This window comes from Quercus robur, chromosome 11 (assembly GCF_932294415.1).
Source record: "Quercus robur chromosome 11, dhQueRobu3.1, whole genome shotgun sequence".
Taxonomy (NCBI): domain Eukaryota; kingdom Viridiplantae; phylum Streptophyta; class Magnoliopsida; order Fagales; family Fagaceae; genus Quercus; species Quercus robur.
In genome coordinates, this window is record NC_065544.1 from 56,037,112 (window position 1) to 56,146,394 (window position 109,283).

Sequence of the window (109,283 nt, forward strand, 5' to 3'; positions counted from 1 at the left end):
ATATTGATATTTCAGCACATGTTAGAAGGTTGCATGGTTAGGCTTTTATGATTTTAAAGATTGTCACATGCTATTATCTTGGTCAAGATAGAGAGTTTTCTATCAAATGTCAATAAATAAATAAAAATCTTTTTAGGCTATCTTGAAAATCCAATTGCCTATAGATTGATTGAAATGCTACTTTGTGCTCTTGGTTTGCCCTTTGCATTCGTCCCAGAAACGTATTAAGTCATGGCTTCACTCAATCTGAAGATTAAGAGGCAAAAGTAGGAGCTCAATTCTACTATCATATATGAATTTTACAGAGATAAAACAGAAGTAAATTACCAAATATGTTACATGGACCTCCTATATGTACATAATAATGTTCTCTTTTGTGATTCTTCCTTCCTTAGCAACTTGTTTCTCTGTCATGCTTAGGCTTTCATCCTTTAGAACAACTGATTGCTCTCTCTCCCTCTCTCTCTCTCTCTCTCTCTCTCTCACGAGTGCGTGCACACACACACGCACCATCTCAAGTATGTAATATTTATATGATACTAAAATATGTGCAAAATATCTTTTTCCTTAAAAAAAAAATCTTCATTTGTCTTTGTCACCTTTACTACTCTCCTGTAATACACTCTGCTTAAATTGTTTCATGTGTAGCGGAATTTTGGTGACTATAGTAATGAAGTATGCTGACAATATTGTGAAGGTAAGACATGGAAATATGACTTTGAATTGTGTGAGACGTCAACAAAAAGGCATTTACGTGAATCTATATCTATCTATTACTAAAAGCTGAAGTGTAGCGTTTAATGCTGCTGCTCTCATGTTGCGCCACATCAGCTGTCATGTCTTTTTTTTTTTTAAATATAATTTTTCCTTCAATTTTAAAATGATTTTTACAATTTTCAATCCTAATTTTTCGGGAAAACTAAAAGCACTAGAAATTCATGGAAATCAATACGATCATATACACAATGGATAATATTGACTGACAACTTCCCATGTTAAGGTGAAGAAATTGATAGACTTTTCTTGCCCCAACCCCACTCTCCACACCCCACCCCCCCCCCCCCCCCCCCACGGCCCCACCCCTCTCTCTTGAAATAAAGCAACAAACACTTTTATTGTTGTATATTGCGAAAATGATCACATATAAGCTTTGCTATAGCAGGAGGGGATTCCTCCCATGTCAGCAACATAGGATTTAGCAAGCTAATAAAAAGGATCTTTGCTTTGTTTGACATTAAATATTATTTAGGTGAATGCATCTTTTTTAATTAGTCTCAAATCATGGGCAACGTGAGGGAAAAGAAGTTGAACACAGCATATTGAACTATATATGGTAACTGAAGCAAGGCTTGGTCGATAGACTTGAATGGCTGCTACAAGGACAAGAAAATTAGTTATGACAATGCATTTCATGTATCCATATCCAGAATACAGGAGGTAGCGCAATCAAAGTTCCCTTTATATCAAAAAAACCACAAACTTTTCTGCACACTGGGGTAAAACAGTTATAAAAAAAATGTTAAAGTTACTATCAATTTTATTAGTATCGCTCACATCACTCAAAAATTATTAGGAAAGTGTGTGGACCTCCAACCACACAAGCTTGCCATGCTCATTAGAAGGTGAAAGTGTGGCTTCCAACTTTAATCACACATATGGTCTTAGTGTTTTAAAATGGGAAGATTGCTTTGTTCAGAGACATTAAACAAGAAAACATATTGTAATTTACTTGTTTTTATAAAAAGTTTAAAGGTAAAATTTAGATACAATTCTTAGGTAATATAGGTGGGTTTCCCATTGAATTCAAATACATAATTGTATTGACCAAATATAGCAAAATAGTGTTACCTTATTTAAGGAGAATTACATTCAACTGTGTAATTCATTGGTTATAGTTGAATTGAATTGGAAACGTAGAGTACAACACCCAACTAATTGTACACAAGTTTTGCTAAATTATATAGGCTTTTTTCTATGCCTGTCTATGCTTACCAAATATGCGTGGAACAAAAGCCTGCCAAAAGAACCAACCGTAAAGACTCCGTATGCTAGATAAAACAAATATAATTTACTGCTTCACTAGAAAGCAAACCATGAAATCATGACTATAAATAACTTACATATCTCCTTCCTCACATTCACTCTTCTATTCCTCTTACCTTTGAATTCTTAAGCACCAATGGCTCTCTCTTCATATTCTAAGATCTCCCTTCTAGCCTTTTCTGTGTCTCTCTTTGCATGTTTTGCTCTGGCTCACGATTTTTCTATTGTGGGTTATTCACCGGAGCACTTGACTTGCTTGGATAAAATCTTAGAGCTGTTTGAATCATGGGTGTCAAAACATGGCAAAACTTACAGGAGCATTGAAGAGAAGTTGCATAGGTTTGAGATATTCAAAGACAACTTGAAGCACATTGATGAGAGAAATAAGGAGATTAGTAGCTACTGGCTTGGGTTGAATGAGTTTGCAGACATGAGCCATGAGGAGTTTAAGAATAAGTATTTAGGATTGAAACCTGCTTTGCCCAGAAGAGGAGGGTCCTCCAGAGATTTTAGTTACAGAGATGTGGTAGATTTGCCCAAGTCTGTGGATTGGAGAAAGAATGGAGCTGTTACTCCAGTCAAGAACCAAGGTTCATGTGGTATGTAACTCTCTCTCTCTCTCTCTCTCTCTCTCTCTCTCTCTCATGTGGGATTCATACATTGTAAGAGAGATGATCCATATATATATATATATATGATACATGAGACATCTTCTTTTTTTTAATAATGTGCATGTTACATGGATACGTGTCCATGCATGTATCCATGGCTAGTGTTTTTTTCTTGCTGACCATATGGTGAGTATAGATGATGATACGATGAGCATGCAGGTAGTTGTTGGGCATTTTCTACCGTCGCTGCTGTTGAGGGCATAAGCCAGATAGTCTCTGGAAATTTAACTTCATTGTCTGAGCAAGAGCTGATTGATTGTGATAGAACTTTCAATAATGGCTGCAATGGGGGTCTGATGGATTATGCATTTGAATTCATTGTCTCCAGTGGTGGACTGCATAAGGAGGAAGACTATCCATATTTAATGAAGGAAGGAACTTGTGAAGAGCAGAAGGTAAATTACATTGGCATAATATGCTTTATACCAAATTCAGTTGTCAGCAAAATTTTATAATAGAATTATTAATTACACTTGTTTATTTGTCTCCAGGAAGAAATGGAGATGGTGAAAATTAGTGGTTATCAAGATGTGCCACAAAATGATGAAGAAAGTCTTTTGAAAGCATTGGCACACCAACCACTGAGTGTAGCTATTGACGCCTCTGGTCGAGACTTTCAATTTTATAGTGGGGTAATTAATATGATATAATATATAGGAAAATGTTAAAACAGTGAAAATGAATGTCATTCTTCATGAGTTCCAATTAGCTCAACTGATAAAATCTTTAATGATTGTGTAAGAGATCTGAGGTTCAATCCTACTCTCTCAAAAAAAAATCCACTTCAATAACATAATAAATTAATATCTAAATTACTTTTTTTTAATGATGACACATCTATTTATATAATTTAAATAGTAAAAATTTTAATCACTCTAATATATATATCCTCTCATCAACGCACATTCGTACACATTTCTACTCCTACAGCTTGTTTTCCCTAATTATGCATAGTTTTCTAATTAAGAAAAAAGAGAGTTATGCATGGTTTTGTTGGCTTGGCAGGGAATATTCAATGGCCATTGTGGAACTGAGCTAGATCATGGAGTAACAGCTGTTGGATATGGTTCCTTGAAGGGGTCAGATTACATCATTGTGAAGAATTCATGGGGACCAAAGTGGGGGGAGAAAGGGTACATAAGGATGAAGAGAAACACTGGAAAACCCGAGGGACTTTGTGGTATCAACAAAATGGCTTCATATCCTACCAAAAAGAACTGATCTACTAATTCCCCTCCCATGTCAACTTTTCTTCATTCCATATTTATTCCTTTCCAAGATTGATAAAGTTTTATTTGTATGCCCATGTTCCTTCAATAAAATGTTTTCTCTAGAAACTCTCTAAAAGTTTAATACAAATTCAGAATTAAAATAAAATTGTCATCCAATTCTGGAAGACACTCAAAGAGCCTTTAATGGCTAGTACTTTTTATCCAACTGATAAACACACACAAGATAAGAGAGAAGTGTGTTGAGAAAAGTAATTTATGCCACTTGTAAACAGTTTTTCAGTTTATTTATCAAAATAAGAAACTTCAGAAGATAACAGATATGATTCTTCTAGACAGAAATGCCTAATGCTAGTGTGTGGAATTACTAATTCTTGAGTAAATAGAGATAGCAGTATAGACAAGATTGGCATCATCAACTCAAAACTTCATTGTATTTAAAGACACAGTCGTAAAGTCGTCCTCCAAGAAACTGCGCCACCTCTGGATGTTTCACCTATATATAAAAATAGGAAAAAAAAACAGAAGAAATTAGATAAATAAATGTAGTCCAGCAAAGGAAGCAAATGAACTGATATACCAGAAAAAGCAACAATGACATAATAAAAATAAAATAAAAACCATTACCATCCCAATCTTGAGGGAATCACACTTAAATTGTGCATAAAGATTTGTCTCTATTCCACGCCCCTGCCAAAAGAAATGAAATTTTATTAAAAGAACTAAAGAAAGATCTAAATCACAGATACAGCATATCAATAGTTGCACCATATGAGTTCAATCTATCATGGTTTATTCCCCAAATTCTAAATGATTGAACAATATGTCTTCTGAAGGAGATGTATGTATAATGAATACCATGAAAAACTACCCTTGCAGCAAATTTTCAGGCACTGCAGCATGTGTATGCCATATAGAAGAAAAAGTACTTTATTTATTTAAACCTAACCTCATGCAGCAAAAGAAAAAATAATAGGTCTGTAATCAATAGGAATTATACTTCCCATGTATTTGAGCTCATCATTTCTTCTTCCTTTGTTTTCATTTTTAGTTATTTGCCTTATAATGACTCTTTTTTTATTGAAAGATAATAATCAAATAGGACAAAAGACACTAAGTTTGAATGAAGCCATGGTAATCTATATGAGAAACTATATGTTCACATATTGAATTTGTAAAATTATGCCAAGGTGACAATTCAGAGTGTTTTTGTAGCAGGCCGGGAGGCAAATTTGAACAATGTGCACTCATGATTTTAATGCAGAGAACACAAACATAAAAATGAAATCTGCAGTGAGATGTAGTTGGATGATAAATGAGTAGACATTTGGATGGTCCAATTTGGTTATAAGTTGTCAAAGGTCATAAATAAGAAAAACAGGAAATTAACAAAGAAGCATCAATCATAAAATGCTTTACAGTTCTACTAGCCTCCAGAATTTGTAAGAACCTACCATCCCTTCCAAGATAACCAAGTCTGCATCACTTGCTAGGTAGGCAAGCTCTTCTGAAACTCTTGAAAGATCAATAACCTGGAAGGAAAAAGGCAAAAGAGCTATCATCGCACATCTATAGTGTTGCCTTACTTATTAAGAAAAAAGATTTGTGCATTTATAGTAATATCATCATTCAATAAGTGAAAGAACACATAAGAAAAAGAAAATAGCACTTTCTCACCGGCAAATCATTTCCAGAATTGGCAAGTAAAAGATTTGAAGTATCAACACCCATTAACTGTCCATGTTCATCCTTCAGCTGGTAAATTGCCACTCACAATGTCAGAGTCAACCAAGATTTTGAGAAACTAACACAATTCTGAAGGCTTTCTTTCTATCACCTTTGACATAATCTCAATTAGTTCAGGGTAAGTTACATCATTGATAGAAGGCAAGTCATTGGCTGCCAAAACAACCTGCATAGAGATAAATGAGAACTTTGCAACCATATGAAGAGTGAGCGATACATGACTTATTAAAAATGGTCAAAGCCTTTAGCAGCCAGCAACCCATTAAATAGAGTGCAAATGCATATGCAAAACCTACATTTAACAACAAGAGATAATGAGAAAAAATGGGTGGGAGCTGCTTCAGCTTTGAAGGACCACTAGACGATAACGTCCAAAAAACCAGCTAGCTAAAACAAGTTAAAAGGAAACAGAGGCAATGGACATTTGATTTATGCAAGCATGGAAAAGAGGCATTCTAGTCTTGAAAAGTATCTACTCTTTGGGTCATACCGAGTACCCTAGACACATGAATGTTATTGTTAGGAGATACTACATAGGCCATTCTTTACTAACATTTGTGACAACTTTAAACAGCAGAACTTCAAATTTTAAGACACAGCATACACATTTTTATTCGATGACAAATTTTAACACTAAAGACTCAGATGCATAGCATAGAACAATCCAAAAACTGAAAACAAACCTGAGTCCCACGTCGGAGTAATTCTCTTGCAAATGGCAAAATCCCTAAAATAATATCTGCACCTGAGTTATCAACAAAAATGATAGCCTGTCATGACAACCAAAGGAGCTGGTTAGTATAGGATAAGCACACATAATAATTTCAACATAGAGAACAATGATGGGTAAATAAAACTAAACATAAAACCTGCCTTTTTCCAAGATTTCTTGCTCCATTTCAATTTGAAAGTGTCCAAATCATCAATAACCCAAGGTCGAGGGACAAGGTTTTGACAACTAGCTAAAAAGGACATTCCATCCTTTGAGAAAATCTCTGCAAGCTTCAAGAAGTAAGAAACAAAAATTGTTAAGCTAATACTACAGAAAATCATTCACATATTACTGCATTTTAAAAATTACCCCATTCTAGAAACCATGAGAAAGGATATATGATAACCAATATGATACGGTCACATAGTCTTTGTATGTACAACATGATGCAATTTCAAGTTCCTAAAAAATTGTTCCATACTATTTTCAAAGAAATGAAAAAACTGCATTTTCCGGAATTTGCCATTACTTTGACCATAGGTGAGGGACTTAAATTTAAAATACATGGCAATGGCGAAGAACAAGCCAATGAACTCAAGCTCAAATGATACATCCTTCACTTGTAAGAGCAAGGTGGAGGGTGAGGTTGTAGGTTCTAAACCTCTAGGTGCATGTATAACTTACCAATAAAAAAGAAAACAATGGTGAAACAGAAAATAATTTCTTACAAAGCCAAGTGACTAGATTCAACTTAAGGGTATTGATACAATGAGCAAACTTATGTGATACCTATGCTTAAATGGAGAATACAACCCCAAAGAGATACACTTTTTTAATTTATTTTATAAGTAACCCTAAAGAGATATACATAGCAAATCAAATGATTCATGCCCCAAAACCCAACTAGTTGGTATTTAAGGTCTGGTTTTGTTGAGAACTTTACAAGTTTATATATATCTCTTAGGTATGGAATGATAAGATCTAAAATTGTTGAGCTTTCTGATAAAAGACTACTTACCTGTGCGGAACCAAGATCAAATATGTTTCCTGCAAATATTCCTCTGACCAAATTCTCTACGCGCTTTCCTCCATCTTCAATGGCATCATTAAGAAGAACCACATTCGCAAATAGGGATATAGCCTTTGCATTCTCTTCTTCCTTTGAATTTTCCACAAAGAGAGAGGGAGCTTTATGAGTAAAATGGACTAAAAATGTTGACTTTGTGAGACAACATACAAAGTTAACATTTACCTTGACTTTCTTGAATATATCCCTGAATCCCAATTCTCTAAGGATTTGCTCACGAATTCTGCAGAGAAGCTAAAAATGTCCCCCAAAAGAACACAAGGAAAAAAAAAAAGGTAACAGGAAAAATCAGTCTCTCCATGGGAAAATGAGAATAAGAGATCACATTTTTCAGCTAAATAAATGAAAATGTTGATAGAAGCGTTGTAGATGATTCTTTTATGATTTGGCTTACAATGCAATCAGGTGGCCCACCATGACTTTCAGGATCTTTCTTGAAGTCCTCAAGTATTTCAAAATACCTTCCATAAAAGATGCAAAAACAGAGAATGCGAACTGAGTTAGACATAATGCACGATAAATGTCAGGAGAAGGTAATGTGTGCCCTGGGGGTATAACATACAGGCAACACACAAACACATACATAAACACACAGAATAATTATGGTCAGTTTCAATCTACTAACAACCCTGTTGCATCATAGTTTCTCATTTACAACTTACAGCAATAAGACCAAATGACACACACATATATAATTCAACTATAGATGCATAAAATAGTATTAGCAAAGGATTGAGGTCCCTAAATAAGTTCATATAAATCAGGTGTAACAAACAAACAATTTGATCATACAATTTTCAAAGCCATATCAACACATTCAAATAGGTTTTGCTTAGTTACAAGGTCCATCCATGCAACAGTATGCGTAACAAAAGTAAACCCACAAAGAAAAAAGTACCTCTGAGCAAATTTTTCAGCTTTAACGGCTGCATCAGGGACTGTAGGATCACTCTCTGCTCGTTTCCTGGAACAACATAGTATTAAAAACATGAGCACATAAAAACTTCTACCCTATGATTAACATTGTTAGAACAATGATTAAATTCACCATTTCCAAACAGCTTAAATGATTCAAGGTAAACAAATATATTGGTATTAAAGCATCAAACTTTGGAATTGGAATTCCTAAGAAAGATTACCCAAATCAGATAAAGCTCAAAACTTTCACCACATTTTTAAGCTAACAAAAACAAACATCTTAATATAGCTACTTCAAATTCAAAAAAGCATAAAACTTTGGAATTGAAACATCAAAAGAAAGACAACCCATATTTGATAAAGCTCAAATCTTTATGAAAAAGGAGAGGAAAGGTAGTAAAGTTAACTTGAAGGAGGGAACGGAATTGAGGAAGAGGTCGATCCAGGCGATCTCCGTAGGAGTGGGCTTGCGGGGATTATCGGATGGAAACCTGTAGGGAATGGTACTAGCTCTGTAATTCGATTCGATCGGTGTTGGAAGCAACGGAAATGGCACCATTTCCGATGCGCTCTCCATTTCCTTATTCTTCCTTTTTTTTTTTTTTACTGTGTCTGTGTCTGTGTCTGGGTGTGAAAGAAAGATGAATACTGTGCAGGGGCTTCAATGGCGATGATGATGATATGAGTCAGTATAAATAAACTATATATAGTCTTTCTTGATCCCTTCCCAACGATATGAGATGCCCATCTTTCTTTCTCTGATTTTTGTTTTTATGATGAAAAATACATGTATATGATTATATAAATTATCTTTTATATTTTCAAAAAAAAAAAATTATCTTTATTAATGTGTGCACCCAATTATCTTTATCTTTATCTTTATTAACATCTTGTTTTTTAATTTTTTGTTATAAGTTTTCTTTTCTTTTTTTTGAGAAGAAAGTGTTTTTTTAATTTAAGCATAGTTAAATTTTGTTATTTAATTTTATTATTTTGTTGTATATTTCACTTTAGGATAACAATAATACTATACGATACACTTTTTTCTTTTCTTTTTTTCTTTTTTAGAATCTAATTAACAAAAAATTAGTAAACCTGAATAAAACCAAAGGGGACCAAGTAGTAACAATGTGAACTGAGTAAGACCAAACTTTTATAATGTATTACAGATTATAACTATTTTAGTATAATATTTTATATTTTTAATTTATTTTAACCTATGATAGATGGAAACATCGGTTCAGTAAAAATATTGTGACTTTTTGTTATGGACATAGAATAATTTTTTATTCTATTAATTAAAGTGAAGCATTTACTGTATTAAAACCAATTTGCATTATTGTTCAATACAGTATATAGTTGATTTGAACCAATGCCCTAAAGATCCCATACAAAAGTTGAAACAAAAAAGACGAACTCTGGGAGTATTCATAAACAGATTCATGTTAAATTCCTTCTCAAAAAAAAAAAAAAAAAAGGTTCATGTTAAATCCTTTCCTTATTTGCCAAAAGACCAGAACATTTGTTCTCTATGAAGGTAAGCGTTTTAAGAGAACACCCTCAATTGCATGTTCAGTGATTCCATGCAATCCAAAATGAGAGTAGTAGAGAAAGCAGTAGAACAATGTGGATTATAAAAGATAGCATAGAAATCACTAAGCTTAAATTCGACTAAGAATATATCTCTTTACCAATTGGCCAAACCATTGTACCGTTTTAAGTAGGTATGTGTTACACATTTACATTATGGAAAATTTATGTTTCACACTCTTGGTATAGTTACACCATCCACATTGATAGAGCCATAAATTTAGAAATATAGTACCACAAAAAACTACTTTATCTATTTTACCTTCCCATTTTATAAAACATCCAACATCTGTGGTTTTATTTTAAATTTCAACACAATAAAATAATATAAATAATACAATAAATTAATTTTTTTATTACATATGTGCTATCATGTGAACACAAGAATGAGCCACACTGCAATGTTTACAAAGTAATGTGAACATGTGAATAATAATACAAAACAATGTGAACACATGAATTATATATATATATATATATATATATTACATATGAGCTACGGTGTACAGCCAAAAGTAGTTGAGCTAAAAGTAGTTGTGCACTATAGCTGTAGAGCCAAATTATTTGACTTTGGCTCTACCAATGTAAGCATAGTTTTATATATTACATATGAGCTACGGTGCCGCCAAAAGTAGTTGAGCCAAAAGTAGTTATGCACTGTAGCTGTGGAGCCAAATTATTTGACTTTGGCTCTACCAATGTAAGCATAGTTTTGTATTTGATGGTGCTAAGAATAGCAATATAGTTTTTTAGAGCATTCACATCAAAGATGTAAAAAATGCTAAATTCTAATTTTAGCTCTTATTCCCTTAAAATATCTTCCACATCAAGCATGTTATTCTTAAAGAATTTGACATCTTTGCCACAGTGGAGTGTCATCTCTGACACCCTACTGTAGCAAGATGCTATAGTTTTAAAGTTTTTGGTCAAAATATATATATTCGAAGTTCAGGTGGGGAAAAAATTTCCCCAAATCAACTAAACAAAAAAGACTTGCATTATGCTTAAACTTTGATTTACCCGCCCCAAAATTCTTTCAATAACTTGATACTGAAAAACTGAAAAAGAAAAAATAAAACTCAATGGTATTGGGAGGAAAAAATTAAAAAATGATACTCTGAAGGAAAAAAATCTAAAAGTTCTCCATGATATTGCAATATTCCCGAAGCACAGGAATGCAGTTAAACATTGTCATTTGGAAAGTGTGATATTATACAGATCATACAACATCAGAGGGATTGATAGCATGGACTACTGTCACAGATGAGAAACTTGATCCTATCTAACATCAAAACTAAGAACATGGTGGAGGGAGTTGGGTCCCAATGTATTTAGCTCTAACATTTTTACAAGTGGAAGTGGCATGTTTCTCCCCTGATGACAGGTCCAAGTGAACATTTTCAAGGTATATGTTCTGACATGGCATCCCTTTGCTGCATTCAAGTGCCACTGCTACCTTTGATGATGAAGTCCCTCTAATGTTCTTAAAATATATGTCACTGATCTTCACTCGAGATGGTGCCTGCAAATTGTTACCAAGAACATTTTCAGCAAACTAGAAACCAAAACCATCAATTCAAAAATGAGCCTGTACTTAAAACTTACCATGGAAGTGCAAGACGTGAAGGGACAATATGTTTGGTCAATTATAATGGGATTGGTCACATTGTTCATGACAATGTTCTCAAATGTCATATTGGTGACTGCACTGCTGCCTGGAGAGTTTTCCCATGTCTTAATCCTAATGCCATTTGTAGTACCTATCATGGTACAATCCCTCACCAAAAGTCCACTTACATCTCCTTCATTCCGATATCTTCCCAAACTTCCAACACTATTACATTTGACCATATAACCAATATATTACATTAAGTAGCTCCACAAAATTGATTTATGTGTCCAAGTAAACATAGAGGTTACAAACAAAGGAAATTTCAAGAGTACCTACCTGATACCGTGACCAGGTCCACAAGTGACACCTGTGATGGTGACTTGAGAATTTCCTTGTCCAACAGAGATGCAGTCATCACCCGTACCAATATGTGATCCAGAAAAGTAGACACTAGAGCTTCTCTCAATGTGAATGCCATCAGTGTTAGGACTGTTTGCTGGGGCTGAAATCTTGATTTTACTACCTTTGAAGTTCTTGCACTCCACGAGAGCTATGTGAAAGAACTTGCTATTCAGCGAAGTTATGCCACGTACAACTGTCTTATTCATTGCCATGAATTTCACATTCTGCAAAGAGAAATTGTTTTCATATTAAACTTATTGCTTTACTGTCACAACTACCTATCCTCTGCACTGCCACAACAAAGTGTAACTTACTAATGTGACCTAAAGCACCAGATTTAACAGGGAAAAAAACTTGTGTCTAAATATTAATTCAAGGAATAAAGCTGATGGCTGCATCATTGAAGCAGACTTTAGACACCTTAGTCATTTTTTTCCTTTATTGGATGTACCTAATGTTCACCTGTGCTTAGACCATAGGCATGTTCAGTCACTCTAAGCCTCCCCCATTCCCCTATGGCAACATGCCAACATATAGCTCAAACAATCTACTACAGCTAGGAAAGATTTTGTCAAAAGCTCTGGTACTAAGTACAATATGTAAACTAAAAATTTTAAAGACAAGGATATATATCTATAGGTCATGAAACATACAGTTGGAAGAAGTTTGCAGTTGGAATCAGTGGGGCAGTCATTGTAAGGCCAGGCTTTAGCACCTTGGCCATCCAAGGTTCCACCTCCGGTCAAGGTCAGCCCCTCTACCCATCCAAATTCAACCCAACCAGCACTGAATCCATACTTCGACAAGTCTGTTGTTGCTTTCAAATAACCCTGCAAATTCCTCAAATTTAATCATGAATAGATAACTTGATCAAATTTGATGCTAAAGAATACAGATGGTAAATAAAAAAGACGTGACGAAAAGATGAAGATTACAATCTTGCCTTCAAATGAACAGTTAGAGATGATACATTATTGCACGGGCCAGTAAACTCGATGTGGCCAATCAAGTATGTCCCTTTTGGTATCAGAAGATTCACTGAGCCTGAGGACTCACATGCCTTCTTCCATGCTGTTCTGAAGGCCTGGATGACAAGTATCAATTTTTTAACTTTTTTGTTAATTCAAACACACCATGTACTACATCTATTTCTTGCCATCAGTCTATTAACAAGCTATAGTCATGCCAGACAATCATCTGGCAATTTTATAGCTTTAGTGGATACAAACTAGAGAGTAAAAACTCTGGAATAGGAGGAACTGCTTCTAAGTTCCTAGTATCAAAAAAAAGAATTAAAGTCAAGCCTAGAATCAAAAGGAAGAATATGTAACAAGTTAGTAACTTTACCTGCATTTATGTGATAAGAACTGTCACACTCAGCATAGAGCACACATAAATACACGCAACATGCAAGTGATTTTATAGAGAGAGTCTGTAGAAAATAACTTAGCAAAAAAAAAGGGTCTGCTTGAAGTGAATGCAAAATATGTAACTCACACAGTTATGAAAATCTCAGAAGCTGAAATTTGTCTTTTAAGTCATAACTCATAAGGATCCCTATGGACTGTAGTAGTGCTTTTGAACTCCACTAACTTCCCTAAGTTGTCATAGGACAAAGATAAAAGACTACATACTCTCTATGGACCTTGAAGGAGTTTGGTTACTTTGGTACTATTCTACATCGATCAAAAACCCCAAAAAAAAAAAAAAAAATACTAATTCCATTTAAAATGTTAAAGATGCGAGAAAAAGTAATGAACTTAGTCAAAAACTTTTGTAACACCAAGAATTCTGAATTAGTAAGCTAGTATAGTATAATTGTTTGTTTGGAAGAGAGAGAGAAATAAGAACGAACCCGAGTGTCATCAGTTCGGCCATCTGCTCGAGCACCAAAGCTCATGACATCAAAATCAAATAAAGCAGACCTTCTCCTCCCCTTGTGATGTAAAACGTGTCTACCCTTTTGTGTCTCAAATTCAATGCCTTTCACAACTGACACTGCTTCTCTGCCAAAAACACCATTGAAATAATAGATAGACAGCACCAAGAGCAATTTGCCATGGAAGAAAGGCCGGCTCATGTTGCTGTTTTAATCTATGTATGTGTCTGCAATAACATGTCAGTTCTGAGTGAGAGTTGTTTTGTTTGTTTAAGATTAAGAGTAGTGTGACATTGAGCAAGATCAAGAGTTAAAGAGTTGTGACTTCGCCGGTAAGCTCTTGCAGTTGCTGGGAAGTTACGGAAAAAAAAAAAAAAACATACGTGCAGAGTTTACAGTTTTGTCAAAGCCATGAAAACGTGGACATTTTTTTTTTCTAAAAATGCCCTTACATCCTAGGTTTAAGCAGAGAAAAAACTGAAAGATAATCTGGTAAAAATATATTTCTAACTTCCACGTATGATATTGTCTACAAAATAGAACTATTTTTTCTGTTAATTTTCAAAATTCAATCTGAAATACAAATTTATTTTGTCAACAATTTAATTTAATTTAATATTTTTTATACAAATTTTGTAGTAGACCCATTAACTCCTAAACTGAAGTTGTCATTCACCGGTTTTTTTTTTTTTTTTTTCTTTTTCTAAACCCCACGTTTTAGGGTATTGGATATAAACAAAAACTAAAACAAACTCACCTACCATTTTTTTATTAAAAGCTGTATCATTCAAATCTCTAGGACTTTTTACTTATTTTACTGGAATTTTAAATATATTTAAGTGGTAATGATTAATCATGTTAGTATTACTAATAAACTTACCACAACATATAAGCTCCTATTTTATCCCATATTTGCTTTTGGTTCGACATGTATTTAATCATGTAGTAACTTATTTATCGATTTATTTTAATAAAATAATTTTTTTGTGAAAGTTTTATGGTAAAAAGAAAAATAACAATTGATTCTACAAGTCCTTAATAAACTCACTGCAGATAAGCTCCTACCAAAAACTATTATAAACTTACCACGGCAGATAAGCTCCTTTTCACTACAGTTTTTTCAATTTTCAATTTTCCTTAAAATGGTTAATTAATAAATTCAAACATTTTCAAACTTTAGGAACACCCCCAAACTTTAAGAGTGTAATTTGTAATTTACCCTTTTTTTGTGTTTCTTTTACACAATTTGATCCTCATCCAAATTGCACAGTTTGTGTTCTAAATTCAATCTATGTTCTACTGTAATAATAATCAAAGAAAAGCACCGTACTATTGTAATCAAAGAAAAGCAATGAGTAAGTTTTAACCCACAATCACATATTAAAAATAAATAAATAAATAAAAAGATAATCATAAGAAAACTAGCTTCTGAGCACGCGCGCGCTCAAAGGCTTTTCTATTTTTTTGGGTAAAAATTAATAATTTGTGTTCATTATTGTAGGGACACGATTATTCACGACCCAAGAATGACATTGGGCTCGTATGTAAAGGGTCCGAACAATATAATTTGTAGAGTGTGGGCTTGAAAGGCTGGATCTTGGTCACTGGTCAGCGGTCTAGTCGTGGTTTTTATGGAAGCTTATATGAGGGTGGACTTGGCTTGACTAGCTAAGCCTTCTATCGATGCGGCTTGTAGGGTTTAAGTCCTCGGACTACGTCCGAGGAGCATAGTATCCTTCCCTTTCTCCCTTTTGTAGGATTTATCCTTTTTTTTGGGGATCTCCCTCCCCTTTGGCTCTCTTTCCCTTTTATACTAATGTCTACTTCCCTTTTATACTAATGTCTACTTCCCGTTTAGTGTCCACGTGTAAGTTTTGCTTTTTGAGGTATAGACCCGTCCTATCAATCCATACATAGAGTGGTTGGGGGTGGTTGGAAAAGTTAAATAGCATGGTCTGGAGTATAGGCCTGTCAGATGTAGGGTTCCATACTACGGTGTTGGCAGCTTTCTCCCTTATACTGTCCCTGTACTGAATTTGTTCTTTTCTTCAGGCGTTTTGTGAGGTGCCGAGCATAAGATCGTCCTCGGCCATATATTTGGGCCTTTTTTGGATTTTTACTTCGCGACCTCGGAAATCATTCTCCTTAGTTTGGATCTTGGGCCCTATTATGAAGTGGGCCGGGACCACAAATTCTTGGGCCCCACAATTATAATTTGAGATTACTATATTTTCCAATCATAAAAAAAGTCTAGGGGTGTGATGAGTATTATGTGTTTGTGGGTAAAATAATTTTTTCATCACACTCCTAGGTTTTTTGTGATTAGAAAATGTAGTAATCTCAAATTATAATAAATGTAAATTATTAACCTTTACCGGAAAAAAAAAAATAGAAGAGTCTCTAAGCATACATGTGCACAAAGGCTAGTTTAATTTAAAGGATATCTTTTAAAATTTTAGGTTAAAATATTAATTTCATTGTTGTTTTTCATCTCCATGCTTTATAAAGAGATTTGGTTTTTTCAATAGTTTAGGGAAAAAATATGAATGAAAGCAGATTTTTTTTTTTTCAATAATTTTGGGATTAAAAATAAAGATATTTTTTTAAAATTTTAATGATGAAAAGTGAAATATTTTCAATAGTTTAAGGACAACAACCAAAGTTTAAAAGTTTAGGAATGGCAAACAAAATTCATGCAAACTTTAGGAATGACAATAATATTTTAGCCTAAATTTTATTTATATTTCTTATCATTCCTTTCCAATTTTCATTTTTTTTTTTCTTATCATTCCTTTCTCTTTGTAAAAAGAAAAATGAATTCCCTCTTTTAAAAAAATAAAATTCTTTACTTTTTTTTTTTTTTAATAAAAGCTTAGAAATAAAAGTCTTTATCTAAAACTTTTAGTGGTCATTTAGGTAAAGGCAAAAAGCTTTTTGATTTTGCTTTTTTTTTTTTTTTTTTTTTTTTCAAATAATCTAATTTTTAGTAAATTTAAAAATAAGTTAGCTTTTAACTTTTTATTATACGTAAAGAAAATTTATAATAAATTATATTTTTTTAATATTATTACAAATACTTGCACTACCAGTTTTGAAGTTTGGACTCTCATACAAAATGTCTAGGCTAAAGGTTCTCCAAAAGCCCAAAGCCCAAAGGGTTGCAACTCGTATCGCAACCATCACACACGTGTTCTTTATATTTGGTTTTATCTACAAATTAGTTCACAGGTAGGAGTTTATTAATTAAATTGTCCACTGGTATGTAGTTCAAGACCACCAACTCAGACCAATTTCTTAGTAGTGGACATCAATTCTATCATACTGGTTTGGAACTTGGGAAGGATAAATATTAATTAGTACACACTTGTTATTACACACAATCATATGTGAGTGTTTGTATGATGTGAAGTCACAATTTAAAGTGCAAAAGGTGTGTGTACGGTTGTGTGTAATAATAAGTGTGAAATAAACACCACCCATAATATAATAACACTCACTAATCATAAAAACGACCTTCTATATTGAATTAAATAATAGGCACGAGGGCCTAAATGTACATAATTGGCATCCAGAAGGAATGAAGTTCTTAAAACCCAACCATGGATTTGCATCTTTCATTTCTTTTCCTTTTCTTTTTCCATGCTTCCATGTAAAACTTCATTTTTTTGCCTTTGCAAACCTAAGGCATCGATATTTTTCTCCGCTTACAGTGATTTCAAGAGCTCCATCTTGGTTGTCTTGATTTGATGCAGTTCCCATTAGAACACTTTTCTCTTTCTCAAGATTTTCTTTCTCCATCTTCAGCCTTGCTTCTTGTCGGGCAATCTCTGCCTGGAAGATAAAATGAAGGCTGAGACTCTAAAACATAAAAACTGTCTTGCATGATCTCTATTCATATATAAATCATGTTGACAGATGGAAACAAATGAAACCCTACAACATAAATTTTCACACAAAGTTCTAAGCTTATTTCGATTTGTTTAATTTGCAACAACTTTTCAACTCTAGAACAAGCAAGCATTTTAAAAGCTCTAGTAATTTATGGGATGGTTGTTACCAATAGCATCAAGGAAGACATAATGTAATCATTAGATCAGAGTTCAGGCTTTCAGACATCCAAAAAAACAAAAGCATTGTTGAATTTCCTAGCAGATGAAAACCAGCAGTTTGCGGTAGTGCTATGAGTATGAGAGCAGTCTGGATGGCCAGTTAATAAACACTATTTTCATAAGATACTACAAAAAGGACAAAGTTTGGCTCCAAACAAGCTCCAACCCCCAATAGGAATATGACATATGTACTTGTTATGTGCAATGCACATAGCTCACTTAACCACACTTAAGCTAACCAACCAAGTAATGTGCATTCCACATTTGAAGGACACGTGTCAGCTTCCTATTGGGAGTTGAAGCACAAGGCTCCAAACATGTTTGGAACCAATATTTTTTGCAGCTGACAACAAATAATATTGAGAATCATACAGAAAGCTTTGAGAAAGAAATCTCTATATGCATTAATGAAAAAATCTAAATCTAATACAAAAACTGTGTGTTTGTATACTAAGCCAGAGGAGAAGAAATCTATCTAACTGATACAAGTGTACTAACTAACTCTACTAATGGATTAATAAAAGCACATGTCGTTTAGCTTACTAACTGTAAACTACATGTAGCTTATACACTGCAGCATAAATACTGCTATTCTTTCACTTGCACAGCTCTGTAGTCTTCACTGCAACCTTCCTAAGCTTCAATCCTTCTCAATACTCCCCCTCAAGATGGAGTGAAGATGTTAAGAATCCCATCTTGGTAAGTATTGAGATAAAACTGTTGAGAACTGAGAGGCTTTGTAAGTAAGTCAGCCAATTGATGCTTGGTAGGTACATGAAAAGTTTTAATCAATTTAGCTTGAATCTTTTCCCTTACAAGATGACAATCTATTTCTATGTGTTTTGTCCTTTTGTGGAACACAGGATTTGCTGCTATATGTAAGGCAGCTTAGCTATCACAGTATAACGAAACTGGTTTGGAATGATCAATACCCAAGACTAAGTAATTGTAGTAACCACATGATTTCACAAGTAGTGAAAGCCATTGCTCTATATTTGGCTTCAGCATATGACATAGAACCTGATGATTGTTTCTTTGTTCTCCAAGAGATTAATGATTCTCCTAAGAAAACACAATATCCTGTGACTGACTTTCTGGCATCTGGGCAAGAAACCCAATCTGAATTTGCATATGCCTTTAAATGCAATTGAGAGCTAGCACTAAAGAGCAGACTCTGTCCAGGTGTACCCTTAAGATATTGCAAAACCTTTTGTGCTGCTTGAAGATGAGGTAACCTTGGCTTATCCATGAATTGACTAAGCTGATGTACATTATAAGTAATATCGGGTCTGGTTAGAGTCAAAAATAACAACTTACCAACCAACCTTCTATACATAGTGACATCCTTCAAAGGTTCTCCAGTGTACTTTGAGAGTCTACAATTTTGATCCATAGGGAACTTAGCTGGTTTAGAAGCCAACAACCCTGCCTCTTCTAACAATTCTAGTGTATACTTCCTCTGACACGTGTATACCTTTAGCAGACCTGGCTATTTCAAGTCCTAAGAAGAACTTTAAAGGACCCAAGTCTTTAAGCTTAAACTGATCATGTAAATACAGTTTAAAGCTATTAGCAGCCTCTACTTTGTTGCTAGCAACCAATATGTCATCTACACATACACCAAAACAATGAGAACTACACCTCCTTGAACCATTGTAAATAATGAATAGTCTGATTTTGATTGCTGAAAACCCTGTTCCAGTATGGCATTTGTAAGCTTAGCAAACCATTGTCTGCTAGCTTGCTCTAATCCATACAATGATTTAGTCAACTTGCAAACTTGAATCTCCCCCTTGCTAGCAACAGGTGGAACAAACCAAGGGGTAACTGCATATAAACCTCTTCATGCAACTCTCCATGAAGGAAAGCATTATTCACATCCAATTGGATGATACACCAATCCTGAATTGCTGCAACAGCTAGTAAGGTTTTAACTGTGACAAACTTTGCCTCTGGAGAAAAAGTTTCAAAATGGTCTAAACCTTCTTGCTGAGTAAAACCTTTGGCAACCAGTCTTGCCTTATACCTCTGTATGCTTCCATCTGCTTTAAGCTTTATCTTATAGACCCACTTACATCCAATTGCTTGTGCACCAGGTGGCAAAGCAGTAACAGACCATGTAATATTTGCAGCCAATGCATCCAATTCAGCCTGCATGGCTTCTTGCCATTCGGGAAACTGGACAGCTTGATGATAAGTAGTTGGTTCAACAGTAGTGAGTAGAGCAATGCTAAAAGCTTTATGAGTGGTTGTGAGTTAAATTGCAGTGTAGGAAGAGAGGATGGCAAATTAGAGGTTAAATTGCAGTGGTAATCAAGGAGATAAGATGGAGGTTTGGACAACCTACTAGACCTTCTAATATCAGTCTGAGTAGGAAGAACAGGTTCGGGAATAGCTTCTGCAGGAAATTGAATAAAATCAGCTGAATTAACTGGAAACGGTTCTAAAGTAGGATCTGGGAAAGAAGATTCACGGCTAGATTGTGGAATATGAGACTCAGTAGTAGAGAGGGCAGGAAAATTAGATTGTGGGGAGTGGAAAGGAAAGACATGTTCATGAAAATGAACATCCCTGGAAACAAAAATGGTTCTATTAGCTAAATCAAGGACCTTATATCCTTTGATACCTGCTGGATAGCCTAGAAAGACACATGGTATGGCTCTAGGATCAAATTTAGTTCTGTGATGACTAAGAGTAGATACAAAACACAGGGAACCAAACACTCTAAGATGTGAGAATGGAGGAGAATGATGAAATAAAAGTTCATAGGGACTCTTGTGCAATAAGGGACAGGGCAGCCTATTGATTAGATACACAGCAGTCAACACACATTCACCCCAGAATTGAATTGGTATATTAGAATGAAATTTTAAAGCTCTTGCCACTTGTAAAATATGTTGGAGTTTCCTTTCAACAACAGAGTTTTGTTGAGGAGTGGCAACGCAAGAAAATTGAAGAAGATTACCCTTTTGTTTAAAGAAATTTGGTAACTTGAGATCAGGGGCATTATCTGATCGAAAACATTTAATTTTGGATTTGAATTGAGTTTCAATCATTGAAAAGAAAGCTGGAATATGTAAAGAAGCTTCAGACTTAGATCTCATTAGATAAAGCCATGTAGTTTTAGTACAATCATCCAACAATGTTAAGAAATATCTGAATCCTTCAGGGGTTGGAATTGAAAAGGGACCCCATGTATCACAATGAATAAGATCAAAAGCATTTTTAGATTCATGATTTGCATATGGGAAAGGCAGTCTCTTTTGTTTAGCTGAAGGACAAACATTGCAAGTAAACTGTTTTTTATTATCAATAGCCACTTGAGGAATACATTTGGAAAGTAACATTTTCCTAGAAATGGAAGGATGTCCCAATGTGGCATGCCAAAGATGTACATCTTGGTCCTTATCATGAACAGAAGTAAAATAGTTCAAACTAGCTGGTAAAACTGCAGAATTATTTGTACAAGATACATTTGAAACAAATGATGGAAAAGAAAATGAAGGAAATTCAGTGAGTGCAGTATCCAAAAGATATAGGTTCCCCTTTGCTCTACCCAATCCAATCGTCTGCCATGGTTGTAGGGCCTGAATATGGCAAAGGGTATCCAAGAATATTAAGCAACAAAACATGCTTTTACTTAACTGGCTCACTGATATCAAATTAAAAGAAAAAGTTGGCACACAAAGAACATAGTAAAGAGTAAGTGTAGATGTTAACAGTGTCACTTACAAGATTACCTATGCGTGTAACAACTGCCTTGTGACCATTAGGTAAATTGACAACAAGATTAACAGTGGAAGTGATAGTAGTAAGTAAGGAAATGGATTGAACCATGTGATCTGTGGCACCTGTGTCCAAGATCCAATCTTGAGAAGAAATTGTAGAAGGTGGTGTGAAATTGGCTGAGAAAACAGAATGCTCAAGAGAAATAGTTGAACCAAGAAACTCACCTGCCATGTGATCAAAAGCTCCAAAGGTTGATGATTGTGGATACAGAGGTGCAAAATAAGTCACCACATGTGCAGCTTATGTGGTTGAGGATTGTGTCACAGACTGATGATCAGCAGCATTGTTTCCCATTTCAGCAAATTGAAAACTAAGAATGACAACATGCTTCATCAGTTCTTGACATTGGGTCAGAGCCTGTGTCAGTGTAAGACTAGAATTCTCAGAGATTGAAGATTGATTGGGCACCATAACAGCTACAGCTTGGTGTGCTTGACCTTTGCCTCTATTCCTATAACCAGGAGGAAAACCATGCACCCTATAGCACTTATCAACTGTATGGCCTTTCAATCCACAATGAGAACAAATAGGCCTATCTTTCCCTTTGTATAATTAGAACCATGATTGGAAGAATTAGAACCATAACCAGAAGTATTCTCAGACCTGGTGGCTAATACTGCAGATTCGACAAATGGAATCATTCTCAATCCCATGGACTTTTGCTTTTCTTCTTACTGGATCAAAGAAAAGACTTTGTTGATTGAGGGAATGGGCTCCATCAAGAGGATTTGCCCTCTTAACATTGGGAAAATTCTCATTGAGACCCATGAGAAATTAAAGGACATATTCTTCTTGGAATAGCTCATGAACCTTCATCATTGCACCACATAGACAGGAAGGGAGTACTCTGTAACTCACCAATTCCTCCCATAGTAATTTCAACTTGGTAAAGTACTCTCCAACAGTGGAACTTCCTTGTGTATGACAAGCTAATGCCTTCTTCAACTCTAGGAGCCGAGGACCATTTCTCTGAATGAACTTACCTTCAAATCCATCCAGATTTCATTAGAGTAAATTTTACTACAGGCTATATCCTTGGAAAGGGCATTGATAATCCAATAAAAGACCATATCATTGCATCTCCACCATGCTTGAAATAGAGGAAACTCCTCTTTGTTTCTGTTTACTCTTTGTTCACTATCGTGAACTCTGTGTATCTTTCTTTCTATTCTTTTTTAATAATATTTTCTTTATTACCTATCAAAAAAAAAAAAAAAAAAAAGAGGAGAATTAGGATCAGAAGGCTCTGGGATAGAACCATCCACAAACCCTAACTTGTTCTTTGCTGAAAGTGCCTTAGTCATTGACCTACTCCAATGTGGATAATTCTCTGCTGTAAGTGGCTGTGAAACCAAAATTATTCCTGGATTTTCTGCACTAGGAAGAAAATAAGGACTCAACGGTTTATCAACATCGACAACAATCGTAGAAGATCCAATTGGATGTGTTGAATGAGAACTTGTTTTTTCAGCGGGAGCCATGGAAATCCTTCAGCAAATCAAGGACTAGAAATTCGAAAGAAGAAAACTCAAGAAAGAATGAAATCCAAAAGCCTAAACTCTGTTTGGAAGCAAAGAAACAGAAAGAAAATCAAAGAGAAATTGCTCTGATACCCTATTGAGAATCATATAGAAACCTTCGAGAAAGAAATTTCTATAAGCATTAATGAAAAAATCAAAACCTAATATATAACCTCTGTGCTTATATACTAAGCCAGAGCCTAACTAACTGATACACATGTGCTAACTAACTCTACTAATGGATTAAATAAAGCACGTGTCGTTTAGCTAACTACATGTAGCTTACACACTGCACAGCTCTGTAGTCTTCATTGCAACCTTCCTACGCTTCAATCCTTCTCAATAAATAATGAATTATTAGCTTAGGTTCATATGGAGACCACATGAAACAAAAATAACAGTTATTGTATTTCAAAGATTTTGATGTGAATTAGGAAGGAAAAAGCCATAACAAGATGGCATAATGTGACCAGGTGGTACAATAGTGGTAGAACTTAAGCAGCTAAGGAAAAGGAGAAAGAAAAATCATTTGAACTGCCCGCAGGTTAACCTTGGTAGAACTTTAGTCCAACATCCATTCATCATGTAAGGAATGTTAAGATCCTAATCTATATGAGGTTTTGAGTGGCTGATTCGAGATAGCCAGGTCTCCAATAGAAGAAGAAGAAGTTGAGAAGAGAAACCATAAGAAGGAGGAAAGGAACTAACCTCAGTCTTATTGCTTGATTGATTTCTCATACATGTACAATTCTTATTTATCCCTCTGATCTCATCTACAAGCTGGTACTAACTACCTGAAAAGTATTAACTACCCATAACTAATAACAGAAAGCATTTACAATTAACATGTGCTTATTATAATAGCCACAGGTAATACTGACATGGCTTCAGCTTCAGTCTCTTATTCAGTATCTATCAAGGAACCTTTCTAATCAGTAATAAACAATTTATGGTTTGGAGTTGTGCTTGCATAAGTTTAACTTTCCCATTTCCCACACAGAATATGAGCACAAGGAGGCTACCTTTTTACATTAATTCAAACAAGAGGGAAAATCAAAAAAAAAAAAAAAAAAAAAACAGCAAAAAAGGAAGCTACTTGATTGTCAAAACAAGAACTTTTTTGAATGGTTAAGCATGAATTAGTGATGATAGTAATGGAAAGCCTTAAAAGTAAACAGAAAAATGGGAAATGGGAAATGGGAAATAGGGAAAAGCAAAGGAAAGGAAAAGGGGTGACCTCGCGACGAGAGAGCTCAGCCTTCCAAGCGGCTTCACGTTCGGCGACTTCGCGTTCACGCTCTTGGATGTAACTCTGCATCTCTCTTTCCTTCATGATTCTGTCTTGAATATCTGCATCCAGTGCTTCTTTTAGCTCCTCCACAAACTTATCTACCACCGTCTTTATTCTAAGAGACATCTCTCTCTCTCTCTCTCTCTCTCTCTCTCTCGAATTATTCTTCAATCAAATTTGGTTTAATTTGGTTTGGTTTGCCTATACACACAGTTTCGTTTGTGTGTCAATCAATCAAACCATTTTAAAACCTGACTAACTCACTTTGCTCTGTTTTCTTCCTCAAAGTTGTCTTCTTCTTTTGGCTGTTTTAAACAAAGCGAGGCTGAAGGAGAGAGACTTGAGTGAATAATGAATCTGGACCTTTGTTTTGCTTTGGTTCCATGGACTTGGCCTTTGGGCTTTCTTTTTGTCTCTCAATATTTATTATTATTTTGGTTTTTTTTTTTTTTTTTGTCACATAAGGGCATGATAAAAAAAAGTTTAAACAAAAATAATAATAAGGAATGATTTTGGGTGAAAAAAAAATTTGGTTGTTGGGTGAAAAAAAATCTGTATATAACTCTACATCAATTGAAAACATTAAAAAGTGTAAATAAATTAAATTATGAATGTTTTTGTCAAAAACACTAAGAAATGTTATAACTCATTTGCTTTGAGGATTGTTTAAATTTAAGGTAAATTATAAAATTGATCTTTATCCTTTACATCATATTTCAATTTAGTCATTAACCTTTCAATTGTGTCAATTCAGTCCTTAACATTTTCAGTGTTATGTCAATTTCATAGTTGCTATTAACTCTAACCCTAACCCATATATAAGCATATAATTTAGGAATCTGCCACTTGTTGCTCTCATTCCCAATTCCCAAAACCCTAATCAAATTTAACTCTCCTTGCATCTCATCTCAACTCGATTTCTCATCTCATTTCAACCTTTCTTCTAAGAGAGACGATATTTTTCTTCGCCGAGTATGATGTCCATAGCTTTGGCTCTACCTACCATGGTCTCGACAAAAGAGAAATTGAGATTTATGCAATGAAGGCCCTATTCAAATTCTCGAGTGTAACAAGTTTTCCGAGATAGGTTGCGGCAATTATACGCTCGAGATAGGCAAAAAACATATTCCTCCACGTCTCATTCTAATTTCGGCAGAGCCATTTCCTATAACAACTTCATTTTCGGTGCTTCACTCCACTTTTAATGCCTCTACTTATAAGTTTGGCATACTAATTTAGCTGAGTTTCTAATCACAAACCAGACTTTGATTCGAATGATAGCTGAAATAACCCTCTTCTCCTCCCATCCCTTTTTTCATACAAAACAAACCGTTTTGGGCTTTTGGCTCAACAAAAAAACAACACTGGACCAAACCAAAACGGTGCGTTTAGGAACCTCAAATATGGATAAATTTAGATTTTCAATTGTCTAGAACGTTCAGCCATGCCATGAAAGCCATTTCAAAGCTCAAAAGCATAGCATCTGCATCACCTTCGCGTTCGCGTTCACTCTCTCTCGTCTCCATTGGTTCGCGCAATGTGCCAGCCTCCTCCTTCTCGTCTCTGCTCGATGAGTTCACCAACTTCTGCTATCAAAGAGACCTCCCACGAGCCATGAAGGCCATGGACGCTATGCAAAGACACGGCATCTGGGCCGATTCTATCACTTACTCCGAGCTCATCAAGTGTTGCTTGGCTCGCAGGGCTGTCAATGAGGCTAAGCTTGTTCATAACCATGTCTTCTCTAATGGGCACCAGCCAACAACCTTTCTTATCAACATTCTTCTCAACATGTACGTGAAATTTAACATCTTGAATCAAGCTCAGGAACTGTTCGACCAAATGCCTGAAAGAAACGTTGTTTCATGGACAACGATGATTTCAGCTTACACTAATGCTAAGCTCAATGCCAAGGCACTCAATTATTTGATACTGATGCTTAGAGAAGGTGTCATGCCTAATATGTTCACTTACTCTTCAGTTTTGAGAGCCTGTGATGGGTTATTAAGTCTCAAACAGCTGCATTGTAGTATTATCAAAGCTGGTTTAGAATCCGATGTCTTTGTTCGGAGTGCTCTTATTGATATATACTCAAAATTGGGTGAGTTGCAAAATGCACTAGGTGTTTTCAATGAGATGGTGACTGGAGATTTGGTTGTTTGGAATTCTATCGTAGGGGGATTTGCTCAAAACAGTGATGGTGATGAAGCTTTGAACCTGTATAAGAGAATGAAGAGAGCTGGTTTTCCACCTGATCAGTCGACACTAACTAGTGTCTTGAGAGCCTGTACTGGGTTAGCGCTTCTAGAATTGGGCAGACAGGTCCATGTTCATGTAATAAAGTTTGATCAAGATCTAATCCTTAACAATGCACTTCTGGATATGTATTGCAAGTGTGGCAGTTTGAAAGATGCAAACTTCGTGTTTACTAGGATGTTGGAGAAGGATGTAATCTCTTGGAGCACCATGATTGCAGGGTTAGCCCAAAACGGTTTCAGCCGAGAGGCACTTAACTTGTTTCAATCCATGAAAGATTATGGGGCAAAACCTAACTACATTACAATTCTTGGGGTTCTGTTTGCCTGTAGCCATGCTGGGCTTGTAGAAGATGGGTGGTACTACTTTCAATCGATGAAGAAACATTTTGGGATCGATCCAGGAAGAGAGCATTATGGTTGCATTATTGATCTACTTGGAAGGGCTGGGAAGCTTGATCAAGCAATTAAGTTAATTAATAAAATGGGATTTGAACCAGATGCTGTGACGTGGAGAGCTTTGCTGGGTGCATGCAGAGTTCACCGAAATGTGGATCTAGCTATATTTGCTGCCAAACAAATTTTAAAACTGGACCCTGAAGATGCAGGAACCTATATATTGTTATCTAATATATATGCCAATTCTCAAAGGTGGGATGAGGTTGCAGAAGTTAGGAGGACCATGAAAGCTAAAGGAGTCAGGAAAGAACCAGGGTGTAGCTGGATTGAAGTGAACAAAAAGATTCATGCTTTTATTTTAGGAGATAACTCACATCCACAAATAGATGAGATCAACAGTCACCTAAACCAGTTGATTCATAGATTGATGGGGCTGGGTTATGTTCCAGACACTAATTTTGTCTTGCAAGATCTTGAGGGTGAACAGAGCGAAGACTCACTTCGATACCACAGTGAGAAACTGGCAATTGCCTTTGGTATGATCAGCATGTCAAGGGGGAAGACTATCAGGATCAGGAAAAACATCCGGATTTGCGGTGACTGTCATATCTTTGCAAAACTGTTAACAAAGATGGAACAGCGGACTATAGTTATTAGAGATCCCATTCGGTACCATCATTTTCAGGATGGCGTATGCTCTTGTGGGGATTATTGGTAATAGAATATGAAGAGTATAGCTTTTGCTGCTTGCATCTGCTGGGTGCCAATAGAAGCGGGTGTAAAGAGACCAGAAAATAGCTCAGCTCCCAGGCAAACTGCATAATCAAGACAGTAATTTCGCAAAAGCTGCATAAGACCTTAAATCACAAATGTGAGAAACAATAAGCAGCACTGCAGCACAACGATATGATCACAATGAATTTTGGGAACAGAGGTGGACCGGCAACAATGCAGCTTACTAAAGCCGTGTTCAGGAGCAATCAGATGTACAACATATATTAATTTGATAAATTCTGTAGAATGATATGTTTTGTTCAATTCAATAGAAAGAATGCTAAATGCAATGTGAAATGAAATGCAATATGACAAATGTATACGATAATATATTGCACTAAAATTGCATTCATTTGCCAAAACATCGAGCGTGTAATGTTACCAATCAGTATTTTTGAGCATAAATGGTAGTCAAACTCTCTGCTTCTCTAATTATTAATGCATCACTGGGACATCTCAACTCCCATTATATTAAATGAAGCAGAAACTCATCAAATATTTTTGTTTTGACAATAGGGAACGACTCCCGCTGCTCCCTTACAACTCATCTTTGGAGCCTTCCTTTCTTGTATGCTCAACATAAGATGCATAAGCTTTGATTATTGACACATAGACATCAACTCCTTTCAAGTACTCATCTTGGTTTAGAAACTGCAATAGGATGGAAAATATGATAGTTACATGCTTGAATGTTGCATATTGAAAGATTAAAGAACCACCTTACATATGTAATCTATTGGTGATAAACTCAAGTGTGGCACATGCTCCACAGTCCGCACAGTATTGAAAATTAAAATCAAAAGAAGAAGACAAAAAGAACAAATCTCGAATACTCAAAACATGGTTTGCCTCGGTTCATGCAGATTTAAAGATGGAGTGCTCATACACACACACACACAAATATTAATATGACCATGAAACATTTTACATATATGCGAGCTGATTGAAAAGGAAGACCCATGGCCCATGTAAACATGCACTAAGCAAGTATTTTATATTCATACGATGAATAGGTAGATTGCATAAGAAACTCACCTCGTTATGATCATGGAGAAGGATAGGAGTGTTTGCCATAGGGGAGAAGCCAATGGCTGGAAAGCCTAGTTCCCGGAAGTAGCGAGAATCTGTTGCAGCAGGAAAGACCTCTGGTTTACCAAGTTTTCCATTAGCTTTTCTAACAGCTTCTTCTAGTAGGTCCCACCAGGGGTTAGAACTATCAGTCGCAGTGAGGACTGGCTTCCCAAACTTATCGTGCACATTAGCCTTCTGCTTGAACTGCCCAAGCTACAAATACATTTAGATAAACTGACATAGCTGTGCAATGGGGGGAAGGGGGGATACACAACAACAACAATCCCTAACTTCCTAAATTAATGACCCTCATTATCATGTTGATGTTGCGCACATTATATCATGCACCAAGAACCAGCAATCAAACGCAGTTCAGCATCTACAGAAGACCCATAAAAAGCACTGGTGAAAGCTTAAAATTCAAAATGTCTGCAAGTGTCCCACTTAAATACCATAGGTAACCAGAGTGGTTGTGTCTCTTATTTGATTGAAGCAACCATACACTACAGCATAAAACTCATTCTATGTTACAACTGACACCATATTTGTTTTGTTTAAATTCCACCCTTTGCAACCAATGATCCTTAATCCATATCCTAATTTTACAGAGAACATGTCAAAATATTCAGAAAAGATCCATGGTCGTTGCCTACCATATACTAAGTATCAAAATATTACTGTATTTTCTTCCCTTTCATTTTTCTGTTTTCCTTGAGATACCAATTATTTTGGATCTATTTTCGTGCAAGATTAAATAAATGATATGGATTCTCTTTAAGAGTTCACGCTTAATTTCTTACTTCTTTTTCTAAAGATCTTGTAACCAAAACAAATTCCAAAGAAGAAATGAAAATAGAAGACAAAGTAATCGGTCATATCCCGTAAACATAGTCTTAAATAATTTGTCATTTCCTACACTTTTATGCCAAAATTTATTTAAGCTTGCAAGTGATTACCAAAAACTATCTCTTTCTTCCCATACTAATATGGATCAGAACTATAAAGTTTTAATGAGTGAAGTACGACCTCAAATGTCATATTACGTGAGACAGGAGCCCATTCTTCAGCAATTCGTCTCTCCAAAGATTCTGGATCAGCAGTTGGTGGCACCCGAATATCAAAACCTGCTTGTGCTACAGATGGCTGCAAATTCATGACAAAACCCTGATAGACAAAAAGGGGGAAACTTGCATGTTTTAGATTGTAAATAAGATACATCACTGTCATGATGATAAGAGTAAGGGAAAACAAATATGTTCAACCAATATTCTAAACCATTTATATTACAGATAATTCCAACAATATTTTTTGTAAATTAGTGAGAATTAGGGTGTTTGTCAAATGAGGCTGGTGCCCTATGTCCTGAGGCTGACACCTCACCTTGGGCACATTCCATTTCCAAGGACTCAGGCTTATGGGTTAGGGTCTTCATGTAACACCTCCCATCATTATATATGTCCCAGATGTCACAAACTCACTGGTATTATGTAGTTTTGATCTCTAATGATGGGTGTGATTTCAACTCAACAGAGCTATGTAGTACCACACACAAGTGATATAATGCTCATAGAGCAAACAACTTTCACAAGTCCCACACAGGGAATATTTATGACGAAAATTGCCAACCAGAATATAGACAGTGGCAGTTGGATTCATATGTCAGTCAAGCATATTGCACAAGCAAGTTGTTTGCACACTTGAAACTCTCATGTAACCAAATGTTGGCCATGAATATTAACAAGAATTTTTAAGTCCTCACAATAATCCAAATTTTAAATAACATGAATTACCAATTAAACAACAAGAATTCTAACATACAGTGGGAGACGGCGTGCCGGCCTTCAAAAACACCATATTAATTGAAACAACCTCACCCTCGGCCTGCAAACCAGCCTTCACCAAATCAAACTGCGAATCCCGGAACCTTCTCACACTCTCAATGCTTTTGAATAGATTCTCCATAGCACTATTGTCATACAATTTTGCACCATGGCCTGGCTGTCCAGTAGCCTTAATCACTAGCCACCAGGGACTCCTCTCAGCATAAAACACCCTGTAATCCTCACTTGGGGAAGCCAACCCTGTTTCCAACATTACATTACGCCTTAACTAATTAACATGGTACAAACAAAGTAACAATCATCTACAGAAAAATCTTAAACACCACCAAGTACTAGAGCAAAATTGCGCAAAACTGAGGTACTATTCCTTACATTTTGTACGGACAAATGCAACAAAAGCAGAATCATCTTTTCTAAGGACAACTAAATTCAACCATGTGGTTCATCAATCAATGCAACCGCATGTTGAATTTAATTAAAGAACCTAAATTACAGCACCTAGAGAACTAAATTATTGTACCCTAATTAAATCATCTACAGGAAAATCTTAAACAACACCAAATACTAAATGAAACCAGACAAAACAAAGTACTATTCCTTTATGTGTTGTAACTTAGATTCCTCAATTGAATTCAACTACATGATTTTATTGGAAACTTCCGAAGAACATTTAAATCAACCATGTTATTCATTGGTCGATGTAACCACATAATTAAATTAGCACCTAAAGAACTGTACTTGATTTTTACCCAAATCAAATCACATATAGAAAAATCTTAAAAAGCCAAATGATTAAATTCATCATTCCCTAACCACGCTTTCGTGGCCACTTATATCTTATCATGATATCAGAACAGTTAGTCCTACTTTCAAACAACTGATAATTTATAAAAACTAAATAAATAAAAAAAACACCTTCGTCAAGTACAATCCCCAGGTTCATATTGGTGAAAACGTCGGAATCGACGAACTTTTCAACACCATCATGGCCACCAATCTCCTCGTCAGGTACAAAAGACAAGTAAACAGAGCGAAGTGGGTGAAAGCCAGAAGCCTTCAACTTTCGAATGGCCTCAAGGTATTGCATGCCAACACACTTCATATCCTGGGAGCCTCTGGCGTAAATATTACCCAGAGAATCGAGGTGGGCCCCGAAGGGTGGGTGGGACCACTTTTCATGCTCGACTGGAACGACGTCGGTGTGAGAGTTGAGGAGGATGGAAGGGAGGTTGGGATTGGAGCCTGGCCATTTGAGGAGGATGAAAGGCTTAGATTGGACGAACTCGAAGGTTTGGGCTTCGAGGGAGAGAGATTTGGCTTGAGAGAGAATGAATTGGGTTGATTCTCCGTAGTTGGGGGTTGGCTGAGCAGTGTTGATTTGAAGGTAGCGTAGGAATCTTGAGATGATTGATGATGATGATGATGGGTCTTCTAAATCTTCAGCGTTTGTTATTGTTATTGATGAAGAAAGGAACAAGAGTAGTAAAGATATGATGGTTCTGTAACTCAGCTCCATCTTTTTTTTGTAGTAGGAAGGACTAGGAGGGAGAAGTGTGAGACTTTTTGTTGAGTTTTGTCTCAGATATGAGTCAGATAATATCATATATATATCCTTTCTTTTTGTGGGATGAGTCCGGTGTCAGATACCACTTGCCACTTGGGTTCCGTACCTGAACAATTGCAAATGGGAACTGTGATGTGATCATGTGGTACATATATCTCTCCATTCAGAAAAAACAAAAGACTACAACTAAGAGCATCCACGGCAGTAGAGTTAAAAATTTAGCTTTTTAGCTCCACCAAAAGTTACTTTATCTATTTTACCTACACACATGCTGCAGCAGTGGATCTATTTTAGCTTTCAACACAATAAAATAATATAAACATCACAATAAAATAATATATCCACTACAATAAAATAATATATTCATTACAATAAACAACAATTACAACCATCCGCAACCGCCACCGCTACCGCTACCGCCGCTGCCATCGCTGCCGCCACCGCTACCGCTACCGCCGCCGCCACCACTGCCGCCACCAACTCTTCCACCACCACCGCAATCGCTACCCAAAAAATTTACTAACTGTGAACAGTGAATCTAAGAATACATAAAAAAAAAAAATTAATTTTTTTTTTCTCTCTCAATAAATATTAAAAAAAAAAAAAAACCCCTATTTCCTCAGTTCTATCATCGCTCTCTCTCTCTCTTCAGTCACCGGTCTCAACTCTCTCTCTTTCTCCCTCTCTCAGATCAGCTCTCTCTTTCTCCCTCTCTCATATCAGCTCTCTCAAACCTTGCTCTGTGTAGATCAACAATGGCTGAGCATGGTGGGTCCGTGGCGGTGTCCTGGCTCCGTGTAGATCGGCGGTGGCTGAGCATGGTGGGTCCGTAGAGGTGCTGTGGTTTGGGTTCGTGGATTTGGTCCGTGGAATGGGTCTAGGTCCGTGTAGATCGGTGGTGGTGGTGGTGGGTTTGCTCATCGGTGGGTTTTTTTTTTTTTTTTTGAGATGGGTTTGGTGATTGGTGGTAGTGGGTTGATGGTGTTGGTTTTGATTTTGGTTGTGTTGATGGTGGTGTGGGTTTAATGGGTTTTGGGGTTGCTTTGGTTGTTGTTGGTGGTGGTTCATGGTGGATTTATGGGTTTAGTGGTGGTGGATTTGTGGGTTTTTGGGTGTTGGAGGTGGTGGTGGTGTGTGTATGGTGTTGGAGAGAAGGAGGCACTACTTGAAGGTTTCATCCATGGAGGCCAGAGAGAGAGGGTTTGAGAATGTTCTAGCAGGAAGAAAGAAGAGATGGAGAGGGAGAGAGACACGGAGAGAGAAGAAAAGCAAGAAAGAATAAAAAATAGATAAAGTAGTGTGAATGTAAAATAAAAAATTAATTTTTTTTTTTGCTCCAAGCTACAGTGCACATCTATATATAGATGTGCACTGTAGCAATTCATCTAAATTTTTTAACTATGGCTCCACTGCTGTAAGCGTTTTTTTGTGTTTGTGGAGCTAAATTTTAGCAATATAGCATTATAGCTACACTGCTGTGAATGCTCTAATAAGGGCATCTCCACCGGTGGAGCTAAAATTATAGTTATTTGGTATCACATAAATTATTTTATTTATTGTACTTACTCATATGCTGTAGTAGTGAATCTATTTTAGTTTTTAACATAATAAAATAATATAAATATCGTAATAAAATAATATATTAACTACAATAAAAAACAATCACAACTACCCACAACTGCTACCGCTGCCACTACCGTTGCCGCCACCGACTCTTTCACTGCCACTGCAATCGCTACCGCTGCTACTACCACCACCATTACCGCCGCTGACTCTTTTGCTGCCCATGCCGCCGCCGCCACCGACTCTTCTGCCTCCTCCACCGCCACCGCCACATGATAGAATAATATATTCTCTATAATAAACAACAATCATAGCCACTACCACCACCACTGTCACTACCACCACCGTCATCGCAACCGCCACCATTAAAAAAAAAAAAATCTCACCAATATTAGATAATAATAACCTACCACTTTAAATTTATTGCAAAAATATTATGGTAACATTTCTTAATTTTAATTTCTTATTATTTTTTATTTTATTTTTCCCATTATCTTATTTTTTTTTCATCCAAATACACGTTTCTTTCTTCTCCTTTTTTTTTTCCTCTTTGTTTTTCTCCTCCACACACGTACTCCTCTTATCTCATCCACCCTCAGTCACACCATTTAACTTTCAACCATTTCTTATTTTTTATTGTTTTATCTTTTTGTTACTTTTTCTCCTCATCTCCTTCCCCATTTTTCAACCGTTCTCTCTTTATTTCTTTGTCCAACCAAGCTTCAGTTCTGCCCAGCCCAACTAAAGCAACACCACTAGGTCCACCACCACGCCTCTATCAACCTCGGGTTCATGGTTTTTTTTTTTTTTTTTGGTTCAAAGGAAAAAATTGGAGAAGAAACCATTTTGGCTGTGGGTTTTGCCGATGTTTGCTCTCTTTTTTTTCTTTTTTCTTTTTTCTGGTAGTGGTGGGTTTGATGAGTGTGGATATGGTTGGGTTTGTGACTAATGTGGTGGTGGTGGTGGTGGTGGGTGTTGCCGTGGTGGTGGAGGTGGTGATCGATATTGGTGGAGGTGGGTTTGATGAGTGTGGGTATAGTTGGATTTGTGACTGATGTGGTGGTGGGGGTGGTGGGGGTTGCCGTGGTCGAAGATGGGTCTGTGGCGGTGTGGGTCAGGGGGGCGGCGGCGTGAGAGGTCTGAAAGTTGAAAAAGAGAGTTGAGAGATTGTGAGAGTTTTGAGAAGAAAAGAAAAAGAAAAAAGGAAAATATAATATTTTAATCCGGCAGTGAGGAATATATATATATATATATTTTTTTTTAGCTCTCAGAAAAGGAATAATATTTTATAGATGTGTACTGTAGTAATGAAGCTAAAAAAAATTAGGTTTAGCTCCACTACTGTGTGGCTGTTTTTGGTGTTTTGATGGAACTATATAGCTATTTAACTCCACTACTGTGAATGCAAGCATGCATATATTAACAAGCGCGTGTGGTGCGTGTTAATGTTGTATTAATGTGTGTCATATTTGATAAAAAAAAATTGAACCAAAAAAAAAAAGATATAAAACTAATCTTACAATTTATTTTAATATTATTTTCTCTCTATAAAGCTGGTCTCACAATTTAAAAACTATAAAAATATGACATAAAGCTATAATAAGGTTGAAAAAAAAAAGTACAAAGGATTGCAGCCTGCAATTAACGGGCACCACACATCAATAATTAGGGGAGGAAAATTTGAACTTAGGTAAAGTATTAACTAATTGAGCTATTAGATTCTTAATCACCCTTTATATTATCGGCTTTTACTTTCTTTCTTTTTTTCAATACTATTATTCATTGATCCTTCCATCTACTTTAGTCAACTAAGCTCAAATTATGTTCCCAAAATGGTATAAGTTTATTTTCTTTTAACTTTTAGCTGTTACCAAAACCCAAATTACTTCAAGCAATATAATAACTAGCAAACCTATTAGTCAAAGATTCAACCAAGAATTGTATTACATAAATCGAACTTAGCTTGACTAATAAATCAAAGTGCAAGACACTTGAATTTTTGACAAGCTTGAGTAGGATATGAACTTTTCATTCTTCTTTACAAGTCAAACTCTATCATTCACTATTATTTGCTAACTAAGCTCAACTTAGAGTCATGCAAACTACCCTCTTGGGCAAGTAGTTCTAAGCATTGGCGGCTCCACATTAGAGTCAGGGTGGTCACAAGACCACCCTGGCCTGAAAAAAAAATAAAAATAAAAAAAAAAAAAAATTATTATATATAAATTTTATAATTTTATAATTTTTTTTAGGTCCAATTTATATTTATATATATTACTAAAAAGCTAAAGCGTGACATTTATTGCTACTGAGCTCCTGTTGCGCCACCTTATCGCCATGTCATTCGCCACATAATTATTATTTATTATTTATTATTTATTCCTTTTTTTTACCATATATATAAATAGATTATTAACTTTACATATTTATCTTTATATATATATATATATATATATATATATATATATTTCTTTTTAATTTCCAATTTTCCTATAATTTTTTTTTTTACATTCACTTATTTTTTAAATAATTAAACTTTCTTCAACCTTTCTTCTTCCTTTACCTTTTCATCTCCCCACTACCCTCTACTTTAATATTGCTATTCATCTTTCCCTTCATTTCCCTTTATTTGTCTTTTTTTATCCCTTCCCTCTTACAATAAATTTGTCACTTTTTCCCATTCTTTGCATAGTTTTCTCTCACAAAAAGGCTCTCTCTCCCTCTCTCTCAATGTTTTTGGTGTATTTTTATTTTTTATTGCATTTTCGCTTTAGGTTTGTAAGGTTGAATTTTATCAACCATCTTATTGGTTTTATTCCATACCAAATTTGCTTGTATTTTAGCAATTAGTAACCCTGTATTTAGGTGGGAATCATGTAAGGGTAGTGAGTGAGAGAGTGTGAAGAAATGCTCAAAATTATGCAAGGATGCAGAGACTCGCGACTGGGACTAGCGACTGCCAAGCCGCCAAAGCTGGCACATGTGCGAAGCATGCAAGGGAGCTGAAGAGTCATACCAGTTGTTGCACTACAGGACAAAAGTCTTAGGTTGGCCAAGCCATTAGCTTGCAACTTGAACTCACGACTCTGTCCAGTTGCGAGGCCAAGTCGCCAGACCACCCTGTTTGGGAAAAACTGACTTTTCGCATTCCTTTCTCACTCCACTATATATATAAACACTTATACCCATGAAATATATAGAGCTTCCAGAGAGAATTTTGAGAGAGAAACCCTAGAGAAAAATAAGATTGATTCATCCACAATCTTCACATAAAGACTTTACAAATTCCTCTACTCTCTTCCTCTCCATTGTTACATTCTTGAGATGTGCATTACCAAAACATTTTCTCACCGTACTCATATCTGTGAGAAGACCATTTGGTGCTTTGGGATGCAGTTAATAAGGGACCAATTTTATATTGTTGGTTGATGCTATGGTCAAGTAGCAGAATCCGGTAAGCTAAAGAAGAAATAGATTCTGCGTAACCTTGTTGGAGTAGGGGCTTGGAGGGCTTAGGTACATTGGGTAGATTAAGCTTGGAGGGTTTTCTGCTGTTCATGTATCCCAACTACATTCTTTAGTGGATTATTTACCGCTTGGAGGGTGGCGGAAAGGTTTTACGCCGAAGGTTTCGGTTTCCTCTTCGATAACAGATCGTTATGTTGTCCTTGTATTTACATCTCTCTTCCCTTAATCTTTGCCATTTAATTTCTGCTGTGGATGTGTTTTTACTTGGTTTAGATTGTTTATCAATTCTGTATTAAGTTTATGTTCATATTCCGCACATTAATCGTTTCACATTAACTCTGGATTCAACTCCTTCTTTGTGCTCATCTTGTTCATTATCAATTTTTAACATTATCAATTCTTGTTTGAGATTATTGTTATCACTTTTCATGCTTTTAAATTCATGTTTTAATTCATTTATCTCTTGTTTAACAATATTAATTTCATGTTGGAGATCATTAACAGTTAATTCTTTAGATCTCTTTTTATTAAATCTTTCCAAAGTTTCTTCAAAACTTATAGTTAATTTTAGCATTTTACCAGTTTCTTCTTTCATCAAATTTTTCTTAAACTTATCCAAATATTCTTTTTGTAATTCAGGATTTTGAATTTGATTTATCAGTTGAATTATTAATTTTTCATCTTCTTCACTTTTGGCGAGAGCATTAACAATTTTAATAACATTGCAATAAGAATCTCTACAATCAATTTTAATATTAGAAAAATCAGAAGAATCATCAGCAGATTGATAGCAAAAATCAGATAAAGAAGAAAAATCATCTTCCAAAGAATCAAACGAGTTGTTTGATTCAAGGATTCTGAATAATCCTTCTTGCCATTTATCATCAATACTTAACATGTTAAATTTGTTTTTTAACTTACCAGGTTTTTCCTTACTGTCTTTACTGAAGTGTCTAGATTTATTACAGTTAAAGCATTTACCTTTACCTGATCTTTACTTAACATATTATTTAAAAACATTTTTCTTCTTAGCATAGAAATCATTAGGTTTAACAAAGTTATTTCTGCATTTTTTATATTTTTTATGGCTTTTACCATGTTTTTTACTTTTTTGCCTGGAATGGGCAATAGGAGGCAAACCATATTATTCACAGAAATTTCTCATTTCATATTTAGCTTTCATTTTATTCTTTAATTGGTGTTTTAACAATTTTTCATCATTACACATACTGATACCAAGTTTTTTAATAGTACTGAAAATATCACCATAGGTTAAATTATCATAATCAATAGAATCATTTTTCCCCATTAACTCTCGTTTTACCTTATGAGCAAAGATAAGGGCAGACCGTCAATAAACTTTTCTTTCCAATAAGGCTTATGACAGTCTTTCCGAAGCATCACTCTGGAAGTAAAAACATCATGATACCATCTGTAATCAGACATAGTAGGACAACTCAAATTATTCAAATAATCAGAAACTCAAGATGAAATATTGGATGGAGTACCAACAAAATGCTTGAGAATAGTATAGATCAGGGTATTAGCACCATCAGGAATACCACGACCAACACTTTCATCAAAAATAGGCAAACCTTCATCATTCTTTTTAACAGCATGTTTAATAGACTCTCTGGATTCTTTAATGATATACGAATCACACCATCCACGAAGAGTAACAGAAAAACCAGTAACAAGTAAATTAACAATTTCAAGTTGATCAAGATCTTGGTTATTTTGATAAGCAACACCAACCATAGACATATGACTCATTTTATTAATGATTTCTTGTTCAGACAAACTATCGATATTCTATTCATAAAGCTTGTCAACAGAAACAGAAAACTGTGTTTGAAAAGATCTCTCTTCAAACTGCATATCAGGAGGAGTGGGTTTTGAATACCAGTTTCTTATAAAAGACATGAGTTTGGAGTTTCCATCAAATCTTTTAATTTCTGGTAAATCATCATCAAAGATTCATTTTGCAAAAACAAAAGAAACAATATTAGAATCTGTATTTTCTTCAGAAACAATTTCTTTTTTAGAAATAGTTCAAGCAGCTGGAGTACTTGTAGCGATTCGAGTAGCCGGAGTACTTGTAGAAATACCCTCAGTTTTAACTTTTAAACAAGAAAGTGTTTTTTCAACAATTTCAAGAGTCTTGGACTGTGAAGTTTTAAACATAACTTTTTCTCTCTGACTGGGTAAATCAATCAAAGGTTTCTCAGTTTTAACAGAAACAAATTTTTCAGAAACAGGTTTTTCAACAGTATTTTCTTCAATACGGTAAAGCTGTTGACCAATAATATGCAAGGATTGATTAGTAAAATTGTTTTGTTTAGTAAGACTAACAATAGGAGTTTAATCATCAGCAATTTTGAAAGGAGAGGCCTTCACTTCCTCTTTTGTCACTTAATCCTTCTTAGTAGTTATTAAAATTGTTTCAAGAGGAGGATGAGTAGACTTGACAAAAGTCTTATCAGCTTTAACAAAATTTGATTTTTTTTTATCACATTTAAATGTTGTATTGAAACTTCATCATTTGAAACATAACCGTTTTCAAGAAAATCAAAAAACAAAATATGTTTCTTTAATTGATTCATCTTTTCTAACCATTTTCTTTTAACATGGTCTTTTTCAGACTGAGCAAAATTATTTTGGAAATATTTTCTTTTGTTTCTGTTCTTTGCAAGCATAAATTCATCATACAAAGAAACCAAATCAACTTCAAAGCTTTCATCCAAAATAGTCAAAACTCTTAATTGATTTTGGTAAACAGGGTTTTCAATAGGAGGAAAATCAAAATCAAAAGGACAAAAAGATTTAGTGTCATCAGATTTAGTGTCATCTTCTTCTTCATTACCAGTTCTACTAAATGGAGAGGTAGTTTCAAGTTTAGTAGAGATATATGTGCCACATGATCACATCACAGTTCCCACTTGCCATTATTCAGGTTTGGAACTCAAGTGGTATTTGACACCTGACTCATCCCACAAAAAGAAAGGAATTTACCAATATAAAACTAAATCATGATTTGGTTCCTTTAGCTTGGCCCATTTTCATTTCTCACTCTTTTATTTATTTATATATATATACACACGTGCGTGTTTAAGGGGGAGAAAGTATATCATCTATATCATATTATATATGATAAAAATTGGGCCTAGACACCGTGACTACGCCACATGGCTTCACCAAATTGTAGAAATTTTAATAGATTTTTGAAAAATAAATATAATTCTTTATGCTCTTATCTTTTTCACCTATAATTTCTAAATTGATAAAAATTTTAATTTAAAATCACTTCTTTAGATAAAGTTTGATAGACACAAAAACTCAATAATTTAATATCAACTTAACTTCTTCTCATCCATTAAGGAAAAATATATATATATATATATATATATATATATATTGTTCTTATCTTCTTAAATTGCAGGATTTTTATTTTTTAGATTTTAAAAAAATAGATATAATTTTTTTTTTCTCATCTTCTTCTCCTATAATTTTTTTTTTTTTTTTAATTTTAGCTTCACACTTTCATAAATTTTTACTACACGTAAAAAAATTGAAGAATTTTGTATAGATTTTAAAAATTGCAATATTTTGGATAAAACAGAAGTTTAGTTATTATTATCAACTTAAACTCTAATCCTTAATCAATTTTTAGGATGTACACGAAATCTTAATCAATCATTGAATGTTTATCAATTTTATTTAAATTACCATTCATTTGTAGTTTTGTACTTTAATTCAATAAAATAAAAATGTCTATCCTTATCAGTACTTTCCTTTTTTATACTAATATGAAATTCTATCCATATTTATCCAATAAAAATGATCAAAGGAGATTTAGTTTAAGTATAAATCATCTAAATTGAAAATTTATCAGATTAAGAAGTTACCTCCGTATAAAAGCAAAGATTTAAAATCTTATCTCACTCTAAAATACAATACAAGTATTATTTTGCTTAGCCGTGTTTGTCTCTTTACTTTTTGTTTTTTTTTTTTTGGCATTAACAATGTTGGTGTGGTAATACTTTTCATGAATACTTATTTTTTATGTTGCAACTTTCATAATAGAAAAGTGCTACATTTCTCCTCTCTGCCCTACATACAACCTTGCAGATAATTTTTTTTTTCTTTCATTAAATTGAATAAATTTTGTGTATTTGTTGCCTTTTTATTATATATAATATGATTTTTATCAACAAGTTTTATAGATAGGCTGAAATTCTATGTTTGATCACACCTTTTAGTGTTTTATTTTAGAAGTCAATATAGTAAATAATATATTTGTATTTTTAATTTCTTATTAAATGATTATTTGTTGTTAACATCAATATTTTATAATTGATTTAATTTGTTATGACTTTTGTTTGGTGCTTTGTTCTATGTAATTTATATTCTTTAATTAAAAGCAAAATTTTTTGTCAAACATGAAATTGGATACGAGAGAATCTATCCGTCCAAATTTCTATGTAAGTCTATCTTTACTTAACTCCCGTTTTTTTTTTTTTTTAAGCTCAAAATTTTGGATATTTTCTCATTAATGAATAGAGGTTTTGACTTCTTTTTTTTCAACCGCTTCAGTTATTGAATTCATTATTTCTTTCATGTGTAATACTAATATCTGTGTTTTCTTTTTTATGATAAAAAAATAATATATGTGATCATAAAGGCTAAAACACAATACAATTACAAACATTACTTTAAGTTAGGATGTTATATTTATTTATTAGTAAGTTGGAATGTTACATTAAGTTAGAGTATTATATTTTTATTTATTATTAATTTAGAATATTACATGTAGGGACACGATTCTCAAACGGCCCAACAATGACGTTGGGCTCGCACGTGAAGGATCCCTCACAATAAGATTTGTAGAGAGTGGGCTTGAAAGGCTAGCGTTTGGTCACGGGGCGTTGGTCCAAACCGGACTTTAAGGAAACTCAGATAAGAAAAAGCTTCAGCCTGGATATCCAAGTCCTACAGCTTTATAACTTGAGGGATTGGACTCCTCGGATCATGTCCGAGGAGCACTAATGTCTTTCTCCGGTTACCCGGCGGTGGGTTTCTCATGGTGGTGTACGTATATTGTCCGGGCATTTTCATCCCTGGAGTTTTTCCCAGGAAGTGAGATGGGGCTCCTTTCTGATTAGTTTATCTTCTCTTTTATACTAGCTTACGTTTGCTGTCCCTCGTCCACGTGTAGGGTCAACTTTTCCAGGACTGATATTTGTCCCGTCAGTCTAATCCCGGAATTGTTGGGGATGGTTAATAAAGCCTAAGAATCAGGTTCTGTCAGGTGTAGAGTCTTATCAGTGAAGGGTATTAAGGACAACTTCCCTGAGATATTTTCTGATCCTTAAAGTTTGCTTGTATACCACTTTCATCAATGAGACTTTGGGTCTACCGAGGACTAAGCTATCCTCGGCTGTATCTCCGGGCCATTTTGTGCCTCTTATTTTGAGCTTGGGCCATGACCTTCTTCGGCTTGGGCCTGTGGACTCCCCATGAGCAAGCGGGCCGGGCCCATAAATTATTGGGCCCCACATTACATATGGATACATATGCTGGTTAAGGGTTAATATAACTTATAACCATTTGAATGAAATCAACACTAAAACAAATGATTTAAATATTAAAATAAGAAATAAAAATTAAATTTCTTTTAAGGGTACCAGTGCAATTTATTATTCAATCTTATATTTTAAATTAATTCTTTTTTCATTTTATTTATTATTAAATTTAATTATATTGTCAAAATATTTTTTATTAAACCGTGCATCGCACGGGTATAATACTAGTCTATATATATATATATATATATAAAACCGAAACTTTTGAAACTCCCACAATTTTCCACGTCAGCACAATATTTAAATTAAATTAAATTTACCACCTCATCACTGTTTTCTTTTTCCAATATATATATAAAACCGAAACTTTTGAAACTCCCACAATTTTCCACGTCAGCATAATATTTAAATTAAATTAAATTTTCTACCTCATCACTGTTTTCTTTTTCCAATGCAAATTAGATTTCTAGCCAAATAAGGACACTCTCCCACCGCCTCTACACTCTCCTATTTAAGAATTGCTTGCATAGAAAACCTAAGCCCCAAAAACTATTCGCGAAGAAGATGATGTTTGAGGACCCTTACCACAAAGTGAAAATTGAAACTGACATCATTTTATAAAGATTGGTCAATATCTTATATTTATATGAATGGCCGTTGGTCACCACTATTTTTTTATTATTTTTATTTTAAATTCTTTTTATTTTAGATTTTATGATTAGATCTGCTATCATCTTCTTTTGCTGCAACACAATTTTCTCCTTAAAACTTATTTTTCTTCAAGATTTTTTTTAAGGGCGGCTCATGCTTCACAATTCACATATTCCATTTATGTATTGGACTCCTCTCCTTCTTCAGTCAATGCATCAAGGTTAGGGTTATTTGATTTGTTCAATAAAAATTATAAATTTGTTGCTTTTTCTTATAAGTATGTCAATTGTTGTTTTGTTTATTTAATTGCTGGGCCTGATTCTTTTAATTAAATCTTCAAATTTTTTTAACCTTTTAAAAGTTTTAATATTTTGAATTTTAACATTTAAAAGGTAACTCATATTTCTCTAATATTTCTATGTTGTGTAGACATATTTTTTTTGTTTATTATATTTCTCCATTGTGTAGTCACATAATTTTTGTTTTGTTTTAATAAATTCTTGGCTCAAAATCTTCTAATTGTTTGGTTTACATATGAATTTTTAAGTTCATTTTTTGCAATACATTTAATTGTCTGGCCAATTTCAATAGTAAAAAAGCTATAATCATGGATTCCCTTCTTTCTATTGCATTTCTCTATTGCGTAATTATATATATATATATATATATATATATATATATATCTCTATTGTTTTATTTCAATACTTTTGAAGCTTTGAATCTTCTGATTTTTTTTAAAAAATTTTTTTTTTGGCCTTTTGGAAGTTTTAACATCATAACTTTTGGGTTTTATTTTTTATATTATCAGAAATTATCTAGAAGATTTCAATGCATATCCATGGATTATTCTTTTTGAGGGTAACCCATCTTTATCTTATATTTCTATTCCTAACTTTTTCTTCCTATATTTTTTCTTTAATTGTCCGTGTTTACGTCTCCTTTGTTTTTCTTATTTTTACTTTCATAGCGTATGTACATGTGTTCTTTGAGTCTTTCTTTATGATTTTTGTGTGAGTATGTGTCATCGTATCTGGGTACTTAGGCAAAATCTATAAAGACTAAAGATGGTTCCTTTTTTTTTTTGGTAATGAATCCTGTGTTTTTCATGACTTTAGTGAGTCATATTCTTAATGATCGAAATGGTTTTATTTGACGTGGATTTTGTTCATATTGGTTTCAAAGTTTCCTTCTTGGCTTATATTATAGATTGTAATATATTTATTTATCAAACTGTTTAGTTGAGTTTGTTTTCGAAATTGTTTTCAGTATTGGACATTTTCTTGAAGCATGTTGGTATCGTATATTAAAATACTGTTAAGTTGATGATAATAATAATAATAATAATAATGATATAATTTAATAAATGTCTGAAACGTATAGCTGTTAACAAATGTTTTAGCTATATGATTTTGTTTTACAAATTCAATTTTGGTGTTGTAGTAAAATAAACAAAGATTAAATTATATATTGTACTCGATACATTTCCCGTGCATCGCACGGATTAACGACTAGTATATATATAAAACCAAAACCTTTAAAGCTCCCACAATTTTCCACGTCATCACTATTTTCTTTTTCTTTTTATTTTAGGTTTGATATCCTATATATTTATTATTTTTCTTCAAAGTGTAATTATCTTATCAAGTGTTACAATAGTTTAGTTTAAGTAAAACTCTATCAAATATATGTTTCAAGAGCTTGAAATTCTACTTCAACTAAAATTCTATAAGGACTCACGTTTACAATTTTTCACACCCATAATTACACAGCTTCTGCAAGAGTAATTTAGATCACATAAACAAATTGAAATACACCTTTCCCCCCTTGGTTCCTTATTTAATCCAAATTCATTATTCACCACCACACACTGAAATTTTAGAACTTAAATCGAAACAAAAAAAAAAAAAAAATCTAAAACCCACAAACCCAAATCCTTAAACAAAGTTTGTTAGAGAAAATTTCTCAAAACCAAATGGCTCTCGTTGTTACTTCTTCTTCATCTACTGTAATTTCTAAAGATACTTTCTTTTCATAGTTTGAATGGAATTGTTGTTTTTTTTTAAGGATGTTTGGTTGTTCTAATGATGATAGTTTGGCTTTTTAGATAAACTCAATAAATTTATTTATAGTCTTTTATATTGTCGAAGTATTTATTCGTTATTTAGTATGTTTTCACATTTTAATATTTGATGAATTTTCTATGTTTGTGTTTTGCAATTCATATTGTTCAACAATGTATTGTTATGTGGTAATCAACATAGTTGCATGTTTGACTTCTAGCCAAATACAATAACACACTCCCACCATTCACTACTTCTTTTCTTAGTCTCTTCATATGCCGCATGTCCTCATCCTCTTTGCTCACATTGGCAAAGTATTGCATTGATTTGGTTTTTGGAGTAGCTTCAAAACTTGGGTTTTGGATTTATTTTGTCCAAAAGGTAGGTAAGTTTTTTATCAAGTTTAATGTTAACAAAATTAAAGAACTCACAATCTGGAAAAAATAAATAAAAATATATAAAAAATAAAAAAAATAGAAAAGTGACTGTATTAGATTTTTTTTTTTTTTTTTTTTTGTATGTTTGAAGTCATAACCACAGACTAGCGAAAATGTTGTGAGCCACGCTAATATATGTTATGTGGAACCAATAAAATGAAAGAAAAAGAATTTTCTAAACCTTTATTTTGAATAAAATTACTTATTTTCATTCAATTTCAATCATTTTCAAGTCATACCTTTTTTTAAGGCAAGTCATAAACCTTTAAGCAAAATAAATATTTTTAATTTTTGCTCCAAAAAAATAATACCTATTTTTATTTTTTATTTTACTTACCCTGTGCATCGCACAGGTTAGCGACTAGTATTTCGGTAATACCAACTCAGCATCTATTTTGGTATTTTCTACCCAATAAATGAATGACACTTGTTTAAAAAAACCACATCAGACTACTCCAATAAATAATTAATTTATCTTCCCAATAGTATAGAAGATTGTAATTAATTTATTGGAATAGTCTGATATGGTTTTTTGAAACAAGTGTCACTCATTTATTAGGTAGAAAATACCAAAACAAATGCTGAATTGATATTATCGAAACATATTATACTTTCTCGTTTGAGGGGAGAATGTTAACAAGCAACGCATGGTTCATTGTTAATGTTGCATTGGTTCCATTTGATAAAAAAATTGAACCAAAGAAAAAAAAGAAAAAGACAAAACTAACTGCGATAAAGCTAAAAAAAAAATACAAAAGCTATGGTTAACAGGCACCATGTGTGCGTGCATGTACACACACATCAATAATTAGGGGAGGGAAATTTGAACCCTATGCAATGTATTAACTAATTGAGATATTAGTTTTTACGCTTTTTAAAAAAAAAATCAATACTACTATTCATTTATCCTTATATCTTCTTTAGTCAACTAATCTCAAATTATGTTCCCAAAATGGTATAAGTTTATTTTCTTTTAGCTTTCAGCTTTTACCCAAAACCCAAATTACTTAAAGCAATTAGAGTCTCCAATCAATATCTATATGTTGTAGGCGAGTAACACCGTATAATCTACATTGATACAAATATGGGATGGTACGCTCGCTTAACTGTCGGAGGGTGCAAACGATTGGGGTCGCACTCGTAAGGTGGAAACCTGAATTTAAAAAAAAAAAATACATATTCAATGTTATATTGCTAATGTTTAAATTATTTTCATGTAAATTGAATAATTGTAGATATTATTAGGACATTAATAAATTTGGATCTTGCAACGTACATTGCCTTCCATTGCGTCATTGGAGATGTGATATTGTTGTTGCTCCATTTCAAATATATACTACAATAAAATTGAAAGAAAATAATTAGTATTAACTATAATTGAGATGCTTACCACAATTGTGATGCCAACTAAAAGAGTGAGAATTATAAAGTGATACTTACAAAAAAAAAAAAAAAAAAAAAAAAAAAAAAAAAAAACACACACACACAATCAGATAACCATAAAAAATAATTCATTAATCTAAAATTTGAATAACAACAACAACAACAATAATCATAATCATTGGCATACAAATAATATTAACTGCAATTACAACAATACATAATATTTTACAATGTATTAGCTTCTAATATATATAAAGCACATGTTTATACAATAATAATAAATCTGTTAATTTCTAGACTTATAAATTAATAAGCAAAACAAAAAAACTTACATTAACAAAAAACTTATAATCTTTAGTTGTGGCACACTGAAGCAAAGTAAAAGAGTAACTTTGCAACCTGAGGAACTGTGATGAGAGGCAATTCTAATTCTTCAGCAACTTATCTTGCCTTGCACTTGCCTTGCCTTACACTTCCCTTATCTTTTATTACCATGTAAGGTAAGGCAAGTTATCTCATCTGATTTTTATTTTCTGTAGGAAATATATTTTGCTACGCCTAAATCTCCAACATGATTCTTTTTTGTCTTTTTATTCTTCAGTTGGTAATAAAAAGTCCTGCAGAGAATAAAAATAAGATGAGATGAGGAATTAAGGTGATTGGTTGATTGAATCTTTGCTTTTTTTTTTGTTTACAGTGTGCACATCAATCATTTTTTTTCTTCCGTATTGTAAGAATATTTGTACTTTCTTTGCTTTTTTTGGTTTACAATATCAATAATTTTTTCTTTTCTATTGTAAGAATTTATATACTTTCTTTGTTTTTTTTGTTTACAACATGCACATCAGTCATTTTTTTCTTCTATAAGAATCTATGTATTTTTTTTTTTTTGTTTACAATATGCACTTTAGAATAAGAATCAATATACCAGAGAGTGTACTTGAATCTATCCTTATCTATTTCTAGAAGAAGATGACAAACCAAACTGATTCAATCAAAAAAATACTGAAAGAATAATATGCTTACTTTTTTTATATCTCTCTCCTCTATTGGCAATGGGAACAATTTTTTTTTCTCCTATTTCGACAATGCCATTACCACAAATCCATTCCACAATTTTTACAACAAATTTGAACTAATAATATCTAATTACCTGTGATTTATTGCGAAAATATTATAAAAATATTGTGAACGTAACACTTTTTTTTTTAATTTCTCCCCAGATTTTGGCAACCACTTTTTTTATAAAAAAAAATTTCACCTATTTCGGCCATAGCATTGCCACAATTACCCAAAAAAAAAAATTTCACCTATTTCGGTAATATCATTGCTACAATTCTTTTTTTTTTCCTCACATTTTTGACGATGGCATTGCCACAATTACCAAAAAAAAAAAAAAAAATCATCTATTTCAGCTATACCATTGCCTAAATAGGTGAAAAAAAATTTCCACCTATTTCAGTAATCCCATTGCCATAATTCTATTCTTTTTTTTTTTTTTTTTTTTTTTAAAATGATAGGTATACACAATTTTTACAATATTTTTACAATAAAATTTAAGTGACAGGTTGTTATTATTACATAAAAAAAGTAATCTCAGTGTTAAAATCAAATTTGAACCAATAATAACTAATCACCTGTGATTTGTTGTGAAAATATTATAAAAATATTGTGAACATAATACTTTTTTTTTAAAATTACTTCCCAAATTTCGGCAACAACAATTTTTTTTCCCCTCCCATTTTCGGCCACAATCACCAAAAAAAAAAAAAAATCTTTTTTTTCCTATTTCAGCAATGGCATTGCCGTAATTGCTTTTTTTTTTTTTTTTAGCACTCCACACTCGGACACACAGGACACAGGACTCCGACAGGGAATTTCAGTGGAGGAATTTCGGTAACAGCGTGGCCAAAATTCAAAATCTTTCTTTTTCCAACTTTCTCTCTCTCTCTCTCTCTCTCTCTCCTACTTTTCTTGAATTTTGGCAATACTGTTACCGAAATTCTCTCTTTTCTCAATTAACCAATTAAATTCAAACAGTAACTATAACGTAAATAAATTTCGAATTTACCAATATTAAGCCAAAAGACTCATATCTAATAGTATAAATATGCAGTATAAATAAGCTAAATTGTAAAAATAAATTGTCTCTACCAGCTAATGTCAAAGGCAACCTTATTACCCACATCCTTTGGTACCAAAACAAAATTGAAGATAAAATCATAGAATCAAAAAATACGAAGACGAAAAAAAAAAAAAAAATAGAACGAATAATATAGACTAAAGCCTAAGAAGTGAAGGAAATTTTAAACTGAAAAATTACCTTCTTTCCAAATCCTTCCATTCCAAAATAAACGTGTTCTCTTCCAACTTCCACCAAATATAACACGTTGGCTTAGGAGTAAACATTCTTTATTCCACCCCCTCCCAAACTTGAACCACCAGTCTTGGATCTTTATTGCCCAATCCTTCAAAAAATAAAAGTTTAAGCAAGCACTAATTAGCTAAATACTAAGTGCAATATGAAACTCCAATAATCAAAACCTTTATAACTAAAATATTAATACAAATTTAACATGATTTTTGATGACGAAAAACAAGTTTAAAAATTTCGTAAACTTTTGAAGTAAGAGCAAGGAACTTTCTTATGCAGAATCTAAAGGGAAAGCATCAAAAATTAATAAAACTTTGGGTTAAACAATAATACACATGCTTAATCCCAAAAACAAACCGAATAATAGATTCTATCTAAACAAACACTAAATATAGATCCGACAAAAATTGAAGCTTTTGGGTGGTAAAATTCTAGTGCATCATGGTGATGAAAACAACAAAAACATAAAGAAACGGCCCACAGATGAGTAACTTTTCGAGCGTTGAAAAGGCTTTACCTTTCTTCTTATTGCACAATCGAGCCTCACACATATTAAGTCTCTTCCTTCTCTTTGAGGTTATTGGGGTGTGGAAGATGAAAAAGTGTTAAAAGGAGTATATAAAGAGAGTCAAGGGTCCGTGGTAGAGTTTATTTTGCTAAAAACTGATATAACATAACAAAATAATTTTTAAATGAATAAATAGTTTCATAAGATTTTTTTTTTTCTTTGGAATAAAAATTCTAGTGCATTATGGTGATGAAATCAACAAAAACATAAAGAAACGGCCCACAGATGAGTACCTTATCGAGCGTTGAAAAGGCTTTACCTTCCTTCATATTGCACAATCGATTTCGAGCCTCACACATATTTTAGCCTCTTCTTCTCTTTGAGGTTATTGGGGTGTGGAAGATGAGAAAGTGTTGAGGAGTATATAAAGAGAGGTGAGAGTCTGTTTTGATGCGGTTTATTTTCATTGAAAACTAAAATCTGAAAATTGCATTACAAAATAATTTTTAATCGATAAATAGTATTATACGACTTATTTTTAATATTTTTTCTAAATAAAATGGTGGTAGATTCTATATAAACAGTACATAAATAATATATAATGTCTCTTATAAGGGAGTCTTTTGGGTTAATATTGCAAAAACTGAAATTAATTTGCGTTATAGGTACTATTGAAACTTATTTGGGATTTTGAGGAGAGGGACTGAATTTCGGTATCACCATTGCCGAAATTCAACCAAAAGTATGAGAGAGAAGATGTAAAAGGACGAAAGAGAAAATGTTGAATTTCGACAACGTGGATACCGAAATTCCTCTGCCCAGTTCTGCTGCCCGAACCCTCTCTCCTGTGTGGAGTGCCCAGGGAAAAAAATAAAAGGCAATTGCGGTAATGCAATTGCCGAAATAGGGGAGAAAAAGAATTTTTTTTTTTTGGTAATTGTGGCCATGGCAATGCCAAAAATGAAAAAAAAAAGTGTTTCCAAAATATCTGAAAGAGTAAAAAAAATGTAATGTCCACAATATTTTTACAATAACTTACATGTAATTAATTATTATTAGTTAAAAAAATTTGTGGCAAAGTAATTGTGGCAATAGGATTGCCGAAAATGTGAAAAAAAAAAAAAAAAAAAAAAAAAAAGAGAATTGTGGCAATGGGATTGCCGAAAATGTGAGGAAAAGAAAAAAAAAAAAGAATTGTGGCAATGGGATTGCCGAAAATGTGAGGAAAAAAAAAAAAAAGATAATTGTGGCAATGGGATTGCCGAAAATGTGAGGAAAAGAAAAAAAAAAAAAAAGAATTGTGGCAATGGGATGGCCGAAAATGTGAGGAAAAAAAAAAAAAGATAATTGTGGCAATGGGATTGCCGAAAATGTGAGGAAAAGAAAAAAAAAAGTGATTCCAAAATATCTAAAAGAGTAAAAAAAAGTGTAATGTCCACAATATTTTTACAACATTTTCACAATAAATCACATGTAATTAATTATTATTAGTTAAAAAAATTTGTGGCAAAGTAAATGTGGCAATAGGATTGCCGAAAATGTGAAAAAAAAAAAAAAAAAAAATTTGTGGCAATGGGATTGCCGAAAATGTGAGGAAAAGAAAAAAAAAAAAAAAAAAAAAAAGAATTGTGGCAATGGGATTGCCGAAAATGTGAGGAAAAAAAAAAAAAAAAAGATAATTGTGGCAATGGGATTGCCGAAAATGTGAGGAAAAGAAAAAAAAAAAAAGTGGTTCCAAAATATCTGAAAGAGTAAAAAAAAGTGTAATGTCCACAATATTTTCACAATAAATCACATGTAATTAATTATTATTAGTTAAAAAAATTTATGGCAAAGTAATTGTGACAATAGATTGCCGAAAATGTGAAAAAAAAAAAAAAAAAGTAGAATTGTGGCAATGGGATTGCCGAAAATGTGTGGAAAAAAAATAAAAAGAATTGTGGCAATGGGATTGCCGAAAATGTGAGGAAAAGAAAAAAAAAAAATTGTGGCAATGGGATTGCCGAAAATGTGAGGAAAAAAAAAAAAAAAGATAATTGTGGCAATGGGATTGCCGAAAATGTGAGGAAAAAAAAAAAAAAAAAAAATTGTGGCAATGGGATTGCCGAAAATGTGAGAAAAAAAAAAAGATAAGATAATTGTGGCAATGGGATTGCCGAAAATGTGAGGAAAAGAAAAAAAAAAATTGGTTCCAAAATATCTAAAAGAGTAAAAAAAAAGTGTAATGTCCACAATATTTTTACAACATTTTCACAATAAATCACATGTAATTAATTATTATTAGTTAAAAAAATTTGTGGCAAAGTAATTGTGGCAATAGGATTGCCGAAAATCCCATTGCCACAATTCTTTTTTTTTTTCGGCAATCCTATTCACATTTTCGGCAATCCTATTGCCACAATTACTTTGCCACAAATTTTTTTAACTAATAATAATTAATTATATTTGATTTATTGTGAAAATGTTGTAAAAATATTGTAGACATTACATTTTTTTTACTCTTTCAGATATTTTGGAACCACTTTTTTTTTTTCATTTTCGGCATTGCCATGGCCACAATTACCAAAAAAAAAAAAAAAATTCTTTTTCTCCCCTATTTCGGTAATTGCATTATCGCAATTGCCTTTTTTTTTTTCCCTGGGCACTCCACACTCGGGCACACAGGAGAGAGGGTTCGGGCAGCAGAATTGGGCAGAGGAATTTCGGTATCCACGTTGCCGAAATTCAACATTTTCTCTTTCCTCCTTTTACATCTTCTCTCTCATACTTTTGGCTGAATTTCGGCAATGGTGATACCGAAATTCAGTCTCTCTCCTCAAAATCCCAAATAAGTTTCAATAGTACCTATAACACAAATTAATTTCAATTTTTGCAATATTAACCCAAAAGACTCCTTATAAGGTGCATAAAAAAATAAAAGTAAATAAAAACAAAAAAAGAGACGCCTTTTATCCGGAGCCAAACATTTACACAGGCGTGAGAGGTCTCATCAGTGAATAGGTGAAAACTGAAAAGCACTGAAGATGATTAAAGAGGCTGTGAAGTGAATGATGAGAGCCTACAAGATTCGCACGGACAGAAACAGGTTATTGGGGTGTGGAAGATGAGAAAGTGTTGAGGAGTATATTCGATACAGTTTATTTTTATTAAAAATTGAAAATATTATTATAAAATAATATTTAAATAAACAAATAGTATTATAAGATTTATTTTTAATAATTTTTTAAATAAAGTAATTGTAAATCTTATAAACAGTGTATAGATAATGTATAATGTCTCTTATACTGTGCATAAAAAAATAAAAGTAAATAAAAACAAAAAAAGAAACGCCTTTTATCCGGATCCAAACATTTACTCAGGCGTGAGAGGTCTCATCGGTGAATAGGTGAAAACTGAAAAGCACCGAAGATAATTAAAGAGGCTGTGAAGTGAATGATGAGAGCCTGCAAGATTCGCACGGACTGAAACAAATGAGCTGGAGAACACGTTACAATATACGGTATAGGCTTTAGGGGGCTGTGTAAATGATGTTTCTTGTGTACATCCTGGAGCTATAATTTTGTGAAGGATACCCTGTGCATGGAGTTATCAAGAGGGTTTAGTAGGAAACCAACGGGCACAATTTGGCTTTGAGAGGATGGGTGATTTAGGGTCCGTTTGGATACAGCTTATTGTTGCTGAAATTGAAAATTGTTGCTGAAAACACTGTAGCAAAATAATTTTTAAATGTGTAAATAGTACCGTGGGACCCATTTTTAATATTTTTTTATATGTGAACAGTAACAGCACAGTACGTGAACAGTACATTTACTGTTCATAATAGTGAAATTTGTCTCCCAAAGTCAACAAAAGCGGGCCAAAAAAAAAAAAAAAAAAAAAAAAAAAAAGAGAAAACGCGAACTGGAAAAACGCAGACGCAGCGAACGCGGAGCCCAAACGCTCACTTAATGTTTTCCTCCATATGTCTTTATCTTGGATGTCAGGGCTAGTCTTTGTCGTCCTGAATCATCACAAGACTCTTTTCTTTACTCTTTTACTTTTTTTATTATTATAATATAAATTCTACCCATTCAGTAAAAATAAAAGTATTTTAATTTCTTCTTACTTTAATTTTATGAAAAATCCAGCTTTTTTTTTTCTTCACTTAGAGAGAAAAGATATATTGGGTTTGAAACTCTGATTCGAGTCATTCAACCTATATAAGAGGAGATAAATAAATTATAAATCTCATGCCGGTTCAAGATTATTAAGATATTTAAATTAATCAAAATTTCATATAAAAAAATTTAAATAAATCAAGGAAAAAAAATGAAATTTTATAATTTTCTTCTACCAATTTTCAAAACTAAAAGTTATTATATAATTTATATCTATATCTATATCTATATTATAGTGCGGTTTGGATCTGCGTTTGCGTTTGTGTGTTTGCACGTTTTGCATTTTTTCTCTCTTCTTTTTTTTCCAGTGCTTATGAACAGTAACTGGCACTGTTCATGCATATGATTACACTGTATGAGAGACAAAGTTACTATTCATGCACTGTTCACGCATTGTTCATAGGACCCACCGCCACTTTATTCGGAAAAAATATTAAAAATGGGTCTCACGGCACTATTCACATATTTAAAAATTATTTTGTTACAATATTTTCAATTTTTAGTTTTCAGTAAAATAAGTTGTATCTAAACGGACCCTATATATAAAAGAATTCTCCTCTTTTAACTAGACTTTTATATGATTCAAAAATATCTTCATTAATGAAGAGTGACTTTATTTAGAAATAAGGTAATAAATGTCAAATAACAAATTTCATTTTGAATTCAAAAATAGAATTCCTAAAATTTTTGATTTTTTTCCTTCACGCTCAAAAAAGAAATTATGGCTTATCTTTACAGTTTATCATTTTTATTTGTTTGAAAAAAATATATATATTTCTAAATTATAATAAATGCAAATTATTAACCTTTATCCAAAAAAATAGAAAAACCTCTTGTAAAATGTACTCCCGCCTAAATCGAGGGTTTTCCATGAAATCGTCACTTATTTAATTTAAAAGGAAAAATAAGAAAATCTTCAATAAAAAATACTTCTGTTATATTAATGTATATGACAATTTACATCAAATTTTGTAACAAAAATTTACAATGTTTTTTTGTCCTAGATACAATCTAAGAAAAGTAAATTACATTACTTTATTTCCTAGTTACATTCTAAAAAATGTAAAATTACATATACAAGAGCATAGTCTAGAACCCTTAATCTTGATTCAGAGGCTAATTTACTAGATGGGAAGGGATTAAGCACCCATCTCGTCCGGTAAAACCGGTCTCCTAAGTTAAGGTTGCCAATATCATGTCATGTCAAACAATATGTCATATAATCATATTAATTTGCAGGAATTGTAAACAAATATGTGTTAGGGGAATTAGATATAAAAAGAAACAAAAAGTGAAACTTCTTAGATAACAATTTTAATGTAAAGAAAGTATTAAGGTAATGGCACGTTCATCCAAGAAATCAATGTAAACAAAGAATTCCTAGCCTAGACATGTTCATCTAAGCATGTGAAGAAAAAACAAAGTTGTCATGTTATTTGTCATCAACATAATTGCAAAGAGGAACAAATAAAAATAAAACATTTGAGCATATTTGATCATCCAAGCAATTATGAAAAGAAGTAAAGGAAAATCCCTAGACATGTTTATCTAGAGAAAATTAAAATACTTTGAAATGTTTGTTCAAGCATTTAAAAAAAGTAAAACAACTACCTAGACATGTTCATCTAAGTATTGAAGAGAAAGTCGTTTTTTAGCCTAGAAGTGCTTATTTAAGCATTCAGGAGAAAATTGTGTATTAGCCTAGAAGTGTTCATCTAAGCATGTAAAATGAATATCAATGAGACATATAGGCATGTTCATCCAAGCATATCATGAAAGAAACAAATAACAACTTGTTAAGCATTTATTTAAGCATGTGTAGAAAGTTAAGAACATAATTAACTACTTACCAACATAGAGCATAAATTAAAAAGGGGAAGTGATCACTTAAAGGGCTAGGGAGAAAGCACGGAAGTACTAAACTACAACCAAAGTAAGAACAATGGTTGCACAACAGTTTTTCTATTCTGATTTCTCACTAGCTCTTTAGAGGGAATGAGGGTCCAGAAAATGAAAAAGGTCTTCTCTATGTATAGGGGAAGAGATGGCTTAGCTTTAAAGCTAAGTTATTAGCTTTCTTTTGAAGATAAGGGAGGAGATAACCTGTTTAAATGAGCTGGAATGGATTTGGTGTTGATTTCCATTTGAATTATGAAAGGAAGTTGATGATGATGCTGCACCTGCTTTGTATTTTGGCTCTAACTTTCTGCTCAAAATTCCAATTGATTCAAGATTGATGTTTTTTGAAAGGAAATTCAATTATCTACAACTTTTCAGAAATAGAGAAAACCAAATTTCAACGTTTTCCAGGCCAAAAATGCATTTCAAATTGCTGCTGAAAATAATAATCTTTTTCGAGCATTTTTTTAATTTTTCATGGATCATATCCTTTTCTATCTCCAAATTTTTTCAAAAGAGCAAATAAGATGCCATAAAGGAAAACATTTTTTATTATTTCTTATAAAATGAAATCCAATCAAAAATCACACTTAATTAATTTTAAATTAATTCTTGTGAGAACCAATCAAAATTAAGTGTTTAAAATAGAACGTGATCAGGCCCATTGTGTAGGTGAGCCATGATCATTGAAAATTGTTTGTATGATAACTTTTGATCAAGTGGTCCAATCAAAACCCATGACATACCATTATGATCGTTAGAGCATCAATATTTGTTTTGTATCAAAAATCTAAAGATCTACCTGTTGGTTAAATGCAAGTTGTAAAATTGGGTGTCTACACCTCTACGCACGCACGTGAGTAATACAATAATAGAGTGTAGCATCACCCATATATATATATATATATATATATATATAAGCACACATGTGAGTAATACCATAATAGAGTGTAGCATCACCCTTATATATATATATATATATATATATATTATGGTTGTCCAGGAGAATCGCCGAACCGCTCAACCCGACCAACCCACCTGAGTCCGACCCGCCGCAACTCGATCCGATGACTCCGGCGGTCGGACACGAGTTCCAAACTATCAAACAAGACCCCAGCGGGTCCATTGTTAGTTTTGCATTTCAAAACCTGTGAAGCCTAACCCAAACCGATACCTTTAACGTTTCCGGCGAAATATTAAGCATCCCAGACCAAATATCCGATACCTTTAATGTTTCCGACGAAATATTAAGCATCCCAGACCAAATCCGGCAAGATCTCGCTATTATCCGACGAAATCTAGGCCAGATCTCGACGGATCTGGCTAGATCTCACCGGATCCGGCCAAAAATCATTCCAAGCGATAAACCCGATACCCGAACCGATACAACCCAAAACCAACAAGACCCAAACTGGAAAATCCAACCAAATCATATGAGTCGATTTCGGGCCATATTTTCCTCCACTCGAATAATTCGGGTCGATTCCGAGTTGGGCATAAACTTGACCTGGCCCGACCTGTGGACACCCCTAATATATATGTGAGTGCCCAAGGACCGAGGATGAAGTTGAAGAGTTGCAGCATTGGTGTGGGAATGCCACGGGTCACGAGCCTGAGGAAGAAAACTGCCCGAGGAAAGGAAGTAATGAGTCAATATCCTCTATAGTATTCTAAGTGGGAGCTAAAATCTGAAGAGAAAGAAAGTCAATGGACATTAAGGAAGCTTCCCGTCCGGGACAGCCTGTTGCATCCACATTAAATGGCGAGCAACAGCTTTATCAGCCGCATTAATGAGGAAGTGACCTAAACAGTGTAAGTCACAGCTAAACAGATCTCTTCCACCATCTTCTTCAAATGTTAAAAGTAACAAGTGTCATGAAAGTAGAGGGGTTAGGTGAGAATGGATGGCTAAGATATGATAGAGGTATGAGTATATAAGGAAAAGGAGGAGCATTAAAAAAGGGATCGAGACACAGGTATCAAAAAGAGAGAAGCATAAAAGAGAAGGAAAAAGGAGAAAAATGAGAGTGAACAGTATAACTATTTGTACAAACTTAGCCTTCTCGGGCAAGCTAGTAGAAGGAGATTTATCCCTTTATTTTATAAGATGAACCTGGTCTTTTCTATCTTGATCCTTGAGCAAAGTCCCCTCTTGTTGTTCTTTTCCCTTTCTTACAAATTTTATTGATTTGGGCCAAAGTTTAACTGTGTAACTCATTCTTCTAAGTGGGCTTGGGCTGTTAGATTTTTTGGTCCTTACAATATATATATATATATATATAGAGAGAGAGAGAGAGAGAGAGAGTGAATTCAAGTTATATTTGATGTAATAATGTTACATCACTTTGTATTTCTTTATTGGATGCAAAATTTAATAAATCCACCAATGGATTAGATTCTCTTCTTATACTCTATATGCTTGCAAAATTTCACAATGATCCAAAATTGATAACTATGTCATTAAACATATGTTTAAATCATGAGTTTTTTAATTTAAAATTGTGCATAAAATATAGGCTTTTAGATCAAATAGTAAATAACATCTAATTAGTATAAAACTTGATATGCGTGTTAAAAACATGAAGAACATATAATCCAACAGTGTAATTTTTGAAATATTAAAATAATAAAAGTTATTAGGTAGTGTAATATTACTTAGAGTTACACTAGGTATAACTTGATTCCAATTATATTATATTTTATATATATATATATATATATATATATATATAATTTGTGCTTATAAGCCAATAAATAATTATCAAGTATATTTTATCCTTTGAAAAATGTGCTGTGGGAGGATGAGAATCCGAGAATAGGGACAAGTAAAGGAAGGCCAATGTTAGAAAAATGGACCCTAGAAAGCACTGACAGCAAATCCTTAGGAAAATATAGACAACTCATCACAAGCACAAGGAGACTACAATACCTGAGGACCCTAAGGATATTGAAGTGTCCTCAGAAGGACCGAGGACTAGTTTTGAAGACCATCGGGCACAAACCGAGGAAGAGGAGGAAGATTTGTCATCAAGTAAGAAAGAGAAGAATGTAGATAAAACATCTATCACCTCTGCATTCAATACTCTGAACTCACTTAGATGACCGCATTAATGAAGAACTGACCCCTGAATAGTGTCATTACAACTTGTAGCCTGGTGTAGAAACCTTCTCTAATGGAACAAGTATCAAGGGAAATGAACCCTAACCCTACAAGTGGAAGGCCAAGATCCAACCTAAAAGACTATATAAGGTAGAAAGGCCACTGTAAAGAGAGGAGAAAAAAGATCTAAGAAAAGATAGAAATAGAGAATTATCATTGTACTCTTAGAACAAGTGTAATTTGTATCTCGAACCAATTTCGAAGGACATAATATAAGCAACCTGAGGATATTGTTGACCAATTCTCATGTCTCATACTTGTACTTAGCATTTATCCTTTCATTTATAGCTTAGTTCACTTAAATAAGAGTATCAAAGGTTGATTGACATCTCATCTCTATAAATTAATAGTGTGAGAAAAAAAAATTTGACTTATTTTATCCCGCTACATACGCTTAACAACTAATGATTGGATATCTATTAATTGTTAGAAGAGATTGGTTAACAAGACTATTTATTTAAAGGAAAATGATAGTTGTAAATTTTATTTTTAAAAACTTTTAATTTTTACAAAATCTTTAGTTTACCTTTAGAACATTTTATCTTTTTTTTTTTTGTTAAAAATATTGTAAATAAAAGTGAAAAAGGGTGTGAGAGAGAGCATTCAGGAGAATCGATTCTCTCTGCCAATTAAGATTCACACAGACGTGAAGGCAGAAAGCAAAAGATAACGTGGGTTGGAAAATTCTTAGGCACCTCTTAAATATAGAGAAATTGTGCTTTATCTTTTCGTATTTATATAAATTTAATTAATAGACCACACCATGAATATAAGAAGAAAAAATATCATTCTGCGTACTCTCCCGAAAGTACATAAGAATTATTCGTTTGGGCATGAGAGAATTTGAGTCCAAATTTGTTGAATGCAAAAAAGCATTGAAGACTTGAAGTGGCTGAGGATGCAGGGTCACAGGGTGAGTGAGAAAGCCTTTGAATTGACTCTCTCTAGCACTGCTTACCTTACGAAAAAGTAGAATCCCATACGCAAGCAAAGAAGATCCGCATATCACATGAGAGAGAGGAAAAGATATGGGTTTGAACTTTGATTTGACTGTTGAGAGCGGAAAGGTTGCTTTCACAGTAAGTCTAATTAAACCTTGCAAAGCAACAAAGGTGAACCCAAAAATCAAGAAAGTCGTTTACCAAAAAAAACATAAAAACATCAAGAAAGCCTTATTTGTAATAATTGATTCTCAGCTATTCAGAGCTTGTTTGGATGAAGAGAGTTTTGAGTGATATCACTCAGTTTTCTGTTTTTATCATCCAAATCGTGTCAGTCCCACCACTTAGCACTTGTTTGGATTAGTTTTGAATCACGGTTTTCATCACTCGACTCAATAAAATGGATGTGAGTGACCAAAACTGAAAATAGGTTTCACCTATTTTCAAAACTCAAAAACTGAGTTTCAGTGGCAAGTCGGTAAATTAGATGAAGTTGTGGGCCCTTTCGCCAGTGCATTGTCACATCCGGAATAGGCTTGCGCTTATTATCATTAGAGCTCTGTTCCATTTCAGTTCTCCCCAAATTTTTTGCTGAAAATTTTCCCTCTTCTCACTTCTCTCTTCCCAACCTCTTCTCATTTTCACTTCCCTCTTCATCCCCAACGAGCTAGCTCCACCACCGAACCCAACAACCCCAAATCAGCCAAACACAGACCCAGCAACCCCAGCCAACTCCATCAGCACAACCAACCCAATCACAACCACCCACCACCCACTGCCGCAACCACAACCAGCTTACCACGACTTAAATTAAAATAAAATAAAATAATTATCACCACCACAAACCCACCTCAACAACGGTCATCCACAACACCCATCACAGGCCACAATCAACACATCACAAGCCACAACTAGCCACAAACCACACGCCGATCTAACCCATGAAACCCAGCAAACCGATTTGACTCATAAAACCCAGCAAACTGATCTATACCCAGACACCAACACGCCGATCTGACCCATGAAACCCAGCAAACTGATCTGACCCATAAAACCTAGCAAACCGATTTATACCCACAACACACCGATCTGACCCATGAAACCCAGCAAACCAATTTGACCCATAAAACCCAGTAAACCGATCCATACCCACACCCCACACACCAACACGCTGATCTAAAAAGAAAAAAAGAAACGAAAAGAAAGAAAGAAAATTAAAGGGAGAAGAGTATAGGGGAGATCGATGGCGAGTGGAGGAAGAGATGGCCGGAGCTGGACAGTCCTAATGAGGCAAGGGAGCTTCTGAAATTTTTATGGGTTTGGGTTTTGGAAGAGGCACTCTGTTGAAGGGGTGAAGGGGAAATGAGAAGTGAAGGAAATGAGAAATGGGTTCCGCGGGTAGGCTAACAGAAGGGTCTAACTTGGTGATCAGCTATGGGTCCCACAAAAAGGTTGAAATATTTGAGTTATGTGAAGTGAAAATAGTGTCCAAAAGGTGGGTAGTGAAAATTGGGGTATTTTAAGTGATGAGTAATGAAAACTGAGTGACGAAAACTGAGTGATGAAAATTGACTAACCAAACAAGCCCTCAACTATTTCTTATACAGAACTCATAGATTCATCGTTTTATTGGGCATGTATTGGGCATAATATAAGAGAGGGTGTTTGGTACATGTGTTTAAAAATATGTGTTCTGTTATTTGAAACTATGCATAAAAATATATGTAGGTGAAAAATTGTATAGAAATACGTGTAATGTTGTTTAAAAATTAAAAATGTGTATTTGAGTGGGTATACCAAACTCCACCTAATAAGCATGCATATATTAACAAGCACCGTGTGGTGCATATTAATGCTACACTAACGTGGGTCCTATCTAATAAAAAAATTTAAACAAAAAGAAAAAAAAGACATAAAATCGATCCCACAATTTATTTTAATATTTTTTTCTCTTTATAAAGCTGGTCCCACAATTTAAAAGCTGCAAAAATATAACATAAAGTTGAAAAAAAAAAAAGTACAAAGGGTTGTAGTTAACGGGCACCGTGTATATATACACACACACACACACACATACATCAATAATTAGGGGAGGGAAATTTGAACCTAGGTAGTGTATTAACTAATTGAGCTATTCTATTCTTAATCATCCTTTATATTATTGGCTTTTACCTTCTTCTTTTTCTTTTTCTTTTTCAATATTATTATTCATTGATCCTTCCATCTACTTTAGTCAACTAAGCTCAAATTATGTTCCCAAAATGATATAAGTTTATTTTCTTTTAGCTTTTACCAAAACCCAAATTACTTCAATATAATAAGAGCATTCCCATTGGCAATTGTAAAAGGGAAATATAGGGAAAATTTAGCATCAAGGCACAAAAAGAACCCAGCAGTGGGACTTGTAAAATTTGAGAATTGCAAATTTTTTTGTAATTGTGCTAGAGTGCCATCCTAAAGTAGGATGGCATTGTAGCACAATTGTAAAAATTATAATATATTTTAATTCCAAAAGATCACTATAGCACTGTAGCAGCAGCACAAAAATTATATATTAAATTATTTTAGTGGGTAATATATATTATTTTAATAAGTAGAATAGGAAAATAAAAGTTAGGACGTTGGTTGTGTTGTAAAATGGTATGGTATAATTGATAAAATAGCTTTTTGAGATGATAAAATAAAATAGGATGGAAGTTGCGAATGCGAATGCTCTAAGTAGCAAACCTATCAGTCAAAGATTCAACCAAGAATTGTATTACATAAATCAAACTTAGCTTGACTAATAAATCAATCTAAGTGCAAGATACTTGAATTTTTGACAAGCTTGAGTAGGACATGAACTTTTCATTCTTCTTTATGAGTCAAACTCTATCATTCACTATTATTTGCTAACTAAGCTCAACTTAGAGTTATGCAAACTACCCTCTTGGGCAAGTAGTTCTAAGCACTAGGGGCTCCACGTTAGAGTCAGGGTGGTCACAGGACCACCTTGGCCTGGAAAAAAAAAATCATTATATAGATAATTTAAAAATTTATGATTTTTTTACCTTAAAAAAAATGTGTGACCAACCTAAATGTTTTTTAGGTCCAATATAATTAAACTTTGGACAAAGTTTAGCAACAAACTTGGTTGTAAATTAAGGTTACAACTCCATTAAATATTTTTTTTTATTTGATATGAATTTTAACAATTCCACAATTTGATTACATTTTTTTTCTTATATCTATTATACTCACAAAACTTTAAGAAGATTAAAGATAAAATGCTTATATCATCAATCAAATGTTTAATTTTCGAGTTTTTGTAGTCTAAAATTATACACAAAAAATAAGTTTATGAATCAAATAGTAAATAATTTCTAATTGACATGAAACTTAACATGTGTTTTAAGAACATAAAAAAACATATAATTCAACAGTTAGATTTTCAAAATATGTAGTCATGTTAATTTGTTTAGTAAAAGTTGTACTCTTAGACTACAATAAGTTTGTAGTCAAACTTTGGTCCTTTTGACAATATATTAGGCCTTTACTAACAAAAATAAAAATCCAAAAAAAAAATTATTTAACTAAAATTTTGAAAAAGATATAGCTTGGAACATTGATAATGAGATATAGCTATCTTTTTTATTAAATATTGTATAATTTAAGTTTCTTACGATCATTCTGAAAAAAATTCTGGAGCACCATTGGTTCTAAAGTAAACACTGCACCACTAGGAACTAGGGTGGACTTGTTACAAAAAGTGGTAATAAGATCACGTATTTCTCACTAACCACTAAGGGTCTATTTGGAATGAGCTTATTTTTACTGAAATTGAAAACTGAAACTGAAAACACTGTAGCAAAATAATTTTTAAATGTATGAATAGTACCGTGAAACCCATTTTTAATGAAAAAATTGCCGAAAAGTGTAATTTGTGAGTCCGTAAACAGTGCATGGATGCACTGTTCACCATGGAAAAGTCAACAAATGCGGGCATACCAAAAAAAAAAAAAAAAAAAGGGAAAAAGCAGATTTCAGCAAAACGTGGACGTGGGACGTTGAATCCAAACGGGTACTAAATCTCGATTTCTAAGGTTTTTTTTGATTATGTGCTTGATATATTTATCTTTAAAACTTGATATATGTTGGTTCTTGGCATGAGCTCAATCTCAAAAACTTGGATTTGAGATTCAACTGGAGCGTGGCTTGACTAAATAAATCAACCCCAGCTCAAGCTACTCAAATTTTTGGCAAGCTCAACTACGAAACATTTATGCGTGCTCAGCTCCAGCTCAAAAGTAGAATATTAACATTTTATTATTTGTCTCAAGCCAAACTCTCATTCGCCATTCAACTTGGCTCAACTCCATTGAAACCCTGCACACCTACACGTATATTTTATCATTTATAAATTTATGAGGTTTACAGCCATATCTCTCTTGGGCAAAAGTAGTTTTAAGCAAATATTTGTAATCTTTCTAACCTTGTGGTAGTTGAAACTTTCAATTCAACACCTTTATCTGCCAAAAATGCAAATAAGATTGTATATTTATCACAGTTAGAGACGAATAATTGCCAGGGGAATGAGATTTTTTAAAATCAAAGCTGCAAGCTCATCTGATAGCACTTGCATTTCTAACTTTACTCTTATTGGAAATTACGTTGCTGATCTCTAAGCTTGTTTATTGATATTCGTTAGTATATTATCTTTTCACTTAATTCATTATCAGTGATGATACACATTCTTTGCTGTCACTTATTATGCAATGTATACACCATATGATTTCAAAGCTCATGTATGTTTCCTTAATCAATGTATGAGAGATGAAGCTATTGAATTGATAGATCTAATGGGTTGAGTTAATGGTTCGAATAAAAAAAATGAAGCAGGCAGAGTTGTTGTAAATTATTTATAAACCAAGATTGGACTTATATTTATCTTCCAGGCTTTTTTACTTAGTTTGTTTCTATAATTTTTTTTCCCAAGTATTCTGTTGTCAATAGTTAACAAATTTCTCTGGTTTGAAATTTTTTGAAAGAATCATAGAATATCACTTGATAACTTCTTTTAGGCACCTATTTGAATGCTTAGGGCACTGGGCTTGTTAATGACTTCCTTCATATTGCATTCTGTTGTTTGACTCTCGTATGTTTTTAAATTAACTTATTTGGTTAACTGTATCAGACTGCAAAGACCAAGGTTATCTATAGTTGCCTTAATCCTATTTGGAATGAAGAACTAGTAATAGGGAATGATTTTGGGTGAAAAAAAAAAAAGTTTGGTTGTTGGGTGAAACAAAAAAACTTTATATAACTCTACATCAATTGAAAACACTAAGAAGTGTAAATAAATTAAACTATGAATGTCTCTGACAAAAACACTAAGAAATGTAAAATCTTTGTATAACTCATTTGATTGTTTAAATTTAAGGTAAATTATAAAGTTGGTCTTATCCTTTACATCATATTTCAATTTAATCATTAACCTTTCAATTGTGTCAATTCAATCCTTAACATTTTCAGTGTTATGTCAATTTAGTCGTTGTCGTTAACTTTAACCATAACCCATATATAAGCATATAATTTAGGAATCTGCCACTTGTTGCTCTCATTCCCAATTCCCAGAACCCTAATCAAATTTAACTCTCGTCGCATCTAATCTCAACTCGATTTCTCATCTCATTTCAACCTTTCTTCTAAGAGAGACGATATTTTTCTTTGCCAAGTATGATGTCCGTAGCCATGCTGGGCTTGTAGAAGATGGGTGGTACTACTTTCAATCGATGAAGAAACTTTTTGGGATCAGTCCAGGAAGAGAGCATTATGGTTGCATTATTGATCTACTTGGCAGGGCTGGGAAGCTTGATCGAGCAATTAAGTTAATTCATGAAATGGGATTTGAACCAGATGCTGTGACATGGAGAGCTTTGCTGGGTGCATGCAGGGTTCACTGAAATGTGGATCTAGCTATATTTGCTGCCAAACAAATTTTAAAACTGGACCCTGAAGATGCAGGAACCTATATATTGTTATCTAGTATATATGCCAATTCTCAAAGGTGGGATGAGGTTGCAGAAGTTAGGAGGACCATGAAAGCTAAAGGAGTCAGGAAAGAACCAGGGTGTAGCTGGATTGAAGTGAACAAAAAGATACATGCTTTTATTTTAGGAGATAACTCACATCCACAAATAGATGAGATCAACAGTCACCTAAACCAGTTGATTCATAGATTGATGGGGCTGGGTTATGTTCCAGACACTAATTTTGTCTTGCAAGATCTCAAGGGTGAACAGAGTGAAGACCTCACTTCGATACCACAGTGAGAAACTGGCAAGTGTCTTTGGTATGGTCAGCATGTCAAGGGGTAATACTATCAGGATCAGGAAAAACATTCGGATTTGCGGAGACTGTCATATCTTTGCAAAACTGTTAACAAAGATGGAACAGCGGAGTATAGTGATTAGAGATCCCATTCGGTACCATCATTTTCAGGATGGGGTATGCTCTTGTGGGGATTATTGGTAATAGAATATGAAGAGTATAGCTTTTGCTGCTTGCATCTGCTGGGTGTCAATAGAAGGGGGGGTAAAGAGACCAGAAAATTGCTCAGCTCCCAGGCAAACTGCATAATAAAGACAGTCATTTTTCAAAAGCTGCATAAGACCTTAAATCACAAATGTGAGAAGCAATTAGCAGCACTGCAGCACAGCAGCACAACGATATGATCACAATTAATTTTGGGTACAGATGTGGACCAGCAACAATGCAACTTTCTAAAGCTGTGTTCAGGAGCAATCAGATGTACATGTATTAATTGGACATGTTTTGTTCAATTCAATAGAAAGAATGCTAAATGCAATATGACAAAGGTACACAATGATAAATTGCACTAAAATCGCATTCATTTGCCAAAACATCAAGCGTGTAATGTTACCAATCAGCATTTTTCAGCATAAATGGTAGTCAAACTCTCTGCTTCTCTGCTTATTAATGCATCACTGGGACATCTCAGCTCCCATTATATAAAATGAAGCAGAAACTCATATCAAATATTTTTGTTTTGAGAATAGGGAATGACTCCCTGCTGTTCCCTTACAACTCATCTTTGGAGCCTTCCTTTCTTGTATGCTCAACATAAGATGCATAAGCTTTGATTATTGACACATAGACATCAACTCCTTTCAAGTACTCATCTTGGTTTAGAAACTGCAATAGGATGGAAAATATGAAAGTTACATGCTTGTATTTTGCATATTGAAAGATTAAAGAACAAGCTTACATATTTAATCTGTTGGTGATAAACTCAAGCTCCAGAGTCCACTCAGTATTGAAAATTAAAATCAAAAGAACAAATCTCGAATACTCACAACATGGTTTGGCTCGGTTCATGCAGATTTAAAGATGGGAGTGTTCATACACACACACAAATATTAATATGATCATGAAACATTTTACATATATGCGAGCATATTGAAAAGGAAGACCCATGGCCCACGTAAACATGCACTAAGCAAGTATTTTATATTCATATGATGAATAGGTAGATTGAATAAGAAACTCACCTCGTTATGATCATGGAGAAGGATAGGAGTGTTTGCCATAGGGGAGAAGCCAATGGCTGGAAAGCCTAGTTCCCGGAAGTAGCGAGAATCTGTTGCACCAGGAAGGATCTCTGGTTTACCAAGTTTTCCATTAGAATTTTTGACAGCTTCTTCTAGTAGGTCCCACCAGGGGTTAGAACTGTCAGTCACAGTGAGGAGTGGCTTCCCAAACTTATCATGCACATTAGCCTTCTGCTTGAACTGCTCAAGTTACAAATACATTTAGAGAAACTGATATAGATGTGCACTTGGGGGGGGGGGGGGGTACACAACAACAATCCCTAACTTCCTAAATTAATGACCCTCATTATCATGTTGATGTCCGCACACATTATATCATGCAGCAAGAACCAGCAATCAAACGCAGTTCAGCATCTACAGAAGACCCATAAAAAGCACTGGTGAAAGCTTAAAATTCAAAATGTCCGCAAGTGTCCCACTTAAATACCATAGGTAACCAGAGTGGTTGTGTCTCTTATTTGATTGAAGCAACCATACACTACAGCATAAAACTTATTCTATGTTACAACTGACACCATATTTGTTTTGTTTAAATTCCACCCTTTGCAACCAATGATCCCTAATCCATATCCTAATTTTACAGAGTACATGTCAAAATATTCAGAAAAAGATCCATGGTTGTTGCCTACCATATACTAAGTATCAAAATATTACTGTATTTTCTTCCCTTTCATTTTTCTGTTTTCCTTGAGATACCAATTATTGTAGATCTATTTTCATGCAAGGTTAAGTAAATGATATGGATTCTCTTTAGGAGTTCACACTTAATTTCTTATTTCTTTTTCTAAAGATCTTGTAACCAAAACAAATTCCAAAGAAGAAATGAAAATAGAAGACAAAGTAATCGGTCATATCCTGTAAACATAGTCTTAAATAATTTGTCATTTCCTACACTCTTATGCCAAAATTTATTTAAGCTTGCAAGTGATTACCAAAAACTGTCTCGTTCTTCCCATACTAATATGGATCAGAACTATAAAGTTTTAATGAGTGAAGTACGACCTCAAATGTCATATTACGTGAGGCAGGAGCCCATTCTTCAGCAATTCGTCTCTCCATAGATTCTGGATCAGCAGTTGGTGGCACCCGAATATCAAAACCTGCTTGTTCTTCAGATGGCTGCAAATTCATGACAAAACCCTGATAGACAAAAAGGGGAAACTTGCATGTTTTAGATTGTAAATAAGATACATCACTGTCATGATGATAAGAGTAAGGGAAAACAAATATGTTCAACCAATATTCTAAACCATTTATATTACGGATAATTCCAACAATATTTTTGTAAATTAGTGAGAATTAGGGTGTTTGTCAAATGAGGCTGGTGCCCTATGTCCTGAGGCTGACACCTCACCTTAGGCACATTCCATTTCCAAGGACTCAGGCTTATGGGTTAGGGTCTTCATGTAACACCTCCCATCATTATATATGTCTCAGATGTCACAAACTCACTGGTATTATGTAGTTTAGATCTCTAATGATGGGTGTGATTTCAACTCAACAGAGCTATGTAGTACCACACACAAGTGATATAATGCTCATAGAGCAAACAACTTTCACAAGTCCCACATGGGGAATATTTATGATGAAAATTGCCAACCAGAATATAGGCAGTGGCAGTTGGATTCATATGTCAGTCAAGCATATTGCACAAGAAAGTCATTTGCACACTTGAAACTCTCATGTAACCAAATGTTGGCCATGAATATTAACAAGAATTTTGAAGTCCTAACAATAATCCAAATTTTAAATAACCTGATTTCTCAATTAAACAACATGAATTCTGACATACAGTTGGAGACGGCGTGCCAGCCTTCAAAAACACCATATTAATTGAAACAACCTCACTCTCGGCCTTCAAACCAGCCTTCACCAAATCAAACTGCGAAGCCCGGAACCTTCTCACACTCTCAATGCTTTTGAATAGATTCTCCATAGCACTACTGTCATACAACTTTGCCCCATGGCCTGGCTGTCCAGTAGCCTTAATCACTAGCCACCAGGAACTCCTCTCAGCATAAAACACCCTGTAATCCTCACTTGGGGAAGCCAACCCTGTTTCCAACATTACATTACGCCCTAACTAATTAACATGGTACAAACAAAGTAACAATCATCTACAGAAAAATCTTAAACACCATCAAATACTAAAGCAAAATTTCGCAAAACTAAATTATCTTTTCTAAGTACAATTAAATTCAACCATGTGGTTCATCAATCAATGTGACCGCATGTTGAATTTAATTAAAGAACCTAAATTACAGCACCTAGAGAACTAAATTATTGTTCCCTAATTAAATCATCTACAGGAAAATCTTAAACAACACCAAATACTAAATGAAACCAGACAAAACAAAGTACTATTCCTTTATGTGTTGTAACTTAGATTCCTCAATTGAATTCAACTACATGATTTTATTGGAAACTTCCGAAGAACATTTAAATCAACCATGTTTTTTTTTTTGTTTTGAAAATAATCAACCATGTTATTCATTGGTCGATGTAACCACATAATTAAAGTAGCACCTAAAGAACTGTACTTGATTTTTACCCAATCATATCACATATAGAAAAATCTTAAAAAGCCAAATGATTAAATTCATCATTGCCTAACCACGCTTTCGTGGCCACTTATATCTTATCATGATATCAGAACAGTTAGTCCTACTTTCAAACAACTGATAATTTATAAAAACTAAATAAATAAATAAAAACACCTTCGTCAAGTACAATCCCCAGGTTCATATTGGTGAAAACGTCGGAATCGACGAACTTTTCAACACCATCATGGCCACCAATCTCCTCGTCAGGTACAAAAGACAAGTAAACAGAGCGAAGTGGGTGAAAGCCAGAAGCCTTCAACTTTCGAATGGCCTCAAGGTATTGCATGCCAACACACTTCATATCCTGGGAGCCTCTGGCGTAAATATTACCCAGAGAATCGAGGTGGGCCCCGAAGGGTGGGTGGGACCACTTTTCATGCTCGACTGGAACGACGTCGGTGTGAGAGTTGAGGAGGATGGAAGGGAGGTTGGGATTGGAGCCTGGCCATTTGAGGAGGATGAAAGGCTTAGATTGGACGAACTCGAAGGTTTGGGCTTCGAGGGAGAGAGATTTGGCTTGAGAGAGAATGAATTGGGTTGATTCTCCGTAGTTGGGGGTTGGCTGAGCAGTGTTGATTTGAAGGTAGCGTAGGAATCTTGAGATGATTGATGATGATGATGATGGGTCTTCTAAATCTTCAGCGTTTGTTATTGTTATTGATGAAGAAAGGAACAAGAGTAGTAAAGATATGATGGTTCTGTAACTCAGCTCCATCTTTTTTTTGTAGTAGGAAGGACTAGGAGGGAGAAGTGTGAGACTTTTTGTTGAGTTTTGTCTCAGATATGAGTCAGATAATATCATATATATATATATATATATATATATATATATGTTGTAGAACCAGCAAAAGCAGTATATATAAAAAATAATTCAATGTAAATGAAAGCAATAGTTCAAAGTAAATGAAAGCAATTTAAAACGGTCTGGTATGGCGGTAATCCGTCCAAGGTGGCGGTAGCAACAAGTAGAACAATAAATCATAAAACTGAAAATATTTGTTATTGAAAGTAGTACAAAACACTTACAGTAGTAGTAGTAGTTAATACAAAATCTCAGAACAGGTTGATAGTTACAAAACTTGAACTAGTCCTAGTTACAAGGTTTGTAGTGAACAAGGTAGTAGTAGTAGAAATTAGGAACTTTCTTTCCAAGAAGGCTTCCTAAGAGAAGGAGTTCTAAGGAAAGAAAATTCTGAAGTAAAACTTGTTCTAAACATAAGGGACAACCCCCCTTAAATAGGCAAAATTCTAAGTGAACAGTACTTGTGAATACTAAAAGTTAACAGTGAAAAGTAAAAGTTAACAGTAATAGTTTGCTGAAAGCAATCTTGGGGTGACTAAAAGTCGTGAGAAACATGGAGAATCTCATTTTCAGAACATTATCATCAGTAGTGGAAAACAATAGTAAAATTTCACTAGTAAGTAAACATTGTATCACTTTTGGCCTTTGTGCAAGCCAAACAAATAGGATCAATCTTCTTGAAGATCTGGAGTATTATCTTCATCATGTCCGAACAGTTCTTGGTCATATGGGAAATAAGCGTTGTGGGCAACAGATTCCTCAGAAGAGGCTTTGGATTCTTCTTGATTGGCAACAGCTTCTTCTGCCCACTTGAGTAAAGCCAAAAGAGCGTCAGGATTTTTTCTCAGATTGTCAATAGGGGAGCTCTTATTCTTTGCTGGAGGCTTAGCATTCTTGATGGAAGAAGAAGAGGGAGCACCAGTAAGGGTCGAGGTTTGAACTGGGGAATGATCCTTGGCAATGGGTAGAGCAGCAATAGATGAAAATTCTCTGGAAATAGTAGCAATAATACGCTAAGTGTGAGGGAATTTGCCCCACCATTTTACATACCAATGTCTTAAGCGAACATCACCTTCTTTTTCATATTGCCATTTTAATATCCAAGGTATTTTATGTTTTTTAACAAAGTGAAGCAAAGTAGGGAATTTAGCTCCATAAACATCACACCGATAACATTTCTTGAAACATTCGAAAGCATCAAGCAATGGCTCAGGAAATATTTCAGCAATAGGGCCAAATTGGGTCCACTAACGATTGAACCAAAGAGGCAAATAACTAGTGAAACTTTTGTCAAAGTTAACAAACCAGGAATGAGACATGTTTTCATTCTGGTGCAGCATGAATCTCGACCAAGCAGTTATATAATCATAATATGAATAGAAAATGGGGGAACTTGGCATTGTTCTGGTAGAAGTAAGGGAAAAGCCCCATTTTTCTTCAGAAATAAAATTAACGACGCAGAAGATCAGAACAATAACTTAAATTCTTTTCTCTGTACTTAGGAATCCAGTGAAACATTGGAGGGAAATAACTTTTAGCAAGTTTGAAAGGATCAGAAATGGAGACTTTGTTAGGTTCAATATAAAACAAGTATTAGAAATATTATTTTTTGACGTATTGAGGGTTATAGGAATTTTTGGGAAAAGCAGTTTTAATAGGCTGGTTAACAGGGGTTATGGCATAAAGGTCATAGGACAACGCAAGAACAGTGGAGTAATTGGGCCTAGGGATGGTTCCTAGGGTGGTGAAATGATTAGTAATTTCAAGGAGAGAAGCAGGTTCTTTTTAACAATTTGTTTGGAGGTTTCAGCAGAATGATTATCTTTGGGTCTTCTACTTGCCATTGTGACACTGCAGAAATTCACAAGTAAGGAAATCAGGGATAGTATTTTGAGATCCTTTAATATATTCAATATCAAAATAAAAAATGCTTAAAATAGCTTGCAATCTAGCAAAAATATGTTTTGAAGCAATATTTTCAACATCTTTTTCAATAACATATTTAGCACTTTTGCAATCAATACGAAACAAGAACTTTTGATTTAACAAATCACTTTGAAATTTTGAAATACATAGTACTATAGATAAAATTTCTTTTTTAATAGTACTATAATTTAACTGTGCATTATTCCAAATCCCTGAATAGAAACGAACAATTTGTTTAGGTGACCCAGGAGAAACTCTATGTCTCAGAATACCACCATAACTAATGTTAGAGGCATCAGTTTCAACAATTTTGAAAGCACCAATAGTAGGAATACCAAGACAAGGCAATGTCTTAACATGAGATTTAATTTGTTTAACAAGGGAAGTATGAACATCAAACCAAGTAGGGGGATTACTTTTTAACCGATCAAACAAGGGTTTGCATTGTTTCCTCATATCCTTGTAGAAATCAGCAACATAATTTAATGACCCAAGAAATCTTTGGAGTTGTGTTTTATCAGTGATAACATCAGAAAATTTATCAGCAAATTGAATGGCTCTATCAATAGGACAAATCTATCCTTCAGAGATGTCATACTTAAGAAAACGAACTTTTGTTTGAAACAAGTTGATTTTCTTAACAGAGACAACAAGACCATTTCTTTTTATAGTATCTAGAGACAAATGCAAATGTTTCCAGTGTTCAGCAATGGAGCTAGAGTAAACAAGAACATCATCAATATAAACAATGGTGAAATGATTTAAGGAGTTAAAAATATCATTCATGAAACTCACTCGGGGCATTCTCAAGACCAAATGGCATAACATTCCACTCATAATGCCAAAAAGGAGTGGTAAAAGCTGTTTTGTACCTATCATTCTCACTAATTTGGATTTGCCAGAACCTAGATTTCATGTCAAACTTGGAAAACACTACAGCTTCACTCAATCGATGAACAAGGTCATTCTTATTGGGAATAGGATACCTAATCCACTCCAAAACCTTATTTAAGGGTCTGTAGTTAATTACCAATCGAGGGGTTCCTCTTTCAATCTCAGCATTTTTCTGGACATAAAAAACAGAACAAGACCAAGGAGACTTACTATTCCTAATTAATTTTTTCTCTAACAAATCATGGATTTCTTTTTTGCAAAATTCAACAATTTCAGCATTCATCTGAATAGGACAAGCTTTAGTTGGGATGTTTTTCTCATCAAAATCTTTAACATATGGCAAGTTAACAATATGCTTCTTCCTATGCCAAAAAGCATTGGGAACATCAGAGCAAACATCATCAATCAACATTTTTTGAAAATTATCAATTTTGGACTGCAACAATTTGTTGGAAATTTGTTCAGCAATTTTCTTGTATTTTACTTCTTGCTGAAGGAAATTGAGATGTTTGATTTTAGCATGAATTAGAGTTAAAGCATCAACATCAATTTCAGATTTTGAAGCAATTTGAATTTTACTTTCTATCCAAAAGGATCAGTAGTAATTCTATCATGGTCAACAAGAAAGGGATACAAAGCACTTATAAATGGCAAACCAAGAATTACTTTATTAGTCATGTTTTTAACAAGAACAGAAGGAATCTTAAAACAGACATTATCATGACAAACATGAGCATTGTTTAATTCATATCTAATCTTCATTTGGGAACCATTAGCAGAAACCAACCTTTCAGTTGATTTTTCAAAATATTTTGAAGGAATCAATCATTCTTGGATACAATTCATATCCGCACCAAAATCAATCATAGCAATAACAGTGAAATGATAATCAGGAGAAACAACAATTTTAACTTTTGTAAACCATTTTGGAGGAAGCAATTTATTGACAAGATTAAGTTGAGAATTATCAACAATACCTTTATCAGAAAGAAGAGCCTGTTGACTGGATTCAGCTCCTTCTTTGTGCTCATCTTGTTCATTATCAATTTTTAACATTATCAATTCTTGTTTGAGATTATTGTTATCACTTTTCATGCTTTTAAATTCATGTTTTAATTCATTTATCTCTTGTTTAACAATATTAGTTTCATGTTGGAGATCATTAACAGTAAATTCTTTAGATCTCTTTTTATTAAATCTTTCCAAAGTTTCTTCAAAACTTATAGTTGATTTTAGCTTTTTACCAGTTTCTTCTTTCATCAAATTTTTCTTAAACTTATCCAAATATTCTTTTTGTAATTCAGGATTTTGAATTTGATTTATCAGTTGAATTATTAATTTTTCATCTTCTTCACTTTTGGTGAGAGCATTAACAATTTTAACAACATTGCAACAAGAATCTCTACAACCAATTTTAATATTATGAGAATCAGAAGAATCATCAGCAGATTGATAGCACGAATCAAATAAAGAAGAAAAATCATCTTCCAAAGAATCAGACGAGCTGTTTGATTCAAGGATTATGAATAATTCTTCTTGCCCATTATCATCAATACTTAACATGTTAAATTTGTTTTTTAACTTACCAGGTTTTTCCTTACAGTCTTTACTAAAGTGTCCAGGTTTACTACAGTTAAAGCATTTACCTTTACCTGATCTTTGCTTAACATATTTTTTAGAAACATTTTTCTTCTTAGCATAGAAATCATTAGGTTTAACAAAGTTATTTCTGTATTTTTTATATTTTTTATGGCTTTTATCATGTTTTTTACTTTTTTGCCTAGAAGGGGTAATAGGAGGCAAATCATATTGTTCACAGAAATTTCTCATTTCATATTTAGCTTTCCTTTTATTCTTTAATTGGTGTTTTAACAATTTTTCATCATTACACATATTGATACCAAGTTTTTTAATAGTATTGAAAATATCACCATAGATTAAATTATCATAATCAATAGAATCATTTTTCCCCATTAACTCTCGTTTTACGTACCTTATGAGCAAAGATAGGAGGCAGACCGTCAATAAACTTTTCTTTCCAATAAGGCTTATGACAGTCTTTCCGGAGCATCATTCTGGAAGTAAAAACATCTTGATACCATCTGTAATCAAACATAGTAGGACAACTCAAATTATTCAAATAATCATAAACTCGAGATGAAATATTGGATGGAGTACCAACAAAATGCTTGAGAATAATATAGATCAGGGTATTAACACCATCAGGAATATCACGACCAATACTTTCATAAAAAATAAGCAAACCTTCATCATTCTTTTTAACAGTATGTTTAATAGACTCTCTGGATTCTTCAATGATATATGAATCACACCATCCACAAAGAGTACCAGAAAAACCAGTAACAAGTAAATTAATAATTTCAGGTTGATCAAGATCATGGTTATTTTGATAAGCAATACCAACCATAGTCAAATGACTCATTTTATTAATGATTTCTTGTTCAGACAAACCATCAATATTCCATTCATAAAGTTTGTCAACAGAAACAGAAAACTGTGTTTGAAAAGATCTCTCTTCAAACTGCATATCAGGAGGAGTGGGTTTTGAATATCAGTTTCTTATAAAAGACATGGGTTTGGAGTTTCCATAAAATCTTTTAATTTTTGGTAAATCATCATCAAAGATTCGTTTTGCAGAAACAAAAGAAACAGTATTAGAATCTATATTTTCTTTAGAAACAAATTTTTTTTAGAAATAGTTCAAGCAGCTGGAGTACTCGTAGCGGTTCGAGCAGCCAGAGTACTTGTAGAAGTACCCTCAATTTTAACTTTTAAACCAGAAAGCATTTTTTCAACAATTTCAAAAGTCTTGGACTGAGAAGTTTTAAACATAACTTTTTCCCTTTGACTGGGTAAATCAATCAAAGGTTTCTCAGTTTTAACATAAACAACTTTTTCAGAAACAGGTTTTTTAACAATATTTTCTTCAATATGGTCAAGCTGTTGACCAATAATATGCAAGGATTGATTAGTAAAATTGTTTTGTTCAATAAGACTAACAATGGGAGTTTGATCATCAGCAATTTTGAAAGGAGGGGCCTTCACTTCCTCTTTTGTCACTCCATCCTTCTTAGTAGTTATTAAAATTGTTTCAAGAGGAGGATGGACTTGACAATAGTCTTATCAGCTTTAACAAAATTTGATTTTTTTTTTTATCACATTTAAATGTTGTATTGAAACTTCATCGTTTGAAGCATAATGGTTTTCAAGAAAATCAAAAAACAAAATATGTTTCTTTAATTGATTCATCTTTTCTAACCATTTTCTTTTAACATGGTTTTTTTAAGACTTAGCAAAATTATTTTGGAAACATTTTCTTTTGTTTCTATTCTTTGCAAGCATAAATTCATCATACAAAGAAACCAAATCAACTTCAAAGCTTTCATCCAAAATAGTCAAAACTCTTAATTGATTTTGGTAAACAGGGTTTTCAATAGGAGGAAAATCAGAATCAGAAGGAGAAAAAGATTTAGTGTCCTCAGATTTAGTGTCATCTTCTTCTTCATTACCAATTCTACTAAATGGAGAGGAAGTTTCAAGTTTAGTAGAGATATATATGCCACATGATCACATCACAGTTCCCACTTGCCATTATTCAGGTTCGAAACTCAAGTGGTATTTGACACCTGACTCATCCCACAAAAAGAAAGGAATTTACCAATATAAAACTAAATCATGATTTGGTTCCTTTAGCTTGGCCCATTTTCATTTCTCACTCTTTTATTTATTTATATATATGTATATATATATATACACACGTGCGTGTTTGAGGGGGAGAAAGTATATCATCTATATATATATAAAACTGAAACCTTTAAAGCTTCCACAATTTTCCAGGTCATCACTATTTTCTTTTTCTTTTTATTTTAGGTTTTATATCTTATATATTTATTATTTTTCTTCAACGTGTAATTATCTTATCAAGTGTTACAATAGTTTAGTTTAAGTAAAACTCTATCAAATATATGTTTCAAGAGCTTGAAATTCTACTTTAACTAAAATTCTATACAGACTCACGTTTACAATTTTTCACACCCATAATTACATGGCTTCTGCAAGAGTAATTTAGATCACATAAACAAATTGAAACACACCTTTCCCCCCTTGGTTCCTTATTTAATTCGAATTCATTATTCACCACCACACACTGAAATTTTAGAACTTAAATCGAAACAGAAAAATCTAAAACCCACAAACCCAAATCCTTAAACAAAGTTTGTTAGAGAAAATTTCTCAAAACCAAATGGCTCTCACTGTTACTTCTTCTTCATCTACTGTAATTTCTAAAGGTACTTTCTTTTCATAGTTTGAATGGAATTGTTGTTTTTTTTTTAAGGATGTTTGGTTGTTCTAATGATGATTGTTTGGCTTTTTAGATAAACTCAATAAATTTATTTATAGTCTTTTATATTGTCGATGTATTTATTCTTTATTTAGTATGTTTTCACGTTTTAATATTTGATGAATTTTCTATGTTTGTGTTTTGCAATTCATATTGTTCTGCAATGTATTGTTATGTGGTAATCAACATGGTTGTATGTTTAACTTCTAGCCAAATACAATAACACACTCCCACCATTCACTACTTCTTTTCCTAGTCTCTTCATATGCCGCATGTCCTCTTCCTCTTTGCTCACATTGGTAAAGTATTGCATTGATTTGGTTTTTGGAGTGCCTTCAAAACTTGGGTTTTGGATTTATTTTGTCAAAAAGGTATGTAAGTTTTTTTATCAAGTTTAATGTTAACAGAATTAAAGAACTCACAATCTAGAAAAAATAAATAAAAAAAAATAGAAAAGTGACTATATTAGTTTTTTTTTTTTTTTAATGTTTGAAGTCATCACCATAGAATAGCGAAAATGTTGTGAGCCACGCTGATATATGTTATGTGGAACCAATAAAATGAAAGAAAAAGAATTTTCTAAACCTTTATTTTGAATAAAATTACTTATTTTCATTCAATTTCAATCATTTTCAAGTCATACCTTTTTTAAGGCAAGTCATAAACCTTTAAGCAAAATAAATATTTTTAATTTTTGCTCCAAAAAAAAAATAACTATTTTTATTTTTTATTTTACTTACCCCGTGCATCGCACGGATTAGCAACTAGTATTTCGGTAATACCAACTCAGCATCTGTTTTGATATTTTCTACCCAATAAATGAGTGACACTTGTTTTAAAAAACCACATCAAACTACTCCAATAAATGATTAATTTATCTTCCCGATAGTATAGAAGATTGTGATTAATTTATTGGAGTAGTTTGATATGGTTTTTTGAAACAGGTGTCACTCATTTATTGGGTAGAAAATACCAAAACAAATGTTGAATTGATATTACCAAAGCATATTATACTTTCTCATTTGGGGGGAAAATGTTAACAAGCAACGCATGGTGCTTTGTTAATGTTGCATTGGTTCCATTTGATAAAAAAATTGAACAAAAAAAGAAGAAAAAGACAAAACTGACTGCGATAAAGCTAGAAAAAAAGTACAAAAGCTACGGTTAACAGGCACCGTGTGTGCGTGCATGTACACACTCATCAATAATTAGGGGAGGGAAATTTGAACCCTATGAAATGTATTAACTAATTGAGATATTAGTTTTTACGCTTTTTTTAAAAAAAAATCAATACTATTATTCATTTATCCTTTTATCTACTTTAGTCAACTAAGCTCAAATTATGTTCGCAAAACGGTATAAGTTTATTTTCTTTTAGCTTTCAGCTTTTACCCAAAACCCAAATTACTTAAAGCAATTAGAGCATTCACAAAGGGAAATTGTATCATATCCTATTTTACAATCTTAAAAAGTTACCTTATCAATTATACTATATCATTTTACAACACACCCAACATCCCAAATTTTATTTTCCTATTGTACACATTAAAATAATATATATTATCCACTAAAATATATAACCAAAAAAAAGAATTTCCTCCCTCTAATTTTTTCTCTCTTCCTTCCTCCCTCATCTCTCTATCTCCACTGTGAAACCCAAACCCCAACCACCGTTCAGCAAACCCAAGCTGCCACTTAGAAACCCAGGCCATCGATTAGCACCGGCTGATAACACCGCTAGACCCACACCCACGCCACCAAATCCAAGCCACAAGACTCAAGCTACCACTTGACCCATGCCGGCCCAAGCCCACACCTAAAAATAATCTACCATGGGTGCGGAGAGAGAAGATGGACACATAGAGATAAGATTGAGGAGACAAGCTTGGAGCATTTCTGGTTGTGGAGAGAAGATTGACACGGAGAGAGAACTCAAAGAATGAGGCATATAAAATATAGGTGAAAAACTCATTTTCGTCCATACAATTTCATGCAATTCCCACTTTAGTTCATAAAATTTTTTTTCCACTGCTTCTAGTCCCTAAAATCAAAAGAGCGATCTCGTTTTTGTCCCTACCGTCAATGCCCTAACGGCAAAGACCTAGGTGGCAGACGGAACACCCTACTAGCTGACGTAGCGCTGATGTGGCGATTATTTGGCATTTTTATATGCCACGTTAGCATTTTAATTTTTTTTAAAGCCATGTCAGAAAATTTAAACCAAAAAAGAAAATAAATTAAAAAACTAAACTTTTTTTTTTTTTTTTTTACTTTCATTATTTTTTCGTAAGAACTGAAGTTGTTCTTCATGTTTTTCCTAAATCCATGAAATAAACCAATCTCCAACAAACCCCAAATCCAAATCTAGCAACCAAATCTACTCCATCAAATCCAGAAAAAACAATAAGTAAATCCAAGAAACCAAACTAAACCATAAATAAATCAAAGAAATAAACCCATAAACCCAGTAACCAATTCAATCTCTAGCAAACCCATAAGCCTAGAATTTTTCTTCAGAAACAAACACACAAAAAAACCCATAAAAGCAAACAACTCCATGTTCTCTCCAAAAAAACACAAACACAAACAAACCCAGAACAAGAGTAAGGATACACAAATCTGAACAAACTTAGTCACACAAATCTGAACAAACTTAGTCACACAAGTCTCAAACAAACCCAGATACCCACTCATGGGCAATGGATTCTCTTCTTGATGCATGCCACAGTCACCACCAACAATGTTCCCATTTTCCATCCAAACACAAACCCCACTACATGAAACAAAGCAAATCACTTCTAAATCAGAAATCACTAAAGGCTTATTAAAAAGAAAAAGAAATCACTAGACTTCTAAAGGCCTAAAGCAAACCTAAAGACAGCAACGCCGTTAGGCCCCAGTCCCTCATAGCAAGAGGGACGCCGCCGCAAATCGGATCCAGTCCAGATCATCGTCGAGGATCTGTAGTCGAAATTGTCGTTGCTCGTCGCTCGCCCTCATCGCCGTTGGAGATCGCTCGTCAGTCATCGCAACATCGCCACATCACCGAGTCTACCTCAACCTTCAGGCCTCCCTGGTCGACTACTCTAGTGCTCCCTCCCTCAAGGTATTTCATTTTTCTCTCTCTATTGAATTAAGTGAAAATTATAAAATGAATTACACACTCTCTCTTTATTCTTTAATAAGATTAACTCTCTCTTTTAGTCTTCTGAAATTTGAACTGTCTCTCTCATTGGCCGTACCGAACTTCACCTTTATTAATTTTTTGTCTGTTTTAGACATTTGTATTTTTGAATGTGTTTCTTTTCATGTGTAGCGTGTTTGTCAGTTTATCTTAACATCTTATCTATTGGGTTGGCGTGTGTAGTGTGTTGGTATTGATATTAATTATCTTTTAGATTAGTGTAATGTGTGATTGTGAAATTTTCTGATTGGCAAGGGGCATCGGGCATCATTAGGTGTGCTTGTCTGTTGAATCGGGTGGGGTGGGATGGGCACATGGGGCTAGGTTGCACACTGCTTTATTTATTGTGCTACATATGGGATGTGTAAATAATGTGCACATCAGTGGCTCTTTTAGTGTAATGTGCATATCAGCACATGAGGCTAAACAATATAACAAATTAAAGCAATATAATTAATGAAAAACAAATTAAAACAATATATTTTATTGTTATGCTAAACAACAATAATCAAAGCAGTATATTAAACCAATACATTATAAAAGACAAACGAATTAAATTATGTTAGACTAAACAACTATTAATAATTTTATAATTAATGAAACAACAATATAACAAATTATAATTTATTAATGAAACAACTGAACAACAATAATTAATAATTTTATTAATATTTCAAATGAACTTATAATTTATTAGATGTGTATATAGAAAAAAATGTAGCTTGTAGCAATCGAATATATAAAGAATGACCTACGCAATCGAATGGGAAATCAGTAGATGAATGATTGCTTGGTTATATATATTAAAAAAATATAGCTTGTAGCATTGATAATGAGACTATCATGTAACGATTTCAAAATATGAAAACTCGTAAAAGACAATTGTAAATTTTATGTATTTACATGTTTTTTTATTGTTGTTGTTGTCAATAAATAAAATTTTCTTTTTATTAGATTGTCTAATTTATACTTATTAAAGAACACACTAAAAAACTTCATAAAGTCGCCACTGAACTGAACGCCTCTCAACAAAAACATTTCTTTCTTTTTGTGGGTTGAGTAAGGTGTCAGATACCACTTGAGTTCCGAACCTAAACAATGGCAAATGGGAACTATGATGTGATCATGTGGTACATATATCTCTAATTTGAGAAAAAACAAAAAACAGCCAAGAGCCCATTTGGTAATATTATTTGTATTTTTTAGAAATACACGCAGGTAGTTGTATAAAAAAATTGTATAAAAATACATGTAATATTGTTTAAAAAATTATTTGAATACATGTATCAAACACCTCCATAGGAGTCCGTTTTGGGTTGTTTAGATTATAAGAATATATGCTCAAGATTATAAGAATATATAGCCAAAACTGAAGAATTTTTTTTTTTTCCCTAAAAGTGCCATAAATAAAATTAAAAATTAACTAAAACAATATCTAGTGAGTCTTTTGGCTTAATATTGGTAAATCCGAAATTTATTTGCGTTATAGGTACTGTTTGAACTTAATTGGTGAATTGAGGAAAGAGAGAGAATTTCAGCAACAGTGTTGCCGAAATTCAAGAAAAGTAGGAGAGAGAAAGAGAAAAAGTTGGAGAGAGAAAGATTTTGAATTTCGGCAACGCTGTTACCGAAATTCCTTTGCCCAAATTCCCTGCCCAAGTCCTTTGTCTTGTGTGCCCGAGTGTGGAGTGCTCCCAAAAAAAAAAAAAAAAAAAAAAGCAATTGCGGCAATGGGATTGCCGAAATAGGTGGAGAAAATTTTCACCAATTTCGGCAATACCATTGCCAAAAATGTCAGGAAAAAAAAAAAAAAAGGGAATAGAATTGTGGCCATGGTATTGCCGAAATAGGGGAAATTTTTTCTTTGGGTAATTGTGGCAATGGTATTGCCGAAAATGGGAGGGGGAAAAAATTGAACGGAATTGTGGCAATGTCATTGTCGAAAATGGGAGGAAAAAAAATTGTTGTCGTCGAAATCTGGGGAAGAATTTAAAAAAAAGAAAAAGTGTTACGTTCACAATATTTTTATAATACTTTCACAACAAATTACATGTGATTAGTTATTATTAGTTCAAATTTGATTTTAACACTGAGATTACTTTTTTAATCCAACAATAACAACTTGTCACTTAAAATTTGTTGTAAAAATATTGTAAAAATTGTGTGTACCAATCATTTCTTAAATAAATAAATAAATAATAGAGAAATAGGTGAAAACCTATTTCGGCAATGCCATTGCCGAAAATGTGAGAAAAAAAAATAATTGTGGCAATGGGATTGCCGAAATAGGTGGAAAAAATTTTCACCTATTTCGGCAATGCCATTGTGGAAAATGTGAGGAAAAAAAAAAGAAAGAGGAATAGAATTGTGACAATAGTATTGCCGAAATAGGGAAAAAAAATTTGGGTAATTGTGGCATTACCGAAAATGGGAGGGGAAAAGAAAATTGAATGGAATTGTGGCAATGTCATTGCCGAAAATGGAAGGAAAAAAAAATTGTTGTTGGAAGAAATCTGGGGAAGAATTTAAAAAAAAAGGTGTTACGTTCACAATATTTTTATAATACTTTCACAACAAATCACAGGTGATTAGTTATTATTAGTTCAAATTTGATTTTAACAGTGAGATTACTTTTTTAATTCAACAATAACAACCTGCCACTCAAAATTTTTTGTAAAAATATTGTAAAAATTGTGTTAAAAAAAAAATAGAATTGTGGCAATGGGATTGCTGAAATAGGTGGAAAAAATTTTATGTGAGGAAAAAAAAAAAAAAAAAAAAAAGAGGAATCGAATTGTGGCAATGGGATTGTCGAAATAGGTGGAAAAAATTTTCGGTAATTGTGGCAATGGTATTGCCGAAATAGATGAATTTTTTTTTTTTTTGGTAATTGTGGGGAAAAAAAAAAAGAATTGTGGCAATGGTATTGCCGAAATAGGCGAAATTTTTTTTTTTGAGTAATTGTGGCAATGCCATTGCCAAAATAGGTGAAATTTTTTTTTAAAAAAAAGTGGTTGCCGAAATCTGGGGAGGAATTTTTTAAAAAAAAGTGTTATATTCACAATATTTTTACAATATTTTCTTAATAAATCACAGGTAATTAGTTATTATTAGTTCAAATTTAAATTTATCACTGAAATTACTTTTTTAATCTAACAATAACAACCTCCACTTAAAATTTGTTATAAAAATATTGTAAAAATTGTGTGTACCTATCATTTCTTTAAAAAATAAAATGTGGAATGGATTTGTGGCAATGGCATTGCCGAAATAGGAGAAAAAAAAATTTGTGGCAATGCCATTGCCGAAATAGAGGAGAGATATAAAAAAAGTAAGCATATTATTCTTTCAATATTTTTTGACTGAACCAGTTTGGTTGTCATATTCTTTTAGAAATAGATAAGGATAGATTCAAGTATACTCTCTCGTACATTGATTCTTATTCTAAAGTACGTAGTGCTCAAATCTGATTTTTCCTCTTCAAATTGTGGCCCTTTGATTTCTTTCCTTATTTGAAGCTTTCAAATATGGTAAATGACCCAAGCACTCCATAAAAAGTATACATTTTAAGGTGTTATCGAAACCCTAAACTATAATATACAATATATATAGACACACACAGACACAAAATAAATAAACGTACACCCCAATCCAACTTGCAGTACTAGAAAACATCATAACATATGGAATTAGTATCATGTTCTTTCAAATAATACAAACTAACAATATGGTCCAACTCCTAAAAACATAATTAAAAAAAAAAAAAAAAACAACAACAACAGTCCAACCAATCCACTGAAGTAAATTGAATACTTATGTTGGGTCATTCAGTTTAGCCACTAGTGGAGCCAGCCACAGTTGGAGTGGGGCATGTTCTTCTATTATGGCCTTCTTGCCTACAGAGACTGCACAATGGCCTTGGTTGATGCTCTGCCCCTTCGTCCATTTCATTTCGAAGCCAAGTTGTTCTTGGTCAGCCTTTTTCACGGCGCAACTTGACATTAGGATACAAGACCGGGAAATTAGGCTCATTCCAATGTACACTGTCTGGAACCATGCGAAGTCTAGGTGCAAAACAAGCAACTTGTTCTTCCAAATGGTAGCAGCGGTCGATATATCGCATTGCAGAGATGCCTTGATATTTACACACGACAATGACATTTGAGCACGGAATCTTATAAACCTGCCATTTTTGACAACTACAAGTGTTCTACCTCAAATTTACCTCATGACGATGATTACCCCTATATGCAGAGTTAGCGTTTATTGGTGTTCTGACTTCAAACAGACCATCTTCATGACTGAACACAGTAACTGAATGCTTTGGTGACTTTTTTTCCCATTTATTGAATTTATTCTTTGCGTAGGCCGTAATGCGTTCACCGGCAGTAACCTCTGCACATGCCTTAGTATACCGATCGGCAAAGTAGGCAACACAACGATAGTATGTAAGTTCAACTAATGCAGTTATGGGCAGATTTCTAGCACTCTTTAGAATTCCGTTGAAGCTTTCAGACAAGTTTGTGGTCATTGCCCCATAACGATGTCCACCATCGTATGCTAACGTCCAATTTTCCACCGGCATTTCCCTTAAATACTTCTCACCATCTGCACTTAATTGAGTAATTCTATTCTTGATGATTTGATACTTTCGTAACTGATTCTCCATGCCTGCCCACATTACCATAGCCTTCAAGTTTTTATTCCCAATTTGTTGATTGAAATTGCTAACCACATGGCAAAGGCAAAAACGATGATACCAACATGTCGATTGACATATAGACCGTATCGCTGCCATTATACCAGGATGACGATCAGATATGAGACATAACCCTTTCTGATTAGTGACATTAATCTGAATACAACGCAAAAACCAATACCAGCTATCATCAGTTTCCTTCTCCACAATGGCAAAGGCAAGTGGAAAAAGTCTATTGTCACCATCCCACGCTGATGCAATCAGTAACGTACCTTTGTACTTACCATATAGGAAAGTTTCATCTATACTAATCACTGGCCTACAATGTTGAAACCATCAATTGATGGACCAAAAGCCCAGAACACTCTCTCGAATATCGCGCAGCCTGGCATAGTAGCAGGTATTGTTCTCCAAATAACCCTGCTGCCCGGGTTTGAATCAGTCAAAGCTTTCAACCATTTTGACAATAATTGGTAAGATTTGTCCCAATCACCAAACGCTGTACCAATTGCTTTCTCTTTTGCCTCCCACACCTTAAAATAAGAAGGCCTGTATTGGTATTTACTGTAAAGAGTCTGTTGAAGTGAAGCAATCTTTATGGTTGGATCATTTTTGACAACATCCTTCAACTCTTTTTCAATAACATGGGTCTCTAATTGCTCGTGATCTTGTGTGAGGGTGGACTCTGTACATGTGTGTGGACCATTGTATTTCCTAACCTCAAACAACCCATATGTAGCCTGGAAGCATGCTCAAAGATGCCAAGAACAATTTTTGCACCTTATAGACCAACATTCTGAATATGACTCTCTTACACAAAATGTTTGGTTCTTCTTGATGTGATTGCGTTTAACAGCAGCTCGTAGTTCAGCCTTATCGGCAAAAAGCAAGCCCATATAAAACTCTTGGGTAGGGCCCCAAATACTCTGAGTGGGCTTTTCAAATGGTGGGGTTGGATCAATCATATTATCCCACGTGTTTTGTGAAAAGCTTAGTGATGAAGGTTGATGGACTGCCATAGTTGGACTGCTTTCATGATTACCTTCGTTTGGAGGCTCCTGTTCATCTCCAATATCATCAAGGACCTCATCGTCATCAAGTTGGTCATCACTATCCATGGTTCACATCCTTTTTGATAATGTATGGACCGCATTTTCAGTAGTAGCAGCTATGCAATGCGTATCATTAGGATCATTAGCAGCTCTCTAAGTGGCAGTTTGGTCATACTGAGCTTCAAACTCAAAACAAGTAGTCTCTTGTATGACATGCTCAGTTGGATTATCATAGTCAACATCACTGTTGTTCATTGGCCGAGAAGGAACATGTTGGTCCTCAGTTGCAACATGGGTATATGGAGCATGATAGTCAGCACCGCCAATGTTGATTGGGGAATGAGCCGCATCTTGAGAATAATGACCAATATGAGTGGCATATGGATCATGGAAGTGCCCGCCATGTGAATAACTAAACGATGCACTTGGTCCTTTGTTGGCATATCGAATGGGAAAAACATCTCGGTGGCTTCTTTTAGGCTCTACACCCACGTATAACTCTGCACCTACAAATCCATATTGGCGGTCTAACATATTGAATATTGTATTAACATCATTATTATCTGCTACCAAAACTTGCTGGTAAGTCACAGGATGTGGATGACATTGAAATGGAAATCTATACCAAATAGTCAATTTTGAATCTTCTTTGTTTATATGAAGCGTGGATGCTACTCCATCACATAGATCTTCAAATGTAACACCCCGGCTTAATGGAAGCATAGAAGGAGGTGGCCCTTCGTAATAAACCCCATTTTTTCCATGTTTAATTATTCCACCGGAATGGATGAGAAAAATGAACAACTTTACTGCCATCTACACTAAAACATAATAATAGTATTAATAAATAAACACTACATAACCATTACAATGCAATACAAGAAGGTAATCCATTAAAAATATTCACTGATAATAATAGTATTAAATTATTTTTTATTAAGGTTTATGAACGTATACTAACCTTCTTTTTTTTTTTGTTTTCTTATAGCATACGTGTATATTATAAACTAACAAATTAAGTATTTCTTTAAGGAAATATACGTCAATTTTGAAATTTAGGCAAGGATTCATGGACAAATAATTTAAAACATATCATACAAATCAGTTCATGTTGCAAAACAGATAATACAAAAACAAGATTTGCAAGAACAAATAATTTAACAAAAACAAGATTTTCATGCTTAGCTATGCCCCTAAAACATATCAACATGAATATTATAAAAAGAAAAGTAACTACTTAAGAAATATAACTCACCTTCTAAGAGATAACGAACGGATAGATATTTGCAAGTGTTGTTACTTATAGTTGTTTGTAGAATGTATGGCATGCAAGATTTGAAAATGGTTGGTAAAATTAAGATGGGAGCAAGAGTGGAGAAGAAGGTTGATGAAATTTATAGGGGAAAAAGAATAGAAAATAAGAACTGTGGAAATTTCAGTGACATTAGTGCTGTTTAAATAGGAAGCAAGTTTCATATCAGTTAAATTCTTAGATTTTAAACTGTATAATTAGATACGCAATTGACTAAATACAACACAACACAGATAGGACACTTTGGTACAAATAAATTACTTAACTATAAACATATATTCACTATAAATAATCTTTGCAAAAATCTCAATTTCTTTGTTCTTTTTGGTTTACAGCGTGCACATCAATCATTTTTTTCATTCATATTGTAAGAATCTATATATTTCCTTTGTTTTTTTATTTACAGCATGCACATCAATCATTTTTTTTTCTATAAGAATCTATGTACTTTTTTTTTTTTTTTTACAACGTGTACTTTAGAACATGACAAACAAAACTGAAAGAACATGACAAACAAAACTCCTTCGGTCAAAAAAATACTGAAAGAATCTCTGCAATGCCATAAATACTGAAAGAATCTCTGCAATGCCATTGTACTTGAATCTATCCTTATAGGGTACTTTTTTTTATATGAGTATTTTTTTTTTATATCTTTCTCCTCTATTTCGACAACAAAAAATACTAAAAGAATCTCTGCAATGCCACAAATACTGAAAAGAATCTCTGCAATGTCATTGTACTTGAATCTATCCTTATAGGGTACTTTTTTTTCATATGCGTACTTTATTTTTTATATCTCTTTCCTCTATTTCGGCAATGCCATTGCCACAAACCAGATGAGATGATGAGTTGAGGTGATTGGTTGATTGACTCTTTGTTTTTTTTTTTTTTTACTTTCTTTGCTTTTTTTGTTCACAGCATGCACGTAAGAATCTATGTACTTTCTTTGTTTTTTTTTTGTTTACAGCGTGCACATTAATCAATTTTTTTCTTCCGTATTGTAAGAATTTATGTACTTTCTTTGCTTTTTTGGTTTATTGTGTACACATCAATCATTTTTTTTCCATATTGTAAGAATCTATGTACTTTTTTTACTTTTTTTTTTTTGGTTTATAGTGTGCACATCAATCATTTTTTTCTTCCATATTATAAGAATCTATATACTTTCTTTGCTTTTTTTTTTTTGGTTTATAGTGTGCACATCAATCATTTTTCCTTTTCTATTGTAAGAATCTATATACTTTCTTTGTTTTTTTTTTTTTGTTTACAATGTGCACATCAGTCATTTTTTTTTCTATAAGAATCTATGTACTTTTTTTTGTTTTTGTTTACAGCGTGCACTTTAGAATAAGAATCAATGTACGAGAGAGTGTACTTGAATCTATCCTTATCTATTTCTAAAAGAACATGACAAACCAAACTGGTTCAGTCAAAAAAATATTGAAAGAATAATATGCGTACTTTTTTTATATCTCTCTCCTCTATTTCGGCAATGGCATTGCCACAAACCAATTTGAACAATTTTTTTTCTCCTATTTCGGCAATGTCATTGCCACAAATCCATTCCACATTTTTTTTTTTTAAAGAAATGATATGTACACACAATTTTTACAATATTTTTACAACAAATTTTAAATGGAGGTTGTTATTGTTAGATTAAAAAAGTAATCTCAGTATTAAATTCAAATTTGAACTAATAATAACTAATTACCTGTGATTTATTGTAAAAATATTGTAAAAATATTGTGAACGTAACACCTTAAATTGTATATTTTTTATGGAATGCTTGGGTCATTAACCATGTTTGAAAGCTTCAAATAAGGGAAGAAATTAAAGGGCCACAATCTGAAGAGGAAAAATTAGATTTGAGTACTAATCAGTATTTTAGACGTATTTCTCTCTTCAAAAATCCAATTGACTCAAGGCTAGATGTACTGGAATCGTGACTTAAATATCTACAACTTTTATGTTTTGAATTTTTTGAAATTCATGAATTTTGTTGGCTGGAATTAACTCACAAGTTGTTGCTGTAAATTTGGACGAAAATTAGATGGTGAAAGTTTTATTTTCCTTTGACACTTTTACGAGGGTTTGGAAGAGAGGTTGTGGAGAATGAAAATAAAAATGTACACCACAGTAGCCATCATGCAAAGGAAAAAAGATCAACTATAAAAATAGAAGTTTGACACCTTTTTTATTCCACCAATTATGCGGCTACAGTTGTGGCTACACATATAGATTCTATGTCGGATTAGGAATGAACAATTATAGTAAATAGATGTATGATTAGATTAATTGGGCACTAATTTCAAATGCCAAAAAATAAGTACACATTTCTTATTTTCACAAAGGTCTTACGGTTAGTAGTATAATGTGTTATGTATACTATCTTGGCATAATATTTTTTGCTACAATGATGCATAGATAATGATAATACTTTAACATATTTTTAATAAACAGTCACTTTACATTGATTAGTGATTGCGACGATAGGGTACATTCAATTTTTGTTGTGTTCCACAACATGGAGGATGCCCATTCGTTGTGGGTACCTTCGTGCTTGCACAGGACTTCTCCCCATGCGCCTCGGCTGTGTTCTAATATCAACCTCTGCTTGATAATTACCAATCGTCATTTTCATTATCTGAAGACACCTCCATATCTTGGCTATCTTCTGCATCTTCCCCACTGTCCTCATTTGAGGCATTGTTCTCATTTGAGGCATCTTCCTCAGAGTTTGTTACGGAGGCCTCTTCCTCGGAGTTTGGAGCACATGCCCATCTTTTTTCTTCCTCAGAGTTTGTTACGGAGGCCTCTTCCTCGGAGTTTGGAGCACATGCCCATCTTTTTTTTGACGTGCAAAAATCACCAACATGAAGGGGTGGTTGGGAAGGTTGTGGTGTGCAGAAATCATAGTTGTAGTGGCTATCTTGGTCATAATTGTATTGCTCAGCATAAGATAGAGGTGGCGATGGGTGATAGGAGGGAGGTGTTGAATTAGGTTGGGGATAATGGTCATAACTAATCAAACCCTCAAATCCTTGTCCTATGGAAGTGAATGACCCAATCTGTTGATATAAATTCATGCAATACTCGTTGACATTAATTGGATTATACTCACTGAAGGTGGTTGGCTCATTACCAACAAATGTTGACGGCCCAGCTTGGGTAGAGCTGTACATATTGTGTTGTGCGGAGGTGGATAGTCCGGCATCATCATTTCTGCATTATCCACGTTGTGCAGAGGTGGACGAGCGGGTTTCAGTATAGGTTTTCAGCTGTCTTCCTTGGCGCCTTTGTCGTCGCCCGAAGGTTGTCACCCTCTCAATAAGGACGGAGGAAATATTTGCTTCCATCGATAACTTCAGTCGGGTAAGGCCCTCTACTATTGGTGGAAGGACTTGTGTTGTGAGATCATTCCTCTGTTGGTTTGCAACAGTTAAATTTAACATATTATTGACCTCAGTTTGCTGCCGCAGAAAAAGGAAAATAACATTTATTAGTGCAGTATTATTGAAAAAACGAAAATAATAATTTGTTATCAACATTAGTGCAGTATTATTGAAAAAGCTAAAATAATAACCTGATACATATGGGCAGCCGCCTCTGGTGTTGTGAATAGGTAACCATTTTGCTGATACCATGTTGTGTAGTCCACACTTGAATCAAAATGGTCATCCCCAACTAGAAGTTCAGCTCACATGTTCCAACGCTAGTAGTATTGTTCATGCTGCGTTTTCCAATTGACAGTGGGCTTTCCTGTAAACTTTACACAATGCACAGATTTATCCAAATTGTCAGTAGGCGACCTTGGACATCTTTGCAACAACCCAAACTGTTGCATGACTTTTTCTGGGTGCTAATACTCTACAATTTGGAAGCACAGCAATGACGTTGTTGTAATCCACATATTTTTTTCTGCAAGATACCATGAATGCAAATAATTATCGTATGGTGTCCAAACAACCTGCAATTCCAATTACAATAACTGTGTTATAATCAATCAAAACAATAATATAACTAGTAAATTAACCATTGATGCATTGTGATATATTACATATTCATTATTATGTGTGTTGTGATTAGAACGGTACGTACGCAGAACATGTGTTGGTGTGTGAGTAAACGTTCTCTTGGTATGCCACCTATACACAATTAATGATTGTCATACAATATTTAGGGTTTGGAAGTTTCAAGGATTACAAAATTGTATAGAAATAAAAAGTAAATATTATACTTGCAACCGTATGAGTCGTCGCCATTTAAATTTATTGGAATTGGGGTCAGCTATGGAAGATGCTCCCACGCCCATAATTGTAATATGAAAACAAGACCTGCAATCTCCGTGTTTTTTTTAATAGCAACAGTACACAGCTCTTTATAAAGGTAAGCAAGTGTAGCACTACCCCAACTATATTCCCCAGCTTCACCAAAGTCGTCTAACAGCTTGAGAAAGCAGTAATGCAATATACTTTAGCTCTTATTTCCAAATAGTAAAACCAAAACCTGAAACATGTATGCCCTAGCATGCTGTTGGATTGTTACAGCATTGGCACCCTCTGGTAGGTTTGAGAATATATCCCTTATCCATGTTATTTTAAGGCCACCAAAATTCAATGCTGTTGCAGGTGGTGTCACCCCAAGTAAATTACGACATACTGTATTCCAATTCAAATTTATTGGCCCGCACATTGCATTGCCATCAATAGGCAATCCTTACATCCTGTAGAGTTATAGTCATTTCACAATTAGGTAGATGAAATGTCTGGGTACTAGATTGTCATCGCTCCACTAAAGAAATGATAAGTCTCTAATCAATATCTATATGTGGTAGGCGGGTAACACCGTATAATCTACATTGATACAAATATGGGATGGTACGCTCGCTTAACTGCCGGAGGGTGCAAACGATTGGGGTCGCACTCGTAAGGTGGAAACCTGAATTTAAAAAAAAAAAATACATATTCAATGTTATATTGCTAATGTTTAAATTATTTTCATGTAAATTGAATAATTATAGACATTATTAGGACATTAATAAATTTGGATCTTACAACGTACATTGCCTTCCATTGCGTCATTAGAGATGTGATATTGTTGTTGCTCCATTTCACATATATACTACAATAAAATTGAAAGAAAATAATTAGTATTAACTATAATTGAGATGCTTACCACAATTATGATGTCAACTAAAAGAGTGAGAATTATAAAGTGATACTTGCAAAAAAAAAAAAAAAAAAAAAAAAAAAAACACACACACACACACACACACACACACACACAATCATATAACCATAAAAAATAATTCATTAATCTAAAATTTGAATAATAAGAACAACAACAATAATCATAATCATAGGCATACAAATAATATTAACTGCAATTACAACAATACATAATATTTTACAATGTATTAGCTTCTAATATTTATAAAGCACATGTTTGTACAATAATAATAAATCTGTTAATTTCTAGACCTATAAATTAATAAGCAAAACAAAAAAAACTTAACATTAACAAAAAACTTATAATCTTTAGTTGTGGTACACTGAAGCAAAGTAAAAAAGTAACTTTGCAACCTGAGGAACTGTGATGAGATGCAATTCTAATTCTTCAACAACTTGTCTTGCCTTGCACTTGCCTTACCTTATTATCTCATCTGATTTTTATTTTATGTGGGAAATATATTTTGCTACGCCTAAATCTCCAACATGATTCTTTTTTGTCATTTTATTCTTCAGTTGGTAATAAAAGGTCCTGCAGAGAATAAAAATCAAATATGAGGAATTGAGGTGATTGGTTGATTGAATCTTTGTTTTTTTTTTGTTTACAGCGTGCACATCAATTATTTTTTTTTCTTCCATATTGTAAGAATATATGTACTTTCTTTGCTTTTTTGGTTTACTATGTGCACATCAATCATTTTTTTCTTCCATATTGTAAGAATCTATGTATGTTCTTTGTTTTTTTTGGTTTACAATATCAATCATTTTTTCTTTTCTATTGTAAGAATTTATATACTTTCTTTGTTTTTTTTTTGTTTACAACGTGCACATCAGTCATTTTTTTCTTCTATAAGAATCTATGTACTTTTTTTTTTTTTGTTTACAGCGTGCACTTTAGAATAAGAATCAATATACCAGAGAGTGTACTTGAATCTATCCTTATCTATTTCTAGAAGAAGACGACAAACCAAACTGATTCAATCAAAAAAATACTAAAAGAATAATATGCGTACTTTTTTTATATCTCTCTCCTCTATTGGCAATGGGAACAATTTTTTTTTCTCCTATTTCGACAATACCATTACCACAAATCCATTCCACATTTTATTTTTTTAAAGAAATAATAGGTACACACAATTTTTACAATATTTTTACAACAAATTTTAAGTGAAGGTTGTTATTGTTAGATTAAAAAAGTAATCTCAATGATAAATTCAAATTTGAACTAATAATAACTAATTACCTGTGATATTTATTGTGAAAATATTATAAAAATATTATGATTTAATTTCTCCCCAAATTTTGACAACCACTTTTTTTATAAAAAAAAATTTCACCTATTTCGGCCATGGCCTTGCCACAATTACCAAAAAAAAAAAAAATTCACCTATTTTGGTAATATCATTGCTACAATTCTTTTTTTTTTCCTCACATTTTTGGCAATGATATTGCCACAATTACCAAAAAAAAAAAAATTCATCCATTTCGGCTATATCATTACCACAATTCTAATCCTCTTTTTTTTTTCTTTTTTCTTTTTTTTTACCTCACATTTTCGACAATGGTGTTGCCTAAATAGGTGAAAAAAAAATTTCCACCTATTTTAGCAATCTCATTGCCACAATTCTATTATTATTATTTTTTTTTTTTTTTTTAAATGATAGGTATACACAATTTTTACAATTTTTTACAATAAAATTTAAGTGGCAGATTATTATTATTAGATAAAAAAAGTAATCTCAGTGTTAAAATCAAATTTGAACCAATAATAACTAATCACCTATGATTTGTTGTGAAAGTATTATAAAAGTATTGTAAACATAACACTTTTTTTTTAAATTACTTCCCAAATTTCGGCAACAACAATTTTTTTTCCCCTCCCATTTTCGGCCACAATTACCAAAAAAAAATTTTCTTTTTTTCCCTATTTCGGCAATTGCTTTTTTTTTTTTTGTTTTTTGGGAGAACTCCACACTCGGACACACAGGACACAGGACTCAGCAGCAAGGAATTTGAGCGGAGGAATTCCGTTGACAGCGTGGCCAAAATTCAAAATCTTTCTTTTTCCAACTTTTTCTCTCTCTCTCTCCTACTTTTCTTGAATTTTGGCAATATTGTCACCGAAATTCTCTCTTTTCTCAATTCACCAATTAAATTCAAATAGTACCTATAACGTAAATAAATTTCGGATTTACCCATATTAAGCCAAAAAACTCATATCTAATAGTATAAATATGCAGTATAAATAAGCTAAATTGTAAAAATAAATTGTCTTTACCGGCTAATGTCAAAGGCAACCTTATTACCCACATCCTTTGGTACCAAAACAAAATTGAAGATAAAATCATAGAATCAAAAAATATGATGACGAAAAAAAAAAAAAAGAACGAATAATAGAGACTAAAGCCTAAGAAGTGAAGGAAATTTTAAATTGAAAAATTACCTTCTTTCCAAATCCTTCCATTCCAAAATAAACGTGTTCTCTTCCAACTTCCACCGAATATAACACGTTGGCTTAGGAGTAAACATTCTTTATTCCACCCCCTCCCAAACTTGAACCACCAGTCTTGGATCTTTATTGCCTAATCCTTCAAAAAATAAAAGTTTAAGCAAGCACTAATTAGCTAAATATTAAGTGCAATATGAAACTCCAATAATCAAAACCTTTATAACTAAAATATTAATACAAATTTAACATGATTTTTGATGACGAAAAACAAGTTTAAAAATTTCGTAAACTTTTGAAGAAAGAGCAAGGAACTTTCTTATGCAGAATCTAAAGGGAAAGCATCAAAAATTAATAAAAATTTGGGTTAAACAATATACACATGCTTAATCCCAAAAACAAACCGAATAATAGATTCTATCTAAACAAACACTAAATATAGATCCGACAAAAATTGAAGCTTTTGGGTGGTACAAATTCTAGTGCATCATGGTGATGAAAACAACAAAAACATAAAGAAACGGCCCACAGATGAGTAACTTTTCGAGCGTTGAAAAGGCTTTACCTTTCTTCTTATTGCACAATCGAGCCTCACACATATTAAGGCTCTTCCTTCTCTTTGAGGTTATTGGGGTGTGGAAGATGAAAAAGTGTTAAAAGGAGTATATAAAGAGAGTCAAGGGTCCGTGGTAGAGTTTATTTGGCTAAAAACTGATATAACGTAACAAAATAATTTTTAAATGAATAAATAGTCTCATAAGAATTTTTTTTTTTTTTTTTTGGAATAAAAATTCTAGTGCATTATGGTGATGAAATCAACAAAAACATAAAGAAACGGCCCACAGATGAGTACCTTTTCGAGCGTTGAAAAGGCTTTACCTTCCTTCATATTGCACAATCGAGTTCGAGCCTCACACATATGAAGCCTCTTCTTCTCTTTGAGGTTATTGGGGTGTGGAAGATGAGAAAGTGTTGAGGAGTATATAAAGAGAGGTGAGAGTCTGTTTTGATACGGTATATTTTCATTGAAAACTATAATCTGGAAATTTCATTACAAAATAATTTTTATACGGTGCATAAAAAAATAAAAGTAAATAAAAACAAAAAAAGAGACACCTTTTATCCGGAGTCAAACATTTACACGGGCGTGAGAGGTCTCATCAGTGAATAGGTGAAAACTGAAAAGCACCGAAGATGATTAAAGAGGCTGTGAAGTGAATGATGAGAGTCTACAAGATTCGCACGGACTGAAACGAAAGAGCGGGAGAACACGTTACAATATACGGTATAGGGGGGCTGTGTAAATGATGTTTCTTGTGTGCATCCTGGAGCTATTATTTCGTGAAGGATACCCTGTGCATGGAGTTATCAAGAGGGTTTAGTGGGAAACCAACGGGCAATATTTGGCTTTGAGAGGATAGGTGATTTGATGTTTTCCTAGATATGTCTTTATCTTGGATGTCAGGCTAGTCTTTGTAGTCCTGAATCATCTCAAGACCCCTTTCTTTACTCTTTTACCTTTCTCATTATTATAATATAAATTCTACCCATTCAGTAAAAAAAAAGTAATTTAATTTCTTATTACTTTAATTTTACGAAAAATCCAACTTTTTTTTTTGTTCTTTTTTCACTTAGAGAGAAAAGATATATTGGGTTTGAAACTCTGATTCGTGTCATTCGACCTATATAAGAGGAGATAAATAAATTATAAATCTCATGACGGTTCAAGATTATTAAAATATTTAAATTAATCAAATTTTCATATAAAAAAATTTAACTATATCGAGTTAAAAAAAAATGAAATTTTATCATTTTCTTTTACCAATTTTCAAAACTAAAAGTTATTATATAATTTATATCTATATCTATATCTATATTATAGTGCGGTTTGGATCCGCATTTGCGTTTGTATGTTTGCACGTTTTGCATTTTCTCTCTCTTCTTTTTTTTTCAATGCTCATGAACAGTAACTGGCACTGTTCATGCACGTGATTACACTGTGTGGGAGACAAAGTTACTATTCACGCATTGTTCATAGGACCCACCGCCACTTTATTCATAAAAAATATTAAAAATAGGTCTCACGCTACTATTCACACATTTAAAAATTATTTTGCTACAGTATTTTCAGTTTTTAGTTTTCAGCAAAATAAATTGTATCTAAACAGACCCTATATATAAGAGGATTCTCCTCTTTTAACTAGATTTTTATATGGTTCAAAAATATTTTCATTAATGAAGAGTGACTTTATTTAGAAATAGGGTCATAAATGTCAAATAACAAATTTCATTTTGAATTCAAAAATCGAATTACTAAAATTTTGGATTTTTTTCCTTCACGCTCAAAAAAGAAATTATGGCTTATTTTTACAGTTTATCATTTTTATTTGTTTGAAAATATATATATATTTCTAAATTATAATAAATGCAAATTATTAACCTTTATCCAAAAAAATAGAAAAACCTCTTGTAAAATGTACTCCCGCCTAAATCGAGGGTTTTCCATGGAGTCGTCACTTATTTAATTTAAAAGGAAAAATAAGAAAATCTTCAATAAAAAATACTTCTGTTGTATTAATGTATATGACAATTTACATCAAATTTTGTAACAAAAATTTACAATGTTTTTTTGTCCTAGATACAATCTAAGAAAAGTAAATTACATTGCTTTATTTCCTAGTTACATTACAAAAAATGTAAAATTACATATACAAGAGCATAGTTTAGAACCCTTGATGTTGATTCGAAGGCTAATTTACGAGATGGGAATGGATTAAGCACCTATCTCGCCCGGTAAAACCGGTCTCCTAAGTTAAGGTGGCCAATATCATGTCTTGTCAAACAATATGTCATATAAACATATTAATTTGCAGGAATTGTAAACAAATATGTGTTAGGGGAATTGGATATAAAAAGAAACAAAAAGTGAAACTTGTTAGATAACAATTTTAATGTAAAGAAAGCATTAAGGTAATGGCACGTTCATCCAAGAAATCAATGTAAACAAAGAATTCCTAGCCTAGACATCTTCATCTAAGCATGTGAAGAAAAAACAAAGTTGTCATATTATTTGTCATCAACATAATTGCAAAGAGGAACAAATAAAAATAAAACATTTGAGCATATTTGATCACCCAAGCAATTATGAAAAGAAGTAAAGGAAAATCCCTAGACATGTTTATCTAGAGAAAATTAAAATACTTTGACATGTTTGTTCAAGCATTTAAAAAAAGTAAAACAACTACCTAGACATGTTCATCTAAGTATTGAAGAGAAAGTCGTGTTTTAGCCTAGAAGTGCATATCTAAGCATTCAGGAGAAAATTGTGTATTAGCCTAGAAGTGTTCATCTAAGCATGTAAAATGAATATCAATGAGACATATAGGCATGTTCATCCAAGCATATCATGAAAGAAACAAATAACAACTTGTTAAGCATTTATTCAAGCATGTGTAGAAAGTTAAGAACATAATTAACTACTTACCAACATAGAGCATAAATTAAAAAGGGGAAGTGATCACTTAAAGGGCTAGGGAGAAAGCACGGAAGTACTAAACTACAACCAAAGTAAGAACAATGGTTGCACAACAGTTTTTCTTTTCTGATTTCTCACTAGCTCTTTAGAGGGAATGAGGGTCCAGAAAATGAAAAAGGTCTTCTCTATATATAGGGGAAGAGATGGCTTAGCTTTAAAGCTAAGTTATTAGCTTTCTTTTGAAGATAAGGGAGGATATAACCTGTTTAAATGAGCTGGAACGGATTTGGTGTTGATTCCCATTTGAATTTTGAAAGGAAGTTGATGATGATGCTGCACCTGCTTTGTATTTTGGCTCTAACTATCTGCTCAAAATTATAATTGATTCAAGATTGGTGTTTTTTGAAAGTAAATTCAATTATCTACAACTTTTTCAGAAATAGAGAAAACCAAATTTCAACGTTTTCCAGACCAAAAATGCATTTCAAATTGCTGCTGAAAATAATAATCTTTTTCGAGCATTTTTTGAATTTTTCATGGATCATATCCTTTTCTATCTCCAAATTTTTTCAAAAGAGCAAATAAGATGCCATAAAGGAAAACATTTTTTATCATTTCTTAAAAAATGAAATAAAATGAAATCCAATCAAAAATCACACTTAATTAATTTTAAATTAATTCTTGTGAGAACCAATCAAAATTAAGTGTTTAAAATAGAACGTGATCAGGCCCATTGTGTAGGTGAGCCATGATCATTGAAAATTTTTTGTACGATAACTTTTGATCAAGTGGTCCGATCAAAACCCATGACATACCATTATGATCGTTAGAGCATCAAGATTTGTTTTGTATCAAAAATCTAAAGATCTACTGGTTGGTTAAATGCAAGTTGTAAAATTGGGTGTCTACACCTCTACGCACGCACGTGAGTAATACTATAATAGAGTGTAGCATCACCCATATATATATATATATGAGCACACATGTGAGTAATACCATAATAGAGTGTAGCATCACCCATATATATATATATATATATATATTAGGGTTGTCCAAGAGACTCGCCGAACCGCTCAACCCGACCAACCCACCGGAGTCCGACCCACCGCAACTCGATCCGACGACTCCGGCAGTCGAACACGGATTCCAAACTATCAAACATGACCCCAGTGGGTCCGTTGTCAGTTTTGCATTTCAAAACCCGTGAAGCCTAACCCAAACCGATACCTTTAACGTTTCCGGCGAAATATTAAGCATCCCAGACCAAATCTCCGATACCTTTAATGTTTCCAACAAAATATTAAGCATCCCAGACCAAATCCGGCAAGATCTCGCCGTTATCCGACGAAATCTAGGCCAGATCTCGACAGATCCGGCTAAATCTCGCCGGATGCAAAAAAACATTCCAAGCGATAAACCCGATACCCGAACTGATATAACCCAAAACCAACAAGACCCAAACCGGAAAATCCAACCAGATCATCTGAGTCGGTTTCGGGCCACATTTTCCTCCACCCGAATAATTCGGGTCGATTCCGGGTTGGGCACAAACCTGACCTGGCCCGATCCGTGGACACCTCTAATATATATGTGGGTGCCCAAGGACCGAGGATGAAGTTGAAGAGTTGCAGCATTGGTGTGAGAATGCCACGGGTCACGAGCCTGAGGAAGAAAACTACCCGAGGAAAGGAAGTAATGAGTCAATATCCTCTATAGTATTCTAAGTGGGAGCTAGAATCTGAAGAGAAAGAAAGTCAGTGGACATTAGGGAAGCTTCCCGTCTGGGACAGCCTGTTGCATCCACATTAAATGGCAAGCAACAGCTTTATCAGCCGCATTGATGAGGAAGTGACCTGAATAGTGTAAGTCACAGCTAAGCAGATCCCTTCTAGGAATGGCAACGGGTCGGGTTCGGGCCGGGTTTTTCTATATCCGGACCCGACCCGCGGGCCAAGACCCATGGCCCGGACCTGGCCCGTTTACTAAGCGGGTTTTTTTCCCGAGCCCCACGGGCCCCGTTAAAGGACTGGGCCCAATTCGTGGCCCAACAAAAAAAAAATTTCAAATCCAAACACAAACACAGATCCAAACACAATCACAAACACAAACACAAACAAAGAAATCACAAACACAAATTTCAGATCTACATTTTCACCACAAAAATTTCAGATCTATGATTTTCATTTTTCCCTTTCAGAAATCATAAATACAAACACAAATACAAACACAAATTCACATGATTGAGGCGAACTGAACCCAGAAAAAAAAATAGAAAAAAGAAAAAAAATGGAGACACTGCGAGATCGGCGATGGCGAGGACGAAACGGAGTTGAGACTTGAGAGAAACGGGAACGGCGAGGACGAAACAGCCTCCTTCCCTTCTTAAATCTGTCGGAACGGTGAGGATCTTTAGCTATTCTGGTATCGGCGATGAGTTCGTGATGTTCATCACGCTATACATACGGCTTGTGGCTGTGCGTGTGAGATCACTGAGAGATGAAGAGATGAGAGGCAATGATTGAGAGAGCTGAGGAGATGAGAGGCGTGAGAGGCGTGAGAGGCTGAACTGAGGAGAGGAAATGAAATTTTAGGGTTTAACTATATATATATAGGAGGGTAATTTAGTAATTTTATATATAATATAACCGGGTCGGGTTTCGGATTTTTTTATAAAACCCGGACCCGCTTCGGGTTTTTTTTTTAAAACCCATACCCGACCCTATTCTTTATCGGACCGGGTAAAATCCGGCCCATTAGGGTCGGACCGGACCAGGTATCCGCGGGTCGGATCTAAATTGCCATCCCTAATCCCTTCCACCATCTTCTTCAAATGTTAAAAGCAACAAGTGTCATGAAAGTAGAGGGGTTAGGTGAGAATGGATGCTTAAGATATGATAGAGGTATAAGTATATAAGGAAAAGGAGGAGCATTAAAAAAGGGATCGAGACACAGGTATCAAAAAGAGAGAAGCATAAAAGAGAAGGAAAAAGGAGAAAAATGAGAGTGAACAGTATAACTATTTGTACAAACTTAGCCTCCTCGGGCGAGCTAGTAGAAGGAGATTTATCCCTTTATTTTATAAGATGAACCTGGTCTTTTCTATCCTGATCCTTGAGCAAAGTCCCCTCTTGTTGTTCTTTTCCCTCTCTTACAAATTCTATTGATTTGGGCCAAAGTTTAACTGTGTAACTCATTATTTTAAGTGGGCTTGGGCTGTTAGATTTTTTGGTCCTTACAATATATATATATATATATATATATAGAGAGAGAGAGAGAGAGAGAGAGAGAGAGAGAGTGAATTCAAGTTATATTTGATGTAATAATGTTACATCACTCTATATTTCTTTATTGGATGCAAATTTTAATAAATCCACCAATGGATTATATTCTCTTCTTATACTCTATATGCTTGCAAAATTTCACAATGATCCAAAATTGATAACTATGTCATTAAACAAATGTTTAAATCATGAGTTTTTTAATTTAAAATTGTGCATAAAATATAGGCTTTTAGATCAAATAGTAAATGACATCTAATTAGTATAAAACTTGATATGCATGTTAAAAACATGAAGAACATATAATCCAACGGTGTAATTTTTGAAATATTAAAATAATAAAAGTTATTAGGTGGTGTAATATTACTTAGAGTTACACTAGGTATAACTTGATTCCAATTATATTATATTATATTATATTTTATATATATATATATATATAATTTGTGCTTATAAGCCAATAAATAATTATCAAGTATATTTTATCCTTTGAAAAATGTGCTGTGGGAGGATGAGAATCCGAGAACAGGGACAAGTAAAGGAAGGCCAATGTCAAAAAAATGGACCCTAGAAAGCACTGACAGCAAATCCTCAGGAAAATATAGACAACTCATCACAAGCACAAGGAGACTACAATACCTGAGGACCCTAAGGATATTGAAGTGTCCTCAGAAGGACCGAGGACTAGTTCTGAAGACCATCGGGCACAAACCGAGGAAGAGGAGGAAGATTTGTCGTCAAGTAAGAAAGAGAAGAATGTAGATAAAACATCTATCACCTGTGCATTCAATACTCTGAACTCACTTAGATGGCCGCATTAATGAGGAACTGACCCCTGAATAGTGTCATTACAACTTATAGCCTGGTGTAGAACCCTTCTCTGATGGAACAAGTATCAAGGGAAATGAACCCTAACCCTACAAGTGGAAGGCCAAGATACAACCTAAAATACTATATAAGGTAGAGAGGCCACTGTGAAGAGGGGAGAAAAAAGATCTAAGAAAAGATAGAAATAGAGAATCATCATTGTACTCTTAGAACAAGTGTAATTTGTATCTCGAACCAATTTCGAAGGACATAATATAAGCAACCTGAGGATATTGTTGACCAATTCTCATGTCTCATACTTGTACTTAGCATTTATCCTTTCATTTATAGCTTAGTTCACTTAAATAAGAGTATCAAAGGTTGATTGACATCTCATCTCTATAAATTAATAGTGTGAGAAAAAAAAATTTTGACTTATTTTATCCCGCCACATACGCTTTACAACTAATGATTGGATATCTATTAATTGTTAGAAGACACTGGTTAACAAGACTCTTTATTTAAAGGAAAATGATAGTTGTAAATTTTATTTTTAAAAACTTTTAATTTTTACAAAATCTTTAGTTTACCTTTAGAACATTTTATTTTATTTTATTTTTTTTGTTAAAAATATTGTAAATAAAAGTGAAAAAGGGTGTGAGAGAGAGCATTCAGGAGAATTGATTCTCTCTGCCAATTAAGATTCACACAGACGTGAAGGCAGAAAGCAAAAGATAACGTGGGTTGGAAAATTCTTAGGCACCTCTTAAATATAGAGAAATTGTGCTTTATCTTTTCATATTTATATAAATTTAATTAATAGACCACACCATGAATATAAGAAGAAGAAAATATCATTATGTGTACTCTCCTGAAAGTACATAAGAACTATTCGTTTGGGCATGAGAGAATTTGAGTCCAAATTTGTTGAATGCAAAAGAGCATTGAAGACTTGAAGTGGCTGAGGATGCAGGGTCACAGGGTGAGTGAGAGAGCCTTTGAATTGACTCTCTCTGGCATTGCTTACCTTACGAAAAAGCAGAATCCCAAACGCAAGCAAGGAAGATCCGTGTATCACATGAGATAGAGAAAAAGATATGGGTTTGAACTTTGATTTGACCGTTGAGAGGGGAAAGGTTGCTTTCACAGTAAGTCTAATTAAACCTTGCAAAGCAACAAAGGTGAACCTAAAAATCAAGAAAGCCGTTTACCAAAAAAAACATAAAAACATCAAGAAAGCCTTATTTGTAATAATTGATTCTCAGCTATTCAGAGCTTGTTTGGATGAAGAGAGTTTTGAGTGATATCACTCAGTTTTCTATTTTTATCATCCAAATTGTGTTGGTCCCACCACTTAGCACTTGTTTGGATTAGTTTTGAATCACGGTTTTCATCACTCGACTCAATAAAATGGATGTGAGTGACCAAAACTGAAAATAGGTTTCACCTATTTTCAAAACTCAAAAACTGAGTTTCAGTGGCAAGTTGGTAAATTAGATGAAGTTGTGGGCCCCTTCGCCAGTGCATTGTCACATCCGGAACAGGCTTGCGCTTATTATCATTGGAGCTCTGTTCCATTTCAGTTCTCCCCAAATTTTTTGCTGAAAATTTTCCATCTTCTCACTTATCTCTTCCCAACCTCTTCTCATTTTCACTTCCCTCTTCATTCCCAACGAGCTAGCTCTACCACCGAACCCAACAACCCCAAACCCAGCAACCCCAAATCAGCCAAACATAGACGCAGCAACCCCAGCCAACTCTATCAGCACAACCAACCCAATCACAACCACCCACCACCCACTGCCACAACTTAAATTAAAATAAAATAAAATAATTATCACCACCACAAACCCATCTCAACAACGGTCATCCACAACACCCATCACAGGCCACAACCAACACATCACCAGCCACAAGCCACAAGCCACAACTAGCCACAAACCACACGCCAATCTAACCCATGAAACCCAACAAACCGATTTGACTCATCAAACCCAGCAAACTGATCTATACCCACACACCAACACGCCGATCTAACCCATGAAACCCAGCAAACCGATCTGACCCATAAAACCTAGCAAACTGATCTATACCCACAACCCACACACCAACACGCCGATCTGACCCATGAAACCCAGCAAACTGATTTGACCCATAAAACCCAGTAAACCGATCCATACCCACAACCCACACACCAACATGCTGATCTAAAAAGAAGAAAAGAAACGAAAAGAAAGAAAGAAAATTAAAGGGAGAAGAGTATAGGGGAGATCGATGGCGAGTGGAGGAAGAGATGGCCGGAGCTGGACAGTCCTAATGAGGCAAGGGAGCTTCTGAAATTTTTATGGGTTCGGGTTTGGGTTTTGGAAGAGACACTCTGTTGAAGGGGTGAAGGGGAAATGAGAAATGGGTTCCGCGAGTAGACTAACAGAAGGGTCTAACTTGGTGATCAGCTATGGGTCCTACAAAAAGGTTGAAATATTTGAGTTATGTGAAGTGAAAATAGTGTCCAAAAGGTGGGTAGTGAAAATTGGGGTATTTTAAGTGATGAGCAATGAAAACTGAGTGACGAAAACTAAGTGATGAAAATTGACTAACCAAACAAGCCCTCAACTATTTCTTATGCAGAACGCATAGATTCATCGTTTTATTGGGCATGTATTGGGCATAATATAAGAGAGGGTGTTTGGTACATGTGTTTAAAAATATGTGTTCTGTTATTTGAAACTATGCGTAAAAATATATGTGGGTGAAAAATTGTATAGAAATACATGTAATGTTGTTTAAAAACTAAAAATGTCTATTTGAGTGGGTATACCAAACACCACCTAATAAGCATGCATATATTAACAAGCACCGTGTGGTGCATATTAATGTTGCACTAACGTGGGTCCTATCTAATAAAAAATTTTAAACAAAAAGAATAAAAAGACATGAAATCGATCCCACAATTTATTTTAATATTTGTTTCTCTTTATAAAGCTGGTCCCACAATTTAAAAGCTGCAAAAATATAACATAAAGCCGGAAAAAAAAAGTACAAAGGGCTGTAGTTAACGGGCATCGTGTATATACACACACACATCAATAATTAGGGGAGGGAAATTTGAACCTAGGTAGTGTATTAACTAATTGAGCTATTAGATTCTTAATCACCCTTTATATTATTGGCTTTTACCTTCTTCTTTTTTTTTTTTTTTTTCCATATTATTATTCATTGATCCTTCCATCTACTTTAGTCAACTAAGCTCAAATTATGTTCCCAAAATGGTATAAGTTTATTTTCTTTTAGCTTTTAGCTTTTACCAAAACCCAAATTACTTCAAGCAATATAATAAGAGCATTCCCATTGGCAATTGTAAAAGGGAAATATCGGGAAAATTTAGCATCAAGGCACAAAAAGAACCCAACAGTGGAACTTGTAAAATTTGAGAATTGCAAATTTTTTTGTAATTGTGCTAGAGTGCCATCCTAAAGTAGGATGGCATTGTAGCACAATTGTAAAAATTATAATATATTTTAATTCCAAAAGATCACTATAGCACTGTAGCAGCAGCACAAAAATTATATATTAAATTATTTTAGTGGGTAATATATATTATTTTAATAAGTAGAATAGGAAAATAAAAGTTGGGATGTTGGTTGTGTTGTAAAATGGTATGGTATAATTGATAAAATAGCTTTTTGAGATGATAAAATAGAATAGGATGGAAGTTGCGGATGCGAATGCTCTAAGTAGCAAACCTATCAGTCAAAGATTCAACCAAGAATTGTATTACATTAATCAAACTTAGCTTGACTAATAAATCAATCTAAGTACAAGATACTTGAATTTTTGACAAGCTTGAGTAGGACATGAACTTTTCATTCTTCTTTATGACTCAAACTCTATCATTCACTATTATTTGCTAACTAAGCTCAACTTAGAGTCATGCAAACTACCCTCTTGGGCAAGTAGTTCTAAGCACTGGGGGCTCCACGTTAGAGACAGGGTGGTCACAGGACCACCTTGGCCTGGAAAAAAAAAATCATTATATAGATAATTTAAAAATTTATGATTTTTTTACCTTAAAAAAAATGTGTGACCAACCTAAATGTTTTTTAGGTCCAATACAATTAAACTTTCGACAAAGTTCAGCAACAAATTTGGTTGTAAATTAAGGCTACAACTCCATTAAATATTTTTTTTATTTGATATGAATTTTAACAATTCCACAATTTGATTACATTTTTTTCTTATATCTATTATACTTGCAAAACTTTAAGAAGATTAAAGATAAAAAGCTTATATCATCAATCAAATGTTTAATTTTCGAGTTTTTGTAGTCTAAAATTATACGCAAAAAATAAGTTTATGAATCAAATAGTAAATAATTTCTAATTGACATGAAACTTAACATGTGTTTTAAGAACATAAAAAAACATACAATTCAACAGTTAGATTTTCAAAATATGTAGTCATGTTAATTTGTTTGATAAAAGTTGTACTCTTAGACTACAATAAGTTTGTAGTCAAATTTTGGTCCTTTTGACAATATATTAGGCCTTTACTAACAAAAATAAAAATCCAAAAAAAAATATATATATATTTAACTAAAATTTTGAAAGAGATATAGGTTAGAGCATTGATAATGAGATATAGCTATCTTTTTTATTAAATATTGTATAATTTAAGTTTCTTAATGATCATTCTGAAAAAAAATTTTGGAGCACCATTGGTTCTAAAGTGAACATTGCACCACTAGGAACTAGGGTGGACTTGTTACAAAAAGTGGTAATAAGATCACGTATTTCTCACTAACCACTAAGGGTCTATTTGGATTGAGCTTATTTTTACTGAAATTGAAAACTGAAACTGAAAACACTGTAACAAAATAATTTTTATATGTATGAATAGTACCGTGGAACCCATTTTTAATA

The 109,283-nt window shown here is 33.6% G+C and overlaps 9 protein-coding genes and 1 long non-coding RNA gene across 12 annotated transcripts; 2 read left to right on the forward strand and 8 right to left on the reverse strand.

The window, feature by feature from the left end:
- The first annotated feature begins 2,133 nt into the window (after positions 1 to 2,133).
- On the forward strand, positions 2,134 to 4,051 carry LOC126705308 (cysteine protease XCP1-like). The gene is made up of 4 exons (XM_050404204.1): positions 2,134 to 2,642; positions 2,874 to 3,109; positions 3,206 to 3,346; positions 3,720 to 4,051. The coding sequence occupies exons 1-4, from the start codon at positions 2,180 to 2,182 to the stop codon at positions 3,933 to 3,935; spliced, it is 1,056 nt and encodes a 351-aa protein (XP_050260161.1). The 5' UTR covers positions 2,134 to 2,179; the 3' UTR covers positions 3,936 to 4,051.
- Positions 4,052 to 4,185: 134 nt separating this feature from the next.
- On the reverse strand, positions 4,186 to 9,170 carry LOC126705307 (damage-control phosphatase At2g17340-like). Its single transcript, XM_050404203.1, has 12 exons — positions 8,814 to 9,170; positions 8,387 to 8,452; positions 7,883 to 7,949; positions 7,654 to 7,722; positions 7,420 to 7,560; positions 6,563 to 6,691; positions 6,373 to 6,459; positions 5,781 to 5,855; positions 5,621 to 5,698; positions 5,398 to 5,475; positions 4,571 to 4,633; positions 4,186 to 4,439 (listed from the first exon to the last, which is right to left on the reverse strand). The coding sequence occupies exons 1-12, from the start codon at positions 8,981 to 8,983 to the stop codon at positions 4,359 to 4,361; spliced, it is 1,104 nt and encodes a 367-aa protein (XP_050260160.1). The 5' UTR covers positions 8,984 to 9,170; the 3' UTR covers positions 4,186 to 4,358.
- Positions 9,171 to 11,164: 1,994 nt separating this feature from the next.
- Positions 11,165 to 14,090, reverse strand: LOC126706089 (exopolygalacturonase-like). Its single transcript, XM_050405358.1, has 6 exons — positions 13,866 to 14,090; positions 12,954 to 13,094; positions 12,664 to 12,840; positions 11,945 to 12,234; positions 11,602 to 11,830; positions 11,165 to 11,518 (listed from the first exon to the last, which is right to left on the reverse strand). Exons 1-6 carry the CDS (start codon positions 14,088 to 14,090, stop codon positions 11,291 to 11,293), a joined length of 1,290 nt encoding a protein of 429 aa, XP_050261315.1. The 3' UTR covers positions 11,165 to 11,290.
- Positions 14,091 to 17,386: 3,296 nt separating this feature from the next.
- LOC126706283 (uncharacterized) lies at positions 17,387 to 24,947 on the reverse strand. The gene is made up of 2 exons (XM_050405685.1): positions 24,545 to 24,947; positions 17,387 to 17,720 (listed from the first exon to the last, which is right to left on the reverse strand). Exons 1-2 carry the CDS (start codon positions 24,722 to 24,724, stop codon positions 17,547 to 17,549), a joined length of 354 nt encoding a protein of 117 aa, XP_050261642.1. The 5' UTR covers positions 24,725 to 24,947; the 3' UTR covers positions 17,387 to 17,546.
- An 876-nt stretch (positions 24,948 to 25,823) lies between these two features.
- On the forward strand, positions 25,824 to 28,436 carry LOC126705767 (pentatricopeptide repeat-containing protein At2g03880, mitochondrial). Its single transcript, XM_050404962.1, has one exon. It carries the CDS (start codon positions 26,048 to 26,050, stop codon positions 27,968 to 27,970), a length of 1,923 nt encoding a protein of 640 aa, XP_050260919.1. The 5' UTR covers positions 25,824 to 26,047; the 3' UTR covers positions 27,971 to 28,436.
- LOC126705768 (uncharacterized) lies at positions 28,347 to 71,472 on the reverse strand. Of its 3 annotated transcripts, XM_050404965.1 has the most exons (6): positions 71,270 to 71,472; positions 31,854 to 32,109; positions 30,916 to 31,178; positions 30,124 to 30,261; positions 29,062 to 29,310; positions 28,347 to 28,677 (listed from the first exon to the last, which is right to left on the reverse strand). In XM_050404965.1, the coding sequence occupies exons 2-6, from the start codon at positions 32,038 to 32,040 to the stop codon at positions 28,564 to 28,566; spliced, it is 951 nt and encodes a 316-aa protein (XP_050260922.1). In that variant the 5' UTR covers positions 32,041 to 32,109; positions 71,270 to 71,472; the 3' UTR covers positions 28,347 to 28,563. The 3 variants fall into 3 exon arrangements, with proteins under 3 accessions (XP_050260922.1, XP_050260920.1, XP_050260921.1); XM_050404963.1 differs by lacking the exon at positions 71,270 to 71,472 and having other exon boundaries at positions 31,854 to 32,535; XM_050404964.1 differs by lacking the exon at positions 71,270 to 71,472 and having other exon boundaries at positions 29,062 to 29,301; positions 31,854 to 32,534.
- Positions 32,885 to 34,416, reverse strand: LOC126705283 (putative glycine-rich cell wall structural protein 1). Its single transcript, XM_050404172.1, has 2 exons — positions 34,175 to 34,416; positions 32,885 to 33,005 (listed from the first exon to the last, which is right to left on the reverse strand). Exons 1-2 carry the CDS (start codon positions 34,414 to 34,416, stop codon positions 32,885 to 32,887), a joined length of 363 nt encoding a protein of 120 aa, XP_050260129.1.
- Positions 67,550 to 71,613, reverse strand: LOC126705770 (uncharacterized). Its single transcript, XM_050404966.1, has 5 exons — positions 71,013 to 71,613; positions 70,088 to 70,350; positions 69,298 to 69,435; positions 68,236 to 68,475; positions 67,550 to 67,879 (listed from the first exon to the last, which is right to left on the reverse strand). The coding sequence occupies exons 1-5, from the start codon at positions 71,611 to 71,613 to the stop codon at positions 67,766 to 67,768; spliced, it is 1,356 nt and encodes a 451-aa protein (XP_050260923.1). The 3' UTR covers positions 67,550 to 67,765.
- Positions 71,614 to 86,040: 14,427 nt separating this feature from the next.
- On the reverse strand, positions 86,041 to 87,884 carry LOC126705285 (uncharacterized). The gene is made up of 4 exons (XM_050404173.1): positions 87,582 to 87,884; positions 87,090 to 87,506; positions 86,293 to 86,922; positions 86,041 to 86,250 (listed from the first exon to the last, which is right to left on the reverse strand). Exons 1-4 carry the CDS (start codon positions 87,882 to 87,884, stop codon positions 86,041 to 86,043), a joined length of 1,560 nt encoding a protein of 519 aa, XP_050260130.1.
- A 6,621-nt stretch (positions 87,885 to 94,505) lies between these two features.
- On the reverse strand, positions 94,506 to 97,995 carry LOC126705771 (uncharacterized). The gene is made up of 3 exons (XR_007648425.1): positions 97,658 to 97,995; positions 96,802 to 96,946; positions 94,506 to 94,890 (listed from the first exon to the last, which is right to left on the reverse strand). It is a non-coding gene; the product is annotated as an uncharacterized LOC126705771 (long non-coding RNA).
- Positions 97,996 to 109,283: the final 11,288 nt, after the last annotated feature.

Coding starts and splice junctions, on each gene's coding strand:
- LOC126705285 (XM_050404173.1), bottom strand. CDS start 87,884: ATGGATAGTGATGACCAACTTGATGACGATGAGGTCCTTGATGATATT. Junction 87,507..87,581: donor AGAAGAACCAAACATTTTGT/GTAAGAGAGTCA, acceptor GCATGCTTCCAG/GCTACATATGGGTTGTTTGA. Junction 86,923..87,089: donor CAATTGATGGTTTCAACATT/GTAGGCCAGTGA, acceptor CGTTGTATTCAG/ATTAATGTCACTAATCAGAA.
- LOC126705308 (XM_050404204.1), top strand. CDS start 2,180: ATGGCTCTCTCTTCATATTCTAAGATCTCCCTTCTAGCCTTTTCTGTG. Junction 2,643..2,873: donor CAAGAACCAAGGTTCATGTG/GTATGTAACTCT, acceptor ATGAGCATGCAG/GTAGTTGTTGGGCATTTTCT. Junction 3,347..3,719: donor ACTTTCAATTTTATAGTGGG/GTAATTAATATG, acceptor TTGGCTTGGCAG/GGAATATTCAATGGCCATTG.
- LOC126705283 (XM_050404172.1), bottom strand. CDS start 34,416: ATGACGGTGGTGGTAGTGACAGTGGTGGTGGTAGTGGCTATGATTGTT. Junction 33,006..34,174: donor GGCAGCGGTAGCAGTTGTGG/GTAGTTGTGATT, acceptor TTTTTTGGGTAG/CGATTGCGGTGGTGGTGGAA.
- LOC126705770 (XM_050404966.1), bottom strand. CDS start 71,613: ATGGAGCTGAGTTACAGAACCATCATATCTTTACTACTCTTGTTCCTT. Junction 70,351..71,012: donor GGGGATTGTACTTGACGAAG/GTGTTTTTATTT, acceptor TGTTGGAAACAG/GGTTGGCTTCCCCAAGTGAG. Junction 68,476..69,297: donor CACGTAATATGACATTTGAG/GTCGTACTTCAC, acceptor TAACTTGAGCAG/TTCAAGCAGAAGGCTAATGT.
- LOC126705768 (XM_050404963.1), bottom strand. CDS start 32,454: ATGGAGCTGAGTTACAGAACCATCATATCTTTACTACTCTTGTTCCTT. Junction 30,262..30,915: donor CCGGCACGCCGTCTCCCACT/GTATGTTAGAAT, acceptor TTTGTCTATCAG/GGTTTTGTCATGAATTTGCA. Junction 28,678..29,061: donor TTCTCCATGATCATAACGAG/GTGAGTTTCTTA, acceptor ATCCTATTGCAG/TTTCTAAACCAAGATGAGTA.
- LOC126705767 (XM_050404962.1), top strand. CDS start 26,048: ATGAAAGCCATTTCAAAGCTCAAAAGCATAGCATCTGCATCACCTTCG.
- LOC126706089 (XM_050405358.1), bottom strand. CDS start 14,090: ATGAGCCGGCCTTTCTTCCATGGCAAATTGCTCTTGGTGCTGTCTATC. Junction 12,235..12,663: donor ACTGCAAACTTCTTCCAACT/GTATGTTTCATG, acceptor TTCTCTTTGCAG/AATGTGAAATTCATGGCAAT. Junction 11,519..11,601: donor TCACGTCTTGCACTTCCATG/GTAAGTTTTAAG, acceptor AACAATTTGCAG/GCACCATCTCGAGTGAAGAT.
- LOC126706283 (XM_050405685.1), bottom strand. CDS start 24,724: ATGTCTCTTAGAATAAAGACGGTGGTAGATAAGTTTGTGGAGGAGCTA. Junction 17,721..24,544: donor CTGAGCTCTCTCGTCGCGAG/GTCACCCCTTTT, acceptor TTTATCTTCCAG/GCAGAGATTGCCCGACAAGA.
- LOC126705307 (XM_050404203.1), bottom strand. CDS start 8,983: ATGGAGAGCGCATCGGAAATGGTGCCATTTCCGTTGCTTCCAACACCG. Junction 7,561..7,653: donor ATATATTCAAGAAAGTCAAG/GTAAATGTTAAC, acceptor GAAAATTCAAAG/GAAGAAGAGAATGCAAAGGC. Junction 5,699..5,780: donor TAATTGAGATTATGTCAAAG/GTGATAGAAAGA, acceptor GCAATTTACCAG/CTGAAGGATGAACATGGACA.